This window comes from Anomaloglossus baeobatrachus, chromosome 2 (assembly GCF_048569485.1).
Source record: "Anomaloglossus baeobatrachus isolate aAnoBae1 chromosome 2, aAnoBae1.hap1, whole genome shotgun sequence".
Lineage (NCBI taxonomy): Eukaryota > Metazoa > Chordata > Amphibia > Anura > Aromobatidae > Anomaloglossus > Anomaloglossus baeobatrachus.
The window spans coordinates 756,444,485-756,577,201 of record NC_134354.1 but is presented as its reverse complement, the minus strand read 5'-3'; the positions used below and the strand labels follow the sequence as shown (position 1 = coordinate 756,577,201).

Here is a 132,717-nt window from a genome sequence, read left to right as displayed (position 1 = left end):
TCGCTGTGTATGAAGCCGCAGGAGCGAGGAACATCTCCTTACCTGCCTCCCGGCTGCAATGAGAAGGAAGGACGTGGGCGGGATGTTTACGTCCCGCTCATCTCTGCCCCTCCGCCGCTATTGGCCGCCTGCTGTGTGACGTCGCTATGACGCCGCACAACCCACCCCCTTAGGAAGGAGGCGGATCGCCGGCCAGAGCGACGGTCGCAGGGCAGGTGAGTGCGTGTGAAGCTGGCGTAGCGATAATGTTCGCTACGCCAGCTATCACAAGATATCGCATGTGCGACAGGGGCGGGGACTATCGCGTGCGACATTGCAGCATCGGCTTGCGATGTCGCAACGTGCAAAGCCCGCCTAAGGATATATAGCCAAACCAGAATCTTCTCCAAAATTAAAGGCAATTTGCATGTTTTATTTCCTAGGGAGCATTGCAGGGCATATAAGTTTCCATATCCCATTTCGGTGCACTTCTTCCTTATACGAGTAGTCTCAAGTTGATAAATTGCTTTTGCTAGACAGCATTAAAATAATCAAGTTTGTAATTGTTTATCTATCTGCTGTCATCCTCTTGCAATGACAGCTTTTATCTTACCTGGTGTACAGCTGATTTCTATGAATCTCGGCTACCAGAGACGGCGCAGAAACTGGCCAAGAGTGTGCAGTAGTTACATCCAAGAAAGGGGTTAATTTCTACCCTATCAGTCGCGTCTCTCTCCAGCCCACTGATTTCTTGTTCAAATGCCCGGTTATCTCTATATATAAATATTGGCTCTCGAACAAACCACTGATGTCTGAATGTGTTACAGCAAAACTTGTGCTGCGCTTTATAGTTCTACTAATATTACAGTTCTGTGGCTCACCAGAACTGTCACTCAAGGAGGAGGAGAGCCCGCCCAACCAGAAACCAGGAAGTGAGGAGACTGCAGCGCTCCGGGATGCTCAAGAGACAACTTGAGAATATCCCTCTAAGGAGAAACCTTACCTCTTAAGACCTCTCGCCATGGCCAATGATTCGCCACTGGTCTGATTCGGGGGCACTGGTCTGATTCCTCTGATTCGGGGGCACTGGTCTGATTCCTCTGATTAGGGGGCACTGGTCTGATTCGGGGGCACTGGTCTGATTCGGGGGCACTGGTCTGATTCCTGCTGGGGTGACCCTTCTACAGTACGATAAGTACATATATGATGTGTTACTTACTGCGATAAGAGCGGAGTTTCTTTGGCCCAGTCCATTAGAAGCTTGCTGGCCTCCATTTATGTCATTGCCCTCGTCGCTGAGCAGTTGCGGCTGCTGCGGGTGATGGTGCCGGTAGTCCGGGGGCGCAGCACACGAGCTCTTGCTATGCTTGCTGCTCTTTCTGCTGCCCTGGCCATGCTGGACCAGGGTCAGCAGCTGCAGGGTGTTCTCCCGTTCTCGATCAGAACTTTCCGCCCTGCTGCGTTCGTAGCGACCCTCGCAGTTGAGGTGATGTTGGCGACAAACTGCTATCCGAGCTCGCAACCGCTCCACTATGGCGCTATGTAACCGGGGAGCCACCGTTCCTCCGCCGAGCAGACCAACATTAGATACTCCTCCAATTGCGAGAGTCCCCGCCGGGGCCTGAGGGGGGGCTGTCTCCCCCATAATTCTGGAGACACGATTTCCTAAATTCAGTCAAAGGCAGGCAGTGTTTCCTTAATGCAACATAAATGGGGGGGTAAGACGCCCGAGAGATGGTCCAGGAATCAGCACAATGGAATTATCCAAAAGAGATGTGATCCTAAAAGAAAAAACAGGTACACTCCATCACAAGAGGGGCAACAAAATGTCCACCAATCCATAGTGTCCTCCTATCAGAATCAGCTTTTATATCCGTTTGTGGGAAAGCTGGGTGACAACCAATATGGATCACAGAGCAGGACGGCAAAACTACTAGGGTGTGTGTATTATCCCTGTACTGTGACATCACTGTGTGCATTATCCCTGTACTGTGACATCACTGTGTGCATTATCCCTGTACTGTGACATCGCTGTGTATTATCCCTGTACTGTGACATCCCTGTGTGTATTATCCCTGTACTGTGACATCCCTGTGTGTATTACCCCTGTACTGTGACATCACTGTGTGTATTATCCCTGTACTGTGACATCCCTGTGTGTGTTATCCCTGTACTGTGACATCACTGTGTGTATTATCCCTGTACTGTGACGTCACTGTGTGTGTTATCCCTGTACTGTGACATCCCTGTGTGTGTTATCCCTGTACTGTGACATCACTGTGTGTATTATCCCTGTACTGTGACATCCCTGTGTGTGTTATCCCTGTACTGTGACGTCACTGTGTGTGTTATCCCTGTACTGTGACGTCACTGTGTGTATTATCCCTGTACTGTGACATCCCTGTGTGTGTTATCCCTGTACTGTGACATCCCTGTGTGTGTTATCCCTGTACTGTGACATCACTGTGTGTGTTATCCCTGTACTGTGACATCCCTGTGCGTGTTATCCCTGTACTGTGACATCACTGTGCGTATTATCCCTGTACTGTGACATCCCTGTGCGTGTTATCCCTGTACTGTGACATCACTGTGTGTATTACCCCTGTACTGTGACATCACTGTGTGTATTACCCCTGTACTGTGACATCACTGTGTGTATTACCCCTGTACTGTGACATCACTGTGTGTATTACCCCTGTACTGTGACATCACTGTGTGTATTACCCCTGTACTGTGACATCACTGTGTGTATTACCCCTGTACTGTGACATCACTGTGTGTATTACCCCTGTACTGTGACATCACTGTGTGTATTACCCCTGTACTGTGACATCACTGTGTGTATTACCCCTGTACTGTGACATCACTGTATTATCCCTGTACTGTGACATCCCTGTGTGTGTTATCCCTGTACTGTGACATCCCTGTGTGTGTTATCCCTGTACTGTGACATCACTGTGTGTATTATCCCTGTACTGTGACATCACTGTGTGTATTACCCCTGTACTGTGACATCACTGTGTGTATTACCCCTGTACTGTGACATCACTGTGTGTATTATCCCTGTACTGTGACATCACTGTGTGTATTACCCCTGTACTGTGACATCACTGTGTGTGTTATCCCTGTACTGTGACATCACTGTGTGTATTATCCCTGTACTGTGACATCACTGTGTGTGTGTTATCCCTGTACTGTGACATCCCTGTGTGTGTTATCCCTGTACTGTGACATCACTGTGTGTATTACCCCTGTACTGTGACATCACTGTGTGTATTACCCCTGTACTGTGACATCACTGTGTGTATTACCCCTGTACTGTGACATCACTGTGTGTATTACCCCTGTACTGTGACATCACTGTGTGTATTACCCCTGTACTGTGACATCACTGTGTGTATTACCCCTGTACTGTGACATCACTGTGTGTATTACCCCTGTACTGTGACATCACTGTGTGTATTACCCCTGTACTGTGACATCACTGTGTGTATTACCCCTGTACTGTGACATCACTGTGTGTATTACCCCTGTACTGTGACATCACTGTGTGTATTACCCCTGTACTGTGACGTCACTGTGTGTATTACCCCTGTACTGTGACGTCACTGTATTATCCCTGTACTGTGACATCCCTGTGTGTGTTATCCCTGTACTGTGACATCCCTGTGTGTATTATCCCTGTACTGTGACATCACTGTGTGTATTACCCCTGTACTGTGACATCACTGTGTGTATTACCCCTGTACTGTGACATCACTGTGTGTATTATCCCTGTACTGTGACATCACTGTGTGTATTACCCCTGTACTGTGACATCACTGTGTGTGTTATCCCTGTACTGTGACATCACTGTGTGTGTTATCTCTGTACTGTGACATCACTGTGTGTGTTATCCCTGTACTGTGACATCACTGTGTGTATTATCCCTGTACTGTGACATCACTGTGTATATTACCCCTGTACTGTGACATCCCTGTGTGTATTATCCCTGTACTGTGACATCACTGTGTGTATTATCCCTGTACTGTGACATCACTGTGTGTATTATCCCTGTACTGTGACATCACTGTGTGTATTATCCCTGTACTGTGACATCACTGTGTAGTATTATCCCTGTACTGTGACATCACTGTGTAGTATTATCCCTGTACTGTGACATCACTGTGTAGTAGTATCCCTGTACTGTGACATCACTGTGTGTATTATCTCTGTACTGTGACATCGCTGTGTGTATTATCCCTGTACTGTGACATCATTGTGTGTATTATCCCTGTACTGTGACATCACTGTGTATTATCCCTGTACTGTGACATCATTGTGTGTATTATCCCTGTACTGTGACATCATTGTGTGTATTATCCCTGTACTGTGACATCACTGTGTATTATCCCTGTACTGTGACATCACTGTGTGTATTACCCCTGTACTGTGACATCACTGTGTGTATTATCCTTGTGCTGTGACATCACTGTGTGTATTATCCCTGTGCTGTGACATCCCTGTGTGTATTACCCCTGTGCTGTGACATCACTGTGTGCATTACCCCTGTGCTGTGACATCGCTGTGTGTATTACCCCTGTACTGTGACATCTCTGTGTGTATTACCCCTGTACTGTGACATCGCTGTGTGTATTACCCCTGTACTGTGACATCACTGTGTGTATTATCCCTGTACTGTGACATCACTGTGTGTATTATCCCTGTACTGTGACATCATTGTGTGTATTATCCCTGTACTGTGACATCATTGTGTGTATTATCCCTGTACTGTGACATCACTGTGTATTATCCCTGTACTGTGACATCACTGTGTGTATTACCCCTGTACTGTGACATCACTGTGTGTATTATCCTTGTGCTGTGACATCACTGTGTGTATTATCCCTGTGCTGTGACATCCCTGTGTGTATTACCCCTGTGCTGTGACATCACTGTGTGCATTACCCCTGTGCTGTGACATCGCTGTGTGTATTACCCCTGTACTGTGACATCGCTGTGTGTATTACCCCTGTACTGTGACATCGCTGTGTGTATTATCCCTGTACTGTGACATCACTGTGTGTATATCCCTGTGCTGTGACATCACTGTGTGTATTATCCCTGTACTGTGACATCACTGTGTGTATTATCCCTGTACTGTGACATCACTGTGTGTATTATCCCTGTACTGTGACATCACTGTGTATATTACCCATGTACTGTGACATCACTGTGTGTATTATCCCTGTACTGTGACATCACTGTGTGTATTATCCCTGTACTGTGACATCACTGTGTGTATTATCCCTGTACTGTGACATCACTGTGTGTATTATCCCTGTACTGTGACATCACTGTGTGTATTATCCCTGTACTGTGACATCACTGTGTGTATTATCCCTGTACTGTGACATCACTGTGTATATTACCCCTGTACTGTGACATCACTGTGTGTATTATCCCTGTACTGTGACATCCCTGTGTGTATTATCCCTGTACTGTGACATCACTGTGTGTATTATCCCTGTACTGTGACATCACTGTGTGTATATCCCTGTGCTGTGACATCACTGTGTGTATTATCCCTGTACTGTGACATCACTGTGTGCATTATCCCTGTACTGTGACATCACTGTGTGTATTATCCCTGTACTGTGACATCACTGTGTGTATTACCCCTGTACTGTGACATCACTGTGTATATTACCCCTGTACTGTGACATCGCTGTGTGTATTATCCCTGTACTGTGACATCCCTGTGTGTGTTATCCCTGTACTGTGACATGCAAATTACAAACTGTTTTTCAACTTGGTACTTCATAAGAGCTGGGTGACAATGCGAGCTCTAGTAGCAGAATATTGGTTGTCAGACTATTTTTCTTAAAGGGGAAGCCTTTCAGAAACTTTTTCATTGCTGCAATCAAACAATGGAGATGAGTCCATCTGCATAGACACTGCTCAGGACCTGGGGAGGGTAGGTAAAGCAAGTTGTGGGGGGGGTTTATACCGAATTGTGCATATAGGGAAACTTTTTCTTAAAGGAGACAATCCCTTTAAACCCTGCATAGTAAAAATCCACAGGGAAAGTAGATGAGATTTTACCAAATCTCACTCACATACTGATTAAAAAAAAAAATCAGCAGCAGAATGTGACCCGCGGAGCAGGATTGAAATCCAATATATCCTGCGGATTTTTACGGCGGATTTAACCCTTCGCAATGTGGTTAAATCTGTGGAAAATCCTTATCAAATGTGAAAAAAATAACAATAAGCATTAACTGAAGTGAATTTTGGTGTGAATGTGCCCAAAGACTGTCAGCCATATTGCTGCTGGGAGTTGTAGTTCTACAATTACAAGAAGTCATCTTTGCAAGTAAAAGTAAATCAGAGAAGACATGCGGATGCGGCAGAGCCAAACCGATCGGAGGCGGCAGAGCCAAACCGATCGGAGGCGGCAGAGCCAAACCGATCGGAGGCGGCAGAGCCAAACCGATCGGAGGCGGCAGAGCCAAACCGATCGGAGGCGGCAGAGCCAAACCGATCGGAGGCGGCAGAGCCAAACCGATCGGAGGCGGCAGAGCCAAACCGATCGGATGTGGTAGAGCCAAACCGATCAGATGTGGTAGAGCCAAACCGATCAGATGTGGTAGAGCCAAACTGATCAAATGTAGTAGAGCCAAACTGATCAGATGTAGTAGAGCCAAACTGATCAAATGTAGTAGAGCCAAACTGATCAGATGCAGCAGAGACAACTTATCAGATGTAGTAGAGACAACTTATCAGATGCAGCAGAGACAACTTATCAGCTGTAGTAGAGCCAAGCGTATCAGATATAGCAGAGCCAAACTTATCAGATGCAGCAGAGCCAAACTTATTAGATGTAGCAGGGCTGAGTTTGTCATTTGATACAACTGATCTTAAAATCAATGTGATATATATGTTTTTACATAGGACTGCAGGCACCAAGTGCACTAAATAACTAGCCCAATAATGAGCTCAGCTCTGCTACATCTGTGCACTTCCCCAGCAGCCTTACCTTATGAGACTCCAGCCTGCACCCTCCGATGGGAGAAGAAATGCATTCTTTAGTAACAGTGCAGATTTTCCCAGGCTCTTGGAAGCTCCAGAGGATCTTGTTCTTCAGAATGTTCTCTTCTCCCAAGTTTCTCCAAGTTCCAAGTGAACTTTTCCCTGCTCTACTTCATGTGCGCACCGCCCTCCTCCAGGCACCGGCATGAACCTGGGACTGTAACTCCTAATTTTGTAACTTTTCTGGTCTCTTGTTGTCAGCCCAGTCTGCTCATACTAACTCAGCCCTGCACTTTGCCCAGTACAGAGCCTTTCATTGTGTGAGACTGGGGAAGCTTGTGCAGTTCCCGCATTCTCTATTGCGACATCTAGTGGATTAACTATGTCATTGCAGTTTATGCGAAAAGCCGTAATGTACAATGGCGCCCTCTGGTGGATATTACTAAGAATGCAGTTTTAAGTAAAAAAAAAAAAATAGTGTAGCATAATATTAATAGCAGAAATATGTGTAGTTATTTAAATATTGTAACTACATTAAGAATTCGCACATTATTACTAACACATGTAACACTACTAATAATAATGCATGTAATAATATTTTTGTATATTATGTTATTAATTATTGTAATAACACATGCATGTTGCTATAAATTAGCTCTATCTAAGGCCCCATTCACACATCAGTATGATTGCATCAGTCATGTATGCCAAACCCAGGAGTGAAAATTTAAGAGAAAAATTATAATTGAAGCATTCACACCCGTTTTGGAGACACCCCTGATGTTGGCAAATACTGACGGAAAACATTCTTTCATAGTAATGCAACTCAATGCGTCTTGGCATGTTTTCCACCAGTCTGTCACACTGCTTTTGAGTGACCTTATGCCACTCCTGGTGCAAAAATCTAAGCAGTTCTTTTTTTGATGGCTTGTGACTATCAATCTTCCTCTTGATTACATTCCAGAGGTTTTCAATGGGGTTCAGGTCTGGAGATTGGGCTGGCCATGTCAGGGTTTTGATGTGGTGGTCCTTCATCCACACATTGATTGATCTAGCTGTGTGGTAAGGTGCATTGTCACTAAGCAGTAAATCATACAAACTAATAGAGTGGCGCTGACTGATGAAACGTATAGATCAGGGGTACACAACATTTTTGGTCTAAGGACCACTGGAGGAGATTTAACATAGCTATGAAACATGTTATAGATTGCTACATTAGTACAAGATTAGAGCCACCGTCAGTACATGAATGCAGCACCAGACACACAGTCAGTACATGAATGCAGTGCCAGAACCACTGTCAGTACATGTATACAGCACTAAGCTAAGTACAGTGATAAAATGTAATGTTCGGTAAACCTCATATATAATTGTATTGCTTGAAACTACAATCCCCAGAATGTCTTTAACAAAGGTAAGGAGGTTCTGGGAGTTATCAACCAACATCAGACTAAGGACCATAAAGGAACCATAATGCTGCTGAAACGCAGTCAGTATCACAAATAAACATTTACATTCAGGTACTGTATTTTATAGCTGACATCTTCTCCGATTTGAGTTGTCCACATGCCTTTTGTCTCCATGTAGTGCAGATGGCTATATGAGATTTGATGCCCAGAGCTCGCCTCTGCAATTTGCCTCTTCTCAGGCCTCAGCAGCATATCTTTACTTGAGGCCCTTAAAATAATAATAATAATTTAAAAAAAAAGAATCATTATACTGCCAAATAAATATAGATATCTCCCACACTGCCCCTCTCAATAATGTCCCCCGCACACACTAGCTCTCTCCATATTTCCCAACTAACAGTCCCTCTCCATAATGTCTTTCCACACAGCCCCTTTCCATAATGTTCCCTCACACTGCCTCTCGCAATAATGTTCACCCAACACACTGCCCGTCTCCATAATGTCCTCCCAAGCAGCTCCTTTTATAATATCCCCCCCACACTGCCTCTCTGCATAAAGTCCCCCCACCCAATGCTATAATATGCTCTCTTTCAAAATACCCCATAATTGCCTCATAATGTCCATCATTGCCCCATAATGTCTATCATTGCCACATAATGTCCCCCCTTGCTCTTTGTTCTCATAGCTCCATGTCACCCGTTGCCCCATAATCTCCTCCATTGCTTGGTGTCCTTCACAATGTCCTTCGTAGCTCCATAATGTCCCCTGGAAAGTAAAATCAATCCTAAAACACATTTCATCTTCAGTTCCTCCTGGAGTGTTTGTAGCATCCTCGCTTCCTCTGTGGTCCGGCGCCACCAGGAGTGTGCTGACCTCATCACGCAGCTGCCTGTCAGTGTCGGGGCTGACGGGCACTCCTCTTCCTCTGTTCCGGCGCCACAGTGTTCAAATGTATTCACGTTTGTATTCCACAACATACCCATTAGCGGGCCGCATGCAGCCTGTATGTTCTGCAGACCTAGCATAGAGCATACACATTTTTTTTTATCCTTTTTCATTACTACTTCTACAATTACAAACTGCATCTGGAAGTGACGTAAGCACGAGAACTGCTTGTCGGGAACTACTTAAAATGGGTTTGTACGGCTGAGCAGCTGCATGTAAGCCTTACATCACCAACTACGATGCCAAGTGTTGGATGAAGTGGTGTAAACCCACCCCGGGTCAGTGTCTGGTGAGGGTTCTTTTCTGTTCCAGCATGACTATGCCAGGTCCCTAACACGACATGCATGGTGGCATTTGGTGTGGAAGGACATGATCTGGCCTCAACCTCAACCCCAGCCAACATCTTTGGGAAGAACCGGAATGGAGCTTCCAAACCCAGCCCTTTCCAACATCAGTGTCTGAGCTCTCAAATGGGTTTTTTTGGATAAAGAGGCTAAAATTCCTGAAGACCACCTCCAAAATTGTGTAGAAATCCTTTCCAGGAGAACAGAGGCTGGAACTACGGCAAAATCCTCAACTCCATATCAAAGGGAGTCTGTCCCCACCAAAAAAGGTGTTGTAGGGGATTTAGCCCCTATAATAACCATACTGGCATTGTACTTGTCTAGTGCCTTAGAAAATAACTTTTAATTTATATGCAAATGAGAAGACTCGTACCACCCTTGGCATGGCAAAGAGTTTGGTGCACATTTACACCTCCTCATTTGCACATTGGGGCCCTTTCTCTGCTTCTGATTGACAGTGCTCGGTTCCCAGAGTGAGCACTATCTGAATGTGTCTCAGACGAGTCCCGCCCCAGAAGCGGTCGAACCGCTCGGATCTGGGTGTCAATAACCGTGGCTCGAGGGTCTCCAGACCTGGGGGCTCGGAGTCACGCCGAAACGTGATGGAGGGTTATTTACAGGGGATTTTAGATAGTTTGTGACGCCACCCGTGGTGTGCGGTAATAGGGAGTACCGCCGCTGCCGTTGGGAGTACCCGGGGGGATGGACTGGGGCAGCTAGATGACGTTACCCTCCCTGGGTAGGGATAGGCCCCGGGACCCTGGATGGTGGAATGGAGTGCAGGGGGAGTGCAGACTCGCTGGGAGCAGGGGTTAAGCAGGTACTCACTCAGAAGGAAAGCAGACGCTGACAGTGTAATAAACCAAGGCTTCTGGGTGCCGCTGCCCTCTTGGGGAGCTCGTCCGGGTCCCGTCCCCTGCAGCACTGCCTGGTGGTCCGTGGCCTGCCTCCGTGCACAGTATTTTAGAGTGTCCAGATGGCCCGTAAGCTTGGAGCTTTCCGGGCACCGCTCCCTACTATGAGTAGCAGAGGAGCTTGCTCTCAGGAGCTCACGCTTGGGATTTTAGTGGGCTGCTTTGCTTGGAAAGCCCTATGCCCCTTGTTGCGCTAGTGCCCAAGATCTCTGAGCTTCGTGGGAACAGTCCATAGAGGCCCTGTCCTCCGCAGGTTAATTGCCGGGTTGCTTGAAGCTTCTCCCTGACCTAGGGTCCATGTACCTCGACAAGCCTTCGGTCCCAGCCCGACTATTGATCTGCGGCTGCTGGCTATCTTCCAAGACTAGCCAGGCACCCAGTCCCAATCTCCCATGACCGGGACTCCGACTCCTCCGGGTTCAGACCACTGTATGCGACCTAATCTGCTTCTTCCCTGGGAGCTCCAACTCCCAGCTTCCTCCGAGCTCCTCACTGCTCGAGGGCTACCACTCAACACTTTGCTCCCCTGGAGCCGACTGACTTGTCACCTCCCACCTCCCTGCCTGACCCCTAGGTGGGCGGCCCTATCCCAGCTTAGCAGCCCACTGGTGTGCCTGACAGGGTGTGGTGCGAGGTGTGACTAGGATTTGTGAATGCTGATGGAGGCAAGATGGGAACCCAGAACCATGGGGGGTTGAGTCCTGCACTGGGAGATAAAGAGCGTGCAGTACCCTGTGATGACCTGACTAGTCCAGGGGCGTCACAAATGCTGTCAGTGTGTGTACAGCCGCGTTTGTCCTCCTCCCGGTCTCCTTTCTTCAGATGCTGCTTCCTGCACTTCCATATGTATTAGTATAAGAAGCGGTTTTAGAAGAGAGACAGGGAGAAGAAGGCACCCGCCACTGCGTGCACTCGTGGCCACCCTGGGAACATGCAGCACATATACAAAGGACTGCGGCATAACAACGTTGAACAACAGTGGTGCTATCAATCAATACAAAGGGGAGGCACTGAGGTTGTTTTTAATCCTCAATGGCAGTCAATTGAGAGGAGTGGATGAGAATCTAGTCGGCACGTTACCGCCAGGGTACAGATCACATATTGGCGGCCACATGACCACCTGTTCCATCTGGCAATTGAAGAGAATTTTTGCAGCGTCTTATACCTCCACTCAGTATTTGCCGATCTACAGTCACATAAAGTAACTGCAGAAATGTAGCTGAAGCCCGGAAGCCCTCTTCAGTAACACAGTATGCAGGGAGCTCTCCCTAGTGTTGGATGCTGTCATCCAGTATGGCAGCTAGTCCTGTGTGCATTTATAGTCATTACATGCCTTGTATCCTCTATTCCCCAGCAGGTTTTCATCCTCTAAGGCTTTTTGTCTCCTTTTTCCAGTTGTCTCTGAGCTGTTGGGAGGAGACCAGTTGTCATGATGTTTTCTTTACACAGCACACACAAGCTATGCGGGATTCCTGCTCTTCTATCTTTGTGTGGTATATGTTCAGAGTAATTTGCTGTGTGCATATGGTGCATAACAATATTTCTGGCCATTAGATGACTTGTATCTCCTAATTTTCATCAATTTCAACCTTCAGTTTACTCTTCTGCAGGTTGTCTCTCTAATTTATAGTTATATCCTGCTACAATTTCTCCAATACTACAAGAGAGATTCCCAATAATTAATAATAATAATTTTATTCATTTATATAGCGCTATTAATTCCACAGTGCTTTACATACGTCAGCAATACTGTCCCCATTGGGGCTCACAATCTAAGTTACCTATCAGTTTGTCTTTGGAGTGTGGGAGGAAACTGGAGAACCCGGAGGAAATCCACGGAGAACATACAAACTCCTTGCAGATGGTGTCCTTAGTGGGATTTGAACCCAGGACCCCAGCGCTACAAGACTGCAGTGCTAACCACTGAGCCACCGTGCCGCCCTATTCCCAATTCTCCTGTCTCTATGCAGCATATTTATAGCAGCAGAATAGAGAACATTATTGTCATGACCATGCTCTGCAGGTCCGCCATCCTGCAGAGCCGGGTTCTTTCCTTTGCTCTGCGAGCTGGCCTCCTGCAGAGCTGGCTTACCCTTTTTTGTCCCCTCTGAGTTTTTGGCCTCTCCCTGACCTTGGGGTAATGGTCCTCCGGACCTCGATTTGGACTCCCCTCCGCTTTATTACGGAGCCGACCCTGCTGCTGCGCCGCCAGTGATATTTCTGGTTTCGCCAAGTACTCGGCTCTGATCTGCTTGTGTCTTCCCTGATCCTGTCCCACTACCGCTCCCCTCCGTCAGCTCTCCTGACTTGCTCCCTCTGCCCGTGTCTGTGATCTCTGATTTCCCCCTGACCCCCTCCGTCTCACCCCCTTATTCCATCCTGCTCGTCCTGGTGTTCTGTCCCACTCCCTTGTTTATTGCCCTCTGTATTACCCACCTTCTCCACTCATTCCCATCCCTGTTGACTGATCTTATCCCTACCTACTAACTGATTCCCTATTATCCTGAACTTTACCTCTCTGTGCATCGACCTCGGCCTGTTTGATTACTCTTCCCTAGGTTCTGCGCCACCTAGGGTATTCTTCTATTAGTTCCTGTCCGGCAGTGCTTGGACGACATCTGGTGGTTTAGCCTCTCACTGCACCAGGTTTAGCTTCATGATTATACAGCAGCACTGAGCAGTGTAGCTGTGAATACTACTCTGAGGTGAGAAACTCTCCATCTGCTTTGTCTTTGTTTCTTAGATTCATATAAATCAATAGTCAGCGGTAATCAGGTCTATTAGTATTACCGCGGTCTATCTCGCTTTGGTCAAGTCTAATTTCTAGCTATTATTCGCATTAAATAATGAGATCAGGAGAAAACGGGTGGAAAGAAGAGGCTCATAAGTGGAGAAATAAACAGATTCTCTCATAAGATATATTACAAAGTTTCTTTTATTCTCATGTTCTATTTATTAAAAGTTTGTTGAAAAATTATGAGTATGAGTGCTGTTTCATACCTTAACGCCACATGCACACATTGAGTATTTGGTGAGTTTTTTTTACCTCAGTATTTTTAGCCAAAACCAGGCAGAAGTGGTGCTGTCACATGGAATTTTACACAAACTTCACCAACTGTCATGGCTGCATCGGCCTCTGTTCAGATTGCAGATTTTGACACTCCGCCAGATTGTTTCTCTAGAGTCTGCGATCAACACAGGCAGACACGGACGTCAACCCGCTGTGTGCTGATTCTTAGGCAAGATAGCCAGTAATAATCTCTGCTGGTTTGCGTGCTCCTTTGATCACCTGTTGTGGGGAGACCTATCACATCAGCTTCCTTCCTATTTATGCTAATGCAAACCTTCTATCCATGTTAGATATGTGACGCCCTGGACTAGCCAGGTAGTCACAGGTAGGCCCTTGCACAAACACCCGTCCCCTAAAAAGGTGTCACCAGCCACCCTTAAAACCCTAATCACCTCCCTCAGGGTTTGATGAGCACACAAGGGGGCGTGGCCAGGCGGTTGGACACGCCCACCGAGGAGTTCACGAGCCCTGAGGCAGAAAAACATAGTTAGATAAGTTTGGAGTTTGAGGAGTGAAGTTCGAATGCAGACCTGTGTCCAGGTCCGCCATAGTCAAACACCAGGTGTCTGGGTAGGAGCCTAGTCACCTCTGGCTAGGAGGGATACGGTGGCCTCAGCCTGCAGGAGCCGGGGAGTCGGCCAGGTGGAACCGTAAGGGACTGGGACAGGGTAGTGGCCCGCCGGTACCGAACCGGGGAACCGACCGGAAGCCGGAGCACAAGTGGGGGTACTCAGACCCTGAAACGTGGTCCCGAAACTACCGGACCCCGTTAATTAACTGATTGAGGTCTGGACTCTAGGTCCTTTCCCACCCAAGTCCCGAAAGAAGACAAAAGCCCACCGAGAGGGATAACGCCACCGCTCAGGCTTAGAGATCCCACGGGCCAGCGTCTGCGGGCAAACGGGCTCTGCCGACACACAATGCCGGGGAGCATGACTCCCGTAGCTGAAGCACGGGTGTCCAAATACTAAAAAGGTGCAGGAGAAAGGCGGAGACCCCCAACCAGAAAGGGGGGACCAGACTCAGCCGGCTGCGGGCACCGACCACCATCTTTTTGGTTTACCGGAGACTCTGTTCATCTTTTAATAGTGAGTACCACTGTGCCCTCTTGCCACGCATCGCCCCTCACCGACACATCACACCAAACGGGTCCTGGGGCCACCACCCCTGCCTACGGAGGGGTTAACACCAAAGCTGCACCACATCTCCCCCGGGGTGCCTAGTCAACACCAGCGGTGGTGCCTACATTCACCACAACCCGTGGGTGGCGTCACAAACTTTAATCCAAAACCCCTTTCAAAGCGCCAGCCCCTTCCAGAGCGAAGTGACTCCCGGTCCGGAGGCGCACGAACCACCGACACAAGAGCCCGGATTCAAGCGGCTCGGCTGCAGCCGAGAGCGGGGCGGTACACATCAACTCTTCTGGCGTCACGAACAGGATACTTACCTATTCACTTACCTAGTGAATCAAGTGAGTCAAAGGTCGTTTGCGGAGCCTAGAGATCGAGTATAGTGATAGACAGAGATGAAGGTGGAGATGTAGAGGGGTGCCATGTTGTGGAGAGCTTTGTGGGTGAGAACAAGCAATTTAAATTCCATCCTATAATATATAGTATACAAATACTAGCACAGAACGGAAGCGTCCAAGTACCGATTAGCCAGATAGGTGAACCTGGCTGCCTCATGAAGAATGGACTGTAGAGGAGAGAGTCTAGTTAGGGGGAGGCCAATTAATAGAGAGTTACAGTAGTCAAGGCAGGAGTGGATCAGGGCCACGGTGAGAGTTTATGTAGTTTCCATGGTAAGAAAGGGCCGGATTCTAGAGATGTTCTTCAGGTGCAGGCGACAAGAGTGAGCAAGAGATTGTATATAGGAGGTGAAGGAGAGATCAGTGTCAAGCATCACCACCAGACAGCGAGCCTGCGGCCTAGGAGTTATCGTGGTGCCATACACAGAGAAGATATTGTTGGGGTTGGGGAGGTTAGTGAATGGAAGGAGAAGTTCAGTTTTGGAAAGGTTACGTTTCAGATAGAGAGCAGACATGATGTTGCAACTGTGAACAGTCACGGGTGTTCTGTAGTACAGCGGGGGTGAGGTAGGGGATGAGGTGTATAGCTGTGTGTCATCAGCATAAGAAGGGAATTTTGTTTACTTACCGTAAATTCCTTTTCTTCTAGCTCCAATTGGGAGACCCAGACAATTGGGTGTATAGGCTATGCCTCCGGAGGCCGCACAAAGTATTACACTTAAAAGTGTAAAGCCCCTCCCCTTCTGCCTAGACACCCCCCGTGCTCCCACGGGCTCCTCAGTTTTGGTGCAAAAGCAAGAAGGAGGAAAAAAATTATAAACTGGTTTAAAGTAAATTCAATCCGAAGGAATATCGGAGAACTGAAACCATTCAACATGAACAACATGTGTACACAAAAAAACAGGGGCGGGTGCTGGGTCTCCCAATTGGAGCTAGAAGAAAAAGAATTTACGGTAAGTAAACAAAATTCCCTTCTTCTTTGTCGCTCCATTGGGAGACCCAGACAATTGGGACGTCCAAAAGCAGTCCCTGGGTGGGTAAAATAATACCTCATAATAGAGCCGTAAAACGGCCCCTTCCTACAGGTGGGCAACCGCCGCCTGAAGGACTCGTCTACCTAGGCTGGCATCCGCCGAAGCATAGGTATGCACCTGATAGTGTTTCGTGAAAGTGTGCAGGCTCGACCAGGTAGCCGCCTGACACACCTGCTGAGCCGTAGCCTGGTGCCTCAAGCCCAGGACGCGCCCACGGCTCTGGTAGAATGGGCCTAGAGCCCTGAGGGAACCGGAAGCCCAGCAGAACGGTAAGCTTCGAGAATTGGTTCCTTGATCCACCGAGCCAGGGTTGATTTGGAAGCCTGTGACCCTTTACGCTGGCCAGCGACAAGGACAAAGAGTGCATCCAAGCGGAGCAGGGGCGCCGTACGAGAAATGTAGAGTCTGAGTGCTCTCACCAGATCTAACAGGTGCAGATCCTTTTCACATTGGTGAACTGGATGAGGACAAAAAGAGGGTAAGGAGATATCCTGATTGAGATGAAAGGGGGATACCACCTTTGGGAGAAATTCCGGAACCGGACGCAGAACCACCTTGTCCTGGTGAAACACCAGGAAAGGGGCTTTGCACGACAACGCTGCTAGCTCAGACACTCTCCGAAGTGAAGTGACCGCTACTAGGAAAACCACTTTCTGCGAACGGCGTGAGAGAGAAATATCCCTCATTGGATCGAATGGTGGTTTCTGAAGAACCATCAGCACCCTGTTCAGATCCCAGGGTTCTAACGGCCGCTTGTAAGGAGGGACGATGTGACAAACCCCCTGCAGGAACGTGCGTACCTGTGGAAGTCTGGCTAGGCGCTTCTGGAAAAACACAGAGAGCGCTGAGACTTGTCCCTTAAGGGAGACGAACGACAAACCCTTTTCCAGTCCAGCTTGAAGGAAGGACAGAAAAGTGTGCAAGGCAAAAGGCCAGGGAGAAAAACCCCGAGCAGAGCACCACGACAGGAAAATTTTCCACGTCCTGTGGCAGATCTTGGCGGACGTTGGTTTCCTAACCTGTCTCATAGTGGCAATGACCTCTTGAGATAATCCTGAAGACGCTAAGATCCATGACTCAATGAACTAAGGCGTCTGCTGCCAGAGCTCTGTGATCGTGAGATCGTGCCATGAATGCTGTGACCTTGTTGTTGTGCCGGGACGCCCTTAGGTCGACGTCCGGCATCCCCCAGCGGCAACAGATCTCCTGAAACACGTCCGGGTGAAGGGACCATTCCCCGCGTCCATGCCCTGGCGACTGAGAAAGTCTGCTTCCCAGTTTTCGACGCCCGGGATGTGAACTGCGGAGATGGTGGAGGCCGTGGCTTCCACCCACATCAAAATCCGCCGGACTTCCTGGAAGGCTTGCCGACTGCGTGTTCCGCCTTGGTGGTTGATGTAAGCCACCACTGTGGAGTTGTCCGACTGAATTCGGATCTGCTTGCCTTCCAGCCACTGCTGGAACACTTTTAGGGCAAGATACACTGCCCTGATCTCCAGAACATTGATCTGAAGCGAGGACTCTTGCTGAGTCCACGTACCCTGAGCCCTGTGGTGGAGAAAGACTGCTCCCCACCCTGACAGACTCGCGTCCGTCGTGACCACCTCCCAGGATGGGGGTAGGAAGGATTTCCCATGCGATAATGAAGTGGGAAGAAGCCACCACCGAAAAGAAGCTTTGGTTGCCTGAGAGAGGGAGACGTTCCTGTCGAGGGACGTCGGCTTCCTGTCCCATTTGCGTAGGATGTCCCAATGAAGAGGACGCAGGTGAAACTGCGCGAAAGGGACTGCCTCCATTGCTGCCACCATCTTCCCCAGGAAGTGCATGAGGCGCCTCAAGGGGTGTGCCTGACCTTGAAGGAGAGATTGCACCCCTTTCTGTAGTGAACGCTGCTTGATCAGCGGAAGCTTCACTATCGCTGATAGGGTATGAAACTCCATGCCAAGATATGTCAGCGATTGGGCTGGTGTCAGATTTGACTTTGGAAAATTGATGATCCACCCGAAACTCTGGAGAGCCTCCAGAGAAGCGTCGGGGCTGTGTTGGCATGCCTCTTGAGAGGGTGCCTTGATCAGCAGATCGTCCAAGTAAGGGATCACCGAGTGACCCTGAGAGTGGAGGACCGCTACTACAGTAGCCATAACCTTGGTGAAAACCCGTGGGGCTGTAGCCAGGCCGAACTGCAGTGCCACGAACTGCAGGTGTTCGTCTCCTATGGTGAAGCGCAAGAAGCGTTGGTGCTCTGGAGCAATCGGTACGTGGAGATAAGCATCTTCGATATCGATCGATGCAAGGAAATCTCCTTGGGACATTGAGGCGATGACGGAGCGGAGGGATTCCATCCGGAACCACCTGGTCTTTACGGGTTTGCTGAGCAGTTACGTGTCCAGGACAGGACGGAAAGACCCGTCCTTCTTTGGAACCACAAACAGGTTGGAAAAAAAAAAACCTTGACCCTGTTGCTGAAGAGGAACAGGGACCACCACTCCTTCTGCCCTCAGAGTGCCCAGCGCCTGCAGAAGAGCCTCGGCTCGCTCGGGAGGCGGGGATGACCTGAAGAATCGAGTCGGGGGACGAGAGGCGAACTCTAACTTGTAACCGTGAGACAGAATGTCTCTCACCCAACGGTCTTTTACCCTTGGCAGCCAGGTGTCGCAAAAGCGGGAGAGCCTGCCACCGACCGAGGATGCGGATTGAGGAGGCCGAAAGCCATGAAGAAGCCGCTTTGGTAGCGGCACCTCCGGTGGTCTTTTTAGGACGTGACTTAGACCGCCATGAATCGGAGTTCCCTTGATCTTTCTGAGGCCTTTTGGACGAGGAGAATTGAGACCTGCCCGCGCCCCGAAAGGACCGAAACCTCGACTGCCCCCTCCTCTGTTGGGGTATGTTCGGTTTGGGCTGGGGTAAGGATGTATCCTTTCCCTTGGATTGTTTAATGATTTCATCCAAACGTTCGCCAAACAATCGGTCGCCAGAAATTGGCAAACTGGTTAAGCGCTTTTTTGGAAGCAGAATCTGCCTTCCATTTCCGTAGCCACAAGGCCCTGCGGAATACCACCGAATTGGCGGATGCAACCGCCGTACGGCTCGCAGAGTCCAGGACAGCATTAATAGCGTAAGACGCAAATGCCGACGTCTGTGTGGCTGCGTCAATTTGCGCTTGACCTGCTGAGATAGCTTGTAGCGCCCATACGGCTGCAAATGCTGGGGCAAAAGAAGCGCCGATAGCTTCATAGATGGATTTCAACCAGAGCTCCATCTGCCTGTGAGTGGCATCTTTGAGTGAAACCCCATCTTCCACTGCAAGTATGGATCTAGCTGCCAGTCTAGGATCCACCTTGGGACACTGAGTCCAACCTTTGACCACGTCAGGGGGAAAAGGATAACGTGAATCCTTAAGGCGCTTAGAAAAAAACGCTTATCAGGACAGGCCCGGTGATTCTGGACTGCCTCTCTGAAATCAGAGTGGTCCAGAAACATACTCGGTGTACGCTTGGGAAACCTGAAACGGAATTTCTCCTGCTGAGAAGCTGACTCCTCCGCTGGAGGAGCTGAGGGAGAAATATCCAACTTTGATTGATGGACGCAATAAGATCGTTCACTATGGCGTCCCCGTCAGGCGTATCAAGATTGAGAGCGGCCTCAGGATCAGAATCCTGATCAGCTGTCTCCGCTTCATCATCCAGAGATTCCCCCCGCTGAGACCCTGACCAATATGCAGATGTCGAGGGAATTTCCCAGCGAGCTCGCTTAGTCGGTCAGGGGCTGGGGTCTGTATCAGGGACCTCACCCTGGGATCTATGAGACACCCCGGGGGGACCTTCTCATAGTGGCAATGCTGGTCCAACTGAGGGGGGCCAGGGAGCAATGATTGAACAGTGCCCCTGTGCTGAGATACCGGTCTGGATTGCTCAGTGGATCCTGCCGGTAGCGGGGTCGTACATGCGGCGCAGGCAGCATAGTAAGCCTGTGGTTTGGCACCCCTGCCTTTTATGGGCGCCATGCTGTAGTCTTCCCTGAGCAACACAATATATATATCCAGAATCAACTGTGCACCATACAGTGTAAAGTATATCGTATAAACATATAATTTAAAATTACACTCCTGCACAAATGTGGCTAGCACCACAGGTGCTGCATACCACCCGCTTAAAGCGGTTGTGAGGCTACCAGGGTCCCTGCCTGGGTCTGTCAGAATTTGTCCCCCTCTGCAGCGTTCAAGGAGCTGACAGGAATGGCTGCCGGCGTCCTGAGGAGAGGAGGGAGCCGTGGGCGTGACCCAGAGAGTGCGGGAACTGGTGCCACACTGTGCACAGTGAGGGGGGTGGAGTATGCAAAGCATGCTCCAGCCCTCATTGCTGCTCGTCCGTGCAGCGTCCCGCCCTTCCCCTGCTTGTCAGGGCTGTGGGCGGGAGGAAGAAAGACTAGGCCGCAAAAAAAGCCGGGGACTCGAGTAATAAGCGCGGCCGCCGTAAAAGCGCGGTCGCGCGGAAGTCCCCGGCGCACTACAAGTCCCAGCCGCGCCTCAGTGTTAAACATGGCGGCGGCGGTCAGCGCGGTAGTCCCCCTACATAAACACACTCAGCGACGCTGAGTGTGTAATGGCACATTTAACCCGGTCAGCGCCGCGGTCCCCGGTGCACTAGCACACCCAGCAATGCTGGAGTGTTGCTGTGCTCGGTCCCCACGGGGACACAGAGTACCTCCAAGTAGCAGGGCCATGTCCCTGAACGATACCCGGCTCCTATCCAGCAGGCTCCCAGGAGTTGTGGATGAAGCACGGTCTCAGTGCCTGGAGACCGATAGGATCCCACTTCGCCCAGAGCCCTAAGGGGGATGGGGAAGGAAAACAGCATGTGGGCTCCAGCCTCCGTACCCGCAATGGATACCTCAACCTTAACAACACCGCCGACAAGAGTGGGGTGAGAAGGGAGCATGCTGGGGGCCCTATATGGGCCCACTTTTCTTCCATCCGACATAGTCAGCAGCTGCTGCTGACTAATCTGTGGAGCTGTGCTGTGCATGTCTGCCTCCTTCGCACAAAGCAAAAAACTGAGGAGCCCGTGGGAGCACGGGGGGTGTATAGGCAGAAGGGGAGGGGCTTTACACTTTTAAGTGTAATACTTTGTGCGGCCTCCGGAGGCATAGCCTATACACCCAATTGTCTGGGTCTCCCAATGGAGCGACAAAGAAAGATGGTACTGGAAGCCAAATCTACTGATGGTCTGTCCAATTGGGGCAGTGTAGAGAGAGAATATTATGAAGGATGTCAGTCTTAAATCATTAACAGAACAGAAAGAACGGGTAAGATGATAGACAAAGATAACGGACGAGAAGTAGGGCGGGTGCAGAACTGTAGAGAGGTTTGTGGGTGAGAGAGAAATTTATATTGTACTCTGTAGCAGATGGGTAACCAGTGCAATGACTGGCACAAGGTGGAGGCATTTGTGTACCGACTGCACAGAAAATATGATCATGCCTGCTGCATTCCGGGCAGATTGGAAAGAGGGAAACCGATTAATTGAGAGTTGCAGTAGTCCAGGCGAGAATGAATAAGTGACAATAAGGGATTTGTAGTTTCAATGGTAAGAAAAGGGCGGATTATAGAGATATTTTTGAGGTGTCGGTGATATGAGCGAGCGAGTGATCGGATATAGGGAATAAAGAAAAGTTCTGAGGCAAATATAACCTCAAGACAGCGAGCGTGCTACTTTGGAGTTATAGTGGAGCCACCGACAGAAATAGAAATTTGGGGTTTAGGTAGGTTAACAGAGCGAGGAAACACAAGGAGTTCACCCATAGAAAGATTCAGTTTCAAATAGAAGGAGGGCATGATGTTAGAGACAGAAGACAAAAAAAAGTTTGTTTAAAAGATCTGAGAGTCCTCAGTAGTTGATGCCTTTCAATGGCTAACTGAAAAAATGGTAATAATAGCAGCTTTCCAGACTACTCAGGTCTCTTCATCAGGCATGGTATAACACAAAATCTGAAGAGTCACATATTTATACACAACAGGACATAGAATAGTGCAGTGAAAAAAACAAACAAAAAAACAAGTTATGTGAAGCAGAACTATCACTATGGCAAGAGAACAAACTGTTGTGGCCATAAATATTGCTGCAGTTCAGTGTGAAAGTTTTATTGTCCTCTGATTGGGGTCTGGTCCAGGGCTGTGATGCCCCCGGATGGTCTGAGGAGCACATCTCTTAACTGATGTAAAAAGACATGAATCCATGAGACACATTCATTCCTGCTCTGAATGTGCCAAAGGTCATCATAAGTTTGTACTCCCAGAGTCTCCTTTCAATACCAGCAATTTCATGTCCATGATGCTGTGGTCTGGGTTACAAAAATGTTTGGCCACAGGTAGATCCATCCTTTTTTCTCTAATTGTGTGGCGGTGAGAATTCATCCTTGTCCTGAGCTGTTGTCCTGTCTCCCCTACATACAGACCCCCAGTTGGACATTTGGTACATATAATTAAGTACACCACATTGGTTGTGGTGCAGCTGAAGGTACCGGGGATCTTGTAGTCCTGATGTGATCTGGGAATCTTAATCTTGTCCGTTGTCAATATAAATGGACGGTCTTACATTTTTTCTGGTTGCAGGGAAATGATCCTGTTGGAGAGGACAGGGAGCTTCTGACAATGATGCTTCTTAGATTCGGGGGCTGCCTAAAACACAGAAGTGGGGGGTCTGGAAAAATAGATTTTAACCGGGCATCTTTTTGCAGTAATGGTTGTAGTTTCCGTGCAGCTCCTCTAAACACCTCCAGATGTGGATTGTAGGTGACTACAAGAGGTACCCGGTTGTTTACTTCTTTAGCTTCATAATGTAGGAGATGGTTTCTTGATATTCTGGTGGCTCTTGTAATTTGGTTTTCAATTGTTCTTGGGTGGTGGCCTTGATTCAAAAAGGTCTTTCTGAGGCCCTCAAGGTGATCGTCTCTATCGGTACTGTTGGAACATATCCGATTGTACCTGATGGCCTGGCTGTACACTATAGAGTTTTTTATGTGTTTTGGATGAGACAGAAGACAGACACTTAGCCGTCGCTCACATGAGCGTATGAATTGGACGAGCGCAATGTGAGCAAATTTCGCATTGTACTCAGACCAATGTTAGTCTATGGGGTACTTTGCACACTACGACATCAGAAGCCGATGCTTGTGATGCCGAGCGCGATAGTCCCCGCCCCCGTCGCAGCTGCGATCTCTTGTGATAGCTGCCGTAGCGAACATTATCGTTACGGCAGCTTCACACGGACTTACCTGCCCTGCGACGTCGCTCTGGCCGGCGACCCGCCTCCTTCCTACGGGGGCGGGTCGTGCGGCGTCACAGCGACGTCACACAGCAGGCGGCCAATAGAAGCGGAGGGGTGGAGATGAGTGAGACGTAAACATCCCGCCCCCCTCCTTCCTTCCGCAGAACCGGCGTGAGACGCGGTGACGCAGGTAGGAGATGTTCCTTGCTCCTGCGGCTTCATACACAGCGATGTATGCTGCCGCAGGAACGAGGAGCAACATCGTAATATCGGTCCTTCCGAAATTATGGAAATGACCGACGCTACACCGATGATACGATTTCGACACTTTTGCGCTCATTAATCGTATCAAAAACGATTTACACACTCGGATATCGGCAGCGACGCCGGATGTGTGTCACTTTCGATTTGACCCCACCGACATCGCACCTGCGATGTCGTAGTGTGCAAAGTGCCCCTATGAGTTGGAGCAGATGGTCAATTTTTTTCTCATCCAGATTCTGGAAGAAAAAAAAGTCGCAGTATGCTGAAATTATGTGAGACTTCCACAATAAAAGTCAATGGGTGCAAGAAAAAAAAAATAAAAAAGGATGTCACATGGATCATCCTAGTGACATACGTTTTTTATTGATACATTACAATTCTATAGCACAGAACACTGTAAATGGTCCTGTAAAGGACTGTAAATGAATAATAGTTGCTGAGAAAAAAACGGATTAGACACGGACGTATTCTGTATAATTGGGTGTCATCAGCATATAGATGAAAACCGAATCTGCTCATGGGTTGTCCAATATAAGTCTAAGTGCTCGCTCACACAGCCATGCAAGAGAATCGCGCTGATTATGTTAATGACACTCCGCTCAACCTTAGATCAGAGTGTGAGCGGAGTGTCATTAAGGCCGGAGTCACACTTGTGAGTGACTTGCATCGCATCACCCGCCACGGCCGCACACTCTCTGGATACGAGCATCTCAGCTGCATAGATATACTGTACATGCAGCCAACCCGCTCCTGTCAGGAGTGTGCGACCGTGCAAGTGTGACTCCGGCCTTAATTTGATCCGATTCTCTCGCATGCACAAACTGGAGCACATCTGAGAAGATGGAGGACTTAAATTCTCCATTGTCTGTATTGGCATATATTGCACTGCACTCTGATGACATCCGAGTGCAGTCTGATGTTTTATAGACCTGAATGGGTGCGCGCCGGTTGATATACGCTGCCATTCGCGGCATGCAGCGATATTTATTTATTTATTTAATTTTTTCATGCAGAATCGACATGAGAAACAAAAAGTTCTGATCGGCACCTATCATATAACATTGGGCCGAGTGCCATCTAACAAAACATCGGATAGCACTCGGCATGTTACATGCTCATGTGCGCAAGCCCCAAGTATGAGTCTATAAAAGCTCCAGAAGCAAATGTGAAAATTAAGAGGTTGCTAATTTTTTTTTATTAATAAAGATGTAAAAAAAAAAAAATAAATAATGTTGCCAAATTTTTTAAAAAGTGGATCACAAAAAAACGGGTCATTTTCTGATAGTTTCCGTTTAATATCATTAAGATCATAAATTATAAAACCATAAGATTTTAAGATGCAAGTTAGTTCAAAATTATAAAAAAAAAAAAAAAAAGTGTACTTTTTTTTAGAAACCTAGAATCAGCTCCACTCTTCACCGCAGGCCGTGTGTGGTATTACAACTCCGACCCATTCACTAGAGTGGGGATAAGCTGGATCACCGTATACGCCCAAGGTTAGGATCGGCGCTGTTTCTTTAGAGAGAACGGAGTCTCCTTATCTAATGATGGCATGTGGCCCCTTTAACCCCTTCACGATCTTGGACGGATCTATCCGTCATGGATCGTGTCCCGTTAAGCCCCGCCCCCTGCCGCGGGCAGGCGGCGGCGGTCGGCACACATATCAGCTGTTTTCAACAGCTGACATGTGTGCCTGCTAGCCGCGGGTGGAATCGCTTCCACCTGCGGCCATTAACCCCTTAAATCTTGCTGCCAAAGTCTGGCAGCAAGATCTAAATGCGCGCGGCCATGTTTTTTACTTACCGCCGCCCCCACCGGAAGTCACATGCGTGATCACGTGACTATCGGTGGTTGCCATCGTAGCACAGGGTCATGTGATGACGCCTGCAGCTACGAAGTTCCACTTTCGTTTTTCCTCGGCCAGGAGCAGAGGGAAAAAGAAAGTGACTATTTCTGCTGTTTACAGCTGTATAGCTGTGATCAGCAGATAGCGATCAGCGATCGGATTGCTGATCGCTATAGCCCCCTAGGGGGACTAGTAAAATAAATAAAAAAAAGTAAAAAAAAAGTTTTAAAAAATAAAAAAAAAAACAAAAAAACCTAAAAGTTCAAATCACCCCCCTTTCACCCCATTGAAAATTACAGGGTTAAAAAATAAATAAATATACACATATTTGGTATCGCCGCGTTCAGAAATGCCAGATCTATCAAAATATAAAATCAATTAATCTGATTGGTGAACGGCGTAGTGGCAAAAAAAATCCAAACGCCAAAATTACGTTTTTTGGTCGCTGCATGTTTTACGCAAAATGCAATAACAGGCGATCAAAACGTAGCATCTGCACAAAAATGGTACCATTAAAAATGTTAGCTAGAGATGCAAAAAATAAGAAGTCACTGAGCCATAGATCCCGAAAAATGAGAACGCTACGTGTTTCGGAAAATGGCGCAAAACGTACGCCACTTTTATTGGACAAACTTGTGAATTTTTTTAACCCCTTAGATACAAGTAAACCAATACATGTTTGGTGTCTACAAACTCGCACCGACCTGAGGCATCACATAGATACATCAGTTTTACCATAAAGTGAACACGGTGAATAAAACATCCCAAAAACTATTGCGCGATCACACTTTTTTTGAAGTTTGTCCACACTTGGAATTTTTTTGCTGTTTTCCAGTACACTATATGGTAAAACCTATGGTTTCATTTAAAAGTACAACTCGTCCCGAAAAAAACAAGCCCGCATATGGCAAGATTGACGGAATAATGAAAAAGTTACGGCTCTCGGAAGAAAAGGAGCAAAAAACAAAAACGCAAAAACGGAAAGTGCCCGGGGGCTGAAGGGGTTAAAAATGCATTTGAAGGCTACAATATTTATGAGCGGCAAAGTAACTGCGCGGTCAGGAAGGAAGCCTTTCATTAAAACAATTCATACCATGAAGTAAAAATCAGTGACGGATTAGAACACCCAGCCGCTGATAAGAAACACATAAGTGTTCACCGTCTATATACAGAACAGCTGGAGAAGACACGTATTATGTATTTACAGGATTTTCAGACTTCTCATTTAACTTAGCAGCCAGTCCTTATTTTCCTCCTGGAAATAATCTGCTTCATTCAAGTAACTTTCAAGAAATGAAACTTCCTGGAAAGAAAACATAAAGAAATGTGATGAGCAGAAATTGCAAAGATAACAGCAAAAAAAAAACAAAAAACCAACAACAAAAAAAACACTTTCTTTTCAGTGAAGTAAAACTATAAAATATATATCTGAAAAATACACATTTAAAGGGACACTGTGAGAATGAGATAAAATAGCGTCTCTGACTGCAGCCAATCCTAGTCACGTGTCCGTATGGGCTATTGGCTGAAAATATACAGCTCCCAAGATCTGTCTGTCACAAAAGCTGTAGCACACATACCTCAGTCAGACTGTCATATGTGAAGAATTATATTGCTGATGTGTGTAAAGCGCTGTGGAATTAATAGCGCTATGTAAGTGAATAAATATTATTATCTCTTCCTTGCTGAGCACAATAGGGGTTATCTCCAGGTTCATTCTCCGCAATGGTTATTTGTTTTCCAGTTGGGCGCAGTCACTTTCCGTGCATTCCTATAAAGTTGTCAGACTGACAAAGAAGGGGGATGCAGCTGGAGATCTCCTCATCAAATACAACATGGGTTCTTCGCATGCTACAGCCGGCTGCTGACTGAGGTATGTGTGATACAGCTCTTGTGAGTTGAATCACAAGTCTCAGGTTCTGTATATCTTGAGTCTGCAGCCCATACTGACATGTTAATAGGACAGGTTGTAATTTAAATGATATCAGGGACACCATTTAATCTCATTCTTGGATAACCCTTTAAAGATAGTTTATAATTTAACCTCTTCTTACTGTGGCCAACAATCCTTTCTTATTTTTATATTGACACATGAAGGATTGTTTTTTGTTTTGTTTTTTTTTAATGGCAAAGTTGTAGCTTTGAATGACGCCTTATATTTTACCGCATATAGTATTGGAAGACGTGAAAAAAAATAAAAATAAAAATAAAAGTGCATTGAAATGGTGAAAAAAAAAAATAGCAATTCGACCATAGTTTTTGGGTTCTGTTTCTATGGCATAAGCATGATCTATTAACATGTATAATATTTTAAAAATACGTCATATGGTTCTAGATGGACTTTTTTATCGAATGCTAATTTTTGTTTTTTTATCAATGGGGTGGGGCTCAGGATCCTCTGAGGTGCGTCTTTAGATCGTTCTGCATAATTACCCTATGGGCAACTCCCCCTTAATAAAGATAATAAAAATCTGCACGCCAAATAAAAAGACCAATACTTCTCTGTTTGGCAGACTTTTAAGAAGAAAATATCGAAACACTCTGGGAAACAGCAGAAATAAAATAGAAGCAAAAACTGGCCACTTTTGATAGGTCCTTTTTAAATTAAAAAAAAAATTAAATAAGAAAAAAAACAATTCTACAACTTTGTTTTCCGTGCAATGAAACAGAGCTGAAAAATATTGTCGCTACATCATTTTTAGGGTACGTGCCCATGATCAGGACTCGCTGTGTCCTGGATGCAGCGGGTCCGCTCGTCTACTCCGCAGGAGACTGCAGCAGCTTGTACCCACGATCAGGGTTCTGTGTGCTGCGGTCTCTCGCTTGTGTTCTCCCTAAGGAGGATGCAGGCAATTCCGCAGCAAACAATTGACATGCTGCGGCTTGGAAAGCTGCACCGCAGGTCAGTGTTTGCTGCGGAAAATACAAGCACAGTAGGCACGGTATTTCTAGAAATCCCATCCACACGGATTGTGGGCACGCACCCTAATAGTGCAATGAACACCGTAACATTAAAAAACAATTGTGTTTACATCATTTTATTGAGCTTGGAATCGGCACGGTGGCTCAGTGGTTAGCACTGCAGTCTTGCAGCGCTGGGGTCCTGGATTCAAATCCCACCAAGGACACCATCTGCAAGGAGTTTGTATGTTCTCCCCGTGTTTGCGTGGGTTTCCTCCGGGTTCTCCGGTTTCCTCCCACACTCCAAAGACATACAGATAGGGACTTTAGATTGTGAGCCCCAATGGGGACAGTGTTCCTGATGTATGTAAAGTGCTCCGGAATATGTTAGTGCTATATAAAAAAAAATAAAGAAAGAAGATTTCATACGTCTGAATGCCTGCCATGTAATAGTACGTTTTTTTGGAAATGAAAATGAGTTGTTTGGCTGCCAATGACTAGGAGTGACAAGTGTCTCCTGGGAGAGGGAGAGACTTGTCAGTCCAGTAGAGCAGGGCGGGGACAAGAAGTCGGGGACCTGCCTCTTGGACTAGTCATCTGAGACGCATAGTCCCTGGCCAGGTCTTCAAAGTAAGTTTTCTCTGAAAAGCTTCAGTGTTTCCGAATAAATATACCTGGCTGCAATAACGAAACCAGTATCTAATCCACGCAGCCCGTGATTCAAGTTGTTTTTATTGATAACATTAAGACGCTGTTCTGACAAGTCCTGCTTACAGAGGGGCATGGCTCCTTAAACGATATCATATCTATCTCCAGCAATAACTGTTACACTCTTCTCCTGGCTCCAGCACCAAGGCCTTCATCTGTGGGTCTCTGTTCCTCTGTCCAACATCACGTCACGTCACCTAATATGGCTCAGGTAGTTGGAGTCCTACCACTGCTTAGTGTTGGAGACAGGTCTCCCAATCTGAAATATTATTGTTGCACCTCTGCTACTTAGATTTTTCTGCTACAAGTCAGCTAAATCAGTTGCTGTTGTTCTAAACCTAATGCATCAGTCGCTGTTTTTCTAACTCTACTGCCTCAGACGCTGTTTTTTAACTCTACTGCATCATTCACTTTTGTTCTAACTCTACTGCATCAGTCGTCGTTTTTCTAACTCTACTGCATCAGTCGCTTTTGTTCTAACTCTACTGCATCAGTCGCTGTTTTTCTAACTCTAGTGCATCAGTCGCTGTTTTTCTAACTCTAGTGCATCAGTCGCTGTTTTTCTAACTCTAGTGCATCAGTCGTCGTTTTTCTAACTCTATTTCATCAGACACTGTTTTTTTTTTTTAACTCTACTGAATCAGTCGTCATGTGAGGGGCTCACGTGTTGGCGTAAATCCTCAAATTCGTAAGTCAGAGTGAGCAGCATGGACCAGAGGCCATGGTACAATGGAGTAGGTTTTGCCAGACAGAACATTGCGCAGAAAAAATCAGGACAGTGGACGGGAGACAAACAAATGGACCAGGAAGCAGAACCAGGTGTGTGGAATCAAATTGAAACAGTAGATGTATAGGATTTAGCTATCTTCCAACAAGGAAGCAGTTAATCACAGGAATAACAAATAAGTATATAAAGTCTGGCATCTTCCAGGAGGGATGCAGTTAATCACAGGACTATCAGGGATGTATATGAATAAAGGCCCTGTCACACACAAAGATAAATCTTTGGCAGATCTGTGGTTGCAGTGAAATCATGGACGTAATGTTCCATTTGTACACAGCCACAAACCTGGCACTGATTGTCCACAATTTCACTGCAACCACAGATCTGCCGCAGATTTATCTCTGTGTGTAACAGGGCCTTAAGAGAAGAGGTTAGTGGTATTTGCTGTGTTAATGCAAGGAATTACTGAAAGGAAAGATGGCCATAAAGAACTTTCTTCCAGAGGATCCAACTCATCAGGTGGGATAGAATAAGGAGCCATGCTCCTGTGTCTGTTGCACATGATCAGGATGAGTTTTAACCTTATCAATACACGAATGACTGGTCCCATTCACGGACAATAAGCAGAACTCTGGAAACTGTGGGGAACTGAAATATCCAGTTTGTTATTAAGGGATTAATATAAGCTTTTCTTTTTTTTGCATCCTTAGATTATACAGCAACATAGTACCTAAATTAGATCGCCTTCCAACATGAAAACCTCCTCCCCGGTCTGGTGAGACTGGTAAATCACTTACCGTTCCCAGAAAGTTCTTGGCTTCCATCTTGGATAAAGCCAATTCTACAATTTTGTTTGCGGACTCTTCCTTTGTTTCTTCAATATATGGAATACAGCGCTGGTACAGGAAGTATTTGTAATGTCTGAGCTGGTGATAGGCTTCAGTACGATTGGCACAGACAGTCCCAATCACCAGTTTCTAAAAACAGAAGAGAAAATGTATTTGCTTGAACCTACAAATTTTTACAAAGCTATATACTGCGAAAATGTAAACGAGGCAGTCCGCAGATGCATCAACTCTCTCACGGGGGCGCACACTGTGCGATAGCGATGCGCACCCTCTTCTTGACAATTTTGAAAACAGCTAGACACAGAGAGACTGATTCATCATTTGCAGTTTATTGAGGTCACTTTTATTTTTATGTCTTGTATCTGTTGATCATTTTGCATGAAACACTGCAAAATGGCACAAGCATCGCTGTGCATAGAACAAATAATCAGACCTTTGCAGGTTCGAGTCCAATAAGGGGAATATTAAATGCAGTAAAAATTAGGAAAAAAAGTGTATATATATATATATATATATATATATATATGTGTATTAGTTCTGGCAAAAAATAAAACACCACTGTAACATTTTCAGGTTTTCTGATTTTTATCTTTATAGGTATAATAGCTGTAGTACCCGGGCGTTGCCCAGGATAGTAAAGTAACTCTCTGTCTCTCTCCCAGTCTCTGTCTGAGTGTCGCTGTCTCTTTCCTTGTCTGTCTGTGTCTATGTCTCTGTCTGTCTTTGTATCAGTCTGTCTCTATCTCCTGTGTCTCCTGCCCAGTCAGTCTCCTGCCCCGTCAGTCTCCTGCCCCGTCAGTCTCCTGCCCCGTCTGTCTCCTGCCCCGTCTGTCTCCTGCCCCGTCTGTCTCCTGCCCCGTCTGTCTCCTGCCCCGTCTGTCTCCTGCCCCGTCTGTCTCCTGCCCCGTCTGTCTCCTGCCCCGTCTGTCTCCTGCCCCGTCTGTCTCCTGCCCCGTCTGTCTCTGTCTTTGTCTTTTCCTGTTTGTCTCTTTCCTTGTCTGTCTCTATTTCTCTGTCTCTTTCCCTGTCTGTCTCTATCAAGGTCTGTCTCTTTCCCCATCTATGTTTGTCTGTCTCTCTGGCTGTCTCCTCTTTCCCTGTCTGCCTGTCTCTGTCCCTGTCTGTCTCTTTCTCCATCTGTCTCTTTCCAGGTCTCTTTCCCCGTCTGTCTGTCTCTATCTCTCTGTCTCTTTCCTTGTCTCTCCGTCTGTCTGTCTCTCTCTATCCGTCTCTCCACCGGCATCATATTACCTCACATATAAGCTTCTTATACTAACAATGTCTTTTGTTCCTATAGCAACCAATCACAGCTCCTATTAATAACCTGTAGTTCCAGGATCCATTTACTTTAATGGAGTCTTGTTTTTTGGAGCGTAACTGTAAAGCGCGGGGTTAAATTTTCCTGTCAAAACATAGTCTACGACGTTCCCTGGGTCACATGAGGGGTCTGTGCAAAATTTCGTGATTATAAATGCGACGGTGTGGATTCCTTTAGCGGACACACACACACACACACACACACACACACACACACACACTCAGCTTTATATATTAGATTTTTTGGAGTAAACTCTAAATTGTTCTCCGCAAAGTTGAATCTGCCCAATTTCAGCCTTGCTGAAGCATCCCCAGATCATCACTGATCCTCCACCAAATTTCACAGTGGGTGCAAGACACTGTGGCTTGTACGACTCTCCAGGTCTCCGTCTAACCATTAGATGACCAGGTGTTGGGCAAAGCTGAAAATTAGACTAATCAGAGAAGATTTCCTTACTCCAGTCCTCTATGGTCCAATTGGGCAGATAAAACTTTGCGAAGGACGTATGAATCAAGCCACATATAAGGTTATCCTGGCAAAACAGTTGCTTCCTTCTGCTCAGGCAATGTTCACCAACTCTGAGGACTGTTTTTTCCAGCAGGACAATGCGCCATGCCACACAGCTAGGTCAATCAATCTGTGTATGAAGGACCATCACATCAAAACCCTGTCATGGCAGCCCAATCTCCAGAACTGAACCCCCTTGAAAACCTCTGGAATGTAATCAAGAGGAAGATGGATAGTCACAAGCCATCAAACAAAGAAGAACTCCTTACATGCACCAGGAGTGGCATAAGGTCACCCATAAGCGGTGTGAAAGACTGGTGGAAAGCAGCCAAGACGCATGAAAGCTGTGATTAGAAATCATGGTTATTCCACAAAATATTGATTTCTGAATCTTCCTGAGATAAAACATTATTAGTATTGTTGTTTCTAAATGATTATGAACTTGTTTTCTTTGCATTATTTGAGGTGTGAAAGCTCTGTGCATTGTTCTGTTATTTTAAGCATTTCTCATTTTCAGAAAATAAATGCAAAATGTTTTGCTTGGAAATTCGGAGACGTTGTCAGTAGTTTATAGAATAAAAAAGAATTTACATTTTACTCAAAAAATATACCTATCAAGAGAAAAATCAGAAAAACTCAAAATTTTGCAGTGGTCTCTTCAGAGCTGTATATGTTAAAATCACCCCCTTCTACCGCATAAAAAAAAAATGAAATAAAAAAGTAAATTATAAAATAAAAAAAAAATACACTTTTGGTAACAGTCCATTTAAAATATAAAATAAATTAATCCAACTGGTAAACAGCATAACAGGTAAAAAAAAAAATCAAAATGCCAACGCTGCAGCTTTTCAGCTGTTACAAGTGATCAAAACATCATATATATATATACCCCCAAATAAATATCAATAAAAACATCATCTAGGGGTGCAAAAAGCAAGCCCTCACACAGCCCTAGATCCCAAAACTTTTAAGATGTTACGGCTATCGGGAACTCGTGACACAAACATGGAGTTTTTTTTTTTCTCAAATTTTTTTTTTTTACAAGTTAAATAATACAAAGACTATACATGTTAGGCATCTAAGTAATCGTACTGACCTGTAGAATTATACTGCCAGGTCAATTTTATGGTAAAATGAGTGCAGTAAATAAAAAAAAAACAAAAAAACAACTATAGAATTTGTGGGACAAGTGGCCAGGAGTGTGCAGGTATAACAACCTCCGCCCTATACCTGACCTTACAATGTCAAGTTACCTTGGTCTGGCCAAATGGACACGAGAAAATATAGACTGAATGATACAGACTGTACTCTGCGTCGCTAACGTGGGTGTAACGGAGGCCGCACTTACACTCTGTTACTCGGAAAAAGACACTAAAAAGGAAAAAGTAAAAGACGGTTAACACCAAACCGAACATCTATGATGAGGATAAAGTCCAGCAACCGATCTTCTAAAATTCCAATACTATATTGGCCCAAAATTAAAATAGTGAAAAAACGATAGTACAAAAGCCAGATTGCCACAATTATAAAAACTCAGACGCGTTTCGGATATTATTCCGTAGTCGTTGTTTCCGGATAAGTTTTCCTCTTGATTTGGCACCACTCTGTCTGACATGACGGCATCTGCGCAAAAGATCTCCTATGGGGTAAGGTGAGCTGAAAAAAACTTTTTCCTGTGCAAACTGAACATCTCTGACCCGTCTGAAACAGACTTTGCCTCCAACTGACACTAGAAAAAAAGAAGGAGGCTGGTGGCTAGCAGGCAAAGTATAGTCTGCTGGGGAGGGTCCAATTTTAGCTCTGTGCAATACTACAGTAGTGTCAGCCTCCAGGTGGCAGCAGTCTATTCCATGGTTCTGTGTCCACCAATGAAGCGACCAAGAAAAAGGCTATATAGACTCAAAAATCTAAATTATGTATCTTGGAAGAAGCGGAGGAAAAAAAAAATAAAAGTGCAAAAATGAAAAATGGTCTGGTCCCAAATGGGATTATTTACACGGGCATCCACAATGTATCTGCTATCATCCAGTTTTGAATATTTTGCATGGTACTTTACATTTTGGCATTTTACCTGCTTGTCATTCGGCAGGAAGTCGTCACATTCTAGCGTCCGGTTATCGTAGGCTTGTCCAGATAAGGTCACTCGGAAACCGCAATACCTGTATAAGTCGCAGGCTGCACAGGTCATCTCCTCGGCCACTATGTTCTTCACATGGAGTTCGGGGTAGCTGTTTATCCTCTCCTGCAACAATAACCGGAGTTTATATATTCAAGAAGTTTCATCATCTCTAAATTAAATTGGATTTAATTGAGAATTTTTTATACATCTTTTTCAGTATTTTTTTTCCACCTTACAGTTATATGTAAAAGTTTGGGCACCCCTATTAATGTTAACCTTTTTTCTTTATAACAATTTGGGTTTTTGCAGCAGCTATTTCAGTTTCATATATCTAATAACTGATGGACTGAGTAATATTTCTGGATTGAAATGAGGTTTATTGTACTAACAGAAAATGTGCAATCTGCATTTAAACAAAATTTGACCGGTGCAAAACTATTGGCACCTCAACATAAAAGTGACATTAATATTTTGCAGATCCTCCTTTTGCAAAAATCACAGCCTCTAGTCGCTTCCTGTAGCTTTTAATGAGTTCCTGGATCCTGGATGAAGGTATATTTGACCATTCCTGTTTACAAAACAATTCCAGTTCAGTTAAGTTTGATGGTCGCCGAGCATGGACAGCCGCTTCACATCATCCCACAGATTTTCAATGATATTCAGGTCTGGGGACTGGGATGGCCATTCCAGAACATTGTAATTGTTCCTCTGCATGAATGCCTGAGTAGATTTGGAGCGGTGTTTTCGATCATTGTCTTGCTGAAATATTCATCCCCTGCGTAACTTCAACTTTGTCACTGATTCTTGCACATTATTGTCAAGAATCTGCTGATACTGAGTTGAATCCATGCGACCCTCAACTTTAACAAGATTACCGGTGCCGGCATTGGCCACACAGCCGCAAAGCATGATGGAACCTCCACCAAACTTTACTGTGGGTAGCAAGTGCTTTTCTTGGAATGCCGTGTTTTTTGCCTCCATGCATAACGCCTTTTTGTATGACCGAACAACTCAATCTTTGTTTCATCAGTCCACAGGACCTTCTTCCAAAATGTAACTGGCTTGTCTCAATGTGCTTTTGCATACCTCAGGCGACTCTGTTTGTGGCGTGCTTGTAGAAACAGCTTCTTTCGCATCACTCTCCCATACAGCTTCTCCTTGTGCAAAGTGCGCTGTATTGTTGACCGATGCATATTGACACCATCTGCAGCAAGATGAAGCTGCAGGTCTTTGGAGGTGGTCTGTGGATTGTCCTTGACTGTTCTCACCATTCTGCTTCTCTGCCTTTCTGATATTTTCTTGGCCAGCCACATCTGGGCTTAACAAGAACTGTACCTGTGTTCTTCCATTTCCTTACTATGTTCCTCACAGTGGAAACTGACAGTTTAAATCTCTGAGACAACTTTTTGTACCTTCCCCTGAACAACTATGTTGAATAATGTTTGTTTTCAGATAATTTGAGAGTTGTTTTGAGGAGCCCATGATGCCACTCTTCATAGGAGATTCAAATAGGAGAACAACTTGCAAGTGGCCACCTTAAATACCTTTTCTCATGATTGGATACACCTGCCTATGAAGTTCAAAGCTCAATGAGGTTACAAAACCAATTTAGTGCTTCAGTAAGTCAGTAAAAAGTAGTTAGGAGGGTTCAAAACAAGAAATTGATAAGGGTGCCCATACTTATGCACCTGTCAAATTTAGTTTAAATGCGGATTGCACATTTTCTGTTAGTACAATAAACCTCATTTCAATTCAGAAATATTACTGAGTCCATCAGTTATTAGATATATGAAAATGAAACAGCTGCTGCAAAAATCCAAATTGTTATAAAGAAAAAAGGTTAACATTAATAGGGGTGCCCAAACTTTTACATATGACTGTATATACACTCCTCATCAGTGAAATTGCAAGAGAAATGGCATAAGGAATGACCCTGCTCGACAGGAGTTGGATGAGTGGTGGTCTATATGCCCCCCATCTAGCCCCAGCTCCATCCACTTTGTTGGCACCAATCAAAAATGGCGAGATAATGCAAAAGTCACAAGTGTTAGCATTGCAGCCTTGCATTCTGCCAAACCGTTGTGACTTTTTAAAGCTTTTTACTCCAGATGTCAGACATTAACTATCATCGTACTGTTGGATCATACCTACCTGCGTGATGCGGCCGGCCTGGGATTTCATGTATACACATTTAAAGGTGAGGTGCTAGTCTGTGGCTTCTTAAGTGGTAGATGGCTGGGTGGCCCTAAACAGCTTCCATTTTGGTGACGTCTTTTTAATATCCCTCCCAAACCATGTCATGAATGGGGGCAGGAGTAGCGGACACTATACTGGCTCGTGGGAGAGATCATGAGCAGTAAGCTTGGAGAGGCTGAGTCGTTTTGAGCCTGGACCCTAATGCGGGCTTCACACGAGACGATCTATCGTGCGATTGCACGAGCGATCGTACCTGCCCCCGTCGTGTGTGCGTCACGGGCAATTAGTTGCCCGTGGTGCATAAAGTCATTAATTCCCCGTCACACGTACTTACCTTCCGGGCGACGTCATGTGGGCGGCAAACATCCTCTTCCTGAAGGGGGAGGGACGTTCGGAGTCACAGCGACGTCACACAGCGGCCGCCCAATAGAAGCAGAGGGACGGAGATGTAACATCCCGCCCACCTCCTTCCCTCCGCATTGGCGGCGGGACGCAGGTAAGCAGCAGTTCGTCGTTCCCAAGGTGTCACACGGAGCAACGTGTGCTGCCTCGGGAACGATGAACAATCGGCGCGCAGAAGGAAGAACGATTTTTTTTTAAACTGAGCGACGTGTCAACGATGAACGAGAAGGTGAGTATTTCTGCTCGTTCACCGTCGCATGTAGCTGTCACATGCTACGATATATCAGACGATGCCGGATGTGCGTCACTACCAACGTGACTCCGGCGACATATCGCCCGATATATCATACCGTGTGACGCCCGCATTAGGCTGCGTGCCCATGATAAGGGTTCACAGGGTTTTAACGCTGCATTGCACAGTGGATTGAATTTCTAGAAATCCCCTGCCCACTGTGCTTGTTTTTCCTGCAGCGTAAACGGACATGCAATGTGGCTTCCCGAGACAAAGCATGTCAATTTATTGCTGTGGAGTTGCTAATATTCTCCACATCGAGAACTGAAAGTCTGCAGCGGCCCGAACCCTGATGGTGGGCTCTGGCAGCTGCGGTCTCATGTGGTCTCATGTGGATAGCACTCGCGAGCCCGCAGGCGAAGGGACACATCCGGCGTCGCAGTCGATATCGTAGTGTGCAAATACTTTTTGATACGATTAACAAGTGCAAAAGCATCGTTATCGTATCATCGGTGTAGGGTCCGATATTTCCATAATGCCGGTGCAGTGACTGGTACGATGTTGTTCCTCGGTCCTGCGGCAGCACACATCGCTGTGTGTGAAGCCGCAGGAGTGAGGAACATCTCCTTACCTGCGTCCCGGCCGGCTATGCGGAAGGAAGGAGGTGGGCGGGATGTTTACATCCTGCTCATCTCCGCCCCTCCGCTGCTATTGGCCGCCTGCCTTGTGACGTCGCTGTGACAACGCACGACCTGCCCCCCCCGCACGACCTGGAAGGAGGCGGGTCGCCGGCAAGAGCGACGTCGCACGGCAGGTGAGTGCATGTGAAGCCGGCGTAGCGATAATGTTCGCTACGCCAGCAATCACAATGATATCGCTGCTGCGACGGGGGCGGTGACTATCGCGCTCGACATCGCAGCATCGGCTTGCGATGTCGCAGCGTGCAAAGTACCCCTAAGACTAAAGGCCCATTTACACACAACAATATCGCTAACGAGATATCGTTGGGGTCACGGTGTTGGTGACGCACATCCGGCCTCGTTAGCGATGTCGATGTGTGTGACACCTTTTTGCGATCAGTAACGATCGCAAAAAGGTGTCAAATCGTTCGTCGTGTACACGTCGTTCATTTTTAAAAAAATCGTTTCTCATTTGGAACGCAGGTTGTTTGTCGTTCCTGCGGCAGCACACATCGCTACGTGTGACACCGCAGGAACAAGGAACAACATCATACCTGTGACCGCCGGCAATGAGGAAGGAAGAAGGTGGGCGGGATGTTCCGGCCGCTCATCTCCGCCCCTCCTCTGCTATTGGGCGGCCGCTTAGTGACGCCGCTGTGACGCCGAACGAACCTTCCCCTTAAAGGAGAGCTTGTTCGGCGGCCACAGCGACGTCGGTGAACAGGTAACTGCGTGTGACGCTGCCGTAGCGATATTGTTTGCTACGGCAGCGATCATCCCGTGACTCGCCACCGACGTGGGTGGGTGCTATCGCTCACGACATCGCTAGCGATGTCGCAGCATGTAAAGCCCGCCTAAGTTCCCACAATGAGTATTTGGTGAGTTTTTAATGTTGCAGATTTTCTGCACCCAATATGTAAATTAGGTCACTTGCAATTTTTATGGCGTTTTTTTTTTGTCTCTTGTTGGTATGCCATGTTTAAATAAAGCAGCTTTGTTTTTGGTACTTCTTGGTAATTGGCTTCGAGATAATCCTACATGCGTTTTTAGTGCATTTCCGCAATTCCAATTTTCAGCAACTAATTTAAAGAGGACCAACCACCAGGATTTTCATATATAAATTTAAGCCAGTGCTATACTGGCGCTATCATGCTGATTCTATACATACCTTTAGTTGTGAGATCGGATGTATAGTTTCTGAAATACAGGCAAGTAAAGTTTGTGAAATGCACTGTTATTTCATTGATAGGTGCTGCAGAATATCTAATAGGTGGGTCAGGTTTTGCTAGTTATTCCCAACCCTGTCTGGCTGCTGGTTCTTCCTCGCTCTCTCCTCCCCCTGTAATAACAGAGACAGGGGGAGGAGAGAGCGCGGAAGGATCGGCAGCAGACAGGGGCGGGAATAACAAGCAAAACTCGATCCACCTATTAGATATTCTGTAGCTGCTGTCCATCAAATAACAGTGCATTTCACACAACTTTTGCCTGTATTTCAGAAACTATACATCCGATCTCACAACTAAAGGCATGTAGAGAATCAGCATGATAGCGCCAGTATAGCGCTGGCTTTAGTTTATATATGAAAATCCTGGTGGTTGGTCCTCTAAGTCGATGGGAAAAATCAACGTATAAAATTACGTTTCCGCTAGAGACATTGACATTTTGTGAGCTTGAAAAATGCACTGTAGGTCAGTTTACACCACATAAAAAAATCCATACTTTTTGAGCAGTGAAAATATGCAACATCACAATTTCTTCACTGTTCTGGCGATGTTAGCACAGCTGTTCGAGTTACGTGACTTGTTGTGTCATGTGCCCGCTGTGTATGTGCGGCCACTGTTTAACTGCAACTAATCAATATTCTGGTCAGTGCGTATGTACGCTCTGATGAAATAGTAAAGGCTGCAGCCAGCACATGACACAACAATGCCACGTCCACTCTCCGAGAACAGCAGTGCCGACATTACCAGAACAATGCTGCTGTGGGAGGGGAGTATCCACTGTTTTTATTCTATATTAGCTGTAGTAAACGGCGTTGCCCGGGATTGTAACTGTCTCTTTGTCTCTCTCCCAGTCTGTCGGTATCTGTCTGTCTATCTCTTTCTGTCTGTGTGTCTGTCTCTTTCCCTGTCTGTCTTTCAGTCTCTTTCCCTGTCTGTCTGTCAGTCTCTTTCCCTGTCTGTCTGTCAGTCTCTTTCCCTGTCTGTCAGTCTCTATCCATGTCTGTCTGTATGTTTCTATCTCTCTATCTCAGTGTGTCTGTCTGTCTCATTCCAGGTCTGTCTTTGTCCCCCTCTGTCTCTTGTCCCCCTCTGTCTCTTGTCCCCCTCTGTCTCATTTCCCACCTCTGTTTCTTTTCTACCTCTGTCTCTTTTCCCCCCTCTGTCTCTATCTCTTTCCATGTCTGTCTGTCTTTTTGACTGTCTCTCGCTCTCTGTTTATTTCCCTGTCAGTCTCTGTCTGTGCCTATGTCTGTCTCTTTCTGTCTCTGTCTCTCCACCGATATGTTATTACCTCACACATAAGCTTCTTATACTAACAATTTATTTTGTTCCTATAGCTCACTCACTCACTCACTCACTCACAGCTGCTAATGTAACGCCCTGGCGCCGCCAGGTGGTCATACACAAAGTAGGCCACCACACAAAACAGTCCCTCATAGGGTTATATCGAGCCGACAAAACCGTAGTCACCCCCCTAGGGTAGAAAAGACACCAGTGGGCGGGACCAGGTGGAAAGAAAATGCCCACCTAGAGGTCTAGAGGATCCAGGGGAGGGAACCAAGTAGTGTCGTGTAGTGGAGTGAGTGAGGAGAGGAGAAAGTTCAAGTGGAAGTCAGAGGAAAGGCGTTGGGGTTGGAGCCCCGGCGTACTGGCTAGGTAGCAGACAGTGGTCCGTTTCTGTCAGGAGACGGGAAGACGGGTGCCGGAGATCCTAGGTGGACCGGGACAGGGTAGGAGCCCGCCGGTACCGACACCAGAGAACCGACCCGGAAACCGTGCACAGAGGGGGGTACCTGGACCCTGAAGCAAGGACCGGAACCACCGGCTTTGTTAATTCACCAGTTGAGGACAGGATTATAGGTCCTGTCCCACCCAAAGTCCCACAAGAGCAGACCAGCAGACCACCTCGGGGGATATGGCATCCGCCAGAGCCCCTTTAGATCCCACGGGTCAGCATCTGCGGTCAAGGCTCCCACCCGTAGTTCTGGGAGCGGATTCCCGTGTTCTACACCGGGAAGTCCAAAGAGAACTAAACCGTGCAGTGGAAAGTGACACAGACCATCACCCCGGGTGAGGGACCAGAATACACCTGGCAGCGGCGTCTGGCCACTGACACCTTGGTTTACCGCTGGACTTGTCTGATTCTTTTGACTGGAGTACACTAACATTCCCCGGTCCGACCGGGCGCGCCACCCCCTGCAGCCACCATCCTCAGCACAGAGACACTGGGCCCCGGGGCATCCACCCTAATAGCAACGGTGGTACCCCATCTTACCACACACCGTGGGTGGTGTCACGGACTGTATAGAAAGTACCACATACAACCAATCCCCTTTTTATTTGAAGTGTCCGCGAGACCCCCAGGTCCGGAGATCCCTTGAGCCACACTGCGGATCCGAGCAGCCCGGCTGCTGACGTGGGGGCAGCAGACTATTAATAAGCTGTAGCTCCTATCTCCATTGAGTTTAATGGAGACAGGATTTTTGGAGTGTAACTGTAAAGCGCGGGGTTACATTTTCCTGTCAAAACATAGTCTATGACGTTTCCTGAGTCACATGGGGTGTCTGCAAAATTTTGTGATTGTAAATTCAACAGTGCAGATTCATTTAGCGTACATACACACACACACATACATACATACACTACTGACACTACTGACCTATTGAAAAAACTATCAGCAATAGGTCCTCTACCGGAGGGAACCATCCTTGCCACCATGGATGTGGAATCCTTGTACTCGAATATTCCACACCAGGATGGATTGAATGCCTGCAAAGTCTTCCTGGAAAATACAGGAACTGATGCCGATTCTGTAGTGAAGCTTACAAAATTCATCCTCACCCATAATTACTTTGCATTTAATAATAATAATAATAATAATTTTATTCATTTATATAGCGCTATTAATTCCACAGCGCTTTACATACATTTGCAACACTGTCCCCATTGGGGCTCACAATCTAGAGTCCCTATCTGTATGTCTTTGGAGTGTGGGAGGAAACCGGAGTACCCGGAGGAAACCCACGCAAACACGGGGAGAACATACAAACTCCTTGCAGATGGTGTCCTTGGTGGGATTTGAACCCAGGACCCCAGCGCTGCAAGGCTGCAGTGCTAACCACTGAGCCACCGTGCCGCCCTGACAATTTGACAATAACATATATCTACAGGAGACTGGGACTGCAATGGGAAGCAAAATGGCACCAGAATAGGCACATCTTTTCATGGCCAAGTTGAGAGTGACTTTTTATCCTCTTGTACTATCAGGCCTCTGGCCTACTACCGTTACATTGATGATATTTTAATCATCTGGACAGAGTCTGAGGAGCAGCTGAAGACCTTCCATGAACAATTTAATCAGTTTCATCCCACCATCAACCTAACACTCAACTACTCCTGCAGGAAAATCAACTTCTTGGACACCATCATTAAACTACGGAACAATGAAATAGAAACATCCCTGTTCAAGAAGCAAAAAACATCCCTGTACAAGAAGCCAATTGACCGTCCAACATACCTGAAATGGGACAGTTTTCATCCAAAACACATAAAAAACTCTATTGTATACAGCCAGGCTATCAGGTACAATCGGATATGTTCCAACAGTACAGATAGAGACAATAACCTTGAGGGCCTCAGAAAGACCTTTCTGAATCAAGGCCACCACCCAAGAACAATTGAAAACCAGATTACAAGAGCCACCAGAATATCAACAAACCATCTCCTACATTATAAAGCTAAAGAAGAAAACAACCGGGTCCCTCTTGTAGTCACCTACAATCCACATCTGGAGCTGTTTAGAGGAGCTGCACGGAAACTACAACCATTACTGCAAAAAGATGCCCGGTTAAAATCTATTTTTCCAGACCCCCCACTTCTGTGTTTTAGACAGCCCCCAAATCTAAGAAGCATCATTGTCAGAAGCTCCCTGTCCTCTCCAACAGCAACAGGAACATTTCCCTGCAACCAGAAAAAATGTAAGACCTGTCCATACATAATGACAATGGACCATATAAAGATCCCCAGATCACATCAGGACTACAAGATCCCAGGCACCTTCAGCTGCACCAAAACTAATGTGATGTACTTAATTATATGTACCAAATGTCCATCTGGGGGTTTGTATGTAGGGGAGACCGGACAACAGCTCAGGACAAGGATGAATTCTCACCGCCACACAATTAGAAGAAAAAGAATAGATCTACCTGTGGCCAAGCATTTTTGTAAGGCTATGTGCGCACGTTGCGTAAATACATGCAGTTACGCTGCGCTTTGTAGCGCAGCGCAACTGCTTGCATCCTGCGTCCCCTGCACAGTCTATGGAGATTGTGCAGGGGCCGTGCGCACGTGGCGTTTTAGAGCGCAGCGCTTCGGCTACTGCCGAAGTGCTGCGTTCTAAGAAGGGACATGTCACTTCTTCCGTGCGCTTTGCCGGCAGCTCCTGCTCTGTCTATGGGAGGAGCTGCAGGCAGAGCGCATGGAATCGGCTTTTTTTTTTTTTCACTACGGACATTTCTGCAGCGATTTAAAGAGCACATGTGCTCTTCAGATCGCTGCAGAAATTTCTGCAGTGACTGTACGCAACGTGCGCACATAGCCTAACCCCGACCACAGCATCATGGACATGAAATTGCTGGTATTGAAAGGGAATTTCAAGTCCCAGAGAGACAGGAGACTATGGGAGTACAAACTTATGATGACCTTTGGCACATTCACAGCAGGAATGAATGTGTCTCATGGATTTATGTCTTTTTACATCAATTAAGAGATGTGCTCCTCAGACGATTCGACCAGACCTCCATCAGAGGATAATAAAACTTTCACACTGAACTGCAGCAATATTTATGGCCACAACAGTTTGTCCTCTCGCCATACTGATAGTTCTGCTTCACATAACTTGTTTTATTTACTGCCCTATTCTATGTCTTGTTGGGTATAAATATGTGACTCTTCAGATTTTGTGTTATAGGCTGGAAAGACACTTTTGCCAGTAAAATCGGTCCGAGTTGCATGATAAAAAGTCGGACGATTTCAGTTCACGTTATAATCAGTGTGCAATGCAACTGCACTGCGATCCTGGGATTTTTCCTGGGATCCTGGGACTGTGATGCAGTCCGTGTGCAATGAATGTTTGATGCTTATGGGATCCGTTTTTTTTCTCAGCAGTTGTCATCTGCCATTCAGCTCTGCTACATGGCCGCTGACAGCAGCCACAGACAGAGCCATGTAGCAGAGCTGAATGGCCGCTGACAGCAGCCACAGACAGAGCCATGTAGCAGAGCTGAATGGCCGCTGACAGCAGCCACAGACAGAGCCATGTAGCAGAGCTGAATGGCCGCTGACAGCAGCCACAGACAGAGCCATGTAGCAGAGCTGAATAGCCGCTGACAGCAGCCACAGACAGAGCCATGTAGCAGAGCTGAATGGCCGCTGACAGCAGCCACAGACAGAGCCATGTAGCAGAGCTGAATAGCCGCTGACAGCAGCCACAGACAGAGCCATGTAGCAGAGCTGAATGGCCGCTGACAGCAGCCACAGACAGAGCCATGTAGCAGAGCTGAATGGCCGCTGACAGCAGCCACAGACAGAGCCATGTAGCAGAGCTGAATGGCCGCTGACAGCAGACACAGACAGAGCCGTGGGATCAGAAAGAAGTCGGATGAACTTCACCCGACTTCATTGTCATCTCGCGGCTCTGTCTGTGTGGCACGGCCTGATTTTCGGTCACCGGTGAGTGACTCACCGGGGACCGCAAATCCCCTGAGTGACCGCAGTGATCAGCGCTATCAGCGGTGCCATCACTGAGGTTACCCACGGCCACAGCTGAAGTCCTCCCGCTGAGATCTGTGGCCGCGGGTAACCTGAGTGATGTCATCGCTGATAGTGCAACTCACTTCAGTCGCTGCGGGGAGCTCACAGAGAGCGGTCGAGGCATGTGGCCGCTCTCTGTCAGCTTCCGATGTAGCAGAGCTGAAAGCGTCGCGGGACCTCCGTGGATTACGTCGGACATGGAATGGTATTTGGGGACTTGAATAAAGTGGTGAAAGAGGCTTGTTTTTTTTATTTCAAATAGAGGATTTTTTGGTGTATGTCTTCATTTTCTTTATCTTACAGGTTAATCATGGAAGGTATCTCTGGGAGACGCCTGCCATGATTAATCTAGGACTTAGTGGCAGCTATGGGCTGCTGCCATTAACTCCTCATTACCTCGATTGCCACCGTACCAGGGCAATTCAGGATGGCCGGGTACAGTCCCGGGACTGTCGTATCTAATGGATGCGGCTATTCCGGGCGGCTGCTGGCTGATATTGTTAGGCTGGGGGGCTCCCCATAACGTGGGGCTCCCCATCCTGACAATACCAGCCTTCAGCCGTGTGGCTTTACCCTGGCTGGTATTAAAATTGGGGGGAACCGCATGCTGTTTTTTTTAATTATTTATTTATTTATTTTACTTCATGATATAGATCCGCCCACCGGCTGCTGTGATTGGTTGCAGTGAGACCGCTGTCACTCATCGTGGGGGCGTGTCTGACTGCAACCAATCATAGGCGCCGGTGGGCAGGTAAAGCAGGGAATACAAGATTCAATAATGAGCGGCCGGCTTTTTCAAAAGAGGAGAAGCCGCCGAAGCAGTGTGAACGCCGTGCAGCGCCACGACGGTGATTGGTGAGTATGAGAGAGGGGGGAAGAGGAATAGACCGACATGGACAGAGAGAGAGAGAGACCGACCATCAGACCGACAGAGAGAGAATAGAGACCGAGAGGGAGAGACCGACTGACAGAGATAGAGTTTGACCGACATTGTGAGACCTCACTCATTTCCAATGTTTTGTGAAACATGCGATAAATGTATTTAGAAAAGCGGATGTGACTAGGATGGTGTGTGCCGTCCGTGTGACATCCGTTTATTTACCCGCTCCCACAGAGTTGCATTGGAGAGACTCGCGCGAGAAACTCTCCTAAACGCAGCATGCTGCGATTTTTTTTCTCAGTCCGATTTGGACTGAGAAAAAAATAGCAGATGGGAGCTGCCTCATTGATTAACATGGGTCCGAGTGCAATGCGAGAATTTCTCGCATTGCACTACTGCGAGAAAATCGCAAGTGAGAAGCTGGCCATGTTGAGCCTGAAGAAGAGACCTGAGTAGTCTCGAAAGCTGCTATTATTACCATCTCTTCAGTTAGCCATTAAAAAGGTATCAACCACTGAGGACTTCAGTTCTTTCAAACAATTTTTTACATACATACATACACACATATACACTCCACTTTATATATTAGATGGCACCCTGGAATTAAGCTGGGGGGTCCAGTAGTAGTGAAAAGTAAAAAAAAAAATTGTACAGTTTAGCTACAAACACCATTGTTATTATCATATAATTATCCATAGGCGTATGGGGTCAGGCCTGGGGCGCCTGGTGACAGCAGTTCTCCTAAAAAGTCATGCTACAAAATATCTGTGCCACTTTTTGTCACGCACCAAAGTTAGGGCTGTGTTTAAGCTGTAAATAAATCCGCCAAGTTGTGCCAAATCACGTGTCACCTGAGAATTGCATTGAAGTCTATGGCAAAGTGGGCTGCTTGTGATAGTAAATCAAATGCATTTGGAAACATGCTGTGGTAGGATGTCACAGGTCAGAATAAGACTCTTTCCCTTTAAGCTGGATAGATTTATGATTATTTACATGGAAAGGGGGAGGAGGGGGGTGGAGGTGACAGGTGAGGGGGTCAGAATCAGTCATTAAGGCAATTTAAAGAGGGAAGGGAGCAGAGGTGAGAAACCACAGGAGACCAAATACAGAAGGGGGCACTTGTGAGGGGGTTAACCCTTACCGCACTTCTGCATCCAGCTTGTTTTCTTCCTGTGCAGGGGAGAAAAGGGTTAACCCTTGGCGGCATAGAAGAACATGATTCTTCTGATCACCCAGAACATTGAGGAACAGAGGAGGGATGCAGAGAAAATGGTAAAGGCAGACAGCAAATTCAGCAACTATTTATTTGCTGTTCTCCCTCTGCTACATTGTCTCCAAGATGCATTCTGGCTGTCTCGGGGTTAATTAAGGCAGTGAAGGGCCACATGTCACAGCTCCAGCACCCGCTCAGGTCCAGCTGCTTTTCTCCTGTGTCCCAGAGTGTCTCCTGCCGCTTTCCGTACTCCGCTCCCGCTTAGGTTTGAGCTTCTCCGGCCAATCACGGTGCTCAGCAGCTCTACTCTTCCGCCTTCACAACCTGCTCAACCAATGACAAGATTGGGGCAGATTTAAAGGGAACCTCTCAGGTCCAATATGCACCTAGAGCCACGAGCAGTTCTGGGTGCATATTGCTAACCCCTGCCTAACCGTACCTGTATCTAGTACCATAGATAGAGATTTATAGAAAAAGTATTTATAAAGATCCTTTATGATATGCTAATGAGCACAGGGACTAGTCCCAAGGGCGTTATTTCCCCCAACTAGAACACCATCTTAGCATGGTAGCACTCCCACAGGGGCCTACTAACATGCTATTCAATGCCAAGCGTCATTGGCAGTGATGCACATGCCTGTGTCCATTGTCACCACCGATGACACCAGGTTTAGGCTCAGTGCACATGATCAGAAGTCCCACACTTCCAGTGATGTGCACTAGACCTCTCTGAAGCCAGGACACGTACACCCGACTTCATAGTGCGCTTGACCGGAACTGCCAAGACTGCTGATCATGCGCACTAAGCCTAAACCCAGCACCTGAGGCGGTGACAACAGACACAGGTACATGCGTCATCTCAAATGACACTGGGCAATGGACATTAAATAGCATGTTAGCATGCACCTGTGGGATGCTAACATCCTAAGAGGGTGGCTGGTCGGGGGATACAACACCCAGGGGACTAGTCCCTGCACTCATTAGCATATCATAAAAGGATCTTTAGAAATACTTTATCTATAATTATCTATGCTACTAGATACAGGGCCAGTTGGGTAGGAATTAGCAATATGCACTCAGAACTGCTCATGGTCCTGGGTGCATATTGCACCTGACAGGTTCCCTTTAATATCTTTTTTAACCCCTTCAGCCCCCGGGCACTTTCCGTTTTTGCGTTTTTGTTTTTTGCTCCCCTTCTTCTGAGAGGCGTAATATTTTTATGTTTCCATCAATCTTGCCATATGAGGGCTTGTTTTTTGCGGGACGAGTTGTACTTTTAAATGAAACCATAAGTTTTACCATATAGTGTACTGGAAAACGGCAAAAAAATTCCAAGTGCGGAAAAATTGCAAAAAAAGTGTGATCGTACAATAGTTTTTGGGATATTTTATTCACTGTGTTCACTATATGGTAAAACTGAGGTATCTATGTGATGCCTCAGGTCGGTGCGAGTTTGTAGACACCAAACATGTATAGGTTTACTTGTATCTAAGGGGTTAAAAAAAATTCACAAGTTTGTCCAATAAAAGTGGCGCACGTTTTGCGCCATTTTCTGAAACACGTAGCGTTCTTATTTTTAAGGATCTATGGCTCAGTGATGGCTTATTTTTTGCGTCTCGAGCTGACGTTTATAATGGTACCATTTTTGCGCAGATGCTACGTTTTGATCGCCTGTTATTGCATTTTGCGTAAAACTTGCGGCGACCAAAAAACGTAATTTTGGCGTTTGGAATTTTTTTGCGACTACGCCGTTTACCAATCAGATTAATTGATTTTATATTTTGATAGATCGGGCATTTCTGAACGCGGCGATACCAAATATGTGTATATTTATTTATTTTTTAACCCTTTAATTTTCAATGGGGGGAGAGGGGGGTGATTTGAACTTTTAGGTTTTTTGTTTTTTTTTTTATTTTTTAAAACTTTTTTTTTACTTTTTTTTTTTATTTTACTAGTTCCCCTAGGGGGCTATAGCGATCAGCAATCCGATTGCTGATCGCTATCTGCTGATCACAGCTATACCGCTGTAATCAGCAGATTCAGTCACTTTGGTTTTCCCTCTGCTCTCGGCCGAGGGAAAATGAAAGTGAAACATCGTAGCAGCAGGCGTCATCACATGACCCTGTGCTACGATGGCAACCACCGATAGTCACGTGATAACACACGTGACTTCCGGTGGGGGCGGCGGTGAGTAACAAACATGGCCGCGCGCATTTAAATCTTGCTGCCAGACTTTGGCAGCAAGATTTAAGGGGTTAATGGCCGCGGGTGGAAGCGATTCCACCCGCGGCTAGCAGGCACACATGTCAGCTGTTGAAAACAGCTGATATGTGTGCCGATCCACGCCGCCTGCCCGCGGCAGGGGACGGGGCTTAACGGGACACGATCCTGGACGGATAGATCCGTCCAGGGTCGTGAAGGGGTTAAATCAGATCTTTTTTTATTAAATCATTAGGGATCGATACAGAGAGTATTTCACTTTTCATATAACTGATAACAATAAACAACAGATACACACATGTGATTTATAAATCAGGTTCTTTCTCTGCATGTACAGTGCCTACAAGTAGTCTTCAACCCCCTGCAGATTTAGCAGGTTTGATAAGATGCAAATAAGTTAGAGCCTGCAAACTTCAAACAAGAGCAGGATTTATTAACAGATGCATAAATCTTACAAACCAACAAGTTATGTTGCTCAGTTAAATTTTAATAAATTTTCAACATAAAAGTGTGGGTCAATTATTATTCAACCCCTAGGTTTAATATTTTGTGGAATAACCCTTGTTTGCAATTACAGCTAATAATCGTCTTTTATAAGACCTGATCAGGCCGGCACAGGTCTCTGGAGTTATCTTTGCCCACTCCTCCATGCAGATCTTCTCCAAGTTATCTAGGTTCTTTGGGTGTCTCATGTGGACTTTAATCTTGAGCTCCTTCCACAAGTTTTCAATTGGGTTAAGGTCAGGAGACTGACTAGGCCACTGCAACACCTTGATTTTTTCCCTCTTGAACCAGGCCTTGGTTTTCTTGGCTGTGTGCTTTGGGTCGTTGTCTTGTTGGAACATGAAATGACGACCCATCTTAAGATCCTTGATGGAGGAGCGGAGGTTCTTGGCCAAAATCTCCAGGTAGGCCGTGCTATCCATCTTCCCATGGATGCGGACCAGATGGCCAGGCCCCTTGGCTGAGAAACAGCCCCACAGCATGATGCTGCCACCACCATGCTTGACTGTAGGGATGGTATTCTTGGGGTCGTATGCAGTGCCATCCAGTCTCCAAACGTCACGTGTGTGGTTGGCACCAAAGATCTCGATCTTGGTCTCATCAGACCAGAGAACCTTGAACCAGTCTGTCTCAGAGTCCTCCAAGTGATCATGAGCAAACTGTAGACGAGCCTTGACATGACGCTTTGAAAGTAAAGGTACCTTACGGGCTCGTCTGGAACGGAGACGATTGCGGTGGAGTACGTTACTTATGGTATTGACTGAAACCAATGTCCCCACTGCCATGAGATCTTCCCGGAGCTCCTTCCTTGTTGTCCTTGGGTTAGCCTTGACTCTTCGGACAAGCCTGGCCTCGGCATGGGTGGAAACTTTCAAAGGCTGTCCAGGCCGTGGAAGGCTAACAGTAGTTCCATAAGCCTTCCACTTCCGGATGATGCTCCCAACAGTGGAGACAGGTAGGCCCAACTCCTTGGAAAGGGTTTTGTACCCCTTGCCAGCCTTGTAACCCTCCACGATCTTGTCTCTGATGGCCTTGGAATGCTCCTTTTGTCTTTCCCATGTTGACCAAGTATGAGTGCTGTTCACAAGTTTGGGGAGGGTCTTAATTAGTTAGAAAAGGCTGGAAAAAAGAGATAATTAATCCAAACATGTGAAGCTCATTGTTCTTTGTGCCTGAAATACTTCTTAATACTTTAGGGGAACCAAACAGAATTCTGGTGGTTTGAGGGGTTGAATAATAAATGACCCTCTGAATAAACTTTTCACAATTTAAAAAAAAAAAAAAAAAAAAAGAAATAACATTTTTTTTTGCTGCAGTGCATTTCACACTTCCAGGCTGATCTACAGTCCAAATGTCACAATGCCAAGTTAATTCCGAATGTGTAAACCTGCTAAATCTGCAGGGGGTTGAATACTACTTGTAGGCACTGTATGTAAATATAGTAATAGAGTTCTCAAATCATAATTATATTATATAGCTTGAGCCTACAAACCTCGTGGCTCTACAAATAAACAAAACTTAAATTATGCAATAACGCCTCAGACTAACAGGAACACCTCCTCCATCAGCCGTGTCGCTCCACATCATATTGCTATACTCTCCCGCCCCTCCCTCTCCGTGCAGTCATCAATGAAACCGTTCCAGTCCTCTCTCACCTCTTCATTCAAAGTCCACTTCGCCACAGAAAAGACTAGTTTTAATTCCCTTCCTCACACATGCCATCACTGCAGGCACAACAGTAACCGGTCCAGCATTGCATCCCGAACCAGTGCACTAGAGGGTAGGCCCGGCAACTCCATCCATGGCCACCAAATGTTGTAAAACTTTTTCAATGTTTTTCTTTTTAAATAAACTCCCCTTTCCAATCTTATGACGTTATTTAATTTGTTTTTGAGCTCTGGTAATGTTGGTGGTAGAGGGTCTAACCAGCGATATGCAAGTAGCTTTCTTGCTTGGTACAAGATACGGGCTATTCCCAGAGCTGTTGGAGAATCCGGATCCACTTCTCCTTCCCACAGACTCAACAGGCACAGGCGGGGCGACGGTTGTATTGTGATATGATATATTTGATCTATAAGTCCCAGGGTTTGGTTCCAGAAATCACCAATGTGTCCACACTCCCACATAACATGCATCAAATGGGCATCATCCTGTCCACACCTAACACACTGTGTGTTTGGTCTGAGTCCCATCTTAAATAGTAGACTGGGAGTTTTATATACCCTGTGGATGAGATATATTTGAGACAGCTTTTGGCACTCCGATACCGCCAGTTTAGGAACTTGTTCCAATATATCAGACCACTGGCCTTCCGTCAGGGGACCGACGTCTCGTTCCCATTTGCTTTTAACAATCAATGGATGTGTTTCCAGATGGGCAGGTAGTAATTTTTTATATAATTCCGAAATAAGACCCTTAGAGGACTCAGATGTAAGCAGCCTATATAATGTTTGATTATGTGTCACTGTTACCGGGTTTGTCCTCCCCTGCCTTTCCAGTGCGTGTCTCAGCTACAAATACTGATAAAAGAAGACATGCGGGAGGTGAAACTCCGTTCTTAGTTGTTCAAAGCTTTTAAGAGTATTATTTTGTAGTACTTGTGATCCTCTGAACCCTACTAATTTTTTAATTTCTGGCAAGTCGGGGTTCTGCCACAGTGGCCAGAGCTCTGTAGGTCCGTTTATCCCCAAAAGAGACTTACCCCTGTCCCACATCCGGAATATCATAGCCAGTGTGGGATATCGCGCCCCATTTATCTGTCTTTGTCCCACATCCAACCGGCAACCTGGGTATTTCCATACTGATCCCTCTCTCACTATATCACCACTGGTATCATACCCTCCTTCTTTGCCCCAACCCCTCAGATGTTGCATCTGGGAGGCTATATAGTATATATATGGGTTTGGTACCGCCAGTCCTCCCTCCTCCTTTCCCCGCTGTAGCACTTCCAGTCGAATCCTAGCTTGCTTTTTCTTCCAAATAAGTTCCCGGAATATTGTATTAATTTTTACAAAAAATTCCCCACGTATCCATACTGGAAAATTATGTATAAGATATAGTAATTGTGGCATCATTACCATTTTAATTAAATTGGATCTGCCGATATTTGATAGCGGCAAGCGGCACCAGGTATGCACTTTTGCTCTGAATCGCTGTAACAGGGGTTCCAGATTTAGGGCCTGGAAATCCTTCGGGATTGGGCTGACAAGACAATTACTCCCAGATATTTAAACTCCCGGACCACAGGAACTGGAATCTGTAAGTCCGAAAAGTCCCCCGGAAGGGGGTCCAACGGCATTAAAGCCAACTTGGACCAGTTGATTCGTAGACCAGACCTCTGCCCAAATTCCCGAATGATATTCATTGCCGGCAAAATCGAGGAACGTACCCTGTCTAAATATAAGAGTAGATCGTCTGCGTATAATGATATCTTTTGTTCCACGGCTCCACACCGAAATCCCTCTACCTCCCTGGATTTCCGTATTGCCACTGCCAACGGCTCCACTGCAGTCGCGAATAGCAAGGGTGAAAGCGGGCACCCCTGTCTAGTACCTCTTCCAAGAGGAAAAGACTCGGAGTCCCTGCCATTAACCCTAACCTTCGCCACCGGTGAGTCATATAGCAGTTTTACCCAATTTATGAATCTATATCCAAAGCCCATTTTCCGAAGTACAGCCCACATATATTCCCATTCAAGGCTATCGAACGCCTTAGCGGCGTCTAAAGACAAAATTGCCCTTTCCCCCGGTACCTCAGAACTATGTTGAATTCCCAAATATAATTTCCTGAGATTCATAGATGTGGCTCTGCATGGAATGAATCCTGTCGGTTCACTTTAATATCTAATTTTCAATTTTGTAAAAAATGAAAATATTGTGCCAACCTCCAAAGGCAAATTAATCATATGAGTTTGATTAATTGCCCAGCCCTATCAAATACAAAGAGTGACGTGTAGTGACTAGTGACCAATTCAGAATCAGATGTTGCATACCAAGCACAAGACATCAGACAGGGTCTACACAAACCATCAGAAGCCATCTTTCAACACAATATTATACAAGGATAAGGCTGCACATCAAACATAGATAATGGTATAATGCCTCAAGCATATGGAAAAATATTGGAATATACAATGAAAAATGCTACTTGCTAATTTGAACATGTGAATAATGAATTGCATACCTGCCATGAATATTAGGAAAAAGGAGATATTTAGCAATCGCATTGATCAATGTAACTGAGCCACAAGACCTCGTCAAGGTATATCTCTATATTGGGGTCCCTAGCTCTGTGACCCTAACTGTGTGTCATCTCATTGCAATTAAAAACTGCTGTGGGTGGAGAGGGGTAACTAAGGACTTTCTTATATAGGAGATGGAAAAAACATGGCCGAAAGGGGCGGAGCTGTGTTCACATTCAGAAAAAAACTACATATAACTGAATAGGATAACTGAAGTGAGCACTAATATATATATATTATGAGTGCAAGCCAAAAATTACATACTATACAAGGATAAGGCTGCACATCAAACATAGATAATGGTATAATGCCTCAAGCATATGGAAAAATATTGGAATATACAATGAAAAATGCTACTTGCTAATTTGAACATGTGAATAATGAATTGCATACCTGCCATGAATATTAGGAAAAAGGAGATATTTAGCAATCGCATTGATCAATGTAACTGAGCCCCAAGACCTCGTCAAGGTATATCTCTATATTGGGATCCCTAGCTCTGTGACCCTAACTGTGTGTCATCTCATTGCAATTAAAAACTGCTGTGGGTGGAGAGGGGTAACTAAGGACTTTCTTATATAGGAGATGGAAAAAACATGTCCGAAAGGGGCGGAGCTGTGTTCACATTCAGAAAAAAACTACATATAACTGAATAGGATAACTGAAGTGAGCACTAATATATATATATATATATATATATTATGAGTGCAAGCCAAAAATACATACTATACAAGGATAAGGCTGCACATCAAACATAGATAATGGTATAATGCCTCAAGCATATGGAAAAAAAGAGAATTTTGTTTACTTACCGTAAATTCTTTTTCTTGTAGTTCCGACATGGGAGACCCAAACCATGGGTGTATAGCTAGCGCCTCCGGAGGACACACAAAGTACTACACTCAAACGTGTAGCTCCTCCCTCCGGGCTATATACACTCCCTGGATGACAATCTATCCAGTTCAGTACAAAAGCTGAAGGAGGACATCCACCCATAAGTAGAGATAGAGTAAAACTCGGCAAAACCAGAACTCTGTCTACTAACAACAGCCGGTGAAACACACAGAACAAAAAACTGCCAACAGGCAACAGGGAGGGTGCTGGGTCTCCCATGTCGGAACTACAAGAAAAAGAATTTACGGTAAGTAAACAAAATTCTCTTTTTCTTTATCGTTCCTTCCATGGGAGACCCAAACCATGGGACGTTCCAAAGCAGTCCATGGGTGGGAAATAAACCAAACTGAGAAGTAGGCAAAACCTAACTTCACAAATGGGCGACAGCCGCCTGAAGGATGCGTCTGCCCAAGCTCGCATCTGCCGAAGCATGAGCATGCACCTGGTAGTGCTTCGAAAAAGTGTGCAGACTGGACCAAGTGGCAGCCTGACACACCTGCTGAGCCGTAGCCTGGTGCCTGAAAGCCCAGGAGGCACCGACAGCTCTGGTCGAATGCGCCTTAATCCCCGGCGGGGGAGGCACCTGAGAACACTGGTAGGCATCGGCGATAGCCGACCTAATCCATCGAGCTAGGGGCGGCTTAGAAGCCGCGAGACCCTTGCGCTGACCCGTGGTTAGCACAAAAAGTGAGGTGTACCGCCGAAAAACGGCGGTGCGTGACACATAGATTCGGAGCGCCCGCACCAAATCCAAGGTGTGCAACGCCTTCTCAAAGCGATGCACAGGGGCCGGACAAAGAGAGGGCAATGAAATGTCCTGGTTAAGGTGGAAGGAAGACACCACCTTAGGAAGAAAGTCCGGAGTCGGACGAAGAACCACCTTGTCTTGGTGAAACACCAAAAAGGGGGATTCCGAAGAAAGCGCAGCCAAATCAGAAACTCTCCTGAGAGAAGTTATGGCTACTAGAAAGACAACTTTCTGTGAAAGTCTAGACAAGGGAACCTCCCTGAGAGGCTCAAAGGGGGTTTCTGTAAGGCCGTGAGGACCAGATTAAGGTCCCAGGGATCCAAGGGCCGCCGGTAAGGAGGGATGATGTGAGATGCGCCCTGCATGAAGGTGCGCACCTGAGCCAGTCGGGCGATACGCCGCTGGAACAATACCGACAAGGCCGACACCTGTCCCTTGAGGGAATTGAGGGACAGACCTAACTGTAGGCCTGACTGTAGAAAAGACAGGATGGTCGGCAAGGAGAACGGCCAAGGGGCACGGCCGGAAGAGCGACACCAGGACAGGAAAATTCTCCAAGTCCTGTGGTAAATCTTGGCCGAGGAAGACTTCCGAGCCTGAGTCATGGTGGAGATGACCTCAGGGAGAATGCCTGAAGCCGTTAGGATCCAGGACTCAAGAGCCACGCCGTCAATCTGAGAGCCGCAGAATTCTGGCGGAAGAACGGACCTTGAGAGAGAAGGTCTGGGCGGTCCGGGAGATGCCACGGCACCTCTACGGACAGGCTGAGCAGGTCTGGGTACCAAGCTCGCCTGGGCCAATCCGGAGCAATGAGTATGACTCGACGGCCCTCCGTACTGATCTTGCGCAGAACCCTGGGCAAGAGCGCTAGGGGGGGAAAAAACATAGGCCAGACGGAACTGAGACCAATCTTGAACCAGTGCGTCTGCTGCGAAGGCCTGAGGATCGTGGGAGCGAGCCACGTAAACCGGAACCTTGTTGTTGTGCCGGGATGCCATCAGATCCACTTCCGGAGTGCCCCACTTGCGGCAGATCGATCTGAACACTGACGGATGCAGGGCCCACTCGCCGCCGTCCACGGTTTGACGGCTGAGATAATCGGCCTCCCAGTTTTCCACGCCTGGGATGTGGACTGCAGATATGGTGGACTTGAAGTCCTCCGTCCACTGAAGGATTCGTTGAACCTCCAACATCGCCAGACGGCTGTGAGTCCCGCCCTGGTGATTGATGTAGGCAACCGCTGTCGCGTTGTCCGACTGAACCCGAATGTGCTTGCCCGCCAACAGGTGGTGAAAGTCTAGGAGAGCTAGAAACACAGCTCTGATCTCCAGCACATTGATCGGGAGGGCTGATTCGGACGGAGTCCAAGTGCCCTGTGCTCGGTGATGAAGAAATACCGCTCCCCAACCGGAGAGGCTGGCATCCGTGGTGAGTATCACCCAGGACGGAGTCAGGAAGGAGCGTCCCTGTGACAGGGAGAGGGGCTGAAGCCACCACTGAAGGGAGTTCCTGGTCTGAGAAGACAGAGCCACCAGCCTGTCCAAGGAAGAGATCCGCTTGTCCCAACAGCGGAGAATGTCCAGCTGCAAGGGACGCAGATGGAACTGGGCAAAGGGAACCGCTTCCATTGACACCACCATCTGACCCAGCACCCGCATGAGGTGTCTGATGGAATGACGGCGGTGCCTCAGCAGAGAGCGCACCGCCAGACGAAGGGACTGCTGTTTGACTAAGGGCAACTTGACAAGTGCCGGCAGAGTCTCGAACTGCATCCCTAGGTACAAAAGTACCTGGGTCGGGGTCAGAGTGGACTTGGGCAGGTTGACAAGCCACCCGAACTGGACTAGCGTGGCGACAGTGAGAGAGACACTCCGCTGGCAGTCTACACTGGATGAGGCCTTGACTAGAAGGTCGTCCAGGTAAGGAATCACTGCCAATCCCTGGAGGTGCAGGACTGCAACCACTGCTGCCATGACCTTGGTGAACACCCGAGGGGCCGTGGCTAAGCCAAAGGGAAGAGCCACGAACTGGAAATGTTCCTCTCCGATTGCAAAGCGTAGCCAACGCTGGTGTGAGACCGCAATGGGCACATGCAGATAGGCATCTCTGATGTCGATGGATGCCAGAAAATCTCCTTGGGTCATTGAGGCAATGACCGATCTCAGAGATTCCATGCGAAAGTGCCGCACCTGAATATGCTTGTTGAGAAGCTTGAGGTCCAGGATGGGCCGGGAGGAACCGTCCTTCTTGGGGACTAGAAAGAGGTTTGAGTAGAAACCGCTGAACCGTTCCCGGGCGGGAACCGGAACAATTACCCCGTTGGCCTGCAGGGAGGCCACGGCCTGAGATAAGGCGGCGGCCTTGGAGCAAGGGGGTGTGGACAGAAAAAATCTGTTTGGCGGGCTGGAAGAAAATTCTATCCTGTAGCCGTGGGAGATGATATCCCGCACCCACTGATCGGTGACGTGTTGGAACCACACGTCTCCAAAGTGGGAGAGCCTGCCACCGACCAAGGACGTTGCTGGCGCAGCCAGGTAGTCAAGAGGAGGCCGCCTTAGTGGCAGCGGCTCCTCCGGTCTTTTGAGGACGCGGCTTTGCGCGCCAGTTTGGTTTTCGATCCTTGGCTGCGGTAGTGGATGCGGCCGAGGGTTTCGAGGATGACCAGTTAGAGGAACGAAAGGAACGAAACCTCGATTGGATCCTGCCCTGGACAGGTCTCCTGGCCTTAGTTTGAGGCAAGGAAGTACTCTTCCCGCCAGTAGCCTCCTTGATTATGTCATCCAGCTGTTCCCCAAACAGCCTGGACCCAGCAAAAGGGAGACTCGCAAGGTACTTTTTTGAGGAAGCGTCTGCTTTCCACTCTCGAAGCCACAAGATCCTGCGGATCGCGAGGGAGTTAGCGGAGGCCACCGCAGTGCGGTGAGAAGCCTCCAGGATGGCAGACATGGCGTAGGATGCAAAAGCCGAAGCTCGAGAAGTTAAGGTCTCCAGCTCAGGCATAGAGTCCCTGGTGAGGGAATGCATCTCCTCCAGAGAGGCAGAGACTGCCTTGAGAGCCCACACTGCCGCAAAAGACGGGGAGAACGAGGCTCCAGCCGCCTCATATACAGACTTGGCCAAAAGGTCAACCTGGCGGTCAGTGGGATCCTTAAGAGAAGTGCCATCAGCCACAGCCACGACTGTGCGGGCTGAGATTCTGGACACCGGAGGGTCCACCTTTGGGGACTGAGCCCATTCTTTAACCACCTCTGGTGGAAAAGGAAAACGGTCATCTGAACTACGCTTCGGAAAACGTTTGTCAGGACAGGCCCTGGGTTTGGTAACAGTGGCCTGAAAGCTGGAGTGGTTAAAAAACGTACTCCTAGCCTTCTTAGGTGAGGTAAACTGGTGTATCTCTACCAGAGAGGCTTGTTCCTCAGACTCTGGTGGGTTGAGATTCAGTACGGAGTTAATGGACGCAATTAAGTCACTAACATCCGCATCTCCCTCAGACAAGTCAATGGGGTACATAGAGGTAGCGTCTGAGCCCACAGTAAACGAGTCCTCCTCGCCCTGCACCTCGGCACGTGAATCAGAGCCGTGGGAAGAGGAGGGAGAAGGGTCCCTGCGTCTCCGTTTAGGGGGACGGGGTCCTGGGACATGCTCTGAGAGCTCTGCAGAGCTAGGAGCAGCCGAAGCACCCTGTGAAGGGGGCTGATGCATGGACAGCAGTGTCCGGGACAGCTGCCCCATGGAGTCGGCAAAAGACCTGGAAAGAGCTTTTGAAAAAGATGCTACCCAAGCCGGGGGTTCAGCCACCGGGGCCAAAGCAGCCGGAGGGACCCCTGCGGAGGCTCCAGGCTGAGACACAACCATATTAGCACAGGCATCACAATGTGGGTATGTGCTTGGCTCTTGCAGAATGAGCTTACAAGCAGTGCATATAGCATACATGTTTGCAGCCTTGCTCCTAGTGACAGACATGCTGCTGATGGTGGAGGCTCTGCAGCCAGAATACACTCCTGTAGAATGCTTGAGAGTGTAATAAAAGTCCACAACCAGAGGTTGTGGCTTACCAGCCCGTGCTCTCTGTGTGCCCTCCGGATTCCACCGCTCCCCTGTGAAGCGTTAGCCTTCCTGATAGAATGCAGCTGCAGCATCCAGCTCCCTCTAGCGCAAGAACGCTGAGAAAATGGCGCTGGGAGAAAGAGGGGGGGCGTGTATAAGCCCAGGAGCGGGAAAAACGGAGGGCAGAGAGATACAGGACGATATACAGGGGAGGGAACATCTCCCCAGAGAGGAGTGCCCTCCCCTCTGCTGGTCGGGCGGTGGGCGGCGCTGTATGCAAAACATGCATAGAAGCCGAAACCGAAACTAGGCCCAAACAGAAGCCGGGGCCTAGATTTAATAATGCGGCCGACGAGCAGGCACCTTCGGCGCGGTTCTTAGGGGAAATCCCCAGAATCGGCCGGAAAGTACAGTACCGTTAAAAACACATACTGTCCCCCTAATAAAAGTACCCGGGACCCCTGAAAAACGTCTCTATACTTAGCTTTGAGACGCAGGGCCATGTCCCTGGAGAGGGGGGTAAATGCTCCTTCCAGCAGGGACCAGACAGGGCTGCGGATGGAGACCGGTCGTCTGCAAGCAGAGAGGACCGTGGAGGCTCCCACTTCAACCCAGAGCCTCTTAGAGGATGTGAAGGAGCGCGGCATGTGAAGGCTCCAGCCTTATAAAGTCAACCTTAACAGCACCGCCGACAGAGTGGGGTGTGAAGGGACATGCCGGGAGTCCAGACTGGACCCGCTTTTCTTCCAAATCTTTAAAAAAAAATAAAAATGAGAAAAAAATATCAGAGAATGAAAGTGTGTGTTCCTCCTGAAACACAAAGTATTGAACTGGATAGATTGTCATCCAGGGAGTGTATATAGCCCGGAGGGAGGAGCTACACGTTTGAGTGTAGTACTTTGTGTGTCCTCCGGAGGCACTAGCTATACACCCATGGTTTGGGTCTCCCATGGAAGGAACGATAAAGAAATATTGGAATATACAATGAAAAATGCTACTTGCTAATTTGAACATGTGAATAATGAATTGCATACCTGCCATGAATATTAGGAAAAAGGAGATATTTAGCAATCGCATTGATCAATGTAACTGAGCCCCAAGACCTCGTCAAGGTATATCTCTATATTGGGGTCCCTAGCTCTGTGACCCTAACTGTGTGTCATCTCATTGCAATTAAAAACTGCTGTGGGTGGAGAGGGGTAACTAAGGACTTTCTTATATAGGAGATGGAAAAAACATGGCCGAAAGGGTGGAGCTGTGTTCACAATCAGAAAAAAACTACATATAACTGAATAGGATAACTGAAGTGAGCACTAATATATATATATATATATATATAGAGATATACCTTGACGAGGTCTTGGGGCTCAGTTACATTGATCAATGCGATTGCTAAATATCTCCTTTTTCCTAATATTCATGGCAGGTATGCAATTCATTATTCACATGTTCAAATTAGCAAGTAGCATTTTTCATTGTATATTCCAATATTTTTCCATATGCTTGAGGCATTATACCATTATCTATGTTTGATGTGCAGCCTTATCCTTGTATAGTATGTAAATTTTTGGCTTGCACTCATAATATATATATATATTAGTGCTCACTTCAGTTATCCTATTCAGTTATATGTAGTTTTTTTCTGAATGTGAACACAGCTCCGCCCCTTTCGGCCATGTTTTTTCCATCTCCTATATAAGAAAGTCCTTAGTTACCCCTCTCCACCCACAGCAGTTTTTAATTGCAATGAGATGACACACAGTTAGGGTCACAGAGCTAGGGACCCCAATATAGAGATATACCTTGACGAGGTCTTGGGGCTCAGTTACATTGATCAATGCGATTGCTAAATATCTCCTTTTTCCTAATATTCATGGCAGGTATGCAATTCATTATTCACATTGTTCACATTGTTCAAATTAGCAAGTAGCATTTTTCATTGTATATTCCAATATTTTTCCATATGCTTGAGGCATTATACCATTATCTATGTTTGATGTGCAGCCTTATCCTTGTATAGTATGTAATTTTTGGCTTGCACTCATAATATATATATATATTAGTGCTCACTTCAGTTATCCTATTCAGTTATCTTTCAACACAAGTCAGGCTGCATGTTGCTTGTGCTACTGTGAGCAGCCTGCTTGGCCTGATCGTGCTACCATGGCTGCAGCGTCTCCAGACTTGTCTCCCATTGAGCACATGTGGAACATCATTAGTGAACCATTGCAAAGGGAGCTGCCAGCAGTGGATCTTGATGATTTTCATGTCTAAGTACATTCAGCGTAGAAGAATATTCCTCTGACAACCATTAATAACCTCATTTACAGTAGTTAAGGCTGTAGGTGCTGGGATACCGAATACTGAATACATCCACATGATCATTTGCAGATCATTAACATATCTATCCATCCTGGGATATCCATAACTCCGTCACTTTTCCTTCTTGGTGCTGCAATTTCAAAGTTGAGGAGAGTATATAAAACATTAAATATCTAACTATACAGTATATCACAAAAGTGAGTACACCCCTCACATTTTTGTAAATATTTTATTATATCTTTTCATGGGACAACACTGAAGATCTGACCCTGTGATACAATGTACAGTGTCAGTGTGCAGCTTGTATAACAGTGTAAATCTGGTGTCCTCTATATAATGCCACACACAGCCATTAATGTCTAAACTGCTGGCAACAAAAATGAGTACACCCTTGAGTGAAAATGGACAAATTGTGTCTAGTTAGCCATTTTCCGTTCCCGGTGTTATGTGACTCATTAGTGTTACAAGGTCTCAGGTGTCAATGGGAGCAGGGGTGTTACATTTGGTGTTATAGCTCACACACTCTCTCATACTGGTCACTGGAAGGTGAACATGGCTCCTCATGGCAAAGAATTCTCTGAGAATCTGAAAAAAAAGAATTGTTGCTCTACATAAAGATGGCCGAGGCCAGAAGAAGATACCAACACCCTGACACTGAGCTGCAGCACGGTGACCAAGACCATACCGAGGTTTAACCAGACAGGATCCACTCAGAACAGGCCTCGACCAAAGAAGTTGAGTGCTCATCAGCATCATATCCAGAGGTTGTCTTTTCAAAATAGATGTATGAGTGCTGCCAGCATTGCTGCAGAGGTTACAGGGGTGGGGGGGGTCCGCCTGTGCTTAGACCATATACCGCACACTGCAGGGGTCACAGGAGTATAGGGTCCATCTGGAAGTGCTCAGACAATACACTGCACATTGTATCAAAATGGTCTGCATGGCTATCGTCCCAGAAAGAAGCCTCTTCTAAAGATTATGCACAAGAAATCCCACAAACAGTTTGCTGAGACAAGCAGACTAAGGACATAGATTACTGAAACCATGTTCTGTGGTCAGATGAGACCAAGATAAACTTATTTGGTGCAGATGGTGTCAGGCGTGTGTGGAGGCAACCAGGTGAGAAGCACAAAGACAAGTTAGTCCTGCCTACAGTCAGGCATGGTGGTGGAAGTGTCATGGTTTGGGGCTGCATGATTGCTGCCGGCTGTGGGCAGCTACAGTTCATTGAGGGAATCAACAATTCCAACATGTACTACTGTGACATACTGAAGCAAAGCGTGATCCCCTCCCTTCATATTCCGACATGATCACCCCAAACACCTCAAAGAAAAAAAAAAACCCTCCTGTCTTGCTGAAGAAACAAAGTAAAGGTGCTGGACTAGCCAAGTGTCCCCAGACCTAAACCCTATGTATCATCCATGGAGCCTCCTCAAACGGAAGGTGGAGGAGTACAAGGTCTCTAACATCCACCATCTCTGTGATCACGTCGTCAAGGAGGATGGAAGAGGATCCTGCGGCTCCTGTGAATCTCTAGTGATCTCCATGTCCAATAGAGTTAAGGCAGTGCTGGAAAATAATGGTGGCCACACAAAATATTGACACTCTTGGCACTATTTGGCCATTTTCACTTAGGGGTGTACTCACTTTTGTTGCCAGAAGTTTAGACATTAATGGCTGTGTGTTGAGTTATTTAGAGGACACCAAATTGCGCACTGACACTGCATATTGTATCACAGGGTCAGATCTTCAGTGTTGTCCCATGAAAAGATATAATAAAATATTCACAATAATATGAAGGGTGTACTCGGTTTTGTGAAATACTATACTGTATATTTGTTTTCTAGAGCTTGCTTGTTGGCTTTTCTGTGTAGACTAGGTCAGAGTAAGCAGGAGTGGGAGGCTATAATCACCAATGTAGCGCTGTATTGCAAAATTGTAGACCTAAATTAGGTAGGACAGAAAATAATATCTGTGAAAACTGGATCTCTGAAACTGACTCAGTTGCCCTTAGCAACCAATCAGATTCCACCTTTCATTTTTAAAAGAGTCTGAAGAATGAAAAGTGGAATCTGATTGGTTGCTAAGGGCAATTGAGTCAGTTTCACTTTACACCATGTTTGATAACCCTATTACACATACTGCCCACCTACTTTTGGACCACCCTGTATATACCATGCAGGCACAGATAAGACTGCGGGTGCGGCTCCCCTAATACTCATTGGCCCCTTCGGCGAGTGGGGATAATTTATCAGTTCTTGGAGATTTTATTAGACGACTGACATTTCTCTGACCATTAAAGAGGTTGTCCACTACTTTTACATTGATGGCGTATCCTAAGGGGTACTTTGCACACTACGACATCGCAGGTGCGATGTCGGTGGGGTCAAATCGAAAGTGACGCACATCCGGCGTCGCTGTCGATATCGTAGTGTGTAAATCGTTTTTGATACGATTAACGAGCGCAAAAGCGTCGAAATTGTATCATCGGTGTAGCGTCGGTTATTTCCATAATTTCGGAAGGACCGATGTTACGATGTTGTTCCTAGTTCCTGCGGCAGCACACATCACTGTGTGTGAAGCCGCAGGAGCGAGGAACATCTCCTTACCTGCGTCCCGCCTGCAATGAGGAAGGAAGGGGGTGTGCGGGATGTTTACGTCCCGCTTATCTCCGCCCCTCCGCTTCTATTGGCCGCCTGCCGTGTGACGTCACTGTGACGCCGCACGACCCGGCGGGTCGCCGGCCAGAGCGACGTCGCAGGGCAGGTATGTGCGTGTGATGCTGCCGTAGCGATAATGTTCGCTATGGCAGCTATCACAAGATATCGCGGCTGCAATGGGGGTGGGGACTATCGCGCTCGGCATCGCAAGCATTGGCTAGCGATGTCGTAGTGTGCAAGTACCCCTTAGGATAGGTCATCAATGTCTGATCGGCCGGGGTCCAACACCCGGCACCCTCGCCGATCAACTGTTTTCAGTCCCGGCAGCTGGAAATACTCAGTTTCAGAGCTCCGCTGTCTTCTGATAGTGGCCACAGCTGGGGTGAGGGGTGTCGGACCCCGGCTGATCAGACATTGATGACCTCTCCTACGTATAGGTCATCAATGTAAAAGTAGGGGACAACCCCTTTAATACCAATTATTTGCATCTGCCATGAAGCACTTTGTTCCTGTTTTTAAAGGATTTATTATTTCCATTACAACCACCACCACCACAGGTCCTAATAGGAAATGTCATCATAAAAGTGGGACTTACCACTCACACTTGAGACTTAAGGCCCCGTCACACTAAGCAACATCGCTAGCAACATCGCTGCTAACGAACAACTTTTGTGACGTAGCAGCGATGTTGCTAGTGATGTCGCTGTGTGTGACATCCAGCAACAACCTGGCCCCTGCTGTGAGGTCGTTGGTTGTTGCTGAATGTCCTGGGCCATTTTTTAGTTGTTGCTGTCCCGCTGTGAAGCACAGATCGCTGTGTGTGACAGCGAGACAACAACAACTAAATGTGCAGGCAGCAGGAGCCGGCTTCTGCGGAGGCTGGTAACCACAGTAAACATCGGGTAACCAAGAAGCCCTGTCCTTGGTTACCCGATATTTACCTTTGTTACCAGCCTCCGCCGCTCTCACTGTCAGTGCCGGCTCCTGCTCTGTGCACATGTAGCTGCAGGACACATCGGGTTAATTAACCCGATGTGTGCTGTAGCTAGGAGAGCAGGGAGCCAGCGCTCAGTGTGCGATGCTCCCTGCTCTCTGCACGTGTAGCTGCGTGCGCTGGTAACCAAGATAAATATCGGGTTGGTTACCCGATATTTACCTTAGTTACCATGCGCAGCATCTTCCACGCGGCGCTGGGGGCTGGGACACTGGTTGCTGGTGAGCTCACCAGCAACTCGTGTAGCGACGCTCCAGCGATCCCTGCCAGGTCAGGTTGCTGGTGGGATCGCTGGAGCGTCGCAGTGTGACATCTCACCAGCAACCTCCTAGCAACTTACCAGCGATCCCTATCGTTGTTGGGATCGCTGGTAAGTTGTTTAGTGTGACTGGACCTTTAGGCTGCTTTCACACATCTGTTTTTTGCCGTGCGGCACAATCCGGTAAAAAACGTAAAGAACGGAACGGATCTGGCGTTTATTGCCGCCAGATCCGTTGTTTCCCCCATAGACTTGTATTAGCGCCGGATTGTGCCGCATGGCCTTGCGTTGCATCCGGCTTTTGCCGGATCCGGAAAAATTTGATTGTTTGGCGGCCGGATGGAATGCTGAGGGGAACGTTTTTTGTCTCCGGCAAAAAAACGCATTGCGCCGGATCCGGCGCCTTACGGCGTGTTTTATAATGGAGGTCTATGGACGCCGGATCCAGCACAATGCGGCAAAAAACAAATACGGCCGCCAGATCCGTTTTTTTGAACTGCGCATGCTCAGTATCACAACGGATCCGTCAAAAACCGTAAGGAACGCATGGAAAAACTGATGCAACGCATCAGCTTTTTCGCCGATCCGTTGCATCAGATTTTTTTGCCAAATTGTGCGGGATGGCAAAAAAAGGATGTGTGAAAGCAGCCTTAAGCCTGCTTTACACGTTACGATTAAGCATACGATATCATATGCGATGTGACACACCCCCATTGTATGTGCGGCACGTTCAATTTGTTGAACGTGTCGCACAAACGATTATTTCCCGTCACACATACTTACCCTTCCATACGACCTTGATGTGGGCGGCGAACATCCACTTCCTGGAGTGGGAGGGAGGTTCGGCGTCACAGCGACGTCAAGCGGCCAATAGAAGCGGAGGGGCGGAGATGAGCGGGACGTAAACATCCCGCCCACCTCCTTCCTTCCGCATAGCCGGCGGGAGCCGCGGGACGCAGGTAAGATCTGTTCATCGTTCCCGGGGTGTCACACACTGCGATGTGTGCTACCTCGGGAACATTGAACAACCTCACGTTCAATTTTTAGGAATTGAACGACGTGCGTGAGATGAACGTTTTAACGTTCAATCGCAATCGCACGGAGGTTTCACACGCTACAATGTAACTTACGATGCCGGATGTGCGTCACTTACGAGGTGACCCCGCCGACACATCGTAAGATATATTGTAGCGTGTAAAGCGGGTTTTAGGGTCTCTCAAGATCCCGAGAGAGTGGAGCCCATTTGGTTTTCCCATCAAGTAAGTGAACAACAGTGATACTACAGCTCCCATGCAGCTGCTGAAAAATGGCCACAAGGGTTACCCCAACCAAAACAGAGTACATTCACTATGACTTATTAAAAACCTAAACATTAGTTATGTGGGATACTTTATCCCTGGTCATATGTCACAGCCCTTACAAAATGTAAAAATCAATGATCTCTATACAACGTCCTATTTCTTTGAAATTACCTTAAAGAGAAGCGATCATCAGAAATGTAACTACTTTTTAAATCAGATTTTTATGCTACATGTATTTTTCTTCGGCGCTCCATTGGGAGACCCAGACGATTGGGTGTATAGCTACTGCCTCCGGAGGCCACACAAAGTATTACACTAAAAAGTGTAAGGCCCCTCCCCTTCTGCATATACACCCCCCGTGGATCACGGGCTGCTTCAGTTTTATGCTTTGTGCGAAGGAGGTCAGACATCCACGCATAGCTCCACTGTTTTTAGTCAGCAGCAGCTGCTGACTATGTCGGATGGAAGAAAAGAGGGCCCATACTAGGGCCCCCAGCATGCTCCCTTCTCACCCCACTTTTGTCGGGTGTTTGTTAAGGTTGAGGTACCCATTGCGGGTACGGAGGCTGGAGCCCACATGCTGTTTTCCTTCCCCATCCCCCCTCGGGGCTCTGGGTGAAGTGGGATCTTACCGGTCTCCAGGCACTGAGACCGGGCTCCATCCACAGACCCAGAGAACCTGCTGGATATGGAGCTGAGTATCGTCAGGGACAGGGCCCTGCTACATTAAGGTACTCTGTGTCTCCGTACACATCGCGCACACACACACCAGCATTGCTGGGAGTGCTAGTGCGCCGAGGACAACAGCGCGGAGCGCTTGTGCTATTATTCACTGCAGCTTAGCTGAGTGAATTTATGTGTTAGAAACTGCCGCGCCGGCCGCTGCGGGGTGTTTTACACTGTGGCGCGGCTGGGACTTGTGGTGCGCCGGGGACTTCCGCGCTGGCCGTGCATAGGACGGCCGCGCTTATTACTCGAGTCCCCGGCTTTGCGGCCTAGTTTTCACTTCGTTCCCGCCCCCAGCCCTGCCAGTCAGGGGAGGGGCGGGACGCTGTACAGACAGTCAGCGCCGAGAGCTGGAGTCTGCTTTGCATTCTCCAGCCCCCTTCACTGGACACAGTGGGACGCCAGTTTCCCGCTCTTGTCTGGGGCACGCCCACGGCCCGCCCCTCTTCACAAGACGCCGGCAGCCATTCCTGCACGCCGTCTGGGCTGGAGAAGGGAGACAAGCTCTGGGCAACCAGTCACAGGATTCGGGCGACCACACACCCGCCTTTGGGCGGGCGGTAAGCAGCACCTGAAGTGCTGACCCCACTAATGCCATTTGTACTTTATGCCTAGATAGCTAGACTACAGCAGCAACAAGCAAGGGTGCTAAGGCACAGGCTTTCTAGGCTGCTTGTATTGCATGTGCTGAAGTGTTCATTTGTACTTTATGCTGGTATGCTATACACTGCACTGTACGGTCGCTATTCTTGGCTATATACTCCTAGATGGCTGGACAACAGCAGCAAAAAAGCAAGGGTGCTAAGGCACAGGCTTTCTATGCTGCTTGTACTGCATGTGCTGAAGTGTTCATTTGTACTTTCTGCTTGTATGCTATACATTGCACTGTACGGTCGCTATTCTTGGCTATATGCTTCTAGATGGCTAGACAACAGCAGCAAAAAAGAAAGGGTGCCAAGGCACAGGCTTTCTATGCTGCTTGTACTGCACGTGATACTGTTCCACACGGCAGGTTCCACTGTCCCCATTGTGTGCAATGCTCCCCTGTAGCACTTGGTCAGCCGGGGTCTCTGCTAGAGGTGGCTAAAGGAACCACCTGTGAACCCTGTCCAGGGACAGGGACGGAGTTGCAGTTTCGGCTGATAGGTCTGTGACTGTGACTAACATCTTAGAGACTTTGCAGTCCAGACGGACCATGGGCAATGTTGATACGCCCTCATTTGGAACAAATCAGTGCTCCGGGGGGGTCCCATGCATCCCAGGGCGCAGGCTCTGACACGGACGACAGTCCCAGACAGTCTAAGCGAGCTCGCTGGGAGCGGCACTCGGCTTCATCACTGGTTAGGGTCCCAGCGGGACTCTCTGTATGATGAGGCAGACGTAGCTGATCAGGACTCTGATCCTGAGACCGCTCTCAATCCGGATACTCCGGATGGTGACGCCATAGTGAATGATCTTCTAGCGTCCATCAAGGGAATGTTGGATATTTCTCCCTCAGCTCCTCCGGTGGAGGAGTCAGCTTCACGGCAGGAGAAATCCCTTTTCAGTATCTCAAGCGTATATTGAGTACTTTTCTGGCCACTCTGACTTCAGAGAAGCAATCCGGAAACACCACACTTATCCAGATAAGCGTTCTCCAATCGTATTAAGGATACACGTTATCCTTTTTTCTCCCTGACGTGGTCAAGCGCTGGACCCAGTGTCCAAAGGTGGATTCCCCTATCTCCAGGCTTGCGGCTAGATCCATAGTTGCAGTGGAAGATGGGACTTCACTTAAAGATGCCATTGACAGACAGATGGTCCTCTGGTTGAATTCTGTCTATGAAGCTATCGGCGTGTCGGTTGCTCCGGCATTCGCAGCCGTATGGGCATTCCAAGCTTTTTCAGCTGGTCTTGCGCACGTGGACACTGTCACATGTACATCTGTGCCGCAGATGGCGTCCTTAACCTCGCAATGTCTGCATTGCGACTTACGCTATTAATGCTGTCCTGCACTCTACGAGCCGTACGTCAGTGGCGTCCGCCAACTCCGTGGTTTTACGCAGAGCCTTGTGGTTGAGGGAATGGAAAGCAGATTCTGCTTCCAAAAAAGTGTTTAACCAGTTTGCCGTTATCTGGTGACAGACTGTTTGGTGAGCGATTGGATGAAATCATTAAACAGTCCAAGGGTAAGGACTCTTCCTTACACCAGCCCAGATCAAACAACACCAACAGAGGAAGGGACAGTCGAGGTTTCGGTCCTTCCCAGGCTCGGGCAGGTCCCAATTGTCCTCGTCCAAAAGGACTCAAAAAGCTCAGAGAGGCGCAGATTCCTGGCAGGCTCAATCACGCCCAAGGAAGGCAGCCGGAGGAACCGCTACCAAGGCGGTTTCCTCATGACGTTCAGCTCTCTCTCTCCGCATCCGCGGTCGGTGGCAGACTCTCCCGCTTTGGCGACATTTAGCTGCCACAGGTCAAAGACCGGTGGGTGAGAGACATTTTGTCTCACGTGTACAGGATAGAGTTCTGTTCTCGTCCTCCGACTAGATTTTCAGAACTTCCTCACCTCCCGACCGAGCCGATGCTCTTCTGCAGGCAGAAGGAGTGGTAATCCCTGTTCCTCCTCAGGACCAAGATACGGTTTTTACTCCAATCTGGTTGTGGTACCAAAAAACGACGGCTCTTCCGTTCCGTTTTGGACCTAAACCTGCTCAACAAGCACGTGAAAACCAGGCGGTTCCGGATGGAATCCCTCCGCTCCGTCATTGCCTCCATATCTCAAGGAGATTTCCTAGCGTCGATAGACATCAGGATGCTTATCTCCACGTGCCGATTGCTCCAGAGCACCGGTGTTGGCTACGTTTCGTTATTGAAGACGAGCATCTTCAGTTCGTAGCCCTGCCCTTTGGTCTGGCGACAGCCCCACGGCTTTTCACAAGTTCATGGCAGCAGTGGGAGTAGTCCTGCACTCTCAGGGTCACTCTGTGATCCCTTACTTGGACGATCTACTTGTCAAGGCACCCTCTCAAGAGGCATGCCAACACAGCCTGAACGTGGCGCTGGAGACTCTCCAGAGTTTCGGGTGGATCATAAACTTTTCAAAGTTAAATCTGACACCTACCCAATCGCTGACATATCTTGGCATGGAGCTTCACACTCTCTCAGCGATAGTGCAGCTCCCGCTGGACATACAGCGTTCACTACAGACGGGGGTGCAGTCTCTCCTTCAAGGCCAGTCACACCCCTTAAGACGCCTCATGCAGAGGCAGTCCTTTTCGCGCAGTTTCATCTGCGTCCACTTCTATAGGACTCTCTTCAGAGGAGTCCACCCCTCAGATCAATGTTCTGGAAATCTGGGCAGGGTATCTTGCCCTGCAAGCCTTCCAGCAGAAGCTGGAAGGCAAACAGATCCGAATTCAGCCGGACAACTTCGCAGCGGTGGCATACATCAACCACCAAGGCGGCACACGCAGTCGGCAAGCCTCCCAGGAAGTCCGGCGGCTTCTGATGTGGGTGGAAGACAGAGCATACACCATATCCGCAGTTCACATCCCGGGCGTAGAAAACTGGGAAGCAGACTTCCTCAGTCGCCAGGGCATGGACGCAGGGGAATGGTCTCTGCACCCGGACGGGTCTCAAGAAATCTGTAGCCGCTGGGAGAGGCCGGACGTCGACCTAATGGCGTCTCGGCACAACAACAAGGGCCCGATTTTCATGGCGCGGTCTCACGATCAAAGAGCTCTGGCGGCAGGCGCCTTAGTTCAGGATTGGTCGCAGTTCCAGCTACCCTATGTGTTTCCCCCTCTGACACTGTTGCCCAGAGGGCTACGCAAGATCAGCTCCGATTGCCGCCGCGCCATCCTCGTCGCCCCAGACTGGCCGAGGAGGTCGTGGTACCTGCATCTGTGGCATCTCACGGTCGGCCAACCGTGGGCACTACCAGACCGGCCAGACTTACTGTCCCAAGGGCCGTTTTTTCCATCTGAATTCTACAGCCCTGAACCTGACTGGTGGCTATTGAGTCCTGGATCCTAGCGTCTTCAGGATTATCTCAAGACGTCATTGTCACCATGAGACGGGCTAGGAAGCCGACGTCTACCGAGATCCACCACAAGACGTGGAAGATATTCTTATCTTAGTGCTCTGCTCAGGGAGTGTCTCCCTGGACATTTGCATTGCCTACTTTTCCTTCCTTCCTGCAATCTGGTTTGGGAAAAGGTTTGTCGCTCGGCTCCCTTAACGGACGAGTCCCAGCGCTGTCTGTATTCTTTCAGAAGCGCATAGGGCGACTTCCTCAGGTACGCACGTTCCTGCAGGGGGTTTGTCACATTGTCCCTCCGTACAAGAGGCCGTTAGACCCATGGGATCTGAACAGGGTACTAATTGCTCTCCAGGAGCCCCCCTTTGAGCCTCTGAGGGATGTTTCACTTTCTCGACTTTCACAGAAAGTGGCCTTTTTGGTAGCGGTCACGTCTCTTCAGAGAGTGTCCGAGCTCGCAGCGCAGTCATCCAAAGCTCCCTTCTTGGTGTTTCACCAAGACAAGGTGGCGCTGCGCCTGATTCCGGGGTTTCTCCCTAAGGTGGTATCCCCCTTTTCATCTCAGTCAGGATATCTCCTTACCTTCCTTTTGTCCTCATCCAGTTCATCGATATGAATTGGATTTGCATTTGTTGGATCTGATGAGAGCGCTCAGAATCTACATTTCCCGCACGGCGCCCCTGCGCCGCTCGGATGCACTCTTTGTACTTGTCGCTGGTCAGCGCAAAGGGTCGCAGGCTTCCAAATCCACCCTGGCTCGATGGATCAAGGAACCAATTCTTGAAGCCTACCGTTCTGCTGGGCTTCCGGTTCCATCAGGGCCGAAGGCCCATTCTACCAGAGCCGTGGGTGCGTCCTGGACATTACGGCACCAGGCTACGGCTCAGCAGGTGTGCCAGGCGGCTACCTGGGCGAGTCTGCACACCTTCACCAAGCGTTATCAGGTGCATGCCTACGCTTAGGCGGATGCCAGCCTAAGTAGAAGAGTCCTGCAGGCGGCGGTTGCCTCCATGTAGGGAAGGGCTGTTTTTACAGTCCAAACTTGAGGTATTAATTTACCCACCCAGGGACTGCTTTTGGACGTCCCAATCGTCTGGGTCTCCCAATGGAGCGCCGAAGAAGAAGGGAATTTTGTTACTTACCGTAAATTCCTTTTCTTCTAGCTCCAATTGGGAGACCCAGCACCCGCCCCTGTTCCTTCGGGATTTTTTGGTTGTTCGGGTACACATGTTGTTCATGTTGAATGGTTTCAGTTCTCCGATGTTCCTTCGGATTGAATTGTTTAACCAGTTATTGGCTTTCCTCCTTCTTGCTTTTGCACTAAAACTGAAGCAGCCCGTGATCCACGGGGGGTGTATATGCAGAAGGGGAGGGGCCTTACACTTTTTAGTGTAATACTTTGTGTGGCCTCCGGAGGCAGTAGCTATACACCCAATCGTCTGGGTCTCCCAATTGGAGCTAGAAGAAAAGGAATTTACGGTAAGTAACAAAATTCCCTTCTTTTTTTCTTTTTCATATACCGATATTTATTAACACAAAATTAGCAATCTTGCAGTTCTTGCACCGGCCAGTGAGTTTTATTTATTTTATATTCCAACTTTCAGTCACGAAAAAAAAAACACATATACATTAGAAGCAATGCACAGACCCACCCCTATCTTTTGAAGCATCTAATGAGCGTGTGCAAAGGTTATTGGGAGCGGTTGTCACATCACATATTGTGATTGACGATTCCTACCGTGTAAAGAAGTGTGAGGCCCATGCGCACACAGCAGTTTTTGATGCTTTTTTGGTGCATTTTGTGGTGACCTTTTCGTCCCCATTAACTGCCTGCTTTTCCCTCCCTAGCAAAGTCTATGAGATTCCAGATTTACTGTGCGCACGTTACTTTTACGTTTTTTTGAGCTGCATTTTTGTGGTGACCACTAAAATGCAGCATGTCAATTCTTTTTGTGTTTTTACTAGGGATGATCAAATATTTCAATTATTCGGCTTCGCAAATATTTTCTGAATACCTCGCCACTATTCGATGCGCAATGTAAGACTATGGGAAGCACGAATAGTTCCGAATAGTTGTTATTCGGGTTTCCCATAGTTACATTGCGCACGGAATATTCGCAAATAATCGAATAGCGGCAAGGCATTCGAAAAATATTTGTGAAGCCGAATAATTGAAGTATTCGATCATCCCTAGTTTTTACCTGTATTTTTCACCCATTGGTGATAAAAAAAAAACGCATGGTCAAAAAATGCATCCAAAACGCACCAATGTTTGGCCACAAGATGTGTTTGTTTTGGCCACAGGGTGCATTTTGTGGTTACCACAAAAATGCAGAGTGTGGACCCAGCCTTATAAGACATTGTAATCCTGCCTCTGATGATAAGGAGCCTGCTGAAAACGCTTCCTGAAAAAAATATGACATCTAAAAAGCTCCAGTGGCCAGTGCAAAAATTGCAAGATTACTAATTTTGTTTTGAGAAGACGACATTAGTATGTAAAACAAAAAAAGCCAAAAATGTTTAAAACAATTTACATGTAAGGCAAAAACAATATGCCATTGTCTGATAACTTCTCTAAAGTGTCCATAGGTAAAGTGATGACAAATTATTGCTCTCCATGGTAGACTACCTTGTATCTCTTAGACCATCGGCAGCTTGCGGTGAGTTTCTCCAGACGAGGGGCGATGATACGTTCGTCCAAATGATTCAGCGATTTCAGCATGTCTTGGGCGTATCTCTTTCTTCTTATTCCTTCTACGGAAAAAAAACCCACAATATACATAGTAAAAAAACATCTATTGGTGAGAAATCTATGTCCCCAAGTGTCCTGCACAGAGAGGTGGATGGGAATGGACACAGGGTAACCCCAGAGCTGCATTCTTAGGACTGTTTGGGGTCCCAGAGGCATTGATGATATAACCTAGTGATATACCATTAATATACTTACTGTACAATGTTGACAAAAACTTCTCATCAGTGATGTTAATTAGAAATGCCTTAATCGCTTTCTGAAGATGAAAGGACAAGTCGTGGTCGGCAGCTGGAAAGGAAAACACAGACGGATCTTTTACTATATGTAAACTATAATATATTGTGATTCCCCTCGCGGCAAAACATTGTGGGTTTTACCGCAATCGCTGCAAATAAACAGACCTGAAATAGGTCTTGACATGAACAAGGCAAATTTTAATTAACAAGCCCCACATACCACATCTCTTGGCTAGGAGAGGAAGCATAGGAGCGTATACAGATGATCGCAGTGGGGCGCAGCTGCTGTTTCCTGAGTTATTTCTCTGCCTGTTTTATCACAGGAACGAGTGTTTCTGATGATTCTCCACCCATCTGACCTCATTATAAATCAACTCAGTGGTGTAGAAACTCTGGGAGACCACTAAGCTCATTTGACACCAACTTAGTTTATGATGAGCTCGAAAGGATGGAGAAGAGGCAGAAACACTGGCTCCTGTGATAAAACAAGCAGTGGAATGCATCACCTAAGAAAGAATGAGCTTTGTCCCCTGCTATCCTTTCTGTATACTCTTTTATGCTCCCTCCCCTGGCCAGGAGCTGTGGTATGTGCTGACCATGAACTGGAGCAGCTCTTCATAGTCGAACACTGCAAGCATGGCCAGAGTCATACTTACGAGTGACTCGCATTGCAACACCCGGCATGGCTTGCCGCTCTCCGGACAGGAGTGAGTCGGCTGCATGTATTTCTACGCAGCTGAGATGCTCCTGTCCAGAGAGCAGCGGGCCGTACTGGGTGATACGGCGCGAGTCACTGGCAAGTGTGACTCCGGCCTAAGACAGTACATAAAAGGAGCACATTTAGAAGATTATCTCAGCATCCATTTATGGAATTTATTATTATTATTCTAAGATTTATTGATTAAAAAGGGGATTTTTGGGTACTCACCATAAAATCTTTCTCGGAGCCTTCATTGGGGGACACGGGAAACCATGGGATCCTCCACCTTTCTTTCCCGAGTAACTACTCACTTTGACCCCTCTAAGACTATAGGATGGCCAAGTGACTTGTCTGCGGTTCAACAGTCCCCATCGGGTTTTTGATGAGGCCGACTCTGAAGCCGCTGGGGACTGCTGAACTATAATCATAGACAGGTCGCTCAGCCATCCTTGTAGTCTGATGGGGGCTATGGGAGGGAACCAAAGGGCGGAGGTGAGTGGTTACTTGGGAAGAAAGGTAGAAAACTCCATGGTTTCCTGGGTCCCCCAATGAAGCGAAAGAGAAATGTACTTTGTAGGACAACCATTTTAAGATCAGGGCCTACTGTGAGATAAATATTGTGTACACCTGAGGGATCAGTCAATGATATTTTGTGTATGAAGAGCTCCAAAATCACAAGGAATTGGATGGTGTGAGAGGAGAAAAGATACTGAGATGGCAGAGATCAAAATAAACAAATGACGGAAGGTGACCAGTCTTGTCGCTGCTGGCCAGGGACATACAGTGTTCATGATTAGCATGGAGTTCTAATGGTGACTAGCTTGCAGACTGGTTCCCTTTAAATGTCAGACCTTGCTCTTCAGCCGGTATTCACACATGCTATGGGTTCCAGTTTTGGGCTCCACATTTTAAAAAGGACATTCAGAAGTTAGAGTCAGTTCAAAGGCGGCAACTAGATTAATAACAGGAATGGAGGCCGCCCGTATGATGACAGGTTGGAAAAGTTACATTTGTTTAGCTTAGAAAAAGACGTCTCAGAGGAGATCTCATTTATATGTATACTATATGTGTGGTCAATATAAAGGACTGGCACATGACTTATTCCTTCCACAGACAATACTAAGGACCAGGGGGCACTCACTGCAAGTGGAAGAAAAGCGATTCCGACAGCTAAACAGGAAAGGGTTCTTTACAGTTAGGGTATGTGCGCACTAGGCGTTTTTTTCACGCTGCGTTTTTATGTGCGTTTTTGTCTCAAAAAACGCACCCGCGGCTAAAAAACCGCGATAAAAACGCATGCGTTTTTACCGCGATTTGGTGCGTTTTTCCTGCGTTTTTGCTCACTGCGTTTTTAATCAGTGCACAATGCCATTAAAGATTGTTGATGAAAAAAAAAAAGGTCTGATGTCATTTCCTTCTTCAAAATGTTCATTGTATGCAGGAGAGCAGACAGCTGCAGAACTAGTGTATGCAGGAGAGCAGACAGCAGCTGCAGAACTACAAGGCTCAGCATCCTCCATCCAGGACTGTATGCAGGAGTTTTTTGCCCCCCAAAAAAAATGACGTGGGCTTCGCCATATTTTTGTATGCTAGCCAGGTACAGCAGGCAGGTACGGGCTGCCCCCAACCCCCAGCTGCCTATTTGTACCCGGCTGGGAACCAAAAATATAGGGAAGCCCTTTTTTTTATATTTCATGAATTTCATGAAATAATTTAAAAAAAAAATGACGTGAGCTTCGCCCAATTTTTGAGTCCAGCCGGGTACAACTAGGCAGCTGGGGATTGGAATCCACAGTGCAGGGTGCCCATGCTTTCTGGGCACCCCCGCTGTGAATTGCAGTCCCGCAGCCACCCCAGAAAATGGCGCTTTCATAGAAGCGCCATCTTCTGGCGCTGTATCCAACTCTTCCAGCTGCCGTGATGCCGGGTGGCTCGCTGGGTAATAATGGGGTTAGGGCTAGCTGTATAGTATCAGCTGGCCCTAAGCCCGAAATTCATGGTGTCACGCCAATATTAGACATGGTCACCATGAATTTCTAGTAATGATAAAAAAAAACACAACACACAGAAAAATATTTTTATTAGAAATAAAACACAACACAATTAGTGACTCCATCTTTATTGAAATAAAGAACCCCCCTCCGCAGTAATCCTGGGTCAAGGGTCCCGCGCCGTCCAATCCGGATCCAATATCATCTGATCGGTTTGCTGGAAGGCAAAGCGATCAGATGATGTGTCAGGTTCTAGGGGCTGAAGCACATCACACATCAGCTGATTGTATAAAAGCCGATTATACAATCAGCTGAAGCATCAGTGCAAAAAAAAAAAAAATAAATACTCACGTCTGTGCTGATTACCGGCAGCTCCTGCAGCGATCGGATGAGAGTCTGATCCTGTCCCATCGCTGCAGGAGCTGCCGGTAATCAGCTGATGAAGTCTTTCTGACGGCAGGATCAGCTGATAGCTGGCCGGGCGCGAAAAAGCCGGCGACACCGCAAGAATTACGATCAGCTGATGCGTCAGGTGACTGCATCAGGTGATCCACCGCCAGGTCCTGCAAGCTTCGTACGTGCCCCGGGGAGACTGCACACAGCCAGAGCGGCGGGACCGGGACAGGAGCGGGCATGGCACTGGGACCCTGCAGACAGGTGAGTATGACATTTTTTTTTTCTACTGTTCACTTTTGTTTTCGCCGCTGCCTCCACCTCCCGCCCAGACATGGCGCCGCACGGAGCTGACATGCACAGGACGGGAGGTGGAAGCAGCGGTGACGGTACCGGGAGGATTCATGCTTCTGTGTTTACCAACAGAAGGAATCCTCTTCCTGTACACGTCACTATACTGCCCACCCCTTGCGTTTATAGCTGCGTTTTTATTCCTAGAAACGCAGCTATATGCGCTTTTCATTGCATTGTTGAACATCTCATTGAACTCAATGGGTGAAAAACGCAGTGAAAAATGCAGAAATAATTGACATGCTGCATTTTTGTGGTCACCACAAAAACGCAGCTACAAAAAAACGCTGTGTGCGGACAGCACTTCTGAAAACCCATAGACATTGCTGGGGAAGCAATGTCACTGCGTTTTCAACACAAAAACGCGGTAAAAAACGCCGCTAAAAACGCAGCAAAAACGCCTAGTGCGCACAAGGCCTTATAGTATCTGCCATTACTACCTCTTGTGGTTGGCATTCCACAGTCTGACTGCTCTAAGGCCTTGTGCGCACTAGGCGTTTTTGCTGCGTTTTTAGCGGCGTTTTTTACCGCGTATTTGTGCTGAAAACACAGTGACATTGCTTCCCCAGCAATGTCTATGGGTTTTCAGAAGTGCTGTCCGCACACAGCGTTTTTTTGTAGCTGCGTTTTTGTGGTGACCACAAAAATGCAGCATGTCAATTATTTCTGCATTTTTCACTGCGTTTTTCACCCATTGAGTTCAATGAGATGTTCAACAACGCAATGAAAAACGCATATAGCTGCGTTTCTAGGAATAAAAACGCAGCTATAAACGCAAGGGGTGGGCAGTATAGTGACGTGTACAGGAAGAGGATTCCTTCTGTTGGTAAACACAGAAGCATGAATCCTCCCGGTACCGTCACCGCTGCATCCACCTCCCGTCCTGTGCATGTCAGCTCCGTGCGGCGCCATGTCTGGGCGGGAGGTGGAGGCAGCGGCGAAAACAAAAGTGAACAGTAGAAAAAAAAAATGTCATACTCACCTGTCTGCAGGGTCCCAGTGCCATGCCCGCTCCTGTCCCGGTCCCGCCGCTCTGGCTGTGTGCAGTCTCCCCGGGGCACGTACGAAGCTTGCAGGACCTGGCGGTGGATCACCTGATCCAGTCACCTGACGCATCAGCTGATCGTAATTCTCGCGGTGTCGCCGGCTTTTTCGCGCCCGGCCAGCTATCAGCTGATCCTGCCGTCAGAAAGACTTCATCAGCTGATTACCGGCAGCTCCTGCAGCGATGGGACAGGATCAGACTCTCATCCGATCGCTGCAGGAGCTGCCGGTAATCAGCACAGACGTGAGTATTTTTTTTTTTTTTTTTGCACTGATGCTTCAGCTGATTGTATAATCGGCTTTTATACAATCAGCTGATGTGTGATGTGCTTCAGCCCCTAGAACCTGACACATCATCTGATCGCTTTGCCTTCCAGCAAACCGATCAGATGATATTGGATCTGGATTGGACGGCGCGGGACCCTTGACCCAGGATTACTGCGGAGGGGGGTTCTTTATTTCAATAAAGATGGAGTCACTAATTGTGTTGTGTTTTATTTCTAATAAAAATATTTTTCTGTGTGTTGTGGTTTTTTTTTATCATTACTAGAAATTCATGGTGACCATGTCTAATATTGGCGTGACACCATGAATTTCGGGCTTAGGGCCAGCTGATAATATACAGCTAGCCCTAACCCCATTATTACCCAGCGAGCCACCCGGCATCAGGGCAGCTGGAAGAGTTGGATACAGCGCCAGAAGATGGCGCTTCTATGAAAGCGCCATTTTCTGGGGTGGCTGCGGGACTGCAATTCACAGCGGGGGTGCCCAGAAAGCATGGGCACCCTGCACTGTGGATTCCAATCCCCAGCTGCCTAGTTGTACCCGGCTGGACTCAAAAATTGGGCGAAGCTCACGTCATTTTTTTTTTAAAATTATTTCATGAAATTCATGAAATATAAAAAAAAAGGGCTTCCCTATATTTTTGGTTCCCAGCCGGGTACAAATAGGCAGCTGGGGGTTGGGGGCAGCCCGTACCTGCCTGCTGTACCCGGCTAGCATACAAAAATATGGCGAAGCCCACGTCATTTTTTTGGGGGACAAAAAACTCCTGCATACAGTCCTGGATGGAGGATGCTGAGACTTGTAGTTCTGCAGCTGCTATCTGCTCTCCTGCATACACTAGTTCTGCAGCTGTCTGCTCTCCTGCATACAATGAACATTTTGAAGAAGGAAATGACATCAGACCTTTTTTTTTTCATCAACAATCTTTAATGGCATTGTGCACTGATTAAAAACGCAGTGAGCATAAACGCAGGAAAAACACACCAAATCGCGGTAAAAACGCATGCGTTTTTATCGCGTTTTTTAGCCGCGGGTGCGTTTTTTGAGACAAAAACGCACATAAAAACGCAGCGTGAAAAAAACGCCTAGTGCGCACATACCCTAACAGCTTCTAAAAAAAGGCTGGATGATTTCCTCAGTACACATAACATTTTCGGTTATAAATAACATAATGACAAAATATATAATTGGTGGAGGAAGGGTGAACTAGATGGACCTAGGGCTTTTTTTAACCTATGTAACTATGCTTTTTTTTTTCCGCAACCATCAAAAGCAAATAATCTGCTGTATCCTTCAGTGTTATCATACACTGGCGCTTACACAGGGAAATGTGATGTTTCCTGAACAGGTCCTTATAGCTTGAGGGCGGGTTATCAGCATCTTCACCATCATTTTCCTCTTCATCCTCTACTATAAAGTTTGACATATCATCGCTGTCCTCGTCATCATGATCGCCAAGTGATTCTGGGGTCAAAGGTGCAAATAAATCATCTGGACTTTCCTGCAAATGACATATTAGAGGTCAGCTATAGGCACTGACTCCACCAAACACATTAAAGTCTGTGCACACCTTTGCTCAAATGTTTAATGTTCATTTGTTTCCAGTCTTCATTAAAAAAAATCTACAATTTTGCTGCAAATGTTACACATTCGTTAGATCCCCTGCTTGTGGTTTTTGCGATAGCAGCAGGAAAGGGGAAGGTTAGGGCACAGACCTCTACAATGTGGAGAGGACAGAGAGCATTTACAGTCTCGTGGAAGGCAGACAAAACAGGTAATAAAGAGGAAAGCCCAAGAAGGGCAAATTAGTACAAGATAGACATAGGATAGAACTTGTTATGATTAGTGATAAGCAAGCGTGCTCGCCACAGCTCGTTACTCAATCACGGCTCAAGCATCCGAGTTTGAAAATGCTCGAGTTTCCCATTAACTTCCATTATACTTGGTACTAGAGTTGCGTGGGAGCACCCCGATGCTCGATCGAGTAACGAGCAGTGTCGAGCATGCTCGCCCATCACTTGGTATGATCGATGAACTACTGAAAACCTCAGCACCTTGGATACATATAGAGGTCACATCCAGCCTGTATTACTGGGAGAGACACTCCTACAACAGTAACTTGGATCAGGCTGCAAACTGCATGTCATGGGGTCTGAAAACGAAAGAAGAAATGAAGATCGCTGAGTGAGACTTGGTGCAATTACACTGCAATTTGAAACTGATTATACAAATGTTTTGCGCATGGTTTATCAATCAATTTCTGAGACAATCATATGTTTGCATTTCTTGTGACTAACAATGGCAGCCACAACAAGAAAGAAAAATATCTTTGTTCAGGTGAAAAGTAGATAAGATGCGGCACTTGGCCACTAAACAATGTACTGGCCTCATGTGCTCCACCCAGTACAAGGTTAATATCCGATAAACCACTGAGGCAGGTGACAGCTGATCAATGGTGGTGCCAATCCCATAATGATGGCCTATCCCCACTGGGGCAGGTGACAGCTGATCGGTGGAGGTGCCAATCCCATAATGATGGCCTATCCCCACTGGGGCAGGTGACAGCTGATCGGTGGAGGTGCCAATCCCATAATGATGGCCTATCCCCACTGGGGCAGGTGACAGCTGATCGGTGGAGGTGCCAATCCCATAATGATGACCTATCCCCACTGAGGCAGGTGACAGCTGATCGGTGGAGGTGCCAATCGCATAATGATGGCCTATCCCCACTGGGGCAGGTGACAGCTGATCGGTGGAGTTGCCAATCCCATAATGATGGCCTATCCCCACTGGGGCAGGTGACAGCTGATCAATGGAGATGCCAATCCCATAATGATAGCCTATCCCCACTGGGGCAGGTGACAGCTGATCAATGGGGGTGCCAATCCCATAATGATGGCCTATCCCCACTGGGGCAGGTGACAGCTGATCAATGGGGGCGCCAATCGCATAATGACGGCCTATCCCCACTGGGGCAGGTGACAGCTGATCAATGGGGGCGCCAATCCCATAATGATGACCTATACCCACTGGGGCAGGGGACAGCTGATCAATGGGGGCGCCAATCGCATAATGACAGCCTATCCCCACTGGGGCAGGTGACAGCTGATCGGTGGAGTTGCCAATCCCATAATGATGGCCTATCCCCACTGGGGCAGGTGACAGCTGATCAATGGAGATGCCAATCCCATAATGATAGCCTATCCCCACTGGGGCAGGTGACAGCTGATCAATGGGGGTGCCAATCCCATAATGATGGCCTATCCCCACTGGGGCAGGTGACAGCTGATCAATGGGGGTACCAATTCCATGATGATGACCTATCCCGACTTAGGCAGGTGACAGCTGATCAATGGGGGTGCCAATCCCATAATGATGACCTACCCCACTGGGGCAGGGGACAGCTGACCAATGGTGGTGCCAATCCCATAATGATGGCCTATCCCCATTGGGGCAGGTGACAGCTGATTGGTGGAGGTGGAGATCCTATAATGATGGCCTATCCCCACTGGGGAGATTGATGGAGGTGCAGATCCCATAATGATGACCTATCGCCACTGAGGCTGGTATCAGCTACAGTCGGGGTACCGATCCAATAATGATGACCTATCCTACAGTAGTGGGCATCCCCTTTAAGTCCGTTTATAAAAAGCCTCACAGCTAAGAACACAAGAAACCAGACGTAATCTGTGGGTAAACCTATCAATATGTGCTCTATTTGTCTATAAGGAGAAATCAAATGGATTGCCAAGAGATTGGCTACAGCACTCACTTGCTGTCTCTACAGGGGGAGAAGCATGGTGACTGGAGATGGTGCACCCCAATACGCCGGACGGGATAACCGCTGACCATCTCCTGCCTCTGCTCTTTGTTCTGGCACAATGTTGTGGATTGATGCACACACGACGTCGCATCAGGCCATGAGGTAGGAGGCAAATCATAGGGATACCGTCCAGCGGCCACAGCTTACCGACGACAACGCTGGACCAGGTCCCATGAACAGCGTGCACCATCTCTAATGGAGACTGTGGGGGAACGGTGTATCAGTAGGAGAGGAGTGGAGGATATGGCACAGGCACCCCGGAGCAAGAGGCGCTCAGCCTAACCACTTTGGCCAGGAGGATCTTGAGGATAATGAAAACATATTTTTGAAACTGGACAACACCTTTTTTGAAAGAATTGGTATGCATATGTGTAAGGTCATAAGCATTGACCACATGACTCCTCCTGCCCAAAACTTAAAAGGTGTATTCCCATCTCCAAGACCCTAACCATATATGTAGTAGGTGTAATAATAATATTAGCAACTACCTCCAATTAGAAATGTAGTATAGTTTTCCTGATATAGCCATGTCTCTTACCTCATGTGCAGGGCATTGCAGCTTAGGTATCCATGGTTACAACCATGAGCAACTAACTAACTGTCACTATAACGGTCGCAACCCTGGCTGATACCTAAGCTGCAATGCCCTGTACATGAGGTAAGCAACATAGTGAATCAGAACAACTATACTACATTTCTAATTGCAGATGTTTGCTAATATTATTACACCTACTAATTATTGGGACAGGATCATGGAGATAGGAATAACCCTTTAATTAAGAGGGAACATGTCAGGTTCACTGACGGTCCCCAACCACTAATGTAGCTGGGTGGGTGTTTTATCCACATACTAATAGTGAAATGATTGAAGAACGTCGTTTTGTTCTGCTGCATGTCCAACACAGGACTATTCTGGAAGATGAAATACCCCAGCAAATCAAATCTTTATTTTTATATAGCGCTAACATATTACGCAGCACTTTACATACATCAGGAACACTGTCCCCATTGGGGCTCACAATCTAAATTCCCTATCTGTATGTCTTTGGAGCGTGGGAGGAAACCGGAGAACCCGGAGGAAACCCACGCAAACACGGGGAGAACATACAACCTCCTTGCAGATGTTGTCCTTGGTGGGATTTGAACCCAGGACCCCAGTGCTGCAAGACTGCAGTGCTAACCACTGAGCCACCGTGACTAGTCCTGCACTTTTCTTGCATATGTGGAGGTGCGTGATAAAGCCTACATTTTTTCAAAAGGTGGCAGCGTTAGTGAAAGTCCATTTACACCAGCCAGTCGGTTACTTGTTTGCTGATCGGCGGTTGTATATCAGCTCATTTATACAGGCAGAGCCCGATTTAGATGCATAGCCCGGTTTAGATGCAGAGCCGGTTTTAGATGCAGAGCCCGGTTTAGATGCAGAGCCCGGTTTAGATGCAGAGCCTGGTTTAGATGCAGAGCATGGTTAGCCCAGTTTAGATGCAAAGCATGGTTTAGATGCAGAGCCTGGTTTAGATGCGGAGCCCAGTTTAGATGCGGAGCCCAGTTTAGATGCAGAGCCTGGTTTAGATGCAGAGCAGGGTTAGCCCGGTTTAGATGCAGAGCCTGGTTTAGATGCAGAGCATGGTTAGCCCGGTTTAGATGCAGAGCATGGTTTAGATGCAGAGCCCAGTTTAGATGCGGAGCCCAGTTTAGATGCGGAGCCTGGTTTAGATGCAGAGCCCGGTTTAGATGCGCACAGAACCGTCTGTAATAGCAAGCTCAGTGTGAATAGGCAGCCATAGTTCTCGGCAGCACAAGTCTGGTTTACACAGCACGATGTGCTGCCCAGAACGTTTCACCTGACGAACAAGTGCTTTGCTCATTCCTTGGGTGATCTGTTTATTCTGCAGATTATCATGAACAAGAGTTTCAAGGAAAACTCGTTCACGATATTTGTGTAGTGTAAATGCACCTTAACTTAGATACAAACACAATTTAAAGAACTCTGCACCCATACAGCTATAGTAGTGGTTGGGGACCATCAGGACACCGAACAGGTTCCCTTTAAATATGACACTTTGGAGTCTACAAAAATGACAACCCTCATGTGCTAGCTATAATGGGGGCCCTTGATGGGGCTTTATGGGTGGGGTGGGCTGGTCCTATTTATGAAGACCAGTTGTGTATGCAGTCTTGTGAGCACTGTTCTACGGGAAAACCATGCAAATGAATTCTCTCCAAAACAGAAAAAATATCTCACTAGTGCTACTTCATGTAGCTACCAGTAAGTTAATGTCCGGTCTTTTAAAGAGCCTGACAACAAATCTAGGGATATACTCAGTCTACCCCTAGTCTTGTTGTAAGGCTGGCCTCAAATAGGTGCCACATGCCCCTACTGATAATTTTATTACTTTGCAAGGGATGTTTAAACTGAATCCTTTGATGAGAAAGCTCTCAGTTTGTCTCCAAATAGAGCAGAAAGTCACAATTTTCACTAGGGCACAAAAGGGAACTGGGACCGTGATTTGAACCAATGAGGGAAAAAGAATAAACTACTGTTCCATCAATCTATTCAAATTAAAGGGATTGTCCAGTCTAAGGCCCCCTTCACACATCAGTGATTCTGGTACGTATGTGCTTTTTTTTGTACGTACCAGAATCACTGACATACGCAGACACATCATAATCAATGGGTCTGCTCACACATCAGTGATTTTTCACTGAACGTGTCTCCGTGCAGCGTACACCCGTGTCCGTGATTCTGCACCGAGACAAGTCTGTTTTTTTCTGGCATCACTGATGACCCACGGACCACACTATGGTGTGATCCGTGTGTGATCCGTGAAACACGTACCAGAAAAACACTGACATATCAAGTAATAAACATTTTCAACTCACCTTTCCAGCGACGCGCTGTGCAGCTCCTGCCCAGCTCATGAATATTCATGAAAGCAGGAACAGCCGACCCGGAAGTAGCTGCAGAGAGCGGTGGGCAGACGCTGCAGAGCCAAGGAGTTCAGCACCATGGACAGCAGGAGCGAAGGCAGGTGAGTAATGTCCATTTGCAATCACGGATTGCACATGGACAACCCACGTGTGCCGTGAATCACGGAACACGGAGGGACATGTGCGTGTTTTACAAGTCAGTAAAGAACGTCAGTGTTTTTCACTGACGTGTGAAACGGGCCTAAAGGGCACGTTACACACATCAATTTAGCGGGACATATGTCGTCGGGGTCACGGTTTCGGTCACGCACATCCGGCATCGTTCGCCATGTCGTTGCGTGTGACACCTACGAACGACCCTGAACGATCGCAAAAGTAGTGAAAATCGTTGATCGCATACACGTCGTTCATTTTCTAAATATCGTTCGACTTGTCATACACAGCAGACAGATTGATACGTGTGACACCCTGGCAACAATGAACAACATCGTTAGTGCGTACGTCATCTGCGACGCGGGCGTGTCTCTACACGCAATGTTTCACGATCCCCCGCTATGATTGGTGTTCACAACTGCGTTCAGATTTGTCCGCCGTGGTTTATAAGGCGGACGCAAAGTGTTATTTAAGTCATTTGTCCCTGTCTGCGGTCCTGTTTGTGTCTCATTTCAGAGCTCAGCTGTGGCGTGTTTGCGGTTCATTTGGCAACTACTGCATTTGGTCCCTTTTACAGAGCTTCCTTTGGGTACGTTTATTTTTAATTCTAAATGTCTTATAGACCCTGTTCTTGTGGATATTTTTTAATTTTGCAAACCCACATCTAAATTTGGCGGTAAATTATTATTTTTTTGTAGTTATGTAACATATACATTATTGTGCTGTTCAAAAATGTTGGATTTATGAATGGAAAATCCAAAAAAAAAAAACTGCCTGAGCCACACCACTGATATTTTTTTTTGCTAATGCAGAGACACCATGCTCTCCAATGCTGAAGATGCAGTGTTGACAGTTGGGTTAATTCTAACTGCGTCCTTGGAGGAGGAGGAACAACCACCACAAGGCACTCGGCATAGACGACGTTTGTGGTCTCGTGAGTAGCTGATGAGACGCCCAGAGATCACACATATGCAGCTACTTTGTGACTTGCAAGAAAAACATCCTCATGATTTTAGGAACTACCTGCGGATGTCCGAAGGGTCATTTGCATACATTGTTAACTGTGTGCGGCATGGTGGCTCAGTGGTGAGCACTGCAGTCTTGCTGCGCTGGGGTCCTGGGTTCGAATCCCACCAAGGACACCATCTGCAAGCACTTTGTATGTTCTCCCCGTGTTTGCATGAGTTTCCTCCGGGTACTCCGGTTTCCTCCCACGCTCCAAAAACATACAGATAGGGAATTTAGATTGTGAGCCCCAATGGGGACAGTGTTCCTGATGTATGTAAAGCGCTGTGGAATGTTAGCGCTATATAAAAAAAAAAATTATTTATTTATTTATGTGTGCATCCATATATTCTGAGAAAGGACACCGTGATGCGTGCTGCTGTCCCTGCTGAGGAACATGCAGCCGTCACCCTGCATTACCTCGCCACTGGCCGGTCACTAACGGACCTTCAATATTCTGCAGCTGTTTCCCGGGCCCTGCTGAGTTCGTTAATTCCTGAAACATGTGAGGCAATAATACACTGTCTTCGTGACTACATGCCGTTCCTTAAAATAGCTAAGGATTGGCCAAGAATAGGTGAAGGCTTTGCAAGCCAATGGCAGTTTCCCAATTGTGGGGCGGCATTGGATGGAAAACACATCCGTGTAACACAGCCACCCAACACTGGATCTTACTATTATAATTACAAAGCCTACTTTAGTATCATACTAATGGCCCTAGTCCACTCCCAGTATGAGTTCATCACAGTGGATGTTGGCATGAATGGTAGGGTCTCAGATAGGGGTGTGTTAGAAAACACCATTTTTGGCCAACGCCTTTCCAGATGTGATTTTCCATTTCCTCCTAAAGCGGGCTTTACATGCTACAAAAAATCTAACGATGTGTCGGCGGGGTCACGTCGTAAGTGACGCACATCCGGCATCGTTAGTGTTGTTGTAGCGTGTGAAACCTACGTGCGACCCAGATTGTACGAAAACACGTTGATCGCATACACGTCGTTCAAAATCTAAAAATTGAACTTCCGGTTGTTCAATGTTCCTTAGGCAGCACACATCGCAGTGTGTGACACCCCGGGAACGATTAACACATCTTACCTGCGTCCCGCCTGCAATGCGGAAGGAAGGAGGTGGGCGGGATGTTTACGTCCCGCTCATCTCCGCCCCTCCACTTCTATTGGCCGGCTGCTGTGTGACGTTGCAGTGACGCCGAACGTCCCTCCCCCTTCAGGAAGAGGATGTTCGCCGCCCACCTCGAGGTCGTATGGACGGGTAAGTGCGTGTGACGGGATTTAATTGTTTGTGCGACACGGGCAACAAATTGAATGTGCCGCACATACGATGGGGGCGGGTGCGATCGCATACGAGATCGTATGTGTAATTGTAACGTGTAAAGCAGGCTTAACTCTGCAAATTGTGCCAATTTAAATTTTGTAGTAGTGGGAGATGAGGCATTCCCCCTACAAACGCATTTATTGAAACCCTATTCCCCATCTACATTGTCTGCATCTTGCCGTGTCTTTAATTATAGACTATCTAGAGCACGGCGAGTTGTGGAAAATGCACTTGGCATCATGGCAAGCAGGTTTCGAGTTTTTGCAACACCAATCAATTTGAAGCTGGCCTCAATAGTGTCGTATTGGCCTCCATTACTCCATAATTTCCTACGCAAAAGGGATTGTGAGACCTACAGACCTCCTGGATATGCTGATACTGATGCCAATGCAAATGGGGAAGTTGTTTTGGGTGCTTGGCGAGGTCATGACCCTCACCTAGCCTCCTTGCCCACCCCTCACCACCCCCTCTGGACGTAGTCGTTTTGATGCTTTATCAAATAGAGAACGGTATTGTACCTACTTTAATGGTCCAGGGGCGGTGAGCTGGCAGAATAATTTGTTATAATGTTTTATATTTTGATTTATTTCTAGGTCCCGGATGTTTGGATTGCTAAACTTGATTTTACATATTTTTTTGTTTGGATTTATGATAGCATATATTTTTGGTGAGTTTATTTCTGTGTTACCACCAATGCCAAGTGTAAAATCCCTTTTTTTATTTTCAAGTTCTTTACTATTTGAATATTTGTCAATAAAAAAAATTGACAATTATTGTTTAATTTAATTTAATTGTTTAAAACACCCTATTTAATTTTATGGAATTTTTTTTTTTTTTTTAAAGTACAATAAACATACATACATGTACCTCCTAATGGAGGACATGGCATGTTTATAAAAAAATAAAAAACAAACTATGATTACAGAATACAAAGTCAGGAAGACAAACATTAGCCGACACAAAAAACATACAAATGACATTTTTTTTTATAAAAAGAAAAACCCTATTATTATTTAATTTTATGGAATTTTTTTTTTTTTTTAAAAGTACAATAAACATACATACAGTGCCTACAAGTAGTCTTCAACCCCCTGCAGATTTAGCAGGTTTGATAAGATGCAAATAAGTTAGAGCCTGCAAACTTCAAACAAGAGCAGGATTTATTAACAGATGCATAAATCTTACAAACCAACAAGTTATGTTGCTCAGTTACATTTTAATAAATTTTCAACATAAAAGTGTGGGTCAATTATTATTCAACCCCTAGGTTTAATATTTTGTGGAATAACCCTTGTTTGCAATTACAGCTAATAATCGTCTTTTATAAGACCTGATCAGGCCGGCACAGGTCTCTGGAGTTATCTTGGCCCACTCCTCCATGCAGATCTTCTCCAAGTTATCTAGGTTCTTTGGGTGTCTCATGTGGACTTTAATCTTGAGCTCCTTCCACAAGTTTTCAATTGGGTTAAGGTCAGGAGACTGACTAGGCCACTGCAACACCTTGATTTTTTCTCTCTTGAACCAGGCCTTGGTTTTCTTGGCTGTGTGCTTTGGGTCGTTGTCTTGTTGGAAGATGAAATGACGACCCATCTTAAGATCCTTGATGGAGGAGCGGAGGTTCTTGGCCAAAATCTCCAGGTAGGCCGTGCTATCCATCTTCCCATGGATGCGGACCAGATGGCCAGGCCCCTTGGCTGAGAAACAGCCCCACAGCATGATGCTGCCACCACCATGCTTGACTGTAGGGATGGTATTCTTGGGGTCGTATGCAGTGCCATCCAGTCTCCAAACGTCACGTGTGTGGTTGGCACCAAAGATCTCGATCTTGGTCTCATCAGACCAGAGAACCTTGAACCAGTCTGTCTCAGAGTCCTCCAAGTGATCATGAGCAAACTGTAGACGAGCCTTGACATGACGCTTTGAAAGTAAAGGTACCTTACAGGCTCGTTTGGAACGGAGACCATTGCGGTGGAGTACGTTACTTATGGTATTGACTGAAACCTTTGTCCCCACTGCCATGATATCTTCCCGGAGCTCCTTCCTTGTTGTCCTTGGGTTAGCCTTGACTCTTCGGACAAGTCTGGCCTCGTCACGGGTGGAAACTTTCAAAGGCTGTCCAGGCCGTGGAAGGCTAACAGTAGTTCCATAAGCCTTCCACTTCCGGATGATGCTCCCAACAATGGAGACAGGTAGGCCCAACTCCTTGGAAAGGGTTTTGTACCCCTTGCCAGCCTTGTGACCCTCCATGATCTTGTCTCTGATGGCCTGGGAATGCTCCTTTGTCTTTCCCATGTTGACCAAGTATGAGTGCTGTTCACAAGTTTGGGGAGGGTCTTAATTAGTCAGAAAAGGCTGGAAAAAGAGATAATTAATCCAAACATGTGAAGCTCATTGTTCTTTGTGCCTGAAATATTTCTTAATACTTTAGGGGAACCAAACAGAATTCTGGTGGTTTGAGGGGTTGAATAATAAATGACCCTCTGAATAAACTTTTCACAATTTAAAAAAAAAAAAAGAAATAATATTCTTTTTTGCTGCCGTGCATTTCACACTTCCAGGCTGATCTACAGTCCAAATGTCACAATGCCAAGTTAATTCCGAATGTGTAAACCTGCTAAATCTGCAGGGGGTTGAATACTACTTGTAGGCACTGTACATATACCTCCTAATGGAGGACATAACATGTTTATAAAAAAAATAAAAAAAACAAAACTATGATTACTGAATACAAAGTCAGGAAGACAAACATTAGCCGATACAAAAACCATACAATGACAAAAAAAATTTTTAATTTTTTTTTTTTTTTTGCAAACAAATATTAACCTAACAAATATTTTTTAATTAACAACGTTTGGGAAAGGTTAAAAATATTACATGGACACCAAACATACACACACAAACACTGCAACATTTATAACACTTCCCAACATGATTTTTGTTAGGACATAAAAATCTTTTCTCAAATAAGGATTCCACCAGCGTGCACGCATAAACATAGATACTGCCACATGCGCGTCATATCATTACCGACCAGCGTTTCTGAACTTGTTGGAGATCTGTATACTCCATGTTTAATATAAAGAAACGCATATGCAGAACTTTGGTAACGCATCCGCGCAATAGTGGATGGTATTACAGTGACGTCAATACGCATCTTCCAACGTCGCCCCGCCCAACAAACTTCAACATGTAAACATACCGTATATATATTTGGCAAAAAACATGCGTTCAAAGAAGCAGCATGTCAATTGTTTTTGCCATTTTGGGTGCGTTTTGCTAACATTGAAGTCAATGAGAAATGGCAAAAACCAAGAATCCTTCAAATTCCTGCGTTTTACCTGCTTCTTATGTGCAGACTACCAAATCGCATGATTTTTGGACATTAAAATAATAATTTCATATGTCCCTTTACACACACACAGTCCGACAATAAAATTAAAGAAAATTACTAATTTTTTTGCTATTTTTCAAATAAATAGTATATTACCGCTATAATTTTATTAAATTTCTCTTTCTTAAATTATTTCTAAAATTCTGTGTTCCTTTTTTTCACTTTTTTTTATTTTGTTTGACTATTTAAACTTTATTTAGCAGTGTCTTAATGTGCAAAACGCATCTGTCAAAACGCAGGTGAAAAAGCATGTAAAAAGCGCTGAAAACGCATCTAAAACGCGGTAAATACGCATGCGTTTTCAGCGCTAAAGTTCAGAAAAAGGCAACTTTGGTCAAATCAATTAAGCCCAAAACGTGCGTTTAGAAATGCAAGTAGAAGAACGCAAAGTGCGGTCTCAGCCTAAGACAACCAAACAAAAAAAGATAACATAAATAGCTTGTCATTTGTCGTGGGTAAGGAAAATGATGCAAATGCGCACAAAACTTATATGCGTCACAAAAATTACACAAAAGGTTTAGCATCTTCAGAGTCACATCAACGTTTGCCGCTGCTGCAGGAAAAAACAAGGTGCACATAGGAATGTTGTGTATGGTCTACATTGCATTTTTCTGACCTTTGCTAGTAATGTACAATACAAACTCCTATCCCTCACCCACAAAGCTCTCCACAGCTCTGCACCACCATATATCTCATCCCTCATCTCTGTCTATCATCCTACCCGCCCCCTTTGTTCCGCAAATGATCTTAAAGGGTGCTTTACACGCTGCGACATCACTAGCGATCTCATTAGCGATGTGACATGCCAGATCGCAGATGCGATCTGCCGAGATTGCACATGTGACCGGCGCTATAAAAACGACCTATGTGCGATCTTGGCAGATCGCATCTGCGATCTGGCGTGTCAAATCGCTAACGAGATCGCTAGCGGTGTCGTAGCGTGTAAAGCACCCTTTAGACTAACATCCTCCATAATACGAACCTCTCACCTCCGTCTCCAAGACTTTTCTCGTGCCGCGCCAGTTTTCTGGAATGCACTACCCCAAAGAATGCGACTAATATCCAGCCCCCAAGTTTTTAAGCGTACATTAAAAACACATCTCTTCAGACAAAGCTTATCATCATAACCTACTAACCTAACTCTCCCCCGTCCCACCTTCTAAATGCTTCTCGTAACCTTCTCTCTCCTATTTCTGTCCTCACATCCTACATACAACCAATAGCACGTAAGGGCACCCAAAAGGTTACTGTCTAAAGACCAAATCATTCATCTTTATATGTTATTATTATTATTTATTATTATAGTGCCATCAATTCCATGGCACTTTACATGTGAAAGGGGTGTACATAATAGGGACAAGTACAATAATCATAAACAATACAAGACTGGTACAGGAGGACGGAGGTCCCTACCCGCGAGGGCTCACAGTCTACAAGTATGTAACCAATAAACTAGCATAACGATGGCCGGCCAGATCTACAAGTGTGCTTCACCTTTTGTGTCCCCCCCCCCATTTCCCCATAGATTGTAAGCTTTCGAACAGGGCCCTCATTCCTACTGTAGCTGTTGAATTGTGTACTATTTTGTTTTGTTTTTGTTTATACAACCCCCCACCGGAGTGTAAAGTGCTGCGGAATATGTTGGCGCTATATAAATAAACTTTATTATTATTACAGTGGTACCTTGCTTAACGAGAACAATCCGTTCTGGGACTGTGCTTGTTAAACAAGTTACTCGTTCAGCAAAGCAAGATCTCCCATAGGAAATCATTGCAATGCTGACGATTCGTTCCACAACGGGTTAAATGTCCCATCCTGGTCCCCTATTCTGTCATTCCACACACGTACAAACTCACACAAACACACATGCACACGCACATATTACATGCTCACCTTATCTTCGTTCCATTGCCGGCCTCCTGGGTCTTGTAGTTCGCTGCGAGGACGTCGCGATGTACCCGGGAACTTCAAGATCCATGAGGCCGGCGGTGGAACGGAAGGTAAGGTGAGCATAATACTGTATGTGCGTGCATGAGTGTGTGTTTCTGCATACATGTGTGTGCTTGTGTGGACTGCACGTGCGGGTCAGAGCGCGGTGGATGGACGAAACCGGAAGTGTGTGCGGTGAGAATTTCGCTCGTACAGCAAAGCTTTCTCGTAAAGCGGGTTACAAATTTACAGAAAGCTTTGCTTGTTAAGCGAAATTCTCGTTAAGAGGGTTACTCGTTAAGCGAGGTTCCACTGTATTATTATTATTATGTTGAGAAATGTACCATGCCCAATACTTTAACCCCTTCACCCCCGGCCACTAAAACACCCTAATGACCGGGCCATTTTTTGCAATTCTGACCAGTGTCACTTTGACAGGTTATAACTCTGGAACGCTTCAACGGATCCTGGCGATTCTGAGATTGTTTTTTCGTGACATATTGTACTTCATGTCAGTGGTAAATTTAGGCCGATATGTTTTGCGTTTATTTGTGAAAATTTAGGAAATTTGGCGAAAATTTTGAAAATTTCGCAAATTTCAAACTTTGAAAATTTATGCCCATAAATCTGAGAGATATGTCACACAAAATAGTTACTAAATAACATTTCCCACTTGTCTACTTTACATCAGCGCAATTTTCGAAACAAATTTTTTTTCCGTTAGGAAGTTAGAAGAGGTCAAAGTTCATCAGCAAATTCTCATTTTTCCAACAAAATTTACAAAATAATTTTTTTAGGGACCACATTACATTTGAGGTGACTTTGAGAGGCCTAGGTGACAGAAAATACCCAAAAGTGACCCCATTCTAAAAACTACACCCCTCACACTGCTCAAAACCACATCCAATAAGTTTATTAACCCTTTAGGTGCTTCACAGGAACCAAAGCAATGTGGAAGGAAAAAATGAAAATTTTACTTTTTAACACAAAAATGTTACTTTAGCCATAAAATTTTCATTTTTACAAGGGAGAAAAGAGAAAGTCCACCCTACAATTTATTGTGCATGTTCTCCTGAGTACGCTGATACCCCATATGTGGTAAAAATCAATTGTTTGGGCGCACAGCAGAGCTCGGAAGGGAAGGAGCGCCATTTGAATTTTTGAACGCAAAATTAGCTGCACTCATTAGCGGACGCCATGTCGGGTTTGAAGACCCCCTGAGGTGCCTAAACAATGGAGCTCCCCCACAAGTGACCCCATTTTGGAAACTAGAGGCCTCAAATAATTTTTCTAGATGTTTGGTGAGCACGTTGAACCCCTGGGGGCTTCACAAAAGTTTATAGCGTTGAGCCGTGAAAAGAAAAAAAAAATTTTTTACCACAAAACGGTTGCTTCAACTAGGTAGCTTTTTTTTTCACAAGGGTAACAGGAAAAAATGCACCATAAAATGTATTGTGCATTTTCTCCTGAGTACGCAGATACCTCATATGTGGTGGAAATCAAATGTTTGGACACACAGCAGTGCTCGGAAGGCAAGGAGCGCCATTTGAATTTTTGAGTGCAAAATTAGCTGCACCTGTTAGCGGACGCCATGTCGGGTTTGAAGACCCCCTGAGGTGCCTAAACAATAGAGCTCCCCCACAAGTGACCCCATTTTGGAAACTAGAGCCCTCAAATAATTGTTCTAGATGTTTGGTGAGCACTTTGAACACCTGGGGACTTCACAGAAGTTTATAGCGTTGAGCCGTGAAAAGAAAAAATTTTTTTTTTACCACAAAACGGTTGCTTCAACTAGGTAGCTTTTTTTTCACAAGGCTATCAGGAAAAAATGCACCATAAAATGTATTGTGCATTTTCTCCTGAGTACGCAGATACCTCATATGTGGTGGAAAGTAATTGTTTGGGCGCATGGCGGGGCTCAGAAGAGAAGGAGCGCCATTTGACTTTTCAAACGCACAGACGCAGTGCACTGATCGGCCGCTGCAGGACGCACGGTCGGATGCGATAAAAAAAAGCGTCGGGGATACGTAAAAAAAAAAGTCACGCCAAAAATTGACCATGGATGCAGATACGTTATGTGCATCCCTGATCAGTGCTCGGCGGGACGCACGGACGGATGCGATACAAAAAGCGTCGTGAATACGGAAAAAAGTCACGCCAAAAATTGACCATGGATGCCGATCCGTTATGTGCATCCCTGATCAGCGCTTGGCGGGACGCACGGACGGATGCGATACAAAAAGCGTCGTGAATACGGAAAAAAAAAAGTCACGCCAAAAATTGACCATGGATGCCGATCCGTTATGTGCATCCCTGATCAGCGCTTGGCGGGACGCACGGACGGATGCGATACAAAAAGCGTCGTGAATACGGAAAAAAAAGTCACGCCAAAAATTGAGCAGGGATGCCGATCCGTTATGTGCATCCCTGATCAGCGCTTGGCAGGACGCACGGACGGATGCGATACAAAAAGCGTCGGGGATACGAAAAAAAAAGTCACGCCAAAAATTGAGCAGGGATGCCGATCCGTTATCTGCATCCCTGATCAGCGCTTGGCGGGACGCACGGACGGATGAGATACAAAAAGCGTCGGGGATACGGAAAAAAAAAAGTCACGCCAAAAATTGAGCAGGGATGCCGATCCGTTATCTGCATTCCTGATCAGCGCTTGGCGGGATGCACGGACGGATGAGGTGTAAAAATGGACAGGGGATACGGAAAAAAAAAAAAAAGTTATACTCACAGTACCCAGAGGACTAGCAGGAGGATCACTGACCAGAAGAGCTGCAGAGGAACAGATGGCAGAGAGATGGACAGCTTTACAGGAGCAGCAGGCAGATCAGCAGAATGCCCAGGAAGGACCCAGCGATGGACGCAGATGTGATCAGGCCGGTGAAGACAGGTAAGAGGACGTCGGGGGAGAGCAGAGGGGGAGAGGTGAGAGCAGAGGGGGGGGAGTGAGAGCAGAGGGGGGGGGGGGGGTGTGAGAGCAGAGGGGGGGGGGGGTGAGAGCAGAGGGGGAGGGGGGAGAGCAGAGGGGGAGACCGGAGAGGGAGCTGCAGAAGCAGAATAGAAATAATGGGGGAGGCAGTCAGATCGCGGGGGGAGCGGATCGGGATGTCGGGGGGGGGGGGGGGTGGTTGGGGGGAGCAGATCGCGGGGGGGGGCACGGCAGGGGCTATCACGGCAGCGCGCAGGGGCACCACGGGAGCGCGCACGGGCTGCAAAGTGAGCACAGTACCCACTTTGCAGCAGCAGCGGTGACCTCAGCAGCAGCGGTGGTAGCAGATCGGGATGCCGGGGGGCAGATCGGGGCGTAGGGGGGCAGATCGGGGCGTAGGGGGGCAGATCGGGGGGGGCACGGGCAGGGGCCTTCACGGCAGCGCGCAGGGGCACCACGGGAGCGCGCACGGGCTGCAAAGTGAGCACAGTACTCACTTTGCAGCAGCAGCGGTGACCTCAGCAGCAGCGGTGGTCGCAGATCGGGATGCCGGGGGGCAGATCGGGGCATAGGGGGGCAGATCGGGGCGTAGGGGGGCAGATCGGGGGGGGGCACGGGCAGGGGCCTTCACGGGAGCGCGCAGGGGCCTTCACGGGAGCGCGCATTGAGCGGAATACTTACCATTGGAGCAGGAGCGGCGGAGACATCAGAGGCGGCGGCGGCAGCAGCAGCGGTGGCGTGGTACCAAAAGTACCAGCCACTCCACGCTGCAGACATGTTGGGGGAGGGCTCACAGGCCAGCACAGGCCTGGGGAGGGCGGCCACCGGCAGATCAGACCGCCCCACTGCACACTGATTGGAGCGATTGCGCGTCATAGCACGATCGCTCCAATCAGTGCTGCAGGGGCTGGGGGAGACATGTTTGAGGTCCACCTATGATATGCTGCAGCAGCTGCGGCATCTCATAGCTGGATCTCACAGGATCGCACTAATTCGGGCATTATTTTTGCCGAAATTAGTGCGATCGATGTGGTTGGCGGTTCAGATTTGAACAGCCAATCACATCGATCGTCGATAGGGGGTGGCGATGCCACCCCCCCTGGGGTCAAGCAAAGGTCCCCTGCTGTAAGAAACAGCAGGGGACATCATTTGAAAGCCGTTGCTATGGCCACGGCAATCAAATGAAGTTTAGGCAGTAAAATTACGTCCCTGGTCGTTAAGTCACGTTAAAATAGGACGTAATTTTACTGCCCGCGGTCGTGAAGGGGTTAAACATATGAAAAATATTTTTGGAAAAATACTAATCAACAACCTAGGATGCATTAATCATAGCTGTTTGTTGTCTCCATACAATCGGACGAGAACTAACCACAGCATGATGGAACACCATCACCTCCAGCCACTCCATCACCAACGGGAACTGCTCTGCAATCACAAAGTCCAAAACACACTGACACCACCCCCTATTGCCACCCCTCCTGTTTCATTCAGCCACTCATCACCTGCAGAAAGTGTGACTTCAGAAATTCAACCATCAGTTGCAATGTCACCACATTCCTCCTCTGGAGGTCACTCACCTGCATCACTTCAGGACATAGGTGCTGGTTACCCTCAAGGTAAGAGGAGCAAATGAATCCCCAAAATCGTAAGGCTGCTTTCACACATCCGGTTTTAGCAGTGCAGCTAAATCCAGCTCTAAAACCTATGCAATGGATGCGGCGAAAAAACCGCATCCTTTGCATAAGTTTTTTACATGCGGCCCGCCCGTTTTTTGCCGGTTGCAGCATGTTACTGAGCATGCGCAGTGCAAAAAACCGCATGCGGCGGCCGGATGCGGTTTTTGCCGCATCGCGTCGCATCCGGCATCCATAGGCATGCATTGGAAAAAGTGCCGCATCAGCCTGATGCAGCGCGATGCGCTTTGTTTTGCCGGACAAGAAAAAGAGCAGGGCATCGTTCCATCCGGCCGCCGCATGGGCTAAATATGCCGCATCCGGCAAAAACCGGACTGAACGCAAGGCCATGCGGCACAATCCGGCACTAATGAAAGTCTATGCGGAAAAAACGCAACCGGCGGCAAAAAAAAGATTGCGTTTTTTCTGCAAAGAGCCGGATTGTGCCGCACAGCAAAAACCGGAGGTGTGAAAGCAGCCTCAGTGTTGTATAGTTTTGTTTAAATATATTAAATATGCAGTCACATTATATTTTAAATAAAAAAATTAATACTTCACATTCAAATCAACAGGATACCCAACAATCCGTGATAAATAAATAATAATAAATAAATCTCTATTTTTATATAGCGCTAACATATTCTGCAGCGCTTTACATACATCAGGAACGCTGTCCCCATTGGGGCTCACAATCTAAATTCCCTATCTGTATGTCTTTGGAGTGTGGGAGGAAACCCACGCAAACACGGGGAGAACATACAAACTCCTTGCAGATGTGTCCTTGGTGGGATTTGAACCCAAGACCCCAGCGCTGCAAGGCTGCAGTGCTAACCACTGTGTGGGCATCGGCTCATAGACTGAGGGCTGTTGTCCGCAAACATGAGGATAATGTACACGAGTACATGGAGGGACTGGTTGCCGCAAGACGTTAATGTTTTTTGTTTACCTAAATTTTTTGACTAAATTTTTGATAATCCTGTTAATAATCGTTATAAATAAATATTTATGCCTTTAAATAAAAACAAGTTTTCAAAGACTCAATTGTTATTGTGCCAAATATGTTTTAAAGCAAGCAGGGCACAAAAGTTAAACTCTAAAATAACAATGTTATTTTAAGTAAATTATTTAAACAACAAAGAACTATTGAGTAATGCATGTGTGTGTCCAGCTGCAAGCCGGGTATATGCCATCATGCATTGTCAGTGGCCATTATTACTACCAAGATGCGTGGTTTGTTCAAATAATAATAATTTATTTATTTATATAGCGCTATTAATTCCACAGCGCTTTACATACGTCAGCAACACTGTCCCCATTGGGGCTCACAATCTAAATTCCCTATCAGTATATTTTTGAATTGTGGGAGGAAACCGGAGAACCCGGAGGAAACCCACGCAAACACTGGGAGAACATACAAACTCCTTGCAGATGTTGTCCTTGGTGGGATTTGAACCAAGGACCCTAGTGCTGCAAGACTGCAGTGCTAACCACTGAGCCACCGTGATAATTTAGACTCCTCGTTAGGAACATATTATTATTATTTATTATTATAGCACTATTTATTCCATGGCGCTTTACAGTGAAAAAAAGAGAATTTTGTTACTTACCGTAAATTCTTTTTCTTGTAGTTCCGTCATGGGAGACCCAGACCATGGGGTGTATAGCTACTGCCTCCGGAGGACACACAAAGTACTACACTCAAAACGTGTAGCTCCTCCCTCCTAGCATATACACCCCCTGCTAGCCAGTCCTAGCCAGTTTAGTGCAAAAGCTGAAGGAGGACATCCACCCACAAGAAGAGACAGAGTAAAACCCGGAAGAACCGGAACCTCTGTCTACAACAACAACAGCCGGTGAAAACACACGGAACAAGAAACCTGCCAACAGGCAAAAGGGAGGGTGCTGGGTCTCCCATGATGGAACTACAAGAAAAAGAATTTACGGTAAGTAACAAAATTCTCTTTTTCTTTTACGTTCCTATGGGAGACCCAGACCATGGGACGTTCTAAAGCAGTCCATGGGTGGGAATAAACAGACAACTGAGAAGCAGGCGAAACCTAACTTCACAGATGGGCGACAGACGCCTGAAAGATGCGTCTGCCCAAGCCCGCGTCTGCCAAAGCATGAGCATGCCTTGGGTAGTGCTTCGAAAAAGTATGCAGACTAATCCGAGCTGCAGTTTGACAGACCTACTGAGCCGTAGCCTGGTGCCTGAAAGCCCAAAAGGCACCGACAGGTCTGATCAAGTGTGCCCTGATCCCCGGCGGGGAAGGCACTAGAGTACACTTATAGGCATCGGAAATGGCCGACCTAAGCCAACGAACCAGGGTCGGCTTAGATGCCGAGAGACCGCTACGCTGACTAGCGGTCAGCACCAGAGAGAGGTGCACCGCCTAATAACGGCGGTGCGAGACACATAGATCCGGAGCGCCCGCACCAGATCCAGGATATGCAACGCTTCCTCAAAGCGATGACAGGAGCCGGACAAAGGGAAGGCAGGAAAATTGCCCCAGATAAGGTGGAAGCAGTAACCACCCTAGGGAAAAAAGTCCGGAGTCGGACGGAGACCACCTTGTCTTGATGCAAAAGACCAAAAAAGGGGGTGACTCCGAAGAGAGTGCAGCCAAAACTCTCTGGCGGAAAATTATGGCCACTAGAAAGACTACTTTCTGTGAAAGATGAAACAAAGAAAAACTCCCTAAGAGGCGCAAAGGGGGGTTTCCGGGAACCGTGAGGACCGGATTAAGGTCCCAGGGCTCCATAGGCCGCCGGAAAGGCGGAATGATGTGAGATGCGCCCTTGAAGGAGCGCACCGGAGCCAGCCGGACGATACGCCGCTGGCACACACTGACAGAGCCGAAGCCTGTCCCTTAATGAGGGATAGTCCTAGCTGTAGACCGGACTGTGGAAGGGACAGGAGGGTCGGCAAGGCCAAAAAGGTCAAAAGACACTTTGGAGCTCGAGTCATAGTGGAGATGACTTCAGGAAGGATACCAGAAGTCGTCAAGATCCAGGACTCAAGAGCTACGCCGTCAATCTGAGAGTCCAGAATTCTGGCGGAAAAAACGGACCTTTTGAGAAAAGGTCTGGACGGTCCGGAAGATGCCATGGCAACCCAACGGACAGAAGGAGCAGGTCGGGGTACCAAGCCTGCCTGGGTCAGTCTGGAGTATGAGAATGACCCGATGGCCCTCTTTACTGATCTTGCGCAGGACTCTGGACAAGAGCTAGAGGGTGAAATACGTAAAAGAGACGAAACTGGGACCAAACATGAACCAGTGCGTCTGCCGCAAAACCTGAGGATCGTGGACCACGGTTGGACAGCTGAAATAGTCTGCCTCGCAGTTTTCACATCTAGGATATGGGCTGCGGATACGGTGGACTAGGAGTCCCTCGTCCACTGAAGAATGCGTTGAGCCGCCAACATTGCCAGGCGGCTGAGTGTCCCGCCCTGGAAGTTGAGGTAGGAAAACGCTGTCACGTTGTCCGACTGGACTCGAATGTGCCTAGCCGCCAACAGATGGTGAAAGGCTTAGAGAGCTAGAAATACAGCTCTGATTTCCAGAACATTGATCCAGAGGGCTGATTCGGACAGAGTCCAAGCGCCCTGTGCTCTACGGTGGAGATATACTGCTCCCAAGGCGGATAGACTAGCATCCTGGTGAGGATCACCCGGGACGGGACCAGGAAGGAGCGTCCCTGAGACAGAGTGGCCGAAGCCACCACTGAAACGAGCACCAGGTCAGTGGCGAAGCCCCCACCCCGTGGAAGGAGGAAGTTCGCTTGTACAGCGGAAAACATCCAGTCTCAGAGGACGCAGGAGAAACTGGGCAAGGAATCGCTTCCATTGACGCCACCATCTGACCAGCACCTGTATTCGGTGTCTGATAGAACGACGTCGACCGCCAGCGGAGGGACTACTGTTCGACTAAGAGCAGCTTCACAAGTGCCGACAGAGTCTCGAATTGCGTCCCTGGGAACCTTTGGTTCGAAGCCAGAGTGGACTTGGACAGAATGACAAGCCACCCGAATTGGTTAGAGTGGCGAGAGTGAGCGAAGCACTCTGCTAAGAGTCTGCACTGGATGAAGCCCCGACAAGAAGACCGTCCAGGGCAAAAGATCACTGCCAATCCCTAGAGGTGCAGGACCCTAATCACAGTTGCCCCAATGAGAATACTCGAGGGGCCGTGGCTAACCCCAAGGGAAGAGCCACGAATTGGACCACTCCGATTGCAAAACGTAGCCAATGCTGGTGTGAAACTGCGATTGACACCTGCAGATAGGCATCTCTGATGCCGATGGCTGCTAGGGAATCTCCCTGGGTCCTTAATTGATCCGGTGAAAAAGCACACGGAACAAGACCGAGACTCCATGTGAAAACGCCACACCTGACCATGCTTGAAAAGCTGAAGATCCAGGTCGGAAGGCACCGCCCTCTTCGGGGACTAGGAATAGATTTAAGCAAAAATCTCAGAACCGTTCCCAGTCGGGAACCGGTCCAATTACTCCCCTGGCCTGCAAGAAAAGCCACGGCCTGTGAGAAGGCGGCGGCCTTGGAGCCGGGGGGAGTTGACAGAAAAAAATCTGTTTGGCGGGTGGATAGAATTCCACCCTGTAGCCATGGGAGATATAATCCCGCCCCCACTGAACGGAGACGTGTTGAAACCATACGTCGCCAAGTGGAGAGAGCCTGCCACCGACCAAGGAGGTTGTTGGCGTGGCTAGATAGCTCGGAGGAAGCTGACTCAGTGGCAGCATCTCCTGCGGTCTTCTGAAGACCATTTGGGTCTATGAACCTTGGCCGAGCTAGAGGACGAGGCCGAAGAGAGCGATCAGATGGAGGAACGGAAACAACCGAAACCTCAACTGATTCCTGCCCTGGACAGGTTCCCTGGTTTAGGTTTTGGCAAGGAAGAACTCTCCCCGCCAAGAGCTTCCTTAATTTCATCCAGTTGGTTCCGAAGAGACTGGTCCCACAAAAGGGAGCCCAGCAAGGAACTTCTATAGAGGCATCTGCCTTCCATTTCCGAAGCCACAGGAGCCTGCGGATAGCGAGGAACGTAGCCAAGGCCACCGCCGTGCGGAGTCCAGCATGGCAGACATGGCATAGGATGAAAGGACTGAAGTCTGGAAGTTCAGGCAACCGTTTCGGGCATAGAGTCCCTGTGAGGGGATGCATCTCCTCTAGAGAAGCAGAGAAGGCTACAAAAAAACCGCACTGCTGTAAAGCTGAGGAGAACGAAGCTCCTGCCGCCCCCATACAGATTTGGCCAGAAGGACAACCGGGCGGACCGCAAAACCTTAAGTGAGGAGCCATCAGCCACTGACATAACGGTCCGGGCTGAGCCACCTGAGGTGAATGAGCCCACTTCTTGACCACCATTGGTGGACAGGGAAAAAACAGTCCTCAGAATCACGCTTCATGGGAAGCGACTGTCAGAGCGGACCCTGGGCTTGGCCACAGTGGCCTGAAAACTGGAGTGGTTAAGGAACACACATTGTGTTCTCCTAGGCAAGGTAACTCCGGCGGATTGAGGTCCAGTACAAAATTAATGTACCGTGGGATCCTTATAGAGATGCCGTCAGCCACTGATACAACTATCCGGGCTAAAAGTCTAGACACCGGAGGGACCACCCTTGGCGAATGAGCTCACTCCTTGACCACCTCTGATGGGAGGGGGAAACAGGCAGCAGAACCCCGCTTTGGGGTCTGACAGGACAGGCTGTGGGCTTGGACACAGTGGGCTGAAAACTGGAGTGGTTAAGGAACACACTCCTTGTCCTGTTAAAGGTATACTGATGCCTTTCTGCCAGCGGGGAATACTCCCCTGATACAGGCGGATGGAGGTCCAGTACAAGTATAATGGATGCAATCCAATCATTAGCATCTGCGTCGCCTACGGACGGATCAATGGTACATAAAGTAGCGTCCGAGCCCCTGGTAGAGACATCCTCCTCGTCCAGTGAGTCAGCTCGTAATCAGAGCTGCGGGACGGGGAGGACAGGGGACCCTGCGTCTCCCTGTCAGGAGGACGGGGTCTGAGACCAGAGGAGAGTCCTCTGTGAGCTTTGCTGAGCGAGCTGAAGCAGAAAACGCCCTGAGAGGGGAGCTGCATGCTCAGCAGATGCCGGGACAGCCGACCCCTGGAAATAGGATTCCAGCCAAACCAGGGGTCAGCCACCGAAGCCGGAGCAGCTGGAGGGACCACTAATGAGCCTCCAAGCTGAGGGGCCACAGTGGTTATGAGCTCGGTGCCGTACGAGACTACCTGCAGTGGGTAATAAAAACAGCCTGCAGCCTCGCTCTGTGAGACATGCTGCAGAGGTGGGGGCTCTGTCCTAGAACGGCCCCCAGCATATATAAACAGATAAAATAAGCAGCTGCACAAACCGGAGGTTGTGGCTGCCAGATCGTTTAAACAGCATGTCTGTGCCCTCTAGCCCTCAGCCCAGGCCCCCACTTGTCACAATGTGGAATCTCTGTGCCTATGCAGGCACAGAGAATGCTGAGAAAATGGCGACCGGAGCTAGGAGAGGGGGCGGGGCCTACTCTGAGAGCGGCAAATGAGGTAGCCAGGGGAGGGGATCCTTCCTCAGTGAGGAGTGTCCACTCCCTGTGCTGCACAGCCGCTGGGCGGAGCCACACTGTCCCTCTGCATGACTGACATGCAGAGGCAGTGGAAACCGAAACTAGGCCTCGGGCAAAGCCGGGGCCTAGAGTAAAACATGCGGCCGGCGTGCAGGCACCATCGGCGCGGTTCTCCAGTGAAAACTGGAGAACCGGCCGGAAACGTTAACACAAAACATAAAACACACTCCCCCAATAAATAAATATAAAGGACCCCTGGAAATACCACTTTCTGTGGTAATAACGTCTCATATACTTAGCTTGTGAGACGCAGGTTGCCAGGTCCCTGGGGGGTGATAGCTCCGTCCAGCAGGATCCTGAACAGGGCTGTGGATGGAGACCGGTCTCCTGCAAAGCAGTGAGAACCGTGTTGGCTCCCACTTCAAACCAGAGCCTCTCAGAGGATGTGAAGGAGCGCGGCATGTGAAGGCTCCAGCCTTGGAAATCAACCTTAACAGCACCGCACACAGTGGGGTGAGAAGGGACATGCCGGGAGTCCAGACTGGACCCGCTTTTCTTCCAAATCTTTGATCCAGAAGGAAAAATCAAAAATCAAAATCAGAGAATGCATGTGTGTGTGACCTCCTGAAACACAAAGCATTGAACTGGCTAGGACTGGCTAGCAGGGGGTGTATATGCTAGGAGGGAGGAGCTACACGTTTTGAGTGTAGTACTTTGTGTGTCCTCCGGAGGCAGTAGCTATACACCCCATGGTCTGGGTCTCCCATAGGAACGTAAAAGAAAGGGTATACGTACAACAATCATTAGCAGTACAAAACAGACTGATATAGGAGGAGAGAGGACCCTGCCCGCGAGGGCTCACAGTCTACAGGAGGAGAGAGGACCCTGCCCACGAGGGCTCACAGTCTACAGGAGGAGAGAGGACCCTGCCCGCGAGGGCTCACAGTCTACAGGAGGAGAGAGGACCCTGCCCGCGAGGGCTCACAGTCTACAGGAGGAGAGAGGACCCTGCCCGCGAGGGCTCACAGACTACAGGAGGAGAGAGGACCCTGCCCGCGAGGGCTCACAGTCTACAGGAGGAGAGAGGACCCTGCCCGCGAGGGCTCACAGTCTACAGGAGGAGAGAGGACCCTACCCGCGAGAGCTCACAGTCTACAGGAGGAGAGAGGACCCTGCCCGCGAGGGCTCACAGTCTACAGGAGGAGAGAGGACCCTGCCCGCGAGGGCTCACAGTCTACAGGGAATGGGTGAGGATACAGTAGGTGAGGACAGAGCAGGTTGCGCAGTGGTGTACTGGACTGAGGGTTATTGTAGGTTGTAGGCTTGTTGGAAGAGATGGGTCTTGAGGTTCCTCTTGAAGCTTTCCACAGTAGGTGAGAGTCTGATGTGCTGAGGTAGAGTATTCCAGAGTATGGGGGAGGCACGGGAGAAATCTTGTACGTGATTGTGGGAAGAGGAGATAAGAGAGGAGTAGAGAAGGAGATCTTGTGAGGATCTGAGGTTACATATAGCTAACAATGTAATTAGATGGGCCTAGAAGGTGAAATAACACTAATAATCATTGATTTTTGAAAATGTGTGTGTTTTTGAGTCATTGTGTTGCCTCAAAACCCCTTTTAACATGTGGAATTAATTACACATAATTATCAATTAAATGAAACAAATCCCAGATTTTAATCAAATTGTTTACTCACAATTCTATTAACCAACACAAATAGCTGGAAAAAGAAAAAACGTTGCAGATAAATTATCTGGCCACCAAAAACATGTTTTGTTTTGGGTTGTTTTTTTTTTTTTTAACATAAACCAAAAAAAAAAAAAAACAGAAAAAAAAACAAAAAACATGGAGCATCCAAAAATCACATTTTTTCACTTTGCCTCAGTGAACACCTGCCTTTTTTGGACCTGGTTGACTTCATTGAAATGTAGCTCCGAAGTGTGACTATATGCCTCATGGGCAACTGAAGATGGACCTGGCTGCTCAACAACAGGAAAGGATGATGATGTTGTCAAAAGACCACCCCTGGCCGCCCTTACAACATCAATGATTACACGCTTGGCATGTTCTCTTTGCACCTCGGTGACCTTCTGCAGTTTTTCATCTACGTAGTGTGCAAAGTCACTTATGAGTGGTCTATTATATTTTTCAATTATATTGTGACAAAGGCCAAACAAGTCACTGGACCTCGCAGGGGTTGATGTCTTTCGCTTGCGTCTTGAAAACAAACGCATTGTGATGGATGGAGTTGGAGGATTTTCAACCCCTTCATCCGGATCTTCGGCCACAATGGATGGTGTTGAACTGGGACCGGCCATTGTTTCGTATTCAATAATTGTTTCCTGTGGTGTTAAAAATTTTTATTAATTAAATTTTATCATTAAATTTATTATTTTACTATTTATTATTATTAAAAAAAAAGGTTTATTATTAAAAAAAAAGGTTTATTATTAAAAAAAAAAGGTTTATTATTTTGCTATAGAAAAATAACATTAAGGCTATGTGCGCACTTTGCGTTTCCACCTGCGTTTCAGATGCATTTTAGGTCCGTTTTGAACTGCACCTTTTCTTTCCAAAAGGCATGCGTTTTGATTTTCCATAATAGTCTATGTAAAATGATGATTTCCAGACCGCACTTTGCGTTTCAAAACGCTGCGTTTAATTTGCATATTTTGTGGCAAAAACCATGCGTTCAAAGAACCAGCATGTCAATTGTTTTTGCCATTTCTGCAGCGTTTTGATAACATTGAAGTCAATGAGAAGTTTCAAAACGCAAGCAAAATCAAAATTCCAGCGTTTTACCTGCTTTTTAGGTGCAGAAAACATGCGTTTTGGACATCAAAATAATGATTTGATATGTCCCTTTACACACACACATAGTCCGACAATTAAAGAAAAATAATAATTTATTTCTATTTTAGCGATAAATAGTATATTACCGCTATAATTTTATGAAATATAACTATTTTTATAATTTGTTCAATAAATGTGTTCCTTTTTTTCCCCTTTTTTCAGTGTGTTTGACTGTTTAAACTTTATTTAGCAGTGTCTCGATGTTCAAAACGCATCTGTCAAAACGCAATGGAAAAGCAAGTAAAAAGCGCTAAAAACGCAGCTAAAACACGGTAAATACGCATGCGTTTATAGCGCTATTTTGTGGTCAAAAGCAATTACTGCCAGAGGGTGCGTTTTGAAACGCAAGTAGGACGACGCAAAGTGCAGACATAGCCTAAGAACATACATTGATGATAAAATAGATGTTGTGGCCATGGTTTCACAGGTGCAAAACAAATGGAGAGACATACAATGTCTACATGCTTGAAGATTTTCAGTAAAACTAGTTATTTAGTAATATTACTATGTGTATGCAGTAGTGTGATGACTATTTTAAAAATTTTGCAAAACGAAAATGAAACCCCTTACATTCGAGGAATAATTGCATTCAAATGACATTAGTATCATCAAATTTGTAAAATATTCAAAAAAGTTCCCCCTCTTTTTCATTTCAAAATTTTCAAAAAAACGATTTTTTTTTTAATCCAAGTATTCCATATGTTGAAAAGCTCTCCAGTCTCACGCGGATGCCAACGAATTGCCAAATTCTTGGAAACTTCAGTTTTCTGTTCAACAGCGAGAAACGGCGACTGGATCGAATAAAAAAAATATGATAATGGATATAGAATTGCTCTGGAGGGAAACTCTAGACTTCCCACTTTTATCCAGTGCAATCATCAGAAAGATACTCAATCGTCCGATTGATCTAAATGACAAAAACAAAAAGAAACCTTCTGATAAATTCACTGCAACACTTTCTCAGTTATTTGATGTCACCAACGTTAATGGAGAATGGAAAAACTCGGAGGATAAAGAGCTCTACCTGAGGCAAGTTGAGAGTGGAGGCAAGGTTGGTTATTCGACGACGCTCAAACAAGCTCCTTTGGAATCAATTCATCCAAGAAAACGAATCCGACTATCAATATTTCAAGCTCAAGCCAGCACTTCGCAATCGCAACCCACACATGATGCTGTCTGAATCTTTACCCGAGACTCCAAAGCCAACCTCTTCTTCCGCGTCATCTTCTCCTGAACGCACACCGAAATACAAAAGAGCAAGCACTACAACAGCGAGTTTCCTTGTACTGAAAAACAACATTTCTACACATAAAGCAAATAAAGTGCTTGCAACCGTTGCTGAACAAGGTCATGATGTACCGGTTCCAAGTCAGTCGGGTGTCTGGAGACGAAAAATCTCAGAAGGACAGAAAATGAAAACCAAAATTTTTGAAAAACTTCAAAGCAAAGATCCCTATTGTCTCCACTTCGATGGTAAAAGAATCCAAGGGGAAGAGTATCAAGTAGTTCTGCTGAAAAATACCACAACCGAAATCAAACTCGGTATTCTGAAATGTGAGAATGGTTCTGCCACGGCTATTCACAAGGAACTACATCAGCTAATTGATGAATACGACGCTTGGGAAAATATTCGTACGATAATCTGCGACACGGCAGCAGTAAATACTGGTCATTTGAACGGGATTGTAACGCTGATACAGGATGATGTCTTGAGAAAGGGCTTTCAGAAGCCACAATACATTGGCTGTCAACACCATGTACTCGACCTCCTACTGAAGCACGTCATGAATTTCCTTATTCCAGAGTCAACGAAGAAACCAGAACTCAATTATTTCTTCATTGACAAATTAACAGAAAACTATGCCTCACTTCAGATTGATTACTACCAAGTTGCAACAGATGATGTCAACACAGGCGAGAATCCTGGATGGCGAGATGATTTCAAGTTCTTATATGAACTATGTCAGGCATATCGTCATTACAAAACAACATCACGTTGGCCTCGAATCAGTTGGAAGAAACTCCCAAACCTGCACATGGCAAGATGGAACTCGCGAGCTGTATATGCTGTTATAGCATTTTTTCTGATACGAGTGGCACCGCGTCCTCGGTATAGCATGCGACTTCATCTGCTATGAATGGGCAAATGCCTGGCTCCAGTCGCAACACTACAACGGAGTCCTTCAATGAACTGTTAAAGTGAACCTGTCATCAGAAATTTAGCTATAAACCTAAAAGTTCCCCCCTCTGCAGCTCCTCGGCTGCATTCTAGGAAGCTTCCTATAGTTTTTGTGGCCCCTTTCATTCCAAAATAAATACTTTACAAACTTGTACCTTTTCGTATGCAAATTTCTTAAATCTTCCATGGGGGCGGGCTGCCTGATGTACGTTGCGGTCCTCCTGCCGATTTACGCCGCCCCCGAACGCTGAATTTCAAACCTCAGGACGCCGCCCCTGGGCGCCCGTGGTCCCGCGCATGCGCTGTGCTACTGTAGCGGTGCCGAGCACTGCGTGCACGTGTGACCGCTGGTGACGCTTTTGCGTGGGCACAGACTGCTCCGTCCGCTCCTCCCATCTATTTCCTGCTGCTGAGCAGGATGGGAAGGAGGTGACGTCCGGTCATCTGGCCAGCGAGTGTTTGCGCAGAACGCTGGAGGAAGAGGGGAAAGTGCGCTCACGAGGTTATGGGCGGCACTTGCTGATGACACTCACAGCGCCGCCCATAACCTCGTGCCCGCGCAAAGTGTCACTAGCGGTCACACGTGCACACAGTGCACGGCACCGCTACAGTAGCACAGCACATGCGCGGGACCACGGGCGCCCAGGGGCGGCGTCCTGAGGTTTGAAATTCAGCGTTCGGGGGCGGCGTAAATCTGCAGGAGGACAGCAACGTACATCAGGCAGCCCGCCCCATGGAAGATTTAAGAAATTTGCATACGAAAAGGTACAAGTTTGTAAAGTATTTATTTTGGAATAAAAGGGGCCACAAAAACTATAGGAAGCTTCCTAGAATGCAGCCCAGGAGCTGCAGAGGGGGGAACTTTTAGCTTTATAGCTAAATTTCTGATGACAGGTTCCCTTTAACCTCACTCACCAAGACAAAGTGCAAGAAGGCAATTAAGTGTTTGAAGGCCCACTGGTTGGTCGAGGAGTCATTAATTGACATTCCCAGATCTAACCAAAATGCTGAACGTGCTGTAAAACTGATGGAGGAACTACATGCGAAATCGAAAAAAATTGAATTTTTGAATCTAAAATTCATAGGAAAAAATAATTTTTAAACACTTTTTTTGTACATATTGTACTTATAATTAACTGTTTTATACCATATTTATTAAAAAACGAATAATAAAAGTTACTTAGTTATTACTATTATCGTTTCAATAATGCAAAATTGTATGTCCTTTTTTGGGGGGAAAAATCATTTTTGCCTCATTTCATTTGAATGAAAGGGGGAACTTTTTTTAAAAAACAAAAAAAAAGCAATACTTATTCTTAAATTACCCATAAAAGTTCCTCGATTGCACATGGTTTCATAAAAAATTTTTTTTTGTCATTACACTAGTATGCAGGTTATGTTAACATAACACCAAAGTAAAGATGAAAAATGTCCTTGACTGTAAGGTTACCTTTGTAATTTTGAGATGAATATACAAGGGCCACACAAAGTTCACATGATTTAAAATAAATTTAAAAAAATAAATAAAAAAAAATATACATAAAAAAAACAAATAAAAATATATAAATAAAAAAAAACAAATAGAAAAAAAATATATAAATAAAAAAAACAAATAAAAAAAATATATAAATAAAAAAAACAAAAAATATAAATAAAAAAAAACAAAAAAAAGAGAATTTTGTTTACTTACCGTAAATTCTTTTTCTTATAGTTCCGTCATGGGAGACCCAGACCATGGGTGTATAGCTACTGCCCCCGGAGGACACACAAAGTTACTACACTCAAAAACATGTAGCTCCTCCCTCCTAGCATATACACCCCCTGCTAGCCAGATCTAGCCAGTTTAGTGCAAAAGCTGAAGGAGGACATCCACCCACAAGAGAGACAGAGTAAAAACCGGAAGAACCGGAACCTCTGTCTACAACAATAACAGCCGGTGAAGACACACGGAACAAGAAACCTGCCAACAGGCATAGGGAGGGTGCTGGGTCTCCCATGACGGAACTATAAGAAAAAGAATTTACGGTAAGTAAACAAAATTCTCTTTTTCTTTATCGTTCCTATGGGAGACCCAGACCATGGGACGTTCAAAAGCAGTCCATGGGTGGGAATAAACAGACAACTGAGAAGCAGGCAAACCTAACTTCACAAATGGGCGACAGTCGCCGGAAAAATGCGTCTGTCCAAGCCCACGTCTGCCAAAGCATGAGCATGCGTTGGGAGTGCTTCGAAAAAGCATGCAGACTAATTTGAGCTGCAGTCTGACAGACCTATTGAGCCGCAACCTGGTGCCTGAAAGCCCAAAAATAAAGGCGCCGACAGGTCTGACCAAATGTGCCCCGATCCCCAGCGGGGAAGGCACCTGAGTACACTCATAGGTCTCGGAAATGGCCGACCTAGGCCAACATCAGGGTCAGCTTAGATGCCGAGAGACCGTTACGCTGACGACCAGTCAGCACTAGAGAGGTGCACCGCCTAATAACGGCGGTGCGAGACACATAGATCCGGAGCGCCCGCACCAGATCCAGGATATGCAACGCTTCCTCAAGCGATGAACAGGAGCCGGACAAAAGGAAGGCAGGAAAATTGCCCCGGATAAGGTGGAGGCAGAAACCACCTTAGGGAAAAAAGTCCGGAGTCGGACGAAGACCACCTTGTCTTGATGCAAAAGACCAAAAAAGGGGGACGACTCTGAGAGAGTGCAGCCAGAACTCTCAGGCGGGAAATTATAGCCACTAGAAGGTGTACCTTTCTGTGAAAGATGAAACAACAAAACCTCCCCAAGAGGCGCAAAGGGGGGTTTCCGGGAACCGGGAGGACCGGATTAAGGTCCCAGGTCTCCATAGGCCGCCGGAAAAGCGGAATGATGTGAGATGCGCCCTTAAAGGAGCGCACCGGAGCCAGCCGGGCGATACGCCGCTGGCACATACTGACAGGGCCGAGACCTGTCCCTTAATGAGGGATAGTCCTAGCTGTAGACCGGACTGTGGAAGGGACAGGAGGGTCGGCTAGGCCAAAAAGGTCAAGGACACTTTGGAGCTCGAGTCAAGGCAGAGATGACTTCGGGAAGGATATCAGAAGTCGCTAAGATCCAGGACTCAAGAGCTATGCCGTCAAGAACTCTGACGGGAAAAACGGACCTTTTGAGAAAAGGTCTGAACGGTCCGGAAGATGCCATGGCAACCCAACGGACAGAAGGAGCAGGTCAGAGGACCAAGCCCGCTTGGGTCAGTCTGGAAGAATGACCCGACGGCCCCCTTTACCGATCTTGCGCAGGACTCTGGACAAGAGGTAGAGGGTGAAATTCGAAAAGAGACAAGCTGGGATCAAACATGAACCAGTGTGTCTACCGCAAAACCTGAGGATTGTGGACCGCGGTTGGACAGCTGAAATAGCCTGCCTCGTAGTTTTCACATCTAGGATGTGGACTGCGGATACGGTGGACTAGGAGTCCCTTGTCCACTGAGGAATGTTGAGCCGCCAAGATTGCCAGGCGGCTGAGCGTCCCGCCCTGGAAGCTGAAATAGGAAAACGCTGTCACGTTGTCCGACTGGACTCGAATGTGCCTAGCCGCTCACAGATGGGGAAGGCTTGGAGAGCCAGAAATACAGCAGTGATTTCCAGCACATTGATCCAGAGGGCTGATTCGGACAGAGTCCAAGCGCCCTGCGCTCCACGGTGGAGATATCCTGCTCCCCAGGCGGATAGGCTAACATCCTGGTGAGGATCACCCGGGACGGGCCAGAGAGGAGCGACCTTGAGACAGAGTGGCCGAAGCCACCACTGAAAACGAGCCTCTGGTCAGTGGCGAAGCCACCACCCCGTGGGAGGATTGAGTTCGCTTGTACAGCGGAAAACATCCAGACTCAGAGGACGCAGGGGAAACTGGGCAAGGAACCGCTTCCATTGACGCCCCTGGTTCGAAGTCATAGTGGACTTAGACAGAAAGACAAGCCACCCGAATAGGTCAGCGTGGCGAGAGTGAGCGAAGCACTCTGCTAAGAGTCAGCACAGGATGAAGCCCCAACAAGAAGGCTGACCAGGGCAAAAGATCACTGCCAAACCCTAGGGGGGCAAGGACCGTAATCACAGCTGCCTCAATGATAATATTCGAGGGGCCTTGGCTAATCCCAAGGGAAGAGCCACGAATTGGACCACTCCGATTGTCAAAACGTAGTCAACGCTGGTGAGAAACTGCGATTGACTCCTGCCGATAGGCAGCTCTGATGCCGATGGCTGCTAAGGAATCTCCTTGGGCTCTTGATTGATCCGGTGAGAAAAACACACGGAACAAAACCGAGACTCCATGTGAAAACGCCCCACCTGGCCATGCTTGAAAAGCTAAAGATCCAGGTCGGAAGGCACCGCCCTCTTCGGGGACTAGGAATAGATTTAAGCAAAAATCTCAGAACCGTTCCCAGTCGGGAACCGGTACAATTACTCCATTGGCCAGCAAGAAATGCCACAGCCTGTGAGAAGGCGGCGGCCTTGGAGCCGGGAGGAGTTGACAGAAAAAATCTGTTTGGCGGGTGGACAGAAGTCCATCCTGTAGCCCAGGGAGATATAATGTCGCCCCCATTTAACGGAGACGTGTTAGAACCCTACGTCGCCAAATGGAGAGAGCTTGCCACCGACCAAGGAGGTTGTTGGCGTGGCTAAATAGCTCGGAGGAAACTGACTCAGTGACAGCATCTCCTGCGGTCTTCTGAAGACGCAGCTTCGAGCCATTTGGTTCCATGAACCTAGGCTGAGCTAAAGGACGATCAGATGGAGGAACGGAAACCATCGAAACCTCAACTGATTCCTGCCCTGGACAGGTTCCCTGGTTTAGGTTTGTGGCGAGGAAGCACACTCCCCGCCAAGAGCTTCCTTAATTTCACCCAGCTTGGTTCCGGGGAAACTGGGCCCACCAAGGGGGAGCCCAGCCAGGAACCTCCATAGAGGCATCTGCCTTCCAATTTCGAAGCCACAGGAGCCTGCGGATAGCGAGGAAGGTAGCCCAGACCACCGCCGTGCGGCGTCTAGCATGGCAGACCTGGCAGAGGATGAAAAGACTGAAGTCTGGAGTTCAGGCAACCGTTTTGGGCATAGAGTCCCTGTGAGAGAATGCATCTCCTCCAGAGAAGCAGAGAAGTTACAAAAAACCGCACTGCTGTAAGCTGAGGAGAACAAGCTCCTGCCGTTCCCATACCGACTTGGCCCAAAGGACAACCGGGCGGACCGCAGAACCTTAAGTGAGGAGCCATCAGCCACTGACATAACGGTCCGGGCTGAGCCACCTGAAGTGAATGAGCCCACTTCTTGACCACCATTGGTGGACAGGGGAAACACAGTCCTCAGAAACACGCTTCATCTCAGAGCGGATTGAGGTCCAGTACAAAATTAATGTACGGTAGAATCCTATAGAGGTGCCGTCAGCCACTGATACAACGAACCGGGCAGTCTAGACCGGAGTGGCTACCCTCTCTGAAGGGAGGGGGAGACAGGCAGCAGAACCCCGCTGTGGGGTCTGCAGGATAGGCTGTGGGCTTGGACGCAGCGGGCTGAAAACTGGAGTGGTTAAGTAACACACTCCTTGACCTGCTAAAGGTAAACTGTGCCTTTCTGCCAGCGGGGAATACTCCCCTGATCAGGCGGACACAAGAATAATGGACGCAAGCCAATCATTCGCATCTGCGTCACCTACGGACGGATCAATGTACATAAAGTAGCGTCCGTGTCCGCGGTAGAGACATCTTCCTCGTCCGGTGAATCAGCTCGTAATCGGAGCTGCGGGACAGGGAGGACAGGGGACCCTGCGTCTCCCTGTCAGGAGAACGGGGTCTGAGCCCAGAAGGAGAGTCCCTTGTGAGCTTGGCCGAGCGAGCAGAAAACGCCCTGAGAGGGGAACTGCATGCTCAGCAGATGCCGGGACAGCCGACCCCTGGAAATAGGAATCCTATGGGGGTCAGCCACCAAAACCGGAGCAGCTGGAGGGACCTTAATGAGCCCCCATGCTGAGGGGCCACAGTGGTTAGGAGCTCGGTATAGCCGTACGAGACTACCTGCAGTGGATAATAAAAAAACAGCCTGCAGCCTCGCTCTGTGAGACATGCTGCAGAGGTGGGGGCTCTGTCTAGCATGCGTAGAATACCCAAGACAGGGGTTCAGCCTGGGGGGACTCCCACCTAAGAACCATTACAGTGTGCCGGTTCAGGCAATATGAGGTTACATGCAGCACATGTAGAGTACAGCCTTGTTGCTTTGCTGCTAGAGTGAGACATGCTGCTGAGGAGGAGATTCTATGATAAAGAATTAACTCCTTCAGAATGCCTGAGAGTGTATAAAAAGTGCACAACCAGAGGTTGTGACTTATCAGGCCATATTATGAGTGCCCTCCGGATTCCAAGCCTGGACCCTCAGCCAGTATTCCCTCCCTGTGCTGCAGGGCAGCCAGCGCCGACCAGTGTACTAAGACGCTGAGAAAATGGCGCCAGAGTGAGGGGGGGAGGCGGGGGTTAACCCAGGAGCGGGAATCGGAGGGCGAAGGAGATGTACAGGGGAGGGAATCATCACCTCAAAAAGGAGCGTCCTCCCCTGTGCAGAGCGGCCGGCGGGCGGCTCTGCAGCGTCCCCCTGCATGCCTGACATGCAGGGGAACGAAACGAAACTAGGCCGCGGCTGAAGCCGGGGCCTAAAGTTATGCATGCGGCCGAAAATCAGGCCTCATCGGCGCGGTTCTCAGTAAAAAACTGTGGAACCGGCCGGAAACACAGTAAACAAAGCAGCATTATTCAGCAATCACTGTCCCCCCCAATAAAAGTGCCCCACATGCAGAAAGACCCTCTGAATAAACGTCTCTATACTTAGCTTTGAAACGCAGGGTCCAGTCCCTGTGGGGTGGGGGTCAGTGCTCCGTCCAGCAGGGTCCTGCACAAGGGCTGCGGATGGAGGCCGGTCTCCTGCAAGGCAGTGAGAACCGTGTTGGCTCCCACTTCAAATCAGAGCCCCTAAGGGATGTTGAAGGAGCGCGGCATGAACGGCTCCTGCCCTGAAGTCAACCTTAACAGCACTGCCGCCAGGGGAGTGTGAAGGGACATGCCGGGGGTCCAGTGGACCCGCTTTTCTTCCAAATCTTTGTAAAAAATGAAAAATCAAAAAGGGATGCATGTGTGTGTGTGGATCCTCCTGACACAAAGCAAGAAACTGGCTAGATCTGGCTAGCAGGGGGTGTATATGCTAGGAGGGAGGAGCTACACGTTTTTGAGTGTAGTAACTTTGTGTGTCCTCCGGGGGCAGTAGCTATACACCCATGGTCTGGGTCTCCCAAAGGAACGATAAAGAAAAAATATATAAATAAAAAAAACAAAACAAAAACAAATAAAACAAATATATATATATATATATATATATATATATATATATATATATATATATATATATATATATATATATATATTTGTTTTATTTGTTTTTGTTTTGTTTTTTTTATTTATATATTTTTTTTGTTTTTTTTAATTTATATTTTTTTGGTTTTTTCATTTTTTTTTTTTTTTATTTATATATTTTTTTTTTATTTGTTTTTTTTATTTATATATTTTTTTTTATTTGTTTTTTTATATATATATATATATATATATATATATATATATATATATATAAAAAAACAAATAAAAAAAAATATATAAATAAAAAAACCAAAACAAATAAAACAAATATATATAAATAAAAAAAAAAAAATAAATAAAAAAAAATATATAAATAAAAAAAAAACCAAAACCATCATGTACCTGAGTCTCTGGTGGATTTGCCTCCAGATCCTCCTCCTGCAGTGCAAGCATACTTGTACTGGGTCTTGGCAGCTCCTGGTCCCTTGTGAACAGTAGCAAGTTGTAGTACCAGAGGCGTGGCACATAGATGTCCGCTGTGCCTGCCCCGATCCTCTGTGAGTCTTCAACTTTCTTTAATTCTTCTTTAAAGACAGTTGTGAGACCCTGGATTTTTTTCTTAACAACATTGACGTCTACGCGCTCTGATGGGCAATGTTTTTTGACCAGATCAACCAACTCCTTGTGGGCTTTTTGTTTAATTATTTTGTTACTATAGTCCGCAGACTTAATTCGCCACAAGCATGGCAATGTTTCATATTTTTCTATAAATTCGCGAATGAAATTCTCATTTTCCGAGACTGACATCTGGAAAATGAAATACATCATGTAAAATATTTATGAAAAAAAAAAACAAAACAAATCAGAGATATCATTAAAATAAAACATGTTAACATGAACATATAGTGTGGATTTGCTGTACAGAATGAACATATGACGACCAGCCCAGGGACAAAAAATATAACTATCAAACAAAAACACATATCCGATACATCACAGTTAAATACAACATTAGAAAAAACATACCTTAGATCACGCAAATAAAGATGATCAATCCTCACACAAACACGCTCCTCCTTACGCACGTGCGTCACCGGTGTTTGCGCAACAGGACAGCCGCAGATGCAGCCTTTTATAGTAAAGGCGACCAATCATTAAAATCAGGTGAACGGAGATTATAACATCATTGACGTTTGTGCGTGGAGAGGGCGAGGCTTCACACGCGCCAGGGTGTAAGCTATGGACAATGATACGCCTCTGACGTTGCCGCAATCGTTGAGTTTTATGCTTCGTGTCAGAGTCCACACGAAAACCATGATGTTGCGTCGTTTAGCATATGCACGTGTGACCGCTCCTAGACGACCTATGTGCGATCTTGGGATATTGGGATATCGTATCAATGACCTGGGCATAACGAGATCGCATACAAAATCGTAGCGTGTAAAAGCAGCCTTAAGAAGAAAAGCCTGCAGGTACTCTATGTGACAGTGAGCATTGTGTACACTGTCAGGATTCTCCTGTATTCCCAGTGTGGGTAGGCAATCAAGTGATCACATGTATGTTACTTACTACGGTCACAGGTCTATTAGACTCAATTCTGCTTCTCAATGTAAAAGTGGAGGAGAGTCTAGTTGGCATGAAACAAGTATGCAAATTGCTTAATTGCTCGCCCATATGGGGAACACAGGAGAATCTTGACAGTGTGCACTTCCCTCATCATCACACAATGTAACTGCAGACTTTTCTTCTTACACTGGACAACTCCTTTTAGGATCTTTAACTTTAAGTATCAGGCTTTGTGCACACATTGCTTTTTTCATGGGGGGGGGTTTCTTGCAGATTTTAATCAATACTGCAAGGAAAAACGCATCCCAGCAAAGTCTATGAGAATCCTGAAGTGCTGTGCACGCGTTTCTTTTTTTTTTTTTTTTCCTTGCAGATCTTGTTACAGAAAAAAGAAGCAGCATGTTAACTCTTTCTGCCTTTTTTCCTGCATTTTCCCTATTACAATAGATAAAAAAGCACGAAAAGAAGCACAAAAGAGCGCTTTTTTTCAGCAGCTTTTTTCCTACCAAAACATGCTTTTTTTTGTACAGAACAAATCTGCTACGTGTGCACATAGCCTTAATGAAGATATCATTAAAGGAATCTTTCACCAGGATTTTGCCAATTAATCTGAGAGCAGCATAAAGTAGGGGCAGAGATACTGATTCCTGCGATGTGTCACTTACTGGACTGCTTAGTGTAGTTTTCATAAAATCACTGTTTAATCAGCAGTAGATTATCATTACAGGACTACTTGGCGTGCTGCAGATAGTCCAGCATATTCATGAGCTCTGTATAACTGCTACATCTGCTGCAGAGACAACACTGATTTTATGAAAATGACCGCAAACAGCTCAGTAAGTGGCACATGGCTGGAATAAAGGCCCCGTTACACGCAACGACAAATCTAACAATATATCGCCGGGGTCACGGATTCCGTGACGCACATCCGGCATCGTTAGCGACGTCGTTGCGTGTGACAGCAAGGAGCGACCGTTAACGATGGAAAATACTCACCTTATCGTCCATCGTTGACGCGTCGTTTATTTTCAAAAAATCGTTGATTGTTGAGCACACAGGTTGTTTGTTGTTCCCGAGGCAGCACACATCGCTACGTGTGACACGCCGGGAACGACGAACTACAGCTTACCTGCGGTCGCCGGCAATGAGGAAGGAAGGAGGTGGGCGGGATGTTACAGCTGCTCATCTCCGCCCCTCCGCTTCTATTGGGCGGCCACTTAGTGACGCCGCATGAACCGCCCCCCTTAGAAAGGAGGCGGTTCACCGGCAACAGCGACGTCGCTAGGCAGGTAAGTACGTGTGACGGCTCCTAACGATTTTGTGCGCCACGGGCAGCGATTTGCCTGTGACGCACAAACGACGGGGGCGGGTGCTTACACCAGCGATATCGCTGCGTGTAACACCCCCTTAAGGGTCTCTGTCTCTACATAATGCTGCTCTCAGATGAGGGGCAAAAACCTGGTGACAGATTCCCGTTAACCCCTTCTGATTCCCCATGTTTCAGAGAGGTAACATAATCAAGCCTATACTCACCTCCCGTACTGGCACCCTTACAGCGTTGTCCGTTGGGGTTGTGATGTTCAACACCGGCTTCCTTTTTCCCGCCTGAGGACCAAATGAGCAGTCAACAGGAAGTTAGGGCAGTCACAGCGCTCACTTCCTGTTGATTAACTCGTTTGGTCCGAATTCGGGGAGGCAGAAGGCGGTGATGATTGGACGTGGGGTTCGCGTGATGTCACAACCCCACGTAAGCCCCGGTCCCGCGAGTCAAGATGACGCTGTAAGGACACCGGTACAGAAGGTGAGTATAGGCTTTATTATTTTACCTGGGGAAAACATGAGGAATCACCTGGGGTGTGTCCAAATAGTGGACAACCCCTTTAAGTCCATGGTAGAAAAAAAAAAAAAAGAGGAAGACATTTGGTTACCTCAGAGGTCTCATGGCTGGTGGTCCGTTTTCGGGACTTCTGTTTCTCAGCGAGCTGTCTGAGTGCCTCCTGCCTCTTTTGTTTCTTGAGGTGCGTCTTGGTCTCCTTATCTACTGCGACCTCTTCGTCACTGTCGTCCTCGTTAATAACACAGCTTCGTTTGAGATTGGCTTTTTCCCCGGGTCCATCACTGTCAGAGCTGCTGTCACTCCCTATCGTGGCAGATTTGCTCTTGAGTCTGGGTTTTCTGATGCGGCCTTCATCTCCATCTTCTTCAGGTCGCGTGGCTTCATTATCTGGACCTTCTGACAGATCGGTGGGGCTGCTGTCCTCACTTTCTTCATCCGATTCCTCCAGCTCTTCCTCCTCGGATGTAAACGACTCGTCAGACTCCGGGATTTGGCAGATGCTGTCTCGCTTAGTCCGTTTCCAGTCCACTCGAGATTTCGGGCTGGACTCCACAGATTTTCTCTTCTGCCTCGTGTTATAGCGCTTACAGGCATTTTCCATGACTCTGGTAGGAGGCTGATGATAATGAACACTGGCGAAAGAAACAAAAATTAAACATCTTCTTAAAACATTTTCTAATAAAAAATATATATGATTTTTTCTCTTTCTAAAGTTCTATATACACTATGTGGTTGTTGACAGTAAAACGGTCATGTGCGACGGAGTCGAAACATTATTGAAGGCACTTTAAAAACGGAATCGGTGGCTGATTTTTGCTATGTAATCTGATAGCATGATATAGGGGCTGACACTCTGATTCCACCAATGTCTCACTTACTAGGCTGTGCGTTGCTGTTTCCATACAATCAGTGTTTTATCAGCAGGAGATTATCACTGGACTAGGTGTCTGACACCTCTTCTGGTCAAATGTTCCGTATAACCCCACCATTGATTAGCAGCTTTCTGCCTAGGCAGTGTATATAGAAGGCTGCCCAATCCCTGGTGAGGGCGGGATCATATAGGACTCAGCAATTAGAGCTCTACTAGATCTTCAGCAGAAAAAAACTGTGATTGTACTCGGCATCCACTTTATTCATTGTCTACGGGACTGATATAACAGCAGTTTGCCTATTTCAGCCGTCCTGTTGACAGTGAATGGACTGAATCCCTAGCAGTACACGGTCACTTCCCCTGTCTTCATTCCTGATAACTGTCCTTTATTTACTGTGGTGCTGAATACTTTGCCAAAGATGTTATTTTTATAATGTACTAGCTGTACTACCCGCCTTCGCCCGGGTTAATACATTCTATTTTGTTAACAGCAGTTATTAACAAAAATGTATTCTGCACACAAAAACCACAAAACAAATAGATAGAAATGTAATTATTCAAAGGCAAAAACTAAGCTAATAGAAACATTTCACAACATATATTTCAACACCACAGAGATTCCACACAGATTTAACTAAATTGGCCAAGTAATGTGCTCCGTCTGTCTCTTTCCCCATCTGTCTCTTTCCCCGTCTGTCTCTTTCCCCGTCTGTGTCTCTGTCTGTCTCTATCTCTCTGTTTCTTTCCCCATCTGTCTCTTTCCCAGGTCTGTCTCTTTCCCAGGTCTGTCTCTTTCCCCGGTCTGTCTCTTTCCCCGGTCTGTCTCTTTCCCAGTCTGTGTCTCTATCTCTCTGTTTCTTTCCCCATCTGTCTCTTTCCAGGTCTGTCTCCCTCCCAGGTCTGTCTCCCTCCCAGGTCTGTCTCCCTCCCAGGTCTGTCTCCCTCCCAGGTCTGTCTCCCTCCCAGGTCTGTCTCCCTCCCAGGTCTGTCTCCCTCCCAGGTCTGTCTCCCTCCCAGGTCTGTCTCTCTCCCAGGTCTGTCTCTCTCCCAGGTCTGTCTCTCTCCCAGGTCTGTCTCTCTCCCAGGTCTGTCTCCCTCCCAGGTCTGTCTCCCTCCCAGGTCTGTCTCCCTCCCAGGTCTGTCTCCCTCCCAGGTCTGTCTCCCTCCCAGGTCTGTCTCCCTCCCAGGTCTGTCTCTCTCCCAGGTCTGTCTCTCTCCCAGGTCTGTCTCTCTCCCAGGTCTGTCTCTCTCCCAGGTCTGTCTCTCTCCCAGGTCTGTCTCTCTCCCAGGTCTGTCTCTCTCCCAGGTCTGTCTCCCTCCCAGGTCTGTCTCCCTCCCAGGTCTGTCTCCCTCCCAGGTCTGTCTCCCTCCCAGGTCTGTCTCCTTCCCAGGTCTGTCTCCTTCCCAGGTCTGTCTCCTTCCCAGGTCTGTCTCTTTCCCAGGTCTGTGTCTCTGTCTGTCTCTATCTCTCTGTTTTTTTCCCCATCTGTCTCTTTCCCAGGTCTGTCTCTTTCCCAGGTCTGTGTCTCTGTCTGTCTCTATCTCTCTGTTTCTTTCCCCATCTGTCTCCCTCCCAGGTCTGTCTCTCTCCCAGGTCTGTCTCCCTCCCAGGTCTGTCTCCCTCCCAGGTCTGTCTCCCTCCCAGGTCTGTCTCCTTCCCAGGTCTGTCTCCTTCCCAGGTCTGTCTCTTTCCCAGGTCTGTCTCTTTCCCAGGTCTGTCTCCTTCCCAGGTCTGTCTCCTTCCCAGGTCTGTCTCCTTCCCAGGTCTGTCTCTTTCCCAGGTCTGTCTCTTTCCCCGGTCTGTCTCTTTCCCCGGTCTGTCTCTTTCCCCGGTCTGTCTCTTTCCCCGTCTGTGTCTCTGTTTGTCTCTATCTCTCTGTTTCTTTCCCCATCTGTCTCTTTCCCCGGTCTGTCTCTTTCCCCGGTCTGTCTCTTTCCCCGGTCTGTCTCTTTCCCCGTCTGTGTCTCTGTCTGTCTCTATCTCTCTGTTTCTTTCCCCATCTGTCTCCTTCCCAGGTCTGTCTCCTTCCCAGGTCTGTCTCCTTCCCAGGTCTGTCTCCTTCCCAGGTCTGTCTCCCTCCCAGGTCTGTCTCCCTCCCAGGTCTGTCTCCCTCCCAGGTCTGTCTCCCTCCCAGGTCTGTCTCCTTCCCAGGTCTGTCTCCTTCCCAGGTCTGTCTCCTTCCCAGGTCTGTCTCCCTCCCAGGTCTGTCTCCCTCCCAGGTCTGTCTCCCTCCCAGGTCTGTCTCCTTCCCAGGTCTGTCTCCTTCCCAGGTCTGTCTCTTTCCCAGGTCTGTGTCTCTGTCTGTCTCTATCTCTCTGTTTCTTTCCCAGGTCTGTCTCTTTCACAGGTCTGTCTCCCCGTCTCTTTGTCTGTGTCTTTTCCGGTCTGTCTCTTTCCCTGTCTGCCTGTCTCTGTCTGTCTCTTTCCCCGTCTGTCTCTATCAAGGTCTGTGTCTTTCCCCATCTATCTTTGTCTGTCTCTCTGGCTGTCTCCTCCTTCCCTGTCTGCCTGTCTCTGTCCCTATCTGCATGTCTGTCTGTCTGTCTCTTTCCCCGTCTGTCTGTCTGTCTTTTTCCGTCTGTTTCTGTCTGTCTCTTTCCCGGTCTATCTCTCTGTCTGTCTCTATCCGTCTCCCCACCGACATCTTATTACCTCACATATAAGCTTCTTGTACTATGAATGTCTTTTGTTCCTATAGCAACCACTCACAGCTCCTACTAATAACCTGTAGTTCCAGGCTCCATTTACTTTAATGGAGGCATGTTTTTTAGAGAGTAACTGTAAAGCACAGGGCTAAATTTTCCTGTCAAAACATAGTCTACGATGTTCCCTGGGTCACATGAGGTGTCTGTGCAAAATTTCGTGATTGTAAATGCGACGGTGCGGATACACTTTTCGTTTCACTTTTTCCCCCATTATGTAGATAGGGGCAAAATTGATTGGTAAATTGGAACGCGCTGGGTTAAAATTTCGCCTCACAACATAGCCTATGACGCTCTCGGGGTCCAGACGTTTGAGTGTGCATAATTTTGTGGCTGTAGCTGCGACGGTGCAGATGCCAATCCCGGACACACACACACACACAGCTTTATATATTAGATTTCTTTTATTTCTAGTGGTGTAAAGCTGGATGGGACAGATTTTCTCTCCGGTAATTATTTTATGTGCTGCACATAATTCTTTTCATCTCCTTTTGCTGCTTTCATTATATTGTTTCCTAATGATGAATCTCTCTCTTATTTTTGCTCGTGTTTTTCACTATATTCAATGGAAAAACGCAAAAAGAATTAACATGCTGCTTGTTTTTTCTGCACCCAAAACTGCAGGCAAAAAAGAAGCAATGTGCGCACAGCCTTTCTGAATTCTCATAGACTTTGCTGGGGAAGGATAATACACGGTGTGCAGAATTATTAGGCAAATGAGTATTTTGATCACATGATACTTTTTATACATGCCGTCCTACTCCAAGCTGTATAGGCTGAGAGCCAACTACCAATTAAAGACGTTGTCCAGTTACCAAAACTGATTTTTTTGTTTTCTGATAAATCTTGCTAATATGTGCCCCTCAACACATCTATTATGTTTTTTCAGCAAAATTACCTTTTATTGTGCACTAGCAGTGCATGATCATTGCTGGCTCCAGCTCTGATGGGGTTAATCTCTCCTCTGACTTCCTGTGTTCAGTTCCTACAAGTCCCAGAATTCTTTGTGGCTCTAGGGCGGTGTCTGGCTTATCTAACACACCCACTGTGTCTAATACACCCACTCTGCTCTCCGACCAAACCCTCCTCCCTGCCTCTTCCCAGTGGATGCACTGAGAGAAATCAAAGAGACAGCAGCAGCTCTGCACAGTCAGGGGAAAAAAGTGTGTGTGCGCGTATATACTGTGTGTGTGTGTGTGTGTGCGCGTATATACAGTGTGTGTGTGTGTGTGCGCGTATATACAGTGTGTGTGTGTATATACAGTGTGTGTGTGTATATACAGTGTGTGTGTGAGTGTGTGTGTGTGTGTGTATGTCATACTCACCTGTCTGCAGGGTCCCGGTGCCATGCCTGCTTCCAGCCCCTGTCTCGGTACCCGCCGCTTCGGCTGTGTGCAGTCTCCCCGGGGCACGTACGAAGCTTGCAGGACCTGGCGGTGGATCACCTGATGCAGTCACCTGACGCATCAGCTGATCGATTCTCGCGGTGTCGCCGGCTTTTTTGCGCCCGGCCTGCTATCAGCTGATCCTGCCGTCAGGGCACTTCATCAGCTGATTACCGGCAGCTCCTGCAGTGATGGGACAGGATCAGACTCCGCTGCAGGAGCTGCCGGTAATCAGCACATAAGTGAGTATGTATTTATTTATTTATTTTTTTCTACTGATGCATCAGCTGATTGTATAATCGGCTTTTATACAATCAGCTGATGTGTGATGTGATTCACATCCTTTAACCTGACACATCATCTGATCACTTTGCCTTCCAGCAAACCGATCAGATGATATTGGATCCGGATTGGACGGCGCGGGACCCTAATCCAGGATTACTGCGGAGGGGGGTTTATTTCAATAAAGATGGAGTCACTAATTGTGTTGTGTTTTATTTCTAATAAAAATATTTTTCTGTGTGTTGTGTTTTTTTTTTATCATTACTAGAAATTCATGGTGGCCATGTCTAATATTGGCGTGACACCATGAATTTCGGGCTTAGGGCTAGCTGATAATATACAGCTAGCCCTAACTCCATTATTACCCAGCTAGCCACCCGGCATCAGGGCAGCTGGAAGACTTGGATACAGCGCCAGAAGATGGCGCTTCTATGAAAGCGCCATTTTCTGGGGTGGCTGCGGACTGCAATTCGCAGTGGGGGTGCCCAGAAAGCTTGGGCACCCTTCACTGTGGATTCCAATCCCCAGCTGCCTAGTTGTACCCTGCTGGACACCAAAATTAGGCGAAGCTCACGTCATTTTTTTTTAAAATTATTTCATGAAATTCATGAAATAATTAAAAAAAAGGGCTTCTCTATATTTTTGGTTCCCAGCCGGGTACAAATAGGCAGCTGGGGGTTGGGGGCAGCCCGTACCTGCCTGCTGTACCCGGCTAGCATACAAAAATATGGCGAAGCCCATGTCATTTTTTTTTCTTTTTGGGTAAAAAACTGCATACAGTCCTGGATGGAGGATGCTGAGCCTTGTAGTTCTGCAGCTTCTGTCTGCTCTCCTGCATACACTAGTGAATGGAGGATGCTGAGCCTTGTAGTCCTGCAGCTGCTGTCTGCTCTCCTGCATACACTAGTGAATGGAGGATGCTGAGCCTTGTAGTTCTGCAGCTTCTGTCTGCTCTCCTGCATACACTAGTGAATGGAGGATGCTGAGCCTTGTAGTTCTGCAGCTGCTGTCGGCTCTCCTGCATACACTAGTGAATGGAGGATGCTGAGCCTTGTAGTCCTGCAGCTGCTGTCTGCTCTCCTGCATACACTAGTGAATGGAGGATGCTGAGCCAAGTAGTTCTGCAGCTGCTGTCTGCTCTCCTGCATACACTAGTGAATGGAGGATGCTGAGCCTTGTAGTTCTGCAGCTGCTGTCTGCTCTCCTGCATACAATGAACATTTTGAATAAGGAAATGACATCAGACCTTTTTTTTTTTTCATCAACAATCTTTAATGGCATTGTGCACTGATTAAAAACGCAGTGAGCAAAAACGCAGCAAAAAACGCACCAAATCGCGGCAAAAACGTGACATGCAGCACCGCAGATGACAAAGCAGAGCAAGTTGGTGACATGCTCTGCTCTGACACATAGTGTGCTGCATGTCACTGTATCCACTCTGGGACTTGTTGTGCAGGTGACCGGATGATAGATGTCACTAACTTGCTCCACTCTGGGACTTCTGCTGCATTGTTCCAACTGTATATACTCTCACCTGAACAAGTCTCAGAGTGGGGCAGTTATTGACATGTATCATCTGGTCACCTGCACAACAAGTCCCAGAGTGGAGAAAGATAGTGACATGCAGCACACTATGTGTCAGAGCAGAGCATGTCACTGTCTCCACTCTGGGACTTGTTGTGCAGGTGACCGGATGCTACATGTCACTAACTGTCTCCACTCTGGGACTTGTTGTGCAGGTGAGAGTGTATACAGTTGGTACTATGCAGCAGAAGTCACAGAGTGGGGCAGTTAGTGACATGTATCATCCGGTCACCTGCACAACAAGTCCCAGAGTGGAGACAGATAGTGACATGCAGCACACTGTGTCAGTGCAGAGCATGTCACTGTCTCCACTCTGGGACTTGTTGTGCAGGTGACCGGATGCTACATGTCACTGTCTCCACTCAGGGACTTGTTGTGCAGGTGACCGGATGCTACATGTCACTGTCTCCACTCTGGGACTTGTTGTGCAGGTGACAGAGTGGAGCAGATTGGTCCCATGCAGCGTCCGGTCACCTGTGCTGCTGGGGGGAGTATATGATCACACTGCCGACACCGCCCGCTCTCCTGACAGCTGAGCACAGCGGGCGGGTGGACAGTGTGATCACATACTTGCGTGACGGGGATTTCAGTGGAGGAAACCCCCCCTGTACTCCACACTGGAGCCCGTACCTTCCACAGCTGACGGAGGGTAAGAGCGCGCTCTGCCTTCACCGCTCCACACTGGCGTCCTCCGGATCCTCCCCTCGATGCTGGGCTGTGACGTGCGGTAGTCACCCCCACAGCCCTGTCAATCAGTATGAGTGGCGCCGGCATCCTCTGACGTACCCGTCTAGTTTGAGAGCCCGGAAATGCCGGGACATCAGAGGATGCTGGCGGCCACAGCTCCAGGGGGTCATGTGACCGGCACTGAGCGTGCAGGATAGCGCCGCTCAGTGCCAGAACTGGAAACAGAAGCCAATGGAGAAGATGCATACAATGGTAAGTGACAATCATTGGGGGAAAAAAAAAATGGGTAAACCACCCCTTTAAGTAAATCAGGTGATGTGCATCTCTGTAATGAGGAGGGGTGCGGTGTAATGACATCAACACCCTATATAAGGGGTGCTTAATTATTAGGCAACTTCCTTTCCTTTGGCAAAATGGGTCAGAAGAGAAATTTGATGGGCTCTGAAAAGTCCAGAATTGTGAGATGTCTTGCAGAGGGATGCAGCAGTCTTGAAATTGTCAAACTTTTGAAGCGTGATCACCGAACAATCAAGCGTTTCATGGCAATTAGCCAACAGGGTCGCAAGAAGCGCGTTGGGCAAAAAAGGCGCAAAATAACTGCCTATGAATTGAGGAATATCAAGCGTGAAACTGTCAAGATGCCATTTGCCACCAGTTTGGCCATATTTCAGAGCTGCAACGTTACTGGAGTATCAAAAAGCACAAGGTGTGCCATACTCAGGAACATGGCCAAGGTAAGGAAGGCTGAAAAACCACCACCTGAACAAGAAACATAAGATAAAACGTCAAGACTGGGCCAAGAAATATCTTAAGACTGATTTTTCCAAGGTTTTATGGACTGATGAAATGAGAGTGACTCTTGATGGGCCAGATGGATGGGCCAGAGGCTGGATCAGTAAAGGGCAGAGAGCTCCACTCCGACTCAGACGCCAGCAAGTTCGAGGTGGGGTACTGGTATGGGCTGGTATCATCAAAGATGAACTTGTGGGACCTTTTCGGGTTGAGGATGGAGTTAAGCTCAACTCCCAGACCTAGTGCCAGTTTCTGGAAGACAACTTCTTCAAGCAGTGGTACAGGAAGAAGTTGGTATCGTTCAAGAAAAAAAGGGAATTTTGTTTACTTACCGTAAATTCCTTTTCTTCTAGCTCCTATTGGGAGACCCAGACAATTGGGTGTATAGCTTCTGCCTCCGGAGGCCACACAAAGTATTACACTGAAAAAGTGTAACCCCTCCCCTCTGCCTATACACCCTCCCGTGGATCACGGGCTCCTCAGTTTTGGTGCAAAAGCAGGAAGGAGGAAACTTATAAATTGGTCTGGGGTAAATTCAATCCGAAGGATGTTCGGAGAACTGAAACCATAACCAAAAGAACAATTCAACATGAACAACATGTGTACACAAAAGAACAACCAGCCCGAAGGGAACAGGGGCGGGTGCTGGGTCTCCTAATAGGAGCTAGAAGAAAAGGAATTTACGGTAAGTAAACAAAATTCCCTTCTTCTTTGTCGCTCCATTGGGAGACCCAGACAATTGGGACGTCCAAAAGCAGTCCCTGGGTGGGTAAAAGAATACCTCAATAAAAGAGAGCCGAAAAACGACCCCTTCCTACAGGTGGGCAATCGCCGCCTGAAGGACTCGCCTACCTAGACTGGCATCTGCCGAAGCATAGGTATGCACTTGATAGTGTTTTGTGAAGGTGTGCAGACTAGACCAGGTAGCTGCCTGACACACCTGCTGAGCCGTAGCCCGGTGTCGCAATGCCCAGGACGCACCCACGGCTCTGGTAGAATGGGCTTTCAGCCCCGAAGGAAGAGGAAGCCCCGAAGAACGGTAGGCTTCAAGAATCGGTTCCTTGATCCACCGAGCTAAAGTTGACTTGGAAGCCTGCGAACCCTTCCGCTGGCCAGCGACCAGGACAAAGAGCGCATCTGAACGGCGCAGGGGCGCCGTGCGAGACACGTAGAGCCGGAGTGCTCTCACTAGATCTAATAAATGCAAATCCTTTTCACACTGGTGAACTGGATGAGGGCAAAATGACGGTAAGGAGATATCCTGATTGAGATGAAAAGAAGATACCACCTTAGGGAGAAACTCCGGGACAGGACGCAGAACCACCTTATCCTGGTGAAAAACCAGGAAAGGGGATTTGCATGACAGCGCTGCAAGCTCCGACACTCTTCGGAGTGAGGTAATTGCCACAAGAAATGCCACCTTCTGCGAAAGACGTGATAAAGAGACATCCCTCAGCGGCTCGAAAGGTGGCTTTTGAAGAGCCATTAGCACCCTGTTAAGGTCCCAGGGTTCCAGCGGACGCTTGTAGGGTGGAACTATGTGGCAAACTCCCTGCAGGAACGTGCGGACCTGCGGAAGCCTTGCTAGGTGCTTTTGAAAAAATATTGAGAGCGCCGATACTTGTCCCTTGAGAGAGCCGAGTGACAACCCCTTGTCCATTCCGGATTGAAGGAATGAAAGAAAAATGGGTAAGGCAAAAGGCCAGGGAGTAAAACCCTTATCAGAGCACCAGGACAAGAAGATCCGCCACGACCTGTAATAGATCTTGGCGGACGTTGGTTTCCTGGCCTGTCTCATAGTGGCAATGACATCCTGAGATAACCCCGACGACGCTAGGAGCCAGGACTCAATGGCCACACAGTCAGGTTGAGGGCCGCAGAATTCAGATGGAAAAACGGCCCTTGTGACAGCAGGTCTGTGCGGTCTGGAAGCGCCCACGGCTGACCCACCGTGAGATGCCACAGATCCGGGTACCACGACCGCCTCGGCCAATCTGGAGCGACGAGAATGGCGCGACGACAGTCGGATCTGATCTTGCGTAACACTCTGGGCAACATCGCCAGAGGAGGAAACACATAAGGGAGTCGAAACTGCGACCAATCCTGAACTAACGCGTCCGCCGCCAGAGCTCTGTGATCTTGAGACCGTGCCATGAAGGCCGGGACCTTGTTGTTGTGCCGTGACGCCATGAGATCGACGTCCGGCGTTCCCCAGCGGCGACAGATCTCTCGAAACACGTCTGGGTGAAGAGACCATTCCCCCGCATCCATGCCCTGACGACTGAGAAAATCTGCTTCCCAGTTTTCTACGCCCGGGATGTGAACTGCGGAGATGGTGGAGGCTGTGGCTTCCGCCCACAGCAGAATCCGCCGGACTTCCTGGAAGGCTTGACGGCTGCGCGTGCCGCCCTGGTGGTTGATGTACGCGACCGCCGTGGCGTTGTCCGACTGTATGCAGATCTGCCTGCCCTCCAGCCACCGATGGAACGCCTTTAGGGCTAGATACACTGCCCTTATCTCCAGAACATTGATTTGAAGGGAAGACTCTATCGGAGTCCAGGTTCCCTGAGCCCTGTGGTGGAGAAAAACCGCTCCCCACCCTGACAGGCTCGCGTCCGTCGTGACCACAGCCCAGGATGGGGGCAGGAAGGATTTTCCCTGCGATAGAGAAGTGGGAAGAAGCCACCACTGAAGAGAGGTTTTGGCTGCAAGGGAAAGAGAGACGTTCCTGTCGAGGGACTTCGACCTCCTGTCCCATTTGCGGAGAATGTCCCATTGGAGTGGGCGCAGATG

At 47.3% G+C, this 132,717-nt stretch overlaps 2 protein-coding genes across 3 annotated transcripts in view; both read right to left on the bottom strand.

The window, feature by feature from the left end:
• The window catches only part of MAML2 (mastermind like transcriptional coactivator 2), a 234,254-nt gene extending 226,996 nt beyond the window's left edge, over nt 1–7,258 (bottom strand). The window contains exons 1-2 of the mRNA XM_075337483.1: nt 6,998–7,258; nt 1,199–1,760 (exon numbers count right to left, since the gene is read on the bottom strand). Of these exons, the coding sequence (XP_075193598.1) occupies nt 1,199–1,624 (426 nt within the window). The 5' untranslated portion in view covers nt 1,625–1,760; nt 6,998–7,258. The remainder of the gene's footprint in view (nt 1–1,198; nt 1,761–6,997) is intronic.
• A 17,255-nt stretch (nt 7,259–24,513) lies between these two features.
• On the bottom strand, nt 24,514–122,249 carry CCDC82 (coiled-coil domain containing 82). Of its 2 annotated transcripts, XM_075337485.1 has the most exons (7): nt 121,712–122,249; nt 81,377–81,557; nt 75,252–75,344; nt 74,934–75,058; nt 34,687–34,857; nt 30,740–30,919; nt 24,514–26,912 (listed from the first exon to the last, which is right to left on the bottom strand). In XM_075337485.1, exons 1-7 carry the CDS (start codon nt 122,219–122,221, stop codon nt 26,835–26,837), a joined length of 1,338 nt encoding a protein of 445 aa, XP_075193600.1. In that variant the 5' UTR covers nt 122,222–122,249; the 3' UTR covers nt 24,514–26,834. The 2 variants fall into 2 exon arrangements, with proteins under 2 accessions (XP_075193600.1, XP_075193599.1); XM_075337484.1 differs by lacking the exons at nt 24,514–26,912; nt 30,740–30,919; nt 34,687–34,857; ... (1 more) ...; nt 75,252–75,344; nt 81,377–81,557 and adding exons at nt 107,491–108,160; nt 118,620–119,024.
• Nucleotides 122,250–132,717: the final 10,468 nt, after the last annotated feature.

Bases quoted from the DNA above. Each gene is read 5' to 3' on its own strand.
- CCDC82 (XM_075337484.1), bottom strand. From the start codon at position 122,221: ATGGAAAATGCCTGTAAGCGCTATAACACGAGGCAGAAGAGAAAATCT. The intron at 119,025-121,711 runs GTAACCAAATGT...TTCATTTTCCAG, and splicing joins CCAGCCATGAGACCTCTGAG to ATGTCAGTCTCGGAAAATGA. The intron at 108,161-118,619 runs GTACATGATGGT...TTAACACCACAG, and splicing joins CAAATCCACCAGAGACTCAG to GAAACAATTATTGAATACGA.